Raw genomic sequence first — 120,000 nt, forward strand, 5'->3', positions numbered from 1 at the left:
TGCAAAACATCAACGCATGTGTGCAGGGATGCATGCACTTGAATGTAGTGCGCATGCATTCGGGTCAGGGCATGATTTTGTGCAAAACGCAAAAGGTGTGCAGCCTTTCAAAGATGCAGTAGGCCCACTTCACATCGATACTGTGCAGAGTGCATTTGAGCATCTACCATCTACAGAGAAGAACTCTGCATCAGTTTCCATCTCGTTAAACTTCATCTGGAGCTCATTGCAGTCTAACTGGGAATGTTTGCTGATTGTCCCACAATTCCAGATGACAGACACACACTATGCACACAGCGAAATCACTGAAAAGCAGCGCTCCCTCTTTCAGGGTGTGCTGTGTGTGAGTTTAAAAGGTAGAAATATGCTGGTGTTTTGTGGACATGGGAAGCAGGCTGATGGGTGCATAAATAAGGCATGTTGGAACATCTGGTCTTTGTTGTGCATTCAGCTTTTTAATGTCTTCAAAGAGCAACTCTGACGCATCGCTGACTACCACTCCTTGCTCCTGCTTCATTTTAGCATGGAATAATAAACCATCTTTGGGGAATTTAGTCCCTTAGTCTCTCTCTCTTCATTTGGATATGCCATTGCAACTCCCCCGCCTCCACTCCTCCACCCCATCTAAGACAACTTTCTTTTTTACTCAGTTGATTTTTAATTTTTTATACCTTAGGGAACGCTGGTGTATGTCACTGCAGTCGCCGGCTGTGTTGCTGCGAGCGCAATTAAAATTCACGCACACTCCCGTCCCCATTCCCCAGCATGCTTCTTCTTTGGACAGCGCCAGAGATGGAAAAGTTGTAAATTTCTGATTATATGCAGAATAGATTTAGTCTGGGAGTCCCCTCTCAACACAATTAAGCACCCAACGGCCATAAATTAAACACATATAGACTTCATTTCTGAATGATATTCCTGTTGACCATGAGCGTTCTGTTCAGCTTGTACTTTCATTATGCGTGTAGTCTCAGACTGTGTTCAACCAGAGCTCTCCTACTCAACTTAAATCAACCGGCGAAGTGACACATTAGGAAATGTTCCTACCAGCCCAACGCAGAAAAGTTGCTCTGTCGCGGGCGCCAAAGAGACGGCGACACTCTCACAGTGTGGCATGTTGCTATTTTAAGAGAACTAATTCACTTTGGCATACGATAATTGAAAGATGACGGCAGACTGTATTCCATGAGAAAATGATAATTCACAAGTGGTTTTCAATGGGAGGAAGTGTTGAGGAACAAAAGGCATTTTTATGACTTCAGTGCGGTGGTGGTGTGGGATCTGAATGCTGTGAAAACTGGCGTGCACGCAGAGGTCAGCCCTGTATTAGTCTCAGGAGTGACACATGACACACAACAGATTTTGTTTTTATACACAAAGAAATGGACACAAAGATTAAAAATGTATGATTTGATACAAATTTGCATACCTTGATGTTGTGGTTTAAAACTGTTTCATGCATTGAAATGTTAAAATTCTATGACAAACCACCATCCAAACCAAAGCCCCTGTCATTCATGGATTCTGTAACATTGCTGGGTTCGTCTGTCTGTTAAAGTGGCAGCTTCCTGGCTTTCAAATATACTATGTGAATGTTTGTTACACAAAAGTAGGAGAAAACTGATCTAGCTTCATTACTTCATTCCACAGCGCTGCGGAGGAGGGTCTGGCTAGGCCACACAGCATTCCGGCATGGGAGAAAAACGTGCTCTGGTTTATTGACATTTCTTTAAACCAATCACAATCGTCATGGGCACGGAGCCGCTGCAAAAGAACTTCAGGAAGGAACTTGTTTTGGTGGAACATGTATTTTCAAAAGTTGTTTTAGTCGAGTGCGAGAGAAAACTCAGATTGGACAGATAGTCTAGCTAGCTGTCTGGATTTACCCTGCAGAGATCTGAGGAGCAGTTAACCATAGTCCTCATAAACCAGAGATTAAAATTCCAACACAAAGAAAGCAGAAGGTAACGGACATCGGTGTAAAGACATCTGTCGGAATTTCCTACTGCACCGGAGCAATCACAGAAGTGGAACGTCATGGATATAGACTAGTAGTTAAACACTGCAAAACCCTCCATCTTATCAAGTAATTTAGAAATCTTATTTTCTTAAAACAAGTTAATAATACTAAGTTGCACGTTTATGCTTTTCTTGCATTTCTTGGAGAACCTGTTCTCAACGGCCTACCTCGTTAAATAAAGGTTAAATAAAAATACAAAAATCTAATCCATTCCAACATGTCAACCTGTTTCAGTGTCGCATTCAAATCGAAAAAAATAAAACTTGAAAACAAAAAAAAGTTGCGTGTGTGTCCTATTGTGTATGACATCACAAATATACCTATTTAGTGTTTTATTTTCTATCTCTTTTATTGTTGGACATGCATCATGACATTTGGCTCTGCATGCACACAGTAAGAAACACACTAAGATTGTAGACATGAAAAACAGGTAGTATGAATTATTTTCTGTTGTGTGTGTGTGTGTGTTTATTAGATTAAAGTTTTAGTGCGTAACTTTTTGATATTATTGAATGTCTGTTACATTCAAGCCATTTCCAAATGAGTTGCTACAAAGCTAATTAAGACTGTCAGCTCCACACAACTCTCTCTGTATCTCTCAGTATGGCTATGTTCAGAAGATGGTGTCGTCCGGCGACTTTCCCACGCAGAAACTCGAGTGAAGATAATGACCTCTTCCGAAGAGTTCATCATGTTTATTTAATCCTCCGTGTCCTCCTTGGCTACTAGCAACTGCGTGGAGGAGAGGTGGGGGCACGTGTGCCATCACGTAAGGCTTGTATCATGAGGAGGCGCCGACAGTTTTGTTGTCATTACTTAGAATTCCTCATGGGGGAGACAGAAACTACGCACTATAGCTTTAACCTTTTTTTCAGATCAGGAAAACACACCAATCACCGCAAATTTGACCAATAACCGGAGTTTCCCACGACTTCAACCAATCACAGCAGTCCCACGTGCCAGACTTTGCATCAGTATGTGACTCTGAGAGCCACTGACCAAGCAGTACTGAGAACGGGTTGACGTAACACACGCACGTCGCCAAATTAATTTCCTTCTTTCTGATATGAAGACGAGACGTATGTGACTCGAACGTCTCACATTTTCCAACAAAACGTACAGCAAAAGACATTTCAGACCATCCTGCTAACCTGTATACATTTTAAAGCGCCCATATTATGCTCATGTTCAGGTTCATAATTGTATTTTGAGGTTGTACCAGAATACTGCAAATTGCTGCAGCTCCTCTTTTCACCCTGTGTGTTCAGGTCTCTGTTTAGCTACAGAGTGACACGTCTTACTTCTGTATCATCTTTGTTGGCACTCGCACATGCGCAGCAGCTAGGTAAGGATCATATATCAGCTAGCTAGCTGTTTCCATAGACAGTAAAAGAAAGGCTGTTTCTCCAACTTCGGTCAGGATTAGCCGGGAGACTTCTTGTAAACGAGGGCGCACTTCCAACTTTGCGTGGAATACATGCAGAACAGGCACATGTAAGTAGTTATTTTGTAGATTATGGTGAACTTGTGTGTGTTGTAGCAGTGTTCTGCCATTGAGAACGAGGTAGCATGCTAGCGGTTAGCTCCCTCGTTTCGGCTAGTGACGTAGAAAACCCTGCAAGTTTTGAACAGCTCACCCGGAGACTGAAGGCAGGATACATTCAGAAACCTGTATCTCACTCAAAACAGCATGGATGGGGTTTTTTCCAAGGGTGTATGTGTGTGGAAGCACCAGAGATACAAAATAACACCCCAAATCCCAGAAAAAGTCATTTTTTCATATTAATGGGCACTTTAACATCAATGTACGCTGTAACGTTTTTTCATTCTAAAGTCGCTGAAAGCTGCTGCTGTTTCAATCCTGTCAGCTCTCTGTTGCTGGCGGGTGGATCTTAAATCCACCAGCCATTTTCATATTATACCAACATTTGCAGCATCCTGAGCCTTTTTGGTAAGGTTACCAGGAAAACTCATCCCAGAGTAATTTTATTCTACAAGATTCCTTTTTATTTTTAAAGAACTATACAAAAAAGAAATCACAACTTTTTTTGCAACTCTTAATGTCTCTCGCAACTTCATTGCAACAAAAATACAAAAGACGTTGCAACTTTTATTGCAATTTTTTACAAAAGCTCCCGCAAAAATCAGGCATTTTGGGCCACAACAATCTAAAAAAAAAAAGGCCGCGAAATCCTGGAAGGACTGATTAAGTTCAAGACCTCGTTTACAAGTGAGACCTGAGTAAAGTTAAATATCCAACAGAAATACGAAAATTTAAATAAGAAAAGATTTAAATATCAAGACAAGTAGACAGCAGTATGCAGGCATAAATGAATATATATATATATATATATATATATATATATATATATATATATATATATATATATATATATATATATATATATATAAATTATTTCATACAAGTAAATTGGAGCAAATAAGTGAAGAATGGAAACATAAACCCAGTATTTTACCTTATGTCAGTGCTACAATCTCACAATTCAACTCTCAGCTGCAGCTGCAGCTATGGAGACAGTTGTTACCCTCTCATATATGGCCTGAACTGAGACCGTGGCTAAACGTCAGTTCCTGCCATCAGCGTACGTATTTATGCCATTAAAGTGTCATTAAAACCAACTCATAAGTGATTTGATCTTGCTGAGTCCCAGCTGATCTCTCATCACTCTTGTGGTTTTGCATTTGACGTGTTGCAATATCACTACTGGCCACAAGGGGCTCTGCTGCACATGCATCTGTGGCACACTGGAGCTGACAAACCCAAAAATGTCAACCTAACCCTAGCTGGGCTTCATCCAACTCAATCCAACTCTTTTTTCCTCTCAATTTTCCCAATAAGCCTCCATGTTCCACACTATGGGACAATAAAAAACAAACAGTCTTTAGAATGCAGACGTAGGTCACATCTCATGTATCTTTTTATACAAACTACATCTGAGATTCAGGATGAAAGCATTGGGAATTTAAGATGGTTGGCATACAAAATATGTTTGTAAAGGAGAACTGTATCTAATTCAGAGAGCTCCTTTCCTCTGTTCCTTCTGTTCCTATCCATTCATCCAACAATAAGTTGAGTTGTAATGGAGAGTCCGAGGTAGATGCTCATTTATGCATTGTACTGTAATGGTTAGGAAAAGGTATGATACCAGAGGATTGAACTTCTTTTCCCCTGAAATCAACCATTAATTAGCAATAAACAATTTCTCCTCACTATCTAATTGGCATCACATTTGTCAAGATACAGTTAAAGAGACTGCTTAATTAATTAAACATGAAATAGCACCTTCCCGGAGTGTTTGAGAATACAGATGTAACCCTGGATTTATTTATTTTTTCTCCCCACACACCGACACCTCCACCCCACCCTCTAAAAAAATCCAGCACCAGATTTGATAAGATTTGTTCTCTTTATCACTTTAATTAGCACCTCCCTCCTGTCCCCTTTGCAAATGAGGGGTAGATTGGGGGTGTGGGGGTGGGGGTTCGGGATTTGACGACTTAAAATGCACACAGCTAACGAGTTATTCATACCCTGCACAGCTGTTAAGGCAATTTAACTGCTTCTTCTCCGTTCTCCCTTTTTTTTTTTCTCTTGATGCTTACTTGTCGAGGAGGGAAAGGTGGCAAGAGGCCTCACAACTGCTCCATTATCTTGGTAGAGAAGCTCTCGGATTCAAAAACGGCCACAATTTCCATCATTCACCTGTAACAGGAAAGATTTACAACTATTCATATCTCAAACTTCTCATCTTTCCTGGAACTTATGACCATTACTATGCTACTCTGTCCCGGCTGTGAAGAAGAAGTGTTACGTAGGCAAGAAATGTGTCCAAAAAAACAAAACAAAAACATACCTGACTGCTTTAAAGCTGTTCCTGTTCAGAGCTACAAGGACATTTCTATGCATGCTGTATAGTTGCGTGCTCCACCATTGCCCATCTGTCGCTGTGCAATTATGATCAGAGGAAAGAAGTGCCGGAATGAAATATCCGCACCTCAGCTCCCATGCAGATTGCCCACCAGGTCGTGTCAACTTCTCCTGGATCAGCATCCCTCATGATTGAAAGATCACAACTGATACAACGACACATATGCGAGCACGCTTTACTTAAATCCACTGAATTAAGTTCAATATGGTTCAAATACTGCAAAGGTTCTACATGGTTTAAAGACATTTAGCAATATCAAAGACTGAATACGATTCTTCTTGTTTGAATTTTATTGGAGAGGCCTCGGCTTGTAAACCTCCCAGGACAGGTTTGTGGAAAAGTCGTATTTTGTAAAAACGCACACCTCAATTCCACCAGTTTATCTTCTGAGATGCTTTCATCTCTCTGCTTTCAAAAAACTGCTAAAACTGAATATATTATACACATTTCAGGCCGATAAGTGGCGAGGCACTTTGACGCGCCAGTGGCCCGAAAATCTGTGATGCAACTTTCGCTGTTGAGTCTGTTTTGGTCAATGCATAAGTGGAACCATTGTGACAAGTGGCGCCTGCTGACTGGTGTTGTTCATCGATGAGTTATTGCTTTAAAATGAAAGTGGTAGGACAGGTTTGGAAAAGGGAAACGGGTTCAATTAGTACTTCAAATAACAAGAGGCCACTTCAGCTAAATTTCTAGAAAATGCACAACAGGCTCAATAAATAGAGAGGAGTTGATTTTCACTGTGGTTTTTGTTCTCTCCCTCTCACTGCAGGCTGCACAGTCAGTTATATAGAATTCCTTACAACGAGATAAAAAGGCTACAAAACTAACATTTATTAATATTTAAGCTCGTTTTGGACTGATACTTTTTCTGCTATCCGAAAACTGAAATTGCTTGCTTTGTAAAATACATGGCAACATTCTTCTTCAGTGCTACATTTAAAAGAAAAAAAACTATAGATTTTTGTGTCTTTAAACACACCAAGTAAATGGACCGGAGGCTTTGGCATAAACTTTGAAAATAACGGAATTCTTCGGACGCTCAGCAGATCCATCCGTCCGTTTCACAACATTTTGCTTTTAGATGCTTGAATTGTAAAGGAGGTGGAAGGTGTGAGCGCTGTGGAGCCACGGCTGGGTTGTTGTGTCTGCCTACAAACTTCAAACTAAAGCCATTAGGTCTGAGACAGAATAAAAGGGCAGCCAGGGGTGGCGTGCCGCAAACATAAATACAAGACCTGGAATGTAAAAGCAGCTAAAGGCCCCCGACTGCAGCTCTGAGGTGATAACGGCACACTATCGGCGAGATGAGGCCTGTAGCTGTGCTGGAGTTACAGGACTCACCTGACTGAAAAATTAGAAGGTGTTAATAATCAGGATAAGACAAGGGCGTGTGCCACTTTTCCCAAATATCAGCATCCATATTCATGTGAGCGTGATATTACAGAATTAATGTGATCAGAAGGACGGTTTCATTCCCCCCCCCCCCTGAGTTGGTTCATGTTTAATCTTGTCTCTTCAAAACCAGAAGGCAAAGAGCACGAGAGGAGGGTAGAAAGTATATCAGTGATTAATGTTATTAATTTCCACACCTCTAACCTTCTGTTTCCGCTTCTCCACGTTTGGAGGTTGAGATGTTTTTTTGAAGATGTTTTGCTTTTACAGCTCAGCATAAGAGAGAGAGAGAGAGAGAGAGAGAGAGAGAGAGAGAGAGAGAGAGATTTCCGATTTACACCGGGGTGATACCGCGGAGATTGCTATCATTAGAATAACTTTATTAGGCTTTCTGCTGCATTTCCTGTTTGATTTACTGCGCAGTCCCAAGGGCTCATGGGTAGGCACTTAGGACTCCCCTGCACGAGCCAGACCTGCCGATGTTGTGCTGCAGCAACCTGAGTGTAACGTCCCTATTAATCTGGAGCTAAATGTAGCAGAAACATACCGAAGGTGTCGCCCAATCAATCTCTTTCGGGCCTTTAAATGCAGCATGTGCACTCATTGGCGTGTCAGTTTTTGTGTTGACAGAGAGATAACAAGTTGTAGGTCCTGCATATAGGATATTGGGTGTGGCCACAGTTTTACTTGAGTAGGCTAAAATATTTTAGAAAAAGATATCTGCACACCTGAATGTGGGCATTGGAGGAAAGTACATACAACAGACATACAAACAGAGAAGAACTCCCGCACACTGTCTGTAATGATGAGTACGACATTTCAGTCTGTCCAACCTTAAAGGTGCCATGACATGGTTCTCTTTGTATGCTTTTATATAGGCCTTAGTGGTCCCCTAATACTGCATCTGAAGTCTCTTTTATATAGACCTTAGTGGTCCCCTATACTGTATCTGAAGTCTCTTTTATATAGACCTTAGTGGTCCCCTAATACTGTATCTGAAGTCTCTTTTATATAGACCTTAGTGGTCCCCTATACTGCATCTGAAGTCTCTTTCCCGAAATTCAGCCTTGGTGCAGAATTACAGCGACTAGAGCCAGTCCCACAATGAGCTTTCCTTAGTATGTGCCATTTCTGTGTCTGTGGCTACTGAGGAGGGGGGGGGGCAAGACCAACTGCCACTTTGCTCGTTTGAAAGCCATGGTGTCTCTCTCTCAGGGGTGGGCCAAATTCTCTGGGCGGGCAAAGCAGAGAAAGGGGAGGTAACCTTGCTCCTTATGACCTCATAAGGAGAAGATTCCAGATCAGCCCATCTGAGCTTTCATTTTCTCAAAGGCAGAGCAGGATACCCAGGGCTCGGTTTACACCTATCACCATTTCTAGCCACTGGGGGACCATAGGCAGGCTGGGGGAACTCATATTAATGTTTAAAAAAAACTCCTAAAGTGAATAACATTGTACTATTAAAGATTTCGGCATTAAGCCGACAGTGTGCGGAAGTTCGTAAAAGTAAAACCTAAATAAAAGGTTTTTAAAAAACAGGTCAGTTAAAATGTACTATACATGTATGAATAAAAGGTTACTGCATTACTTTGTCTAATGGGAAAAAGTTGTGGGGAACATCTTTAGGCTATAGAATAAATTGCATTAAATGACAACGTGGAACAACATCAGCAACATGACCCCCTTATCTCCAAACCAGCTATCGGTTCCATTATACAGCCTACACAACCACCTTCCTCAGTGTGTAGCTTCACTAGAATTAACCAGAAAAGAGAGAAAACTTTCTTCAGTGTCAGTCAGTTTTGTCTATGGACACCGCAGTGGGTGCAAAAAGCAATATTAAGCTACATAAATTAAATTAAATTCAGTTTATTTATGAGAGGGGACAGTGCAAATTAACAAAACGCATTATTTGACATGGGTTAAAAATGGCAGAATAACCAGACAACACAGAGCTGTCCGATCAATATAAACTTAGCAGCGGCTGCAGCCACAAACACAGTAAATACATTACAGTAAAGGAGAGACTGCAGTTTTTATTCACCACCGTTGCACGCACACGCAACGTTGCTAGGCAATGCAGTGGTTGTTGATGCCCTTATCTGGAGAGTGAGTTCAAAGAGTTTGTTGTTCTACTCTGTCTGAACATCACTCTGTGAGCACCACAAAGTCCTCCTCAATCTGCTCTACGTCCAACTTCTCTGCTCCTTCATTCTTAAAGCATAATGGACCTTTTTCACAGCAGACATTTTGACTTGTCATAGGAAAAGCACAGCTGAAAGTGATAACCTTAACGATGTCTCAACTCCATCAAGTGTCCCAGTAAGCTATTTCAGTGAGTCAGCACGCACAATACCAGGACCTCTCCTAAGTGGAATTCAGCCATCAGTAATGGTTTTGAATGCACCTGTCCTTTTCCTACTATGACATGTCAACATGTCTGATGTGAAAAAAGGTCTATAGAACCAGTCCAACTCAGCCTCTCTGTCCCAGTATAACCAGTCCAACTCAGCCTCTCTGTCCCAGTATAACCAGTCCAACTTAGCCTCTCTGTCCCAGTGTACCCAGTCCACTCGGCCTCTCTGTGCCAGTGAATCAGTCCACTCAGCCGCTCTGTCCCAGTGTACCCAGTCCACTCAGCCGCTCTGTCCCAGTGAATCAGTCCACTCAGCCGCTCTGTCCCAGTGTACCCAGTCCACTCAGCCGCTCTGTCCCAGTATAACCAACCCACTCAGCCTTTCTGTCCTAGTATAACCAACCCACTCAGCCTCTCTGTCCCAGTGTAACCAACCCACTCAGCCTCTTTGTCCCAGTATAACCAGTCCACTCAGCCTCTTTGTCCCAGTATAACCAGTCCACTCAACCTTTTTGTCCCACTGCACTTCTTAAAGTTTTCAGACATGTTGATCTTAATGAGGCTCTGCAGTCACATTGGAGAATATTGTCAAAACAGTAGATAGTCCTCACACACCTCACTGAAAGTACAAGTTTCTCAGTGAATGCACAAGTCACCCAGAATGAGCATCTTAGCATTTAGCAAGTACGCCACGTAACGTTGTAGGTGTGTTTAATTTTGGTCACTTAGCATGCTCGCAGGGTGGAGTATGGAGTTAGAATCATGCCAAAACCTCACACACACACACACACACACACACACACACACACACACACACACACACACACACACACACACACACACACACACACACACACACACACACACACACACACACACACACACACACACACACAAAACGTGTTTTACTCACGCCCAACGATTCACAAACAAACTCAATGTGGTTTGCAAATACAAAACATCATTCACAAACTAATGCATTTTGTTCTGCAAATAAGAAACCTACCTATCAAACAAATACAGTATGTTTTACACATACAAAGAAACATATTTCTTCAATGACAAAAAATATCCTGCAAGTACAAACTAAAATCTTTCAAGTACAAAAAAAAAATCTTTCAAGTACAAAAAAAAAATCCTACAAGTACAAAACAAATTCTACAAGTACAAAAAACTGTCACGTGACTTTTGCCACTAATTCTCCACCTTGCTGATCCACACACAAATGCCCTCAGATCCACACACAAATGCAGGTAAATTTACTAACAAATGTCCTGTAATTTGCACTCCACAACAGCAGGTGGCGCTGTTAAGTCAATTTAAGCTTACCAGGACCATAGATACACGCAGATTTTTTTAAACGTTATTACGGTTCATAACTTACTGGAACAAAGCTGAGCAACGTGTTGTTGCTGGTGACAAAACCACTGATTATATATATATATATATATATATATATATATATATATATATATATATATATATATATATATATATATATATATATATATATATATATATGTATATATATATGTATATATATATATATATATATATATATATATATATATATATATATATATATATATATATATATATATATATATATATATATTGAAGCGATACTGGCGTTAAAGACCCGCTGATCGGAAATCGGCTTTGCATGCGCCCAACTCTGATCATATCTGTTCTGTCTTACAGCATACTGTAATATTTCACCAGTAATAAGACCAAAATAATATTATTAAAATAAAGAAATGCATACTATGATAATATTATAATAATTGTTTTGTACTTGAAGGATTTTTTTTTGTACTTGAAGGATTTTTTTTGTCATTGAAGAAATACGTTTCTTTGTATGTGTAAAACATACTGTATTTGTTTGATAGGTAGGTTTCTTATTTGCAGAACAAAATGCATTAGTTTGTGAATGATGTTTTGTATTTGCAAACCACACTGAGTTTGTTTGTGAATCGTTGGGCGTGAGTAAAACACGTTTTGTGTGTGTGAGGTTTTGGCATGATTCTAACTCCATATAGTGCATTAAATGACTGATTAATTAAATTAGATGCAACCCTTTTTTTAAACTATGCCAAGGTACAATAAATGAATACCCCATAAGGACCTAATCCTTAATTTTATTGCATTTTTGTGCAGTATTTTGTACTGTTCACTATCTGCTAGCCACAGCCAGCTAGCTTGCTTGATGCTAGCTTGAGAGCGAATCGCTTTCTCGGTTGCAAACACTGTGTAAATAATCAACGTACGACTTGTTTAGACACTTTTGATATGAATTTGTACCAAGCAGCACTTTCTGTTTTGTTTGTATTGTGTCTTGTAACCTCTGACACATGGGACACAAAAAGGAGGGATCCCTGAAACAAAACCAAAAAAATGCTGCACAGACATTCATCCACAAGACTAAACCTCATGACTCATCACTGCTTCACTTCTTCTTCTGCTGTTTTTTTTTTTACAGATTTGTAATGCTTGCTTCACAGAACAGACTAGAACCCAAAAGCATGGCACAAAGAGTAGCCTAATGCAATGTTTTTGTCAGCATCATTTCAGAAACAGGCAGAGGTCAAAACCAGGAGATGAATCAGAAAAGCAAACTTACCGGCAGGGGGCAGGCAAACTATCGTAAATCTGGGAAACAAGCAAGGGTTGAGACCATGAGACAGGCCCGAAGATCAAGGCTGGAACGGCTAGGGCAAATCGGGGCAAATGCTGACAGACAATCAGGACAGGTTTTTCTTCTTCTTTATGGTTAATTGGTGGTTGGCAAACCAACTTAAAGGTGCATTACCACCACCAACTGGACTGGAGTGTGAACGAGTAATAAATGCAGAAAAAATAATAAAATTAAAAAAGAAGAAAGAAACTAGATTATTTTTACTAAATCATAATTCTTTTTAAAAATTTTCTTAGAAACTTTATAATATTGTGATATGCCTTGCCTGCGGTTTTTATTCCAAAAGCCCTTACAGTGAAAAGTCATGGTGGTTTGCCTTACGTCAAGTGTCTGAAAAGGTGGTTTCTCTGGGTATTCTTATTCTAATTCTTTATTTTATAAAGGACAACACACATTAATTAACATTGGCCTGTGTTAGCCAGCCAGCTAATTTTCAACTGTAGTCCTTTGGCCAGATTATTTTAGACCAGAGCAACAGGAAACAGCAAAACATTAGTACAGGTTAAACTATACAGGCAGAAGTCAACAATACACCACACAGACAGCTAGAGCAACAAATAAGCTTTCTCAGTAAGCCATGCAGAGCTACAGGAAGCAGCAAGACATTAGCACAGTTACACATCAACAGTATCCCCATTCAGTATAAGTATTGTATTTCTTGCAATGTATGTGTGTTTGTTCAACATATTCTGGCTGGTTACAGTATGTGCATTTTCCAGTTGGATGTTTGCCTATTTTGTATAATGAATAATTGAGACCTATATGACCAATTCTGAGACGAGTAATGATACTGCCAATTTTTGCCTTTCTTGTCAGTCCGGAATATGAACAGGACTGAACTTGCGATCAGTGTGCTGTCATTGTCCGGTGTCCTTGCTGCTTTTAGCTCAATAATTTTTGGTCCCCATGAACTGTGGCATTCTCGATACTACTACTGGATGGCGCCAAAGTAGGGAATTTATAACTTGCGTACACTTTGGCATTGTACTTGAAAGTTAGTACAATGGCCTATAACATTGAGCTAGCTGATTTAAGGCCTACTATTTTATTTTTTAACCAATTTACAAAAAAAAATACAAACATTACCAAATTCTTTGACATGACCAGGTCGGTTTCAACCAATTTTCACACAGATTTTATATCCCACTGCCTTCCAAAGTTGTTGTGATTCTCGTTGCAAGAGGGCACTGATCAGCACAATAAACAAGATCCCCTTTGCAACATTAAACGCTCAGAAAAGGCCTCAATGGGGTAAAAGAAAAGTGAGGAGAAAAATATGGAAAAAGCACAAATCACCTGAAAATTGTGTTTTTTTTTTAAACTGGGTTTTCACTCATATTTTAATATTGTTCATTTTTATAAACACCCAAAAATAATGAACCCTACAAACACAGCCAGAAAAAAAGAAAATGAACAGCTGTGGATCTTATAACTGATCACATATCATCAGGCACACATTCTGTCAAAAACTGCTAAGATTCTTTGGTTACACTTTACTTGAAGGTATCTACAGAAGAGTGACATGACACTGTCATGAACGTGTCATAAACATTTATAAACAAGTCATAAATGTTTATGACATAACGCTTCTTTTAGTAAGTGTCATTCGGTTTTTGTCATGACAAGTTATGGTTAGGGTTAGAGTTAGGGTTCATGAGTCATGACTGTGTCATGACTGTGTCACGTGTTCATGACAGCGTAAAGTAAAGTGTTACCGATTCTTCTCTCATTCTTTCGGCTCTTCATCCCACATTGGGACAAATGTTCCCCACAAGCACTGAATGTTTGACCTGCTATTAGATTCCACGCGAGTTCTTCCGTTTCTTCATGTTTTATGTCATGTAATGTTAATGTGGCATTGTCTACTATTTACAGATTTTCTGTTGACTACTATACAGTATCTTAAAAAAGAAAGAGGTAGATAGTTCCTCGTCTAATAACTAGTTGTTGAATGTTGTATATTAGGCTGATGAGTGCTGAGAAAGCTGGCTGAAGTATCACACGTGACAGATTATATAAGCGAAAACTGGGAGCGACTGAGCCAAGTTGTGAGCCGTTCCTCTCCTGGTTTGCCCAACATTGAGACACTTGGCAGCCTGGCAGAGCTACGAGTTTCAGACCACCTTTTTCAGAGTTTTTCAGTGATGTACAACACGGGGCTGGGAACCCCCAAAAAATATCATGCTCACTTGAAATGTGGATTCTTGAAGCCCAAACTCCTGTTTCTCCACTATTCCCTCAAGTCATCTGTGAAGTATTAATGTGCACTGTTGATTGACATCTTCATGAGTGTACTCTGGGGGTTTGTGTTCAGTGGAGCATGCATATGTTTTTAAAATGTGTCCATCCTGCAGATGTGCATCCGCGCAGCAACAACAACAACAACCAAAAAAACGCACATCATGGGAATAGCTCACACCTTTTATAAGTAATACAAGTTGGACTTAAGTATTTGATCAGTGCTGTTTTGTTTTAAATTGTCACCTCAGTACTGTGTCTGTTAAGCATTTTTACCAGTGGTGGAATGTTAAGTACATTTACTGCAATACTGTACTTTTAAGGTACATGTACTTTACTTGATTATTTCCATTTCATGCTACTTTCTACTTCTACCCCACTGCGATTGAAAGGGAAACATTGTACTTTATTTAACTGCATATTATTATTTGACAGCTTTAGTTACTTTCCAGATCAAGATTTTACAAACAAAACGCATGTTGAGTTTATAAAATATCATGTTTAGTTACACATTAATGCAGCAGTATTAATAATGCAATAATGTAATTTATAATAGTGTAACGCACATCTTTCTGCCTCATGCTTTTACTATACTTATAGTACATTCTGCTAGTAAACTTACATATATTACTTAAGTAACATTTTGAATGCAGGAATTTACTTATAATGAAATATGTTTGTATCGCAGTATTGCTGAATACTGCCTCAAACACAATTTTTTTTTACGAATATGTAGCAAAGTGCTCCGTTTCTCAAATAATAGATATAAATTATTATTTCACTTCAAATGTAACTTTTTAAGGGATTATATTAAATGAACATCCTCAGACTATTGTTTCTTACAGTTAAATGCCTCCTCTGGCAGCTAAATATTTTCAACATACATTATGTGTGAAGCTTACTGGGTTAAAATGAAGCTTTACCCAGCAGGCCTAGTGCATCAACTGGAACTTTTATGTGGAAACTGTTTCATATGCTTGACGTTGAGAATGTCTACAAATATCACAAGAAGATAGTGTACTGTATCAGCTTGGCCTCTTATATTCTCCAAAAGTGGCGTACCGCGGCATAATGTGGCATCATCTCCGAATGCTTTCTGGGAAACTTATCTTGTGTAGCCTGCTCATTTTTTTTTTTTTAAATAAGCAACAGCATGAGAAGCCCGGGGTAACAGAGTCAGTGATTCATCAGTCACCATTCTTGTCGTAATTATGATTTCTATTTTGAAATCTGGGGAAAGTCTTTGAAGTGTGTTTGATGCCGTGGTGAGCCAGCGAACAGACTAATGGAGACGGAGTTTGGAAACTGTTGCCAGTCTTCTCTGAGCAATCACCCATGATACCCACCCGTGGCGAAACTCCAGCGTCTAGCACAGAACTGGAGCTCTCTGGTTAGGGAAACGGCAGAATGTGATCCTTTTCAGCTCGTCATCCACTAAAATGGCACCATGACTGCTGAAAACTCTTTCACAGCTGTACGTGGACAGTCGTTTTTCGCATTCTCTAACTCCCTTTTTTTTCCCCCTTTTTTTTTTAGAAATAAGAATTTTTAATATTATAAGAGATCATCAAGAAAAACCACCTCCAAAATCAAGTAGCGCTGTCTGTTATAGGAAAAGTATAAGCCATCTGTGAGGGAAAAGCTCTTGTTAAGTCTGAGGCAAATAAGACTGATCCTTATGAAAACAGTGATAATGAGGAGGAGCATTATGCTGGAGTTCCTGTTGTTTGTTGGTGCCTTCACCTCTGTTTGTCAGTGAGTAATTCACTTGTAGTGTCAAAATCAGGAAGAAAAAAATGAAGCTAACTGGTGCCTCTCTACTTTGTCATTTTTTTTTTTTTCTCCCGACACTGTAGATGCACCTTCTTGTAACAAAGCGATGCCACCCTCCCCCAGAGAACACTTTTTGTACACGTGCGACGGGTGGTGATGGCGCAGTGGATATAACGCACTCCTTTGATGTGGGAGACTCGAGTTCGATTCCCACTGCGATACATCAACCAATGTGTCCCCTGAGCCAGACACTTAAACCCCTAGTTGCTCCAGAGGTGTGCAACCTCTGACATATATATATATATATATATATAGCAGTTGTAAGTCGCTTTGCATAAAAGTGTTAAATGACATGTAATGTTTTGTGTCATTTTTTTTCCTCTTGAACACACACAATGTTACACTCTGGCTTTTTTTTATTCATGAAAAAAGAAAAAAGAAAAGAAAAGAGCAGAACATCAAGGGAACGCCGGCCCAGACTGGCTGGCACATATCGCAGGGTGCTAACAGGTGAGGGTAATTTCCTAAAGGTGCAGACACCTGGGGTTCACGGCGAGGTCGGGACACCTGTGCTGTTTTCCTGTCTGAACTCCCTGCAGAGGGCTTTTGCTATTACAGGTGTTCACACCTAACATATTTTTTGTTTTTTTTTATTTCAGATTTCACAGGTGCTTCAGATACACTCAGCAGTAGAAGAAGCCAAGCCCAGGTTACAGTCGGTTCGAGAGGAAGAGGCACGACAGCACGTTGATTTCAATTTTGTATGGTGAGCTCTTGCACAAACTTCAAATATATTTACAATAATAAAACAATCAATGATTCATGATGCGATATTTACAGTTATTACAAAGAACGTGTTCAGTGACTGCGGCTGACCCGAGTCAGTTAACTGGAGTTGATATCTCATAGCAGTAGAGAAAAAAAAAACAATTCACATTGTTTGGTCTTTTGTTTTTCAGGAGAAAATCCCACTCTGGTGTCAAAAGAGTCCGGTCAAGTTAATGCCAAGAAATCTGTGGTACAATACAAACAGTTTAATTGTGTAATTAACAATCAATAAACACTTCTAGTTAGAACATTTCTGCAGGAAGGAACCGAGAAACACTTATAAAACAGTCAGTCGTAACAAAATAACTGGTGTTCTCATTGAAATAAACTCATAAAAAAGAAACACTTTTATACAGAATATTTATACAGGAATAGCTTTTTGAATTGGATTGTTAACCAAAGGAAGACACATCGCAGACATCGATTTTCACACAGATTGCATATGTTTTTCTCTCTAAGTTGTTCTATAGGTTAGTCATTTTACCTAAGCTTATTTGCATGATAGTAAAAATTGCATACGACATTAATTGTGAAGCTTGTAGCATGAGTTGCTTGACATACAGCACTTTTTATAGGCAACCTTTAAAGCACATTTCTCCATTTAAAACGTTTAAGACACTTTTTGTTTTTACTGCCCATCGAAATCACATTTATAAATAGAAAAAAGGTCGGTGGAATTAAAGAAAAAAAACAGCTCTACGTAACATAAACTTAAAAAAAAAAAAAGTAATTACATTAGAAACACTGCATGAACTGCAAATAAATAATGTCGGACAACATAAACATGGTGTAATTCACATTTCTAACTGTGTGGCAATTCAGAGAGTTACAGTGACAAAGGTTTTGCAAAATAATCTAAAATCGGCAGTGCCGTATAGTACAAGGCATTTGTTGGCATAGTTTCTTTAAGACTGTTTTTTTTTTTTTTTTACAGTTACAATATAATGTCTATATATATATATTTATATTTCCTCCCTAACAAATAATATGTAAAGACTGAGCTGTTCTTGGGAGATTCACCTGGGCTAGGTGATCGCGTTCCAGAGTTTGGAGTGATCTATAATCACATTATGCGCTTTTTAAAATAATAACTAATCCGCCAGCAGGCTCCAGACTACCTCATAATTAAGGCCTTGTCAACCACTTGGTCCTAAATTTCATTTGCTATTAATTTTTTTTTTTTTTTCATTTTTTTTTTTTTTTATCCAGTTAAACATCACATAACGTAAACACCTATCAAAGTCCTAGCAAACTCCAGGGGGACTTTTTTCTTTTTAAATATAATCAGTAGCTCAAAAAGATAAAGTAAGTCAGTGTAAAACAACAGACATAGAGTGCAGTCAGCAAATATCCACGGCAACATACTTAGAATAATTTTTTTGTGCAGATTTAAATGATGCGTCAGTCTTTACAGTGAATAATACAAGTTTTACAAAATCCAAAAAGTAGTACTTGAGTCTGAAATGGGCTCTTCAGTGTGTGAACACTCACTTCACATAGCCTGCCAGTCTGAAACTGATTATATATATATATATATATATATATATATATAAATATATAAACACTCCTCATATAGTCCAGACTGATTAAAAACACTACTTTTCTTTATTTGCAGTGTGGTGGTTCTGTGTTGGCCAGAGCGTTACATTTAGCACAGTCATCAGTCTGTGTGTGTGCACAGGAAAACTCTGAGTACATGTTCAGACAGGGGAGTCCTACTCCTTGGCCTCGTGCTCAGACTCGGACTGGGCCTCTGTGCCTCGGGCCAGCTGCTCTTCCATCTTGATGGAGAAGATGGTGCTGTTGGTCTGCGTGCTGTCGTCCAGCTCCTTCAGGAGCTCTGCGCTCTCCCTGAAGTCCGTTAGCTCCTCCTCGAAGGCTGGGCTGCTGCTGCTGCTGCCCCCGCTGCTGCTGGTGTTGGTGTTGGTGGTGGCCGCGGTGCTGCTGCTGCTGTTGTTGTTGTTGTTGTTGTTGTTACTGGGCTCCTTGGGCGCCTTGGCTGGGTGATTGATGTAAAAGCGTTGGCTCTGGAAGAACTTGATGATGGTGAGCTTGGGCAGGTCGAGCTGGGCCGACAGGGTGTGGATGGCCTCCTCGTCGGGGTACAGGCCTACATCCTGGATGAAGCTCTGCAGGATGCCCAGAGCCTCCAGGGAGATCTTCCCTCCGCAGGTGCGGGACTTGATGCTCCCTCCGCGGCTGCCCTCGTCCTCCGTCTCGGCCGGGGAAGCGGTGGAGGGCTGGCGAGGCGGCAACCGGGGGCCGGTGCAGGGCTGCAGTTGCTGCAAGGGCTGCTGGGACAAAAGGGGTTGGGAGGGGTGCTGGAGGGACAGGGAGGGCGGGTGCTGCTGTTGTGAATGGGGTGGCTGAGCCTGCAGTGGGGAAGAAAAAAAAAAAAAGGGGGGAAGAGAAAGGAGACGGGGAATGTTATCAGTGAACACTTATCGGCGCTTTAATAAGGCCTTTCATTAAAATCAATTGAGTTGTGAGGAAAAATGGGCCTGCTGTGTATAGAACAGGCACTTGGTTGAAGGAATTTTCCATGTAATATCTCATTGAATGTAATCAGTTCTGCAGATATGATTTTTTTTTTTTTTTTTTTTTTGGTATTGAGAGATTGTGTCTCTCATTGTGGGGGTCGAGGCAAAACGTGCACACACACACACACACACACACACACACACACACACACACATTCAAGAGACACGCTCAGCCCTACACACAGTGGGAAACTGGCCTCTCTGTTATAGCCTCTGCTGCTTATCAGGCTCTATTGCCAGGCAGTGATAAACAAGCTCCCTGTGCACAATTCACGTTGCGATGGTCTGGCTGATTTGCCGCAGTGTGAGAATGCTATCGATGGCTTTCACTCGGCATTCGTCAGAATCCCGTTAGTGTAAACACATGACACATTACTCGTAAAATGTCTCATTGTGTGGTTGGAGAGGGAGTGAGTGGGCAACTCGTGGTCCCTGTTGACCCCGCAAAATGGGTGCTCTTTTATTTTCATTTCTGAGTCAGACACTGTAGAATAGGTGTTTCATAATGAAGTTTGCAAAACAGCACTTTGCAGGGACACTGTTTGCCAGCTGCATAAATGCACCCAAAGATGTGATTTTACTGTACCAATATACTGAGCTATGATAGTTCTTGTTGAGCAAATGGGAGCGGATTTGGCTAATGTATCGTGTTAGTGAAGGACCGGCACAAAATATTTAAACACTAGTCTCTTATGGTCGCATAAAACTGCACTATTAAATCAGAAATAATCTTATTTTATCAATCTACAACCATTTTGGTTCGCATGCAAAGTATGCACAAAATTCCCTCATTCCATATCTGCTGCTGAAACTGATTTGTAAAAGAAATCCCATTACCTTATTTATATCCAGTAAATGGCAGCCTTTGTGAAACACTGGCCATGTTTCCAAGTAACCAAATAACTAATCAACCGCTCAGCTGTGGCTCAGACTTTTAATAGAAGTATTATTGTACTTCATTAAGAGATTTCGACCGTTAACCGAGCCTGTGAGTTATTTTCCATTTATCTGCCAGATGTCTTTTATAAAGAAACTCTCTTCAATAAGTTCAGGCTAATGATATATTTGAAAACAGTGTTTGCTGAAAAGCAGGAACTTTTAATTGTTGCTGTGTTTCTAATTATCAAACTCCAAAGTGCTGTTTATTATGAATTCCTGAAAGATTAGTTAAGATGAAATAAACTGGTGGGAAATTATGTTTTTTTTACTTATTTGTTTTGGATATAGAACTTCAGAAAAAGTAGGAAAACACATACAAATACAGTAAGACTGATTTTTTTTTTCTCTCGACTGATCGATTTATCATTTGGTCTATAAAAGGTCAGAAAATAAGGGGAATATTGCTTGTCATAATTGACATCCTGGAATTGCTTTTTTTTTTTTTCTTCTGACCAACAGTCCAAAAACCCCAAAAATATTCAGTTTACAATTACGCAAGACAGAGGAAAGTAGCAAATCCTCACATTTGAAAAGCTGGAACAAGCGAATGTTTGGCATTCTTTCTTACAAAAAAAAAAAAAACAGACTTCAGTGATTAGCCTAATTGATTGTCAAAACAGTTGACAATTTACTTTCTGATGATCAATTAAACGAATAACAGAGTAGGGGTCTGAGTTTACAGTACATTATCACTAGGAAAACCTTGTATGTGCTGGTGTGGGTGGGTGTGTGTGTGTGTGTGTGTGTGTGTATCCATGCATGTATGCTTCCTACATGTAAAGTGTGTGAAAAGTAATTCTATTTAATAAACATTTATTCATTTTTAATGTTTATTTGCACATACATTTTTACATGCATGTCATGTTTTTATGTTTTATTACAAACTTGTCAACAGTGTTATGCCAGAAGAGTCACACACACACACACACACACACACACACACACACACACACACACACACACACACACACACACACACACACACACACACACACTCACTCATTCACTCACTGACCTGTGGCTGCTCAGTGGAGATGTGCATCAAGTGCATGGGCCGCTCGTTGTGGTGCTGCTGCTGCCCGGCGCTGCTCTCCTGCTCGTAGATGGCGTCACGTTCGACCTGACAGAGGCTCAGGAAGCGGCGGATCATGGAGAGGTTCTCCCAGAGCGTCCGGTTCTCCGGAGAGGGATCCTCCTTCCAACGCAGCAGCTCACAGAGCCAACCCTGAAGGGAGGATCAGAGGGAAACACAGGGAGGGAAAGAGCAGGTCAGTAAAGCATGGTTTTTAGGCTCAAATGTGAGTACAGGTCAAATATTGTATTATGAATCTCTTTGAGTTTCTATATTAATGTTAGGCCCGAGAGTATGGAAACTGGTTCACATTACATTACATTACCTAATAGGAGAACCAGATAATGAAATATCTCTTCTTCTGGTGTTAAAATAGATATGAGTAACAGAAAACTACCAAATCGTTTTTAGGAAAGCATTAAAGTACCAAGATTAAAAAGATCCAGTGTTACACCATTCCAAATGATTAAAGTACAATGAAAAGGTAAAACACTTTCCAGTACTACAATAAATCAAAATCATAGTCAAAATACAAACACAACAGCCCGTTGTTTTTCAGGAGCTGCTGCACCTGCACTTAATATGTTCTTTCTGCCACAGCTGAAGATGAAGATGTCAGGACTTAGCCAAGGTCAAGCAACACAGCAGGAAGGAACAATTTAACGTGACGAGAAACACACACTCGCATATTGAGCAGCACCCATGGGAGGAAGCGAGTGACTCCCATGTTTGAAACACTCCAGCAGAGGGCCATGAAAGACAGAGCTGAGGAGCTGTATGGGACGATTACAATCCAAAATGCTTTATTTCATCAATAAAATGGGTGCACAATGCGTCTGAACTTGATTAGGGAAAGATTCAGTAGAGAGACTGACCCGTTACTGAAAGTGCAGGACAGAAGGGCTCTGCAGGAGTTGAGTGACGTGGTCTCACAGCATCGGGCGTGATGACCTAAACCTCAGCAGGCCAGTGTGTGTGATGGGAAATAACACTCTGTAGTGTTGTGTGGGAAGGCGAAGAGGACTTTGGGGGGGGGGGGCATGAAGCTACAAGAGAGCTGTAAAGGGACAAAAGTGGATGAAGAAGGAGGGACGGCCGGGGAGTGAAACCAGCGAGGAAGAAACACCGCGTCAAAGAGAAGCAGCGAGGTGTGAGTGTGTGCTACTCGCTCAGCCGGGTAGTCTGTCCTGGCACTGTGTCAGAGCGGCGCTGTAATCTCCCGGCCAGTGCGCGGCAGCACCTTTCATTTCCACAGGATTACACCGCGCTGCTGGTCCGCACACAGACACACACACACACACACACACACACACACACACACACACACACACTCGTACACACAGAGGGCAGAGCCACGCCGCCACACTGCATGCAAGAGATAACTCAGCAGTTTGGTTGTCCCCTGTTCCAACTCCTCCCATAAGCCACATCAAACCCAGGAGGGGTTTTGGAGGAAGCCGAGAGGGGGAGAAAGAGAGAAGAGAGACATAAAGAGAGAGAGAGAGAGAGAGAGAGAGAGAGAGAGAGAGAGAGAGAGAGAGAGAGAAAAAAAAAAAGCGGGTAGAGGGGGCCATAAAGCCTGCGTGCCCACCTTGTTCCTTTGCCACGTTTATTGTTGCGTTTTTAATTTGCATGCAGAGGGATTTGGACGGCGCTCCAGTTGGGCTGTCTGTGGTTTCAGCTGATTCGGTAGTGAGGGAGAACACACACAGACACACACAAACCACCACACACCATCTTGTCAAAGCCAGAGAAACTGTACCCCGGCCCAACGATGGAGTAATCCAACTCAAACACTCCCAAAACCAGCAGGATTAAACCCAAAGTAGCAGAGCCAATCAAACAAAGGCACGACGTGAACTCTGTTTCAATGCCAGGAAGTCCATTTGATGAAATAAAGTACTGATAGTTTATTAGTTCACAAGTGTGAAAGTTTGTGTGGCTTTTTCTTTGTTTTCCGTTTTGCTGCCTTTATTTCTAGAGTTCTTCAGCTGACATTCAGCTTTTGCAGAAGGAGCGAAAGGAAGAATCACACGAACATTTGCTAAACGTTTTTTCATTTTTCTTTTTTTATGTGATGTACGTCAAACAGCAGTTAGCGCTGCTCCCGGCCAGCACCGTGGACAGTGGACAGTCAGCATTTTCCATGGCAGTTTCAAGAGCTTTGTTTGTGTTTGTCTAATTGCATTGCTTCCACAGGCCAGGCAGAGGCAGCGGGGATAAAGAGAGGAGAGAGAGATGGTGAGGAATAGAAAGAGTGAGGGAGTGAGAGAAGTTAGCAATTTGACTCCCGTGTTGTCAGTAAACTGGCAGTAAAGAAAAACAAAACATGGATATCGTAAATGGCATAAAACATAAAGCGTGGAATATATCTGTACATATATATATATATATATATATATATATATACATATACAGGGTTCAAAATCCACCAGCCAAATGCTGGTAAAATATGCAAGTGGCTGGTAGCTTTGCTTCACTCACCAGCCAAATAAACAATGGTAAACTATTGAGTGGCTGGTAAAATTTGAACATTCGCTTGCCATTTGGCTGGTGGACGAAAAAGTTCATTTTGAACCCTGCATATATATCAATATTCTTTCCAAAGAATTACTAAACTAACAAGAATTCATGTTCAACATAACCATGCTGTTGCAAATCTGTTTCCCCCTTTATTGTTTAATGTAATTTGTTGAGCCTCTCCACCGCAGCTGACAAGCACCAACCGCTCTTGATTGGATCATGGAACTTACTGCCCCTGCCGCTAAAGTGTTCCAACACAGTCCAGAAAACAAAAATCTAGGGCTCTTCAATCCAGTGTACTCTGTGTTCTGTTGAAGATCATTAAGGGCACTCTATAAATAAATAGAACAGGTAGCAGAATACACTCTCACCTTATTTCACAACAACTCGTGTTCAGTCTAGAAATTTTATCATCTCACAGTTTCAACATCCAGGCCACAAAGTACTGCAGCGACAGGAACCCGACTGGTGATAAGAAAGTCTATGACTGATGAGATGGATAACTATCACTGACAGCAAACCCACAGTATTAACGGATTTTTTTTTTATTTTACAAAGATAAGACTTGGATTGGATGGTTAAGTCTCACACTCAGGGTCCTAAATTCACTTTTTGCCCTATCTGCCAATGGCTTGTAAAGTGAAACGACAAAAAAAAAAAAAACGGAATCGAAGCTGCGGCCGCTGCGTCGAGGACTGAGCCTCTGTTATATGGGAGAGCGCTCTACCAGGCGAGCTAAACCAGGCGCTCAAAGCAACTTTATAACCAGCCATAAAACTGTATAAGATACGTAATAATTTTTTATATAATTCTTTAATAATTTCTAGTTTTTTATAAGAGGAGTTCCGACCACAAATAAGCAGGTCCAATTTGTTGAGTACCTGCGGCATACGCAGCTCACGTTGACGTTGCTGTCCCAAAAAAGTCAATATCTCCTCATTCGTCTCGCATTATCTCTGAAGCGCCACTTTTTGGGAAATTTTCTTTTAACATACTTCTACCGTGCTTTTCATTTTTTCTTTTTACGTTGATCAACTCCTTCATACGTTGCATGCCGCCACCAGTGTGCAGAGTTGATGCAAAAAAATAAAGTGTCCACTCAACGGGTTTAGTAGTAGTGAAGTAGGCAACCCGCCAATGGAGACTGGCTTCATTTATTGTATTCGCCAACGCAGATTTGTACTCTTTTTACATTTGTCGAGTGCTAATTTTGGACCCTGGTCACACTTCTCATCAATCATCACTACAAAAAACCACATGCAGACATTTCCAGCAAACCATGTCAGACAAGCAGATAAGCCAGCACAGAACAGCAGACAGCAAGAGAAACTACGTGTCTGGTTAAGAAGTAAATGGTGGACTTGGATTGGCCAGGATTCTCATGTTGCTCTGTGTCTGCTGGGTGATAAAGATAAAACTATTGCTATCATGTTAGCCGTAACAACTTAATTATTTTGTGAAATTACTTTGAACTCTGTTTGTTCAAGTGGTGAGATGCATCTTCAAATTACATTTTTTTTTTGTCCTGAGTCTTTCCCACAAGATTTAATCTAGGGTGAAAAAAAGCCTCTCAAACACTGTTTAGACTAAGGCTCACAGTATTAGTCCATTGATAAATTGTCAATCTTCAACTAATTTGATTCATTAACAAGAAGAAAATGACAAACATTCGCTGGTTCAAGCTTCTCAAAGGTAAAAATGTCCTGCTGGACTTCTGGTCCGAGAAAACAAGGAATTTAAAAAAAAAACTTCTTGTGATCAACATTTTACATTCTCTTTTTGTTTGACATTTTAGAAACAAAATGACTAACCAATTAGTCAAGAAAATAAATGCCAGATTGATTGATAATGAAAATAATTGCAGCCATAGACCATTGTGGGTAGAAATCACATTTGCTACACATTCAAAGAAATTTATACCAGAAACGCATGCTGATAAGGTTTTCAATTGACCTAGTGAAGTAAACCAATGCATTACAACCAACCTAAATTACTTAATAAATCAAAGAGTAAGTAGTGAACTGGAAAGCCAGTTTGTTTTGATGCTAAAAACATCTCTCAGTTGAAGTTACAGATGCTGCAAACAGGTTCATCGGAGCAATAAGTACTGACGGGCAAAGGATTATCTTGCTATGTTGGCACACACCTGCGACAATATTGCACAATAATCCGATGCCTCTAGGTCATCGTTGCTTAATTATTAATTAGTTTCAAACAACAGGACTGGCAATCAAGAACCACCAGCCTTTTCTTGTTTTACAGCAGACACAGATCTGACCAGAGGCTAATGGGACTCTGGGGTCATAAGGTGCCAAATTAAAAGGGTAATAAACTCTTCAGCGGGCCATTGTATGGTCCTGGTATAAATAGCAACCGGGTGTTCTGGTAAAAATATTTTCCTCCCAACACAATAGTTGAATTCATGCGCGAGATTCACCCAGCTATGCAATGCGGTACACCGTGTATGTGAGTGCTGCAGTCACAAGCTGCCAATAAGCGCATAGGCCTGCTCTGTCAGAGAACAGCATGGTATTCACCGCCCAACCCATCCACCCATTCACCACCAAACTACCACTGCAAACACACCCAGCATGGGAGCTCAGAGAAATGCTGATGAGCAACTGGCTTTGCTGTGAGACAGGGAATGATAGACAGACAGACAGACAGACAGACAGAGGGGTCTGTCACACGGTCTGGCCAACACCTTCCCTCTAATCTCATTTGCTTGTTATCAGCCCCATCAGGCTGACCTCGGCCACTGCACACATAAATAAATAAAATAAGCCAACAGATGTCCATCAATTTGCAATTTGATTTTTTTTTAACCCTCCTCCCTTGGATTACTGCGTGACCAAAAATCATGCCTCAGTTTCAACCCCAGAAACTGACTATGGGAGTATTTTGAGCACCATTTGGACCATTTGGACAAAAAAGGCAAAAGGCCAAGATGACACATCAAATCAATAAAGAAGAAAAAAAAAAATCACAGATGAAGATTCGATTGTGGCCATTGTTGTGGCTGGCGGGTTGGAGGACAGGACTGTTTCGAAGGCAGCACACAAACCTCTTCTGTGTCTGAACAAGGGAGGGAGCTAAAAGTAGGGGGAAGACAATGCATTATTGTCTTTCCTCCTCCTTGAACCTGGCAGTGGACCAACACTGGCAGACAACGCTATGCAGATAAATGCAGCCGATAACACGTTTCTCTTCCCTGAGCAAGCCAAACTGGCGGTTGCACGTGCACGTTCACCCCACAAGGTAACGTGTGCTGTGTTGTAAAAACATTAGGCCATGGTGGACGGCCATCTGCTGACGACGACGGGAGTGTTGAAACGTTCCTGATGCTAGGGCATATGTGAATCTCCCGCAACAATAAGCAATAATTGACTGCAAATTCAGGTCCAGATTTTATTTTATCTTTTTATTTTATTTTAATTTATTTATTTTTTTAATATGCAAATAGAACAGCTGAGTGACTGTACGTTGGCATACTGTGAGGAAGATATAACAATGGAAATGGGGTCATTGGCCTTATTTGAACTGCAATGGAAATTGGCAGGACAGCAATGATGTGCTTCAAAATATAGTTAAAAAAAACATTGTATCCTTCTCTCAGATCAGCCGAAACATCCTATTTATGTGTCTGTTAGTGTCTTTATTCAATTTCGTATTTAATGTCTACACAGCCAGTGACAGTTGTTTGCTCAACATGCTGTGCAACAATCACTGTAAACACTGTATGTGACAGGGATAACATCAATATTAACAACATACACATAATTTAAGTGCCGTTTGTCTCATCAGATGATGGGTCAGGTGAGCAAAGGCCCAAACTCCCAAAGAAGAAAAGTCTATTTAGTCCTTTAATGGAGTGTTGAGGTGTTCTGGTGGTCCCACCATCAAGGCTTCAAGCCTAAGGAATTCATTTATGGTTCAACGTAGGATTTAACCCGTTGATTATCATAGCACCACTGCAACACTAGATGAATAGTGATGGTTATGTTGGGTATTCATTATATACCCAAAGCAATCGTGTTTATATTCTTTCACTGTCTATGTGATAGGGAGATGGGCACGGCGAAGGCCACGTTTAGACTAAAAATGACTGCTAGCAAGATCCTAACATACAAATTTGTCTAGCTTAAGGAAAAGAGAAGATTGCTGAGCTGTGCATTCAGTATATACCCAAAGTAATCGTGTTTGCATTCATTCATTCACTGGCAGTGAATAGGTTTGCCCTGGAAATGGCTTTGCTAGATCACAAATACAAATTTATCTAGCGTTATTGAAAATAAGATTACTGAGCCTTTTTTCAACATGCTCCACGTTGTGTTTATAAGGCCCTCTCTATGTAGTCTCCACGTCCTGACGTATAGTAACGTTTTTGACCATGTCCATGGAGCATTTAAAACAGCTCAATTCAGAGGCATAAATCCATCTTTACTCAATCCCATTCATTCTGCGAATTCAAACTACTGGACGTCAACAACGGTAAAGAAAAAAATGAAATAAGGTATGAGGGTGTTAAATATTTCACATGTAAATGTTTCTAAAAATATACCACTTTGTTAAGATTTAATCTAGGACTGTTCACGCAGTGCGATCATAGAGTTGAGTTTATTGTTAAGCCACATTTTTTATTCACCTCTGCATCATTTTTCATAACCTCGCCATCTGAATCCAATTCACACGCTGGTCCTGAGTATTCATAAGGAGGCATACTACAAAACAGATGGATCAAACGGACATCTTTTTTTAAATGACAGATAGGCCCTGAGGATGGTTGGATTTGCGACCGCAATAATGGATGATGAAATTTTCTAGTTCTCATATGTACCAATCATGATGCTGCTTTTCTCGTAAGGAAATCGTTTGAGGATTAAAAACTGAGTCATCTTAAATCATTTGAAACATGCCTTTAAAAGATATTCTTTTTATTATTAAATCACGTTGATATGACTCTGATGTCTTGTCAGAGTGGATGCTTTCCAGATTCTGATTGCCAGATTGTGTCACTATCCTCTTTTGTGAGGATGTCAGTGGCTGAGCTTTAGGAGAGAAATTTGCCAGTCTGAATCACACATGCCAAACAATTAATCTCTATTCGAGCTACGACATGGAAAAGTCTTAGCCAAACAGTGAACATTTTCTGAAGAGGGGTCCTGACCTCTCCAGATACAATAAGCGAGTCGACAACAATAACAGACTGACAGCTAACACGACACACATTGTGGAGGCAAGGCATGACTGTGCAGGAAATGGCCCTCTCTGTGTCAGCACTTGCTCCCAGAAACAATACCAACCAGTTGTTTGAGGCTTTACGTCATGGCTGCCGAACCAATAAAGTGTGCGGGGAATTTTCGTGCAACCAAATAGAGGCAGATGGAGCATAAAGAATAACCAAAGGCAAATGACCAGTCCATGGAAAATGGAGCACATTAAACATCTGTGTGGTTACAGCAGGGTTTTTTTTTTTTTTAACTGCACGTTTTGTTCTTTTTCAGCAAAGTTCTTCTTCACACACAACTGCACATAGCATAGTAACAATAGTGGGAGTTCCCCGGTGCAACTGCGGTCTACTTGTGTTGGGTGCTCAGCAGGATAAGCACTTTGCTCAAGAAGAGCAGTAAAGAGACGAGAGAACATTTCTAATTTGAATATCTACAAATTAGCTTTAATATGTGCATATAACTGCATATGCACTTTATCCAATACTTTTTACAGCACCTTATTTTATCATATTTTACCTTATTTAACATCCATTCTATTTTTATGTGCGAGTATGTGAGTATGTGTTTGAGTGAATGGAAACAGTTTTCTTTTATGAGACAGAACATTTTGTTGTAAACATGCAATGGCAATAAAAGCATTCATTCATTCATTCATTCATTATTTCATAAGAACGTATCAAAAATCCCTTTAAATATCAGTCAATATCACATTTAGTGAAATTGTTTTCTCTTTGTCCACTAAAGCACTTCAGATTGTTTATGAGTACAAAATGGCGGAAAATTGAGTCAATGTTGATGCTACAGTACATGTGCCTCTTTGTATCAAATATTAGTATTGCTGAAACTGCACCGTAATCTAGTTTAGCCTGGTGGTGGGCTGATATTTGGGTGCCAGCACTGTCTGCACAGCTACACTGAATGTTCAAACACTGTTCTCCCACCACAAATGTACCTCTTGTTTATAATCTTTTCTGTTCAATACTGCTAAAGCAGATGGAAGATGAATGCACAGAAGACAACAAACACACTGAAGATGAGCTTGAGATAAACAACAACGGCAGCAACGTTACAAACACAGAAAGCAACTACATGCAGTCCGATTCCATCAATTATAAGAGCTTGATTGAGATTTAATTCAAAGCTGGGGTCTAATTGCTAATATCAAAGCATAATTAAGGTGATAAATCATGACTGATCTTATTGAATTAGGGATTGAAATAGCAAAGAACCTGCAAATTGTCTGTCAGCTAAATAAGTGTTCTTAATTGGCCTACAAGTTTGCTTCAGATACTAATGAAACTGAACAAATTTTCACCCCCAAAAAGTGTCCTGAAATAGAAGTCTTCATATGCAGTTGTTTATTCAGTGCTATGGCTGTGTGTCCTGTTCAACTTGGAAATTAATCTTCAACTTAAAATAGAGTATTTATACAAGTGGCAAAAAAGTAAACAGAAAATCTCAAATGTCTCTCTGTATGTGGCTGAAAAGGCAACTTATACATCCTCCTTCAGGCTCAACTTATATTTGTATATTTTCAAAAATAGTGACTGAAGAATATGATGTAGACAGAGTGATGAGGATGGAGAGTCGGTTACCCTCAGAGAGAGAGAGAGAGAGAGAGAGAGAGAGAGAGAGAGAGAGAGAGAGAGAGAGAGAGAGAGAGAGAGAGAGGGAGGGAGAGAGCGATAGAGAGAGAAAGATAAGGACGGAAAAAGGAGATGATGAAAGATGGGGTGAGATCAAATAATGCCAGCAAAACCAAGTGCACACAAGCACCAGCATGAGCACATGGATAGGTCCTAATGTCTCCCCATGCAATTCCCCCACACTCAGTCACACACACTCTTGTATGCACACGCACTCACACACTCACTCACACACCCTCTCTCTCTCAGACTGCATCTGCCGGAGCTAGTGGCTGTAGTTAAATTGAAATATTTCCCGGCGTGTGTCAGAAGCATGCAGAATGATAATTATGACAGATCTGATTAGGCGGGCCGAGTCGGGCGGCTCCGGGCTGCAGGTGCGACCTTGTGCATTCCTGAGTGTGTAAATAAAATTAATTACAAGCGTAGGGGGCGCGCAGCGCGTGACATCAGCGCGCACAAGGGGGACTCCCACGGGGGGCACCCTAATGGAATATTTTCCCAGAGTCTAATAATACAGTTGGTATTGACTTGAGGTAATTAGGGGGATCATTAAAGCGTTTTTCCCGGCGTATTTGCCTGCCTGATCAGATTAGCGAGAATGGGCCTCAGAACAAGCCCTGTGTGGTCTGTCAGGAGAAGTGGAAACAGTGGGAGAGGGTTAGCTAGTGAGCATTTGCAGGAAAGCAAGAGCTCGCAAAATACTGTGCCTGTCACAAGGACAAGGGTAGCATTTGCTAACAAGCAGGAAAAGGTTATGGACTAGTACGGTTTGGCTTGTGGCTAATAGGTTGAGCACTGATTAGGCCTTGAGAATATTTAATAGAGAGAGGGCTAGGGAACTATTAGCGAAGTGCTAGCTCAGTTTACTAGTAAACTGGCTAACACCTTCTCCACAGTGGAAAACATTTGTCTTATAATAATGCATTAGAGGTGATGTTGAAGAGACAATTTGGAGTCCTGACAGGGGGGCAGATTCCTAGTTTGGACTGCACTGAGGAGGCAGGCGAGGAGGAGGGAGTGGGCTGTGCAATTGGAGACAGATGGGGTGAGAGGTGGCATGTAAGGCGTAAGTGAGAGAGATAGCGGGAGAGACACAAAGTGCTCTGGGCATGCTCAGTGAGACCCCCGGCTCCTGCTAAGATGGGGAGGGTTCGATGAAACAGGCAGTGGAGAGAAAACAGGCTGGTGGGAATTCCACTGTCCATTAAACAATAAGAGAAAGGCTCATTTCAGAGGGAGGGGAAGACTTACCGTTTGCAAGATAATTCATTCGCTAAATTAATTATTCAGACAGCTGGGTCTCCAGTTCAAGAAATTGTGTCTTTAATAATAGAGAGGATCTGGCCTAGCCTGTTTCCCATGGCAACCTAATAACCAAGCAGGCACATGAGATAAATAAATAAATCAATTAATAAACAGTCACGGCCCTTTTAGATCCCTAGGGGTTGTGATATGCTTGCTCTGATCCGCCTAATTTGAGGGAGAGAGGGGTGTGGAGAACTGTGTCCACAGACAAAAAAATAAGACGTTGTGATGCCTGCCCTGCCATTGCACAGAAAGTACAACTTTTTCTGCAGCAAAATTTCACCCTGCCGCTCCAACACATAGCCCCTAGCAGTTCCTGATATTAAAAAGTATCTGATTAATGTCTTCACTGTATCAATTTTATTATCCTAAGATGCCATTCAATGCCATTTGTACACAACTCTTCATGCAAAACATGACTTCTAACACGCTGACCCCCAAGTGGCTTCTCAGTAACAGACAAACCTCTGAACGGTCACAATCCAGAAACAGACACCCAAAAGGTCAGCCATCTGCCCCTCTTGTTAAGCAGCCATTGGATGGAGCAGAATGATAGAAGTAGTGTGTGTAATATATGTGTGTGTGTGAGAAGCGTTCAAGTCTCCATAAAACATGTACGACCACTAAGCGGATTCCACCCGTAACAGGAAATTAGTCATTTTCCAAACATGAAGGAAGCAGTTCCAGTTATCCTGTCACCCTCCCTTCCTACTCATATCAGTGTCCCCACCCGCCCCCACCCACCTCTCCAGACCAACAAGGCACTCCCCCACCCCACCCCACCCCACTCCACCCCACCATCACCCCCCCCCCCCCCCCCTCCACTCCAGGGACTGCCGTGCCAGGCGAGTGCGGGGGTGACAGATGGCATACACCAACCTCCCCCCCCTCGCTCTCCCCCCTACTGCACCAGCCCCCCTGCCCGGCCCCCCCGGTGGCACAGCGGCGGACCAGATCAGTGCCATTCTGTCTCATTAGAGCCTGGGTAATTAGCGTAGCCTCTTCCAGGGGAGAATGAGCGAGGGAGAGAGAGAGAAAGCGAGATGGGGAGAGGGTGGTGACAGCGTTCTGTACTCTTCTGGTCATTGAGGAGTCGGAGGGCTTTGAGCCCCGTGGTGAGCAGGGCTCCCAGGGTGCTTGTTTTATGACAGAAGGGACTCTGATTCCATCCGTTGCGCAATTCCTCTCAGGAAGTGTCAGAGATGTTTAGACATAAAAATCGTGTCAAAGGAATGGCCCCAGCCCGCTCCCGCCCCACCCTCAGCTAACCTCCCATCGCTCAACTGAACATTAGCCGCCCTCTCTGCCAGGCTAGCCAACACAGCAAGCCTCCCCTGTTAATGTGAATGAAAACAAAGCATAGTAGCTTGCTAGATAGCGCTCTAGCCCTACTGAGCCAGTTAATAATGTTGACATCAACTCCAGGCTATCCAAATCATAGCTTGCACCTCCGCCGGGCCGTTTGGGCGAACGTAGCTACTTCTGGCAGTGTCATCGCTGGATTTGAAGCAATAACACACAGTTGTTTTCTCCAAGTCTGACATCTCCTGAAGCTAAATGGAGAGGGAGCATTCTTGGAGCATTCGATCACTTTGAGTCATTGAGGAATGGATCATGAATAATGATTCTGATTTTATCAAAGACTAAATGTAATATATGTCCTAATAAATCAGAATTGCTGCATGGCTTACTTACTTAAAAAATTTACGCCCAAAGTTGAAGTGAAATGTCGACCATTAATCTGATAAAGTAATATAGCTTGGGTTAGATTCAATGCTCTATAGTTACCTCTCTGAATTTGTGGCAGTAAAAGAGTGATTGAAATGCAACATTGAATATGTGTGAGAAAGGGGGGGGGGGCAGTTAAGGGGTGGCAGAGGCCTGCTGTGGTTACGAGCCCTAAGAGATGACGGGATGGCAGCATTCCAGGAACCCCCACAAACACACACCAACAGACACAAACACACACATTCAAATGTGCCTGCACACCAACCCATATTTGACGCACAGAAAAGCACACACACAAACACACATCTAAATGCAGTATATACACACACACACACACACACACACACACACACACACAACACACCTAAGCATACACTCAGTGGTGCATGCAGCAATCAATAAACCCCTGTTTACTGCTTTTCTACCCAGGGGAACACAACTTCAACTCCACATCTTATTTCTCTCCTCTCAGATCTCCATTGCTTTTGTCCTTCCCTTGTCAGCTGCATCATCTGTCTCTATGTGAATGAGGCACATATCTACACTACCCCCCCACACACACACACACACACACACACACACACACATATCTGCAGGACTGGTACCAACTGATCCTGGTCACCTGATCCTGTGCTTGCGTAAGCATGCTGGGAAATCCTAAGCTGAGCTGAAGGGGTTGAACTGAACTGCACACCAAGCTGACAGGACGGTGCCAGGCTCAGTGATGAGGCCTCTTCCCCACCCTCCCCCCACCATTATTTCCCTGGACCCCATATGGGCATCCTGCCAGTCCAGCCCATCCTCCATCCTCATCACCAAACACATCCACACTGCACGCCCAACCTCAGTTGCCAGCCGTCTCTGCTGATATGGTACTCTACCAAAAGGCTTGGATAGTGTGGTTTTCTTCCTGCAAGGCTGCAAACCTCTCTGGACTTAAGCTGCCGTTTACAACATGTCATTTAAAAATACATTTTGCCATTCTTTCTGGCTGACTGATTCACACTATAGTAAGCTCATCAACAGTTAACACTGACATACTCAACACCCAGTAGCCTAGCCTTAGTCACATGAAGTAATCATTTCTTTAGTTCCAGTAGTGGCACCACCATGCTTTTTTTCCCCTTCTTCGGACTAAGCAGAAAAGAGTAGCTAACCAGAGCAGCGATTTAATATTCTGGATGTTTTTTTTTCTTCTTCCTGTCTGTTTATAACAAGTGACATTTAATATTAGACCTTAAGCATTTTAAAACCAGACTCACCTCACCTACCTGATACCATTATAGGGTGAAACGTTATGGATAGTAGTTGTAAGTGCGACCAGAGTAAAACCGTAGCTATCTACGACTAGGGCTGGGCAATATATCGATGTTATATCGATATCGTGATATGAGACTAGATATCGTCTCAGATTTTGGATATTGTAGTGTTGTCTTTTCCTGGTTTTAAAGGCTGCATTACAGTAAAGTGATGTCATTTTCTCAACTTACCAGACTGTTCTAGCTGTTCTATTGTTTGCCTTTAACCGCTTGATCATTATATTCACATTGTTGATGATTATTCTTCTAAAATATAATTAAAATATTTTGTTAAAGCACCAATAGTCAACCCTACAATACTGTCGCAGTATCGACATTGAGGTATTTGGTCAATAATATCGTGATAGCTGATTTTCTCCATATCGCCCAGCTCTATCTACGACTGCATCTAACTGTTATTTTCATTATTGATTAATCTACAGATGCTTTTCTCCATTAGTTAATTGGTTGATTACATGTCCAAACCCAAACACATTCAATTTGCAATAGTATAAAACAGCAAATGAGAAACAATAAGAACAGCTGCAAATACGCACATTTTAGAAGATGGGACCAGCATGTGTTAGGCATTTTTGCTTGTAAAGTGTCTCAAATTATGGATAAATTAGAAAAATAGTTTTCAATTGATTTTCCGTCCATCAACTAATCAATGAATTGACTAGTAACTGCCGCAGCTCTACTGCTGTCAACATAATATAACATGGAAATGTTATTAAAATCCTGTGGCTTATGTACATATGTAGGGAAGAGACAAAAGACTGTTCATCGAAGGTAAAGACATTTCCACCCATATTGTTGGACAGACGCGCGTTCTGGGAAGTAAAAATTACAATAGAATTATCTGCCCACAGCATAAAACTTAATAGGTAAAACTACAACCTCGTCCCACTTTAAGGATTTTAGATGTTTTTTTTGTGGAATCAGCAACTGAAAACTGGGTGCTGGTCTCTGATTATTTTTTTGTAGGGTTCAGGGGTCCTGATGAGGAGGAGCGGCCTGGCCTGGCGCTGCTGGTAGCTGTGGCAATGCCGGCTGGGTAGTAAGGGGGGAGACCAGCTGCCCGGGGAGCGCCCATTACGAGATGGAGCCACAGATAAGTGCTCTCCCAGGCCCCCTTTCACAGGCATAATTAGCACACTTCTTATCTGCTGCTCAATTCACATTCACACCCGCCTGCCATGAATGGAACGTGAAAGAGAGGCAGAAATCGGGGGAACGAGAGAGGTAGAGGGGCAAGACAGAAAGATGGGAGTGAGGTGGAGAAGGCACGGCGGAAACCTGTTCCCAGACAAACCTTCATTTGACAAGAGAGAGACATTTGCGAGTTAATACTGCGACCGCCTCGCTCTCCCCCTTTCTCTTTCTCTATCCTTCCAAGAAGTCTTTGAACTCCTTAACAAAAACAGTGGTTTGTGCATCAAACTGCAATTTGGTAAAACAAAGCTATCTGGGGGTATAATCATCCTAATCAGCAAGAAAAAAATAAAGCCTTTGCAGATATTTCTAGATTATTCCGCCCTTGGTGATCTATTTCTCCCCCCCCCCCATCGTCTTCATCAAGCACAATTGTGGAAATCTTCCCAATTCCTCCGACAGACATGTGAAAACCTTTAATAATAACTCCTTAGTGCTACATTTTTTAAATTGGTTTTAATATAGAGTTAAATTGGTGGTGTGTTTTCTCTTTTATCCCCCTGTTCCCATCACACACAAGCTTGTATTGCGTGAGCGCCCTGCTCTCTGGGAGAAGATAACAGGGGCCCCATGGTCTTACTGAGCAGAGCTAATATAAACAGGTTTGTTTGGTGTTGAAACAGTGTCGACTGCTAAACTCCAAACCTACAATAAAGAGGACGTGTCATTATGTCGATAAATCACAGCAGTGATGCACTGAGGCCAGTTTTGCTACGGGTTGGATGGATTTCTACTTCTTAGCCTTTAACTGTATAAATATGTTGATGTTGTATGAATCTAGTATTAAATATTTCTTTTTGATGATGTTTTCTGTATAGACTGATGCGTGTGTGTGTGTGTGTGTGTGTGTGTGTGTGTGTGTGTGTGTGTGTGTGTGTGGTATTTAGAGGTAAAGTGCACCAGATGCTTCTCAGGTCAAGGATTGGCTTATTTCAACAGAAGTGTCTCAAAACCTTGTGTCTAATATGTGTATGTGGAGCAATTTATGTATGCAGGTTTAGAATGACATTTTTGGGATTTATGGCACATGAATATTGCTGTTAGAGCTGCTTTAGAAAGCTAGATCTCGTGAAATAATCAACAGCATTTACACATGATGTTGCTTTTCTTTTTTTTTTTACTTAGGTAAAAGACACAATGATAAGATTTTGACAGACTACACTATTGGGATGCAGAATAAAGACCATTTGTCAACAGTGACAAAAAAGCTCTTTGTATTTTGTAATTGAAGCTTGAAAGTGGTCAATTAAGTTTCCTGGAGGAAGACAATGACTGGGACTCTACTAACAGCACCATCTTTGTTTCCTTCAGTGAGGTGTTCAGTGTGTGTGTGTGTGTGTGTGTGTGTGTGTGTGTGTGTGTGTCTGTACCTGGCTCTTGGAGGCGGCCACCTTTGCAAACAGGGCTTGGGAAACTTTGGCCCTCTTCATCTCCTGCTGGATCTCGTCGTAGATGGTGGAGTTGATGTTGAGGATGCAGCTCTCTGTTTTGCCGTTCCACTCGCTGGGCAGAGGCGATGGTTTTACCTGGTCAAAAGAGTAAGGGCAACGGAAATGATGAAAATCCAGCAAAAAAAAAAAATCATATATATGTTCCATTTAAAACCTTAATAATTCTCTTTTGTATTTGATTTGGTTGTGTGTATGTCCTGGGTCACTGTACTGTTCCTGATGATTATTTGTTTTAATATCATCAGAGTCATGTGCGACAAATACTGTGTATCTGTACGTGTTGTGTAACTGAGTAACACGATTTCCTTTTATTTTTGAAGACATTCTGATAGCAAATTAGGCTAAAAAAAAAATCACACACAGAAGCAAAAGCTCTATTTGACCTAGTTAATCAGCATTAGGTGTAATTAAAATCTTAAGCTTTGTAATGGTGTAAAATAGGGTGTAATTAGACATTCTTTCAAACTAAATCTGATCAAAAATATGAATATTAACCATGCACTTGAAAAATAAATTCACATGCTGGTACTATTAATGTTTCCTGCTTCAAAGCCATGTAAATACTGAACTAGCAATGAATTGCATGTTGGGAGATAACAAGCCTCAGAGTGTGCATTGTCTATGAGAATGTGTGCATTCAGACTGGTGAAGGTAGAGAGGTGAGGCGTGTGGAGTTATTTGCTCACAGGGGAAATGCCCACGGGGGTTCGGGGGTTCCAGTCCTCGGGCCTTACGCTGTTACAGTCTTCCCTCCGCGGCTGCAGTGTCGGGAATACAACACAACCGTTATTAGTTCAGGCTCACATGAGGAGAAATTAACAGTAATCCGGCTAAACACAAGTGGGCATGGGCCGGTAACCGGTTTCAAGGTATACCGCGGTTTGAAAAAGTCACGGTTTCAAAACCACTGAAATATTTCCGACATACCATTCCTAAGGTGTGAGCTGTCCTTTTAGGAGTCTTCAAGGACAGAAAGTACACTTTAGAAATCCCACTCTCTGCCAGTGTGCAGTGTGTTAAAAAATGAAATACAGTGTGTTCAATGTTTTTTTTCTTTTTACCGAGCTGTAATTGCGATACCACAATACCGTGAAACCGTGATATTTTTGCTGAAGGTTATCATACTGTCAGAATCGTATAACGGCCCATGCCTAATCACAAGCATACACACCTATCTCTCTCTCTCTCTCACACACACACACACACACACACACTGGAGTGTAGATTTACACCCACACACAGCTCCAGCGTTACTTTGCTCAAAAACACTTGGACGTGTTCTTCTTACATCAAGCTGGTGATTAAAAAATAAATGCAAGTCAAGTGAAATCAAATCATCTTCATTCAGCGGCTTGTTGCATCTTGACGAAAAATCCTTTGACAAGGTAACAAGTATCCTAATAAAAGCATTACCCACGAACCATTAGCATATGAATCATTCCATACGAGCCCTTTTGAAAGGAGACAAATCGGCAGGGTTGGGTACGAGTACAAGTGCGTGGCATTCAAACAAACCACAATAACACCAACAGCTACAACTAACTCATGACACAGTCTGTGATCAAAAAACATATGTATTTAAATATTTGTCTAGACGACTCATACAAGCTCCTTTATGTGTTAAAGACAATCACATGATCCCTAAAATTTGTGGTGAAACTGGAACGTCGGGAGAATATCTGGGCCTTTCATCCTGTTTTACGACAGCTCGATATGGGCTCGTCAGTCTGAGCGGTAGGTTACCATGTCGAGCTAATTGTTAAGGCTGGGACGTGCACAAACTGGCTTTGGGGGAGTTGAGCCGACCCATCAGCACACATGAGAGAAACATACCTCCGCATCTGTTTTTATGAGGCCAATAAAAAACCCTCCTCTGTCTCTGGCTCAATTGCCACCCTGGCTGATTTATGTGCTTAGATTCACACCGCATTGCTCCATAGGAGAGGCTGGCAGATGGCCAGGTGTATGAGGGTGCAAACGTGTGTGTGTGTATGTGTGTATGTGTGTGTGTGTGCGTGTGAGAATCGCGTTGTGTAGGAACAGGTCTACATGATAAATGTTGATACGGTTTGAGTCATACAGGTGAAGCATATTAGGCCTCGGGATATTCTATTGATATGTCAAAAGTATTCCAAGTGATCTGAACCAGAGGCTTTGAGTTTTGGGTTATGTTTGAAATAGTTAATATGCTATGTACTGTAGTAGTCATTGTGTGTTGTTCAGGTTGCAGATCTCTTTCTGCATTGTTACGCATCTCTATAGCTCTGTAAGCTGGTCTCAGACATGCTAAATGTCCCTCTGTACATTCATTCAGTAAGAAAGTGGCTCGTTGATCTCTGATTCACCTGACGGGACTAATGAAAATCAAAAAAAAAAAAATAGTCATAGTTCCAAATGGTGTCTCTGTATCTGATAATTTAATAAAATCATTAACAGTGGGTTATTAAACCAAACAAAACCTTCTTTTGCAAAGGTCCAGCTCTCTTACTCTGACTCTCTGTCCTGCACTAACACAGCCTCTGATTGTAAAGATGACCCGTGAACTGCAAAGTGGCCCTGCGTAGGTTCAGCACCGCTGCTTCAGAATGCGACTCTTTTCTTTTTACTTTTGCAAAGACAGCAACTGGCATCATGCTGAGCAGTTTCGGGGTGGAGGCTCCATCTTGGAAATGGGTGGGCCTGTGCTTCTGTCTTTCTTTTTCTTAATAAAAGCCAAATCTTCACTGGGGACAGGACAGAGGGGGCCTTTGTCCGCCCCTCTCGCCTCCCAGATGCAGCTGACCGCACTTCAAATGGGCTTAAGTGGTAGAAAGTCGCCACATACCTTTCAAGTGAGGGACACTGATTTGCGGTGTTTTTTGGAACTGGGACTGACTAAACGATGTTTGATCTTTCGCAGAGCTTGTCATCACTGAGTGAGCTTTATTTTTTTGAAAATGGGAGGGCTGTTAATGCTGCCTAATGCATGGTAAAAGGTCAAAATTAGCACAAAAATTATCCATCATTTGTGCACCATTCTCACCTGTGCGGTGAGGGCGGGGATGATGTAGAACTCATTTACATGCAGGGAGAATGTAAAGTATGTTCTCTAGTGCGCACGGTGACGGAAACGAATGGGCTTTTATTTATTCCATGTTTTTACGGACAGGTGGCAGAAAGAGTTACAATGGAGGAGAATGTGAGGCGTGTATAAAGAAACGCACTGTGCTGGGGAGGTGCTTGTATCCATACTTGCTGTCATCACGTGTAAACAGAGTGCGCTAACGAGGGCAGTGCATGAGTTTGTACACGAGAAATTTGTACATACTCTTTTTTTACACTCTAATAGACTTGTAGCGCTTGTGAAACCTGGCAGACTTCAAGAGGTTTGTTACGCGCGCCTGGAGAACGTGACACCCCCACAAACACAGCCATTACATTCCAGCTTCTTGAAAACACTCATACCTGCTGTCACACCTGCATACCTGCAAACACATGCACAACCCTAACAATACCTTGAGCTAACCAGTTCACAGGACCAGATCTACTATCACATACATTTAGTTTTTTTATATGATGACTGAATGCAGACTTTGTCATCTCTCTATTTGTTGCATGCTTTCTAAACTATGGCTGCACTTGTGTTCCATCTCCAGTATAGAGATTTGCAATTTGTTGATCCCTTTTCAGCCTTTTGGAACTCTTATATCACAATATTCTGACTTGGTGCCACAAATATCTTCAATGGGCGGAGCCAACGACAACATTTTTCAGTGTGCAAGTTAAGCTAGCTGGCCAACTTGAAAGGTATGTGATGGGCCCAGTTGGGTAACAAGGTTTTGCACTCGAGGATTTTTGTTCCCGAGACTTGGATTTGGTTTTCCTTCGTCGATACATAGAGTCTCACCACAGCTGATGTGCATCTTTTGAGAAATATAATTACACATGTGGGCTACATGGAGACTGTGAGAATTGTGATTGATCATCTTGGGCTGCTTTGTGTTTTCACCACGTTTCCGCCACATAAAGGAGAATACTGAACAAATGCTTATTTCTTTTCCCTTTTCAATAACGTCAGACAAATGTGTTTTCAGTGATCTCAAAAAGCATCTCCACTTCTTCCCTCCGTGATCGTTGTTATCTTTTAGAAAGTGAATAAAATAATCTAGGATTACTTTAGGTGCATTATACATGCACAACACCTCGTTACAATGCATGACACATTTACGGTGTTGCAGTGGTGCTACAACAATTGACCGCTCAAACCATAAATCTGATCCTATGCTGTACAGCAGCACCACCAGCAAACCTTGATGGAGTATAAATCTGCCTTTACCCCCTTGACTTTAAATTCGAATGCCCTTGTGAATTCAAAAATCTTAGCGCATTAAGGTTTATTCCAATTTGTTTAATATGTTTCTGTCCGTAGAGCAGAAGAAATGTTTGTAAAACTAAAACTCCAGTCTACTAATGAGGTCCTACTGAGCTCCATTCAAGACAATAAGTTATCTGCAATGCAAACGCAGGGGGACCACAGGAAAACATGCACAGGAAGGAATAAAATCTCTGGTACCTGTACAGGTCGGCTGGGTGGAGTGCTGATGAGTGGGGGGGCGCCCATGGCCGATGCTGCCGTGAGGCTGCGCTCCCTCTCATCCTGATAGATGCGATCGCGCTCAGCCTCCGGCAGCTGCAGGAAGTTCTGCATGGCGCGGAGGTTGACCAGCAGCGACTGGGACGCTGTTTTAGGGTCTTCCTCCTTGCGTAAAATCTCAGACAGCAGGCCCTGCATGATGGGGCGGGTGGGAAACAGTTGGGTGGTGGGGGTCAGGGGGGCAAGCAAGAAGGACAATAATCACATTAGAGGACTCTTAAATAAGTCACTAAAGGAGAGCCATGAGCGTAAATGAAGACTCTAAGGACAATAGAGATGTGACACTCTTATACCGACTTAAACTGTTAACTAATACTGCCTTTTAGGGACTCTATTTAGACCACAGTTTTTACTCCACACAGTGTTTCTGTAAGAGGCAGGTGGGGTCACAGGCTTTTCCTGTGTATCTACTTGTATCTACTGCTACTTTTCTTTTCCCTTGATTACAACAGTGCCTCCACTTTTCTCAGACTCAGCTTTCCCTACAGTCACTCTCTACCTTCCATTATTCTTGTTGTAAAATCACATGATCAAACTGCTCATCCTCCTGCATATTCTCTCGACTCTTTACAGAGCTTTTGGCTTGAAGTAAAATACAATTCTGCTCTGTCAGTTCGTAGCACTTCATCGATCGCGGATGACAAAACTACTGTATGTAATTGAAACTTTTGTGTGGCATTTGAACCTGTAACGCTTTAATGTGTGTCATTTTGCAGATCTTGGACATATTCTTAGAGCCGTGTGTGGCTTTCGATAGGAGCAGCAGCTACTCGCCTGAAATGTGAAAGTCTTGTACGGGCAATCAGTGTATCCTCTGTTTACTTTTCAATAGCGCTCAATTCCATCATTATGAGACGGCGATGACTCCATTATCAGAGATGTGTGATTGGGCCTTTTCATCAGCTCTTGGCCACACACTGTGCAAACCATCGCTCCGCTTCTCTCACTATCAATAGGTGTGATTTGGTAATAAAACAAGGTGATGGGGGAAAACATGCTCATGCTTTTATTTTTATTTTTTATTTCAGAGCATGCAAGTCCTCTCGGGAAATGAGTAGAGCTAAAGAAAATGTGATTGGTGTTTGTCTGGCTATTAAAATGTATATGTGTCACGTTTAAATCGGTAGGTCTGTGGTATTCAGACAAGTATGAGCAGATACTCACATGAAATCTGACTCAAGAGTGACGTTCTTACGGCGAAGTGGACTGTGCACTTAATGTATACAAGTATTCAGGGGGTAGATTAGCGCCATATCTAATTTATGTTTGTAATGTGTGTGTCTGTGTGTGTGCATGCTTATCATTCTTTGCCATCGACCCTTTCTGTCTATCTCTTTGGTCAATCAGTTTCCTCTCCAAAAATACAGAAAAAGCCTTGGTTCCTCCCCTCCGTCTCTGATCCACCTCCTGAATCGACAGCAGCCCCTTCATGTCACTACTCAACACCCCCCTCCCCTCTCCTTTTATTAACACAGACTCGTGGAAGAAAAAACAAACAAAAAAAAAAACACTCGGCTAATAAATAATCCTCCAAAGGCAAACTCTCCAACGGCACATTGGGCTAATTCCTCATATCAGCCACAGATAAGACTGTGTCTGTGTGGGAGCTTGAAAATCTGCACGAAAACACCACTGTCTGACTCTCAAACACACACACACACACACACACACACACACACACGCATTTTGGGGGTTGCTGTACGTTCTTATTCTAATACATCCTTATCAGTTTCTGTTTGTTTCCTTTTTCATACACAGCAACTTCAAAGCAAATGGAGTTGTAATGAGGTTTGCTGTCACCTCCTTCCACCATCCATCTAATACAGACGGTACGTCTTAAGACGTTATCGCTGCCTTCTGTGTGTGTGCGCGTGTGGGGAGGTGTGTAAGGCCTCTGACTATGAAGTGAAACCACATATTTTGGCAGGAAGAGCACGCACGCCATGACCGAGCCTGGGTCTCTCACATGGCAGGCTGCCTGTTGTGTTGAAGTAGTGTTCTGGAGTGAGAATTATGAATGAGATATAGACTGTGGAAATAAACCAAATCAAACCCCAGGCCTTTCTTAGTATTTCTTAGTTAAAAAAAAAAAAGGGTCCCATAATAAGTGTTTTATGACTTTCTTATTGTGATGTGTGTATTTCCTTTTCCAATGGGTTGTTGGTGTGGAATCTTTGACAGTGAGGGATACGCTAAGTGTTTTGTGCAGTTTGATTTCAAAAGCGGGATTGTTGAAACATTTAAGATGACATTTTTGGATAGACTTTTTAGTTACAGCCTGTAACTTTAGTGATGCTACTTAATGTTTTTAAAAATGTACTGTTTGTACTCCAAACGGACAGACTGGAGTATAAAATTAAATAAAAGTGAATTAAAAGTGATTTGACCTAGAAAAAATTGACCTATATCATTATTATTATGATTATTATGATTATAATTAATAAGTAGCAGGAAGGAGAATAAGGCTTTGGACTTTTTTGGATATTTTTAGTAATGACAATGATTGGATATTTCTGTTGTTGTTGTTTTAAAGTAAGAGAAGTCCCTGTTATTCAAGCCCATCTGTCTTCCCTCCTCACCTGGGTTCTGTTGAAGGCCACGCGGGCGAAGACTGCCTGCGAGATGCCCGCCCGCTTCAGCTCGTCCCTCACCCACTGGTAAATCTCGACGGACACCTCTGTGTTTGATGCCACCTGTGGCTCCATGGGCTTGGAGTGGGAGTTGCGGTTGACAGGTGGGTGGTTGAGGTACTGCTGGGACAGGGACTGCTGCGCCAGCAGCCGGTTCACTGCGTACTGCTGGTTGAGGATCTGTGCCATCACAAGCTGCTGGTTGACCAGCTGGGGGCTGATGGGCGTGGACACCAGGCCCGGGTGGTGCAGGCTGGGAAGCTGGGGCTGCCGGCCACCGGTCTGGCCACCGTGCGTCGGTGGGGCGTGGGGCAGCGGTGGCACCGGCGAGGAAGGAGTCTGCTCGGCTGTGCTGCCGGGAATAGGCTGCTGCTGCTGGGAGAAGCCCAGGTGGTTGTGGTTGTGGTTGTGGTTGTGGCTGTGGCTGTGGCTGTGATTAGAGCCGGGTGGAGAGAGGTCGGACAGGCCATCCATCTCTGCTGGAAGGAGAAAAACGAGCAAAGAGAGGGCAGAAGTGGAGGGCAAAAGAGACAGAGACAGAGATGGGAAAAAAGACAGGGTCAGTTATAGTTTCAAAGTCTACCTCAAACACCACAAAGAAAACACAGGAATGAACAATGTAGAAGAGAGGAAAAAACCTAAACTACAAGTGCTGGACAATCTGAAAAAAAGTGAAAACTTAATCTCAACATTGTGAACAGTTTGATCAGTTTAATGTCACCGTAGCCATAGTCTAAACCAATCTGCTCTGCAGTGAATCTTAATTCCCGTTTACTTTCATGACCCATGGAAAGGAAAACATTTTTGCAGTCCACCAACCCAAAACCACTAACAAAAATATACAGGAGTTTAGTGTCTTTTCCCTAACCAGTACCCTTCACAGGCCTCTTCCTCCCTGATTGGGTATGACACAGCTGATCAGCCAACAACAAGTTAAAAAAAGGGAAAAGATCGAAACGCAGATAAAAGAGCTTCATTGTGTTTGACCTGCGTCTTCCACAAGCCATGCCTTCGAAATTAAGCTCAAACGTCTGTGGCCTCATCATGTGAAAAATAAATCTTGGGAGACACAGTAGAGTGTGTGTATGTGTAGGTACAGGATTAATGTGTGTGTGTGTGTGTGTGTGTGTGTGTGTTCTCTCTTTGCATCCTTAATTCCAAAATAAGGAACACGAGCTAGCCAATATGACATTTTTAGAGGAGGATGGTCTAAACATAAATGTAAGGAGCAGTGAACGGAGACAGAGGGAGTACATCGGTTGATAGAGTGTGTACCCTTATCTGGGTGTACTAAAACCGACAGTACTTTAACTGTCTGTGAGATTGATAAAAAAAAAAAAAAATCTATGTGCTGTCATTTAATGGCGTTTTGGAGATTTTTGCGGCATCTCTTGCTTTGGGAATCTTTAAGTCCATAATGGCTGCTCGGGAATATTTTAAGTGATGTGCTTAGAGGATGAAAACAATGATTTAACATTCAAAGTACTACCCACAGCGAAGTGAATGAGCAGCTGAATGTTTTTAGGTTTCCGCCTCTCGTTAAGGAATTCACATATGCTGAGGTTTTCTGCGTGCACTGTGCCGAGTGAGTGAGTGAGTGAGTGAGGGGGCAGCGTTTAAGTATTCATACGGATGGCAACATTAACACCTTAGAAGTGTGCTGCGGCCTCCACATCCCACAGAAAAGCAACGTATGAGATTGTGAAAAGCGTAAATTGCCGTTATGGGGAGGAGGGCGGGGGACTTCAACAAGCTGAATTTTTTAGCAGATGAAAGATTAAGTGCATGGATGTTTTCCAAAAATACCCACAATAATCGTGTGTTTTAGCTGCCTGTTTCTTAACTGTCAGCAAGCACAAAACACCCGGCCAAGACGGGTCTATTGAGCGTTTGTCAAAAACAAATGATGTGGAGAAAAAAAAAAAAACAAAAAAATCTTGGTAATAATCACATCTCTTCCCATAATCCCTGGCATTCCCTGGCTCTGATGGTATGGCGTGTCTATTCACTCATATGTGAATGTGTGTGTGTGTGTGTGTGTGTGTGTGTGTGTGTGTGTGTGTGTGTGTGTGTGTGCATATGCTTGCTCGCACAGATTGCTGGGGGGCATGCTCACAACACACAAACACACAGGCACACGGAGGCATTTCCATGCAAATTGAAAAGAGAAAGGGTGACAGAAGAGCATGGCAGGCCCTGGGAGAAAAAGGCTGCCACAGAAGCAGCAGTCCTCGTGTGGAATCCTGCCACAAAAGAGCCCGGATTAAACACACAATGGGAATGGGATGTGGGCTGAGGGAGGGAGGGAGTGTGTGTGTGTGTGTGTGTGCGTGAGAGAGAGAGACAAGAGAGAGAGAGAGAGAGAGAGAGAGAGAGAGACACATATAGTACAAAGTGACCCAACTCTCTTTCTCTGCGCTGGCTTCCCTGCACTCACGTTTCCACCTCAAAAGAAGAGACACCACATTCGCTGGCGGCCGGTAACGCCACTTCAACTGGCAGAGCAGCAGAGTAGCTTGCCAGTACCTATGACCAGGTACTTATTCCCCTTGACTTCAGGCTGAAACTGCTTGCTAAATGCGGTGTGGTGAAGTAAATGCAGAGTCACATTTGACGCCACTGCCAAAGCACAAAGGGATGACCGTGCCACTCTCTCTTCCAGCCTTCAAACTTGGCATTTCACCAGGACTTTTCTCTCCCTGCCATTTGTGGCCATGTTCAGCAGGCAGCAGCCCGTCATGAATATTGAGGTTGGGGGAGTTGCCGTGGAGCGTGTGGTGGGCACCTGAGGCTCGTGTGCCAAGGTTTTTTTTTGTCTGAGGTTTGGCTAAGATGGTACATGGGTGCTAGAGTTTGTGTGAATACGTGCAGGCACATCTTGAGATGTTATCGCTGCTTCTGTGGCCCATATGTCAGTGGTTTTGTTCTTATCAGGACTTGATGTCTCCAAAGAGTGACACACAACAAAAAAATTTAAAATGACAGTTTAGCAGTTTAAGCTTCTTTAATGTTTATAGTATCTTAATGTATTGTAGCTGAAATGGGACATTACGTGATATAGTGTGGCCATGGTGTTGGTGTCATTTCAAAAGTTTATAGGATACAGGTTAAGGTGAGAAGCGTGAATGGAAGGATTGTTTCCAAATTCCAAATAGAGTATGAGCTAACAAAGTAAATACACAATTTTTCATTTTAATGTGACTTTAAAGTGCTATTTGGTTTTCGGAGAAGGATTAAGATTTTAATTGAGATTTCAGTTTAGGCATGACAGGCTGTAAGGTTAGGAATTAAGAAAGGAATGTAGCTAGCTATCACAGTGTGTTCCCACCGTCACATTATGGCGACAAAAATCTGGTCCAAACAAAGCAAAGCACTGCATTTTAGGGTTAAAGCTTTGTTAGGTTTAAGATGGGGTTAAGCATGTAATGCACATGGTTAAGGTTTTGGTAAGTCTCCAAGGAATTCATTCATGTCAATGTAATGTCCTCCAAAGTGAAAAAAAACAAACAAAGGGTGTGTTTGTGTGTGTGCCTTTGCTGCAACATACCTAGTGCATTGGCACGGGGGCTCTCACGGAGGACACACGTCCCCAGGTAGCCCTCCAGCTGGGAGGGTTGGCGTATGCCTGCACATCCGGATGGCAGGGCGCACACACACACACACACACACACACACACACACACACACACACACACACACACACACACACACACACACACACACACACACACACACACACACACACACAGTTGTGAGGAAAGAAACACAGTGTTAAGGCTTTCTACAGTACTTCTCTCCCACTCCAACTAAGCAGAAATATGACATTTAAAACACCAGCATCGTGATGGCCATACAAGCAGCTGCAGCAGGCCCATTTTTGAGGAAAATAAAACCAGATAGAAAACAATTGTGACAGAAAATGTGTAGGAGTATACAAAGTTTACAAAGTGCAGCAGGTCTGAAGTAAATAATGTTCTTAGCATATGTTGCCACTTTAGCAGAAGAAAAAAAAACATAAGATATGATCACAACGCGCTATTTGCATGAGTCTGTGAAAACATTTTGATATAATATCTCATCTGTCATCACTGCGAGCAGTAGTGCACTGGCAGAGAAAAAAAGATTGTTCAACAGATTGTTAAAGCTAATATTTCAACATTACACCGCCTTATGAGCCTCGCAACAGAGTGGTGTTCTGCTTAATCAAAAGGCACAAAAATATATCGGAATTCTATTTGCAGCTGGGGTGCTACTAGTCTCACATAACCTCATTTCCTGTCGGGTCAAAGGGGATTTTTTTGAGATAATATAAAGCCTGCGTTGTTAGAGGGTTGATAAGAAAATCTAATTGAATTTCAGACTAGGCGGTGGCCGGTTGAAGTCATTGCATCCTTTTGTTCATGGAATAGTAATACTCGCTCATAAACAAAAAATAAAGGCCCCAATTTGGCTCTTGCATTAGTGTTAGTTAAAGCAATAACGGATAAATCACAGATAACCCTCTGTTAAACTGCAAAACAGTATGGAGCAACCTTGAATTATTAGATAACAAGATAAAAATGTATTTCTGCTTCATGCAAGAGCAGGAAGACAAAGAGACGGTTGGTTAGAGAACATATTGTAATGCCGACTGGTGTGTATGTGTGTTTCAGTGTGTGTGCGCAGAGAGACAAACGTGTGAGCGCCATACTTTGCGTCCCTCCGTTTTGCTTACCCATCATATCTTTTGTCTTCTTGAAATGTTTATACCAGCGCCCAAATTCCTGACACTTCGCCGCCGACACATTTGCATAGTAAGTGCTGTTCACAATGGAGGAAATCATACTCTGAAAGAGAGAGATTGATTGAGAGGGAGAGAGAACGAGAGAGAGACTTTAGATTCCCATTGTGGAAAAAACAGACATAATATTAAAGCTTGTGAAACATGCAGTAACACTGTAGCTTGTCAAAACAAATAAAAGATAGGGACACGTTAAAACCCAGCACTAAAAAAAGCCAACTGAAAAGTATCAAGACATGCAGAAATTTGGGACCTAGTCTTCTAAAGGTGAAACAAATTAAATGAAGCAAGGTTTTGTCTGTTCTTTTTTATCAAATGCCGTTGAGTTTGTCTGAACATTTCTTTTTTTGCCTTTCAGAGTGGGTAAATTATAAGGTGCTAACTGAGTTTGACTCCTGTTGACATCAAGCCAGACGACGGGCTACATATTTACAGCAACTTCGCGCAAATGGCAGCTGATACAGCATCGGAGTCATGACGTAAAGACACAGCATAATACCTCTTTTTTTTATCAGCTGTTTTAATGACACTCGTCAAATTAACAAACTCGATGGACGGACGAGGATGGTACTGGAGAAAAATTTTTTTGATTGTTATAAATATTCAAAAGAACCAAACCATCTGTTTTCAAATTACAGGTATGCCATCTTTATCATTTTCTATAATATATGCGCTTGGAGGATGGCGGGGGGGAACCTTCTGGCAGAGCAGCATGGAGGTAGGAGCACAATGAATGAATAGAGGATGATTCTGGTTCTCCGGCTTTTTTCCGCACGAAAGGAAGGGGAAAAGGATGGCAGCTGTGGCGTAAAAAAAGGTCGATCTAACTCTGACCTCCCGACCTCTCTAATAAAGCTCTGCACACCTTACGCGATGAAACCACTCCGAAGTCTGAACACGTGTCCAACCAAAACACAACACAAAACTTTAGACACAAATGCAAGCAGAGGACCAACAGGACCAATATGGACACACAATTTCTTTGTCAAACTGTAGCAGGCAGGGGTCTGCTTGAGGTTGAACTAGTCAGCTTTAAGCCCTGTTTTGACCAGCTTCACCTGACACCTCGTCCTACTAACAGTTACAGGATGGGCGTCTGTGGCCAAATAACACCACACAAGACTTGATAAAAGCAAGAGTTCTCAAAGACATTGTCTGCCTTGCTGCAATAGTATTAAAAAACGCAATTCAACGTTGAGGACGAGATGTGTCGCTGTTCTTTACATTTCAACAGAAGACACAAGACTCCAATAATCATCCTGGACGTGACTCTCACCATACATGCTTTTACGAGGTTGAGTCAAATGTGGTTGCACTTTGTTATGACCATTTAGCAGCTGGGTGTGAATTTGTGCAAAACCATGCTGCGGTGCATCGTGATGAAAAACAGGAGGGTGAAGAGGTCTGCATGTGGACTTGCGTGGTATAACAAAGCAGTCTTTAATAGATCTACTGAGAAGTCTTCATCCAATGAAAACCCCTGACACAGTTCAGGTTAGGGTGAGGAAGTCAGAATTGCCCTTTTAATGGGTCATACATTTATGTATGAAGCAGCTCCTTCTTTTGGATTTATGCAATATTGGCATCAGGAAACAGCAACTGCAACCTTCTATGGTCTTAAAATTATAACTTCTGTTTATTCATTACGATAAGCATAAGCCAGAGTAAATCAGAAGGAATGGTTTTGTTCTTGATTTACTGCCTTGGAATGAAGAAAATGTGGGATGACGATTGGTAGAGCAGCAAACCACACATTCCACTTTAACCTGGTTACGGTAGCCACGTCCCAAGCCAAAGTTCCAGCTGAAAACCATTTATTTAAAGGAAGAAGAGTTCTCCTTTAAGTCGGTGGGATAATGAACTCCTCTCCTCCAGCCTGCCATGTTTTATTTACAGAATATCTGGGCTAAGGCAGCTCCAGGCAACAAACAAGAGACCTGCAGAAGACGGTGTGCCTTTCTCTCTCCCTTCCCATCTTTCTCTCTATCTCTCTCGTTCCCTCTTTCTCCGCCATCTTTGACACAGATGTTCTAATAAACGCTCCTCATTAATCAGCCCTCTCCCTCAATACATCACTCTACCTCTCACAGGGGGCCTCGCGTGTATGTGCGATACAAAACACAGACACACACACACACACACACACACATACACAAACACACACACACACACACACACACACACCTATTCTCTCTCTTGCTCTCCCCACTGCTCTGTCACACACACATGCATATGCACTAAGTGAAATCAAGCAGATAACCAGAGCCTCTGCCGCCACTGCGGTGCCAGCAGGAGGGCTGTGCTAGGGCTTGTCAACAGGTAGCATGGCTGTGTGTGTGCGTACCAGTGTGTGTGTGTGTGTGTGTGTGTGTGTGTACATGAGCATGTGTGTGGACCCTTTAAGTGATAACCATCTGCAGCACAGAGAGCTTATCAGCAAGACCAGGAAGTGGCACTGGGCTACTATCGGTCCCCAACATCTACTCCACTCCCCATCATGGGAGACAGGAAGAGAGAGAGAAAAAGGAGGGAGTGAGCATGTGTGTGTGTGTGTGTGTGTGTGTGTGTGTGTGTGTGTGTGTGTGTGTGTGTGTAAGAGAATAGCGGTGCAGCAGGCAGGTACTGAAGGCACCCAGCTGCCAGCGTTAGAGTGTGGTGCACACACTGGCAAATGCAAACACACACACACACAAGTACAACCCCTGCAGACAAACACACAAGGTGCAGTTACACAAAGGCACACATGCAGATTAACACACATGCACGTACATAATTGAACACACACACACACACACACACACACACACACTCCAACTTTGCCTGATGTCTTGAATCAGCTGGGGAAAAAGCACATCCCATTTGCAACACTGTGCCTTGTCTCTCGCCAACATCTAACATAGCTCAATTATGGCACATATCCACCTCAACTGGGATGACCCTTCAATCTTACACACACACACACACACACACACACACGTGCATATATATACACAAATACATACACGTACACTTGCAACGAGGTGGTGAAGGCCTGCAAAGATGGCATTTTGACGACTATTTGCTGCTACGCAGCAGCTGGTGCATCAGGGGCCGCCCAGTGAGAGTGAGCAGGGGGTGGGCAAGAAGAGGTGGTGGCAATGGGAAAGAGTAGGGTGAGGGGGGGTATCGTTTGTTGCCATAGTTTCTGCGAACATGGGCAAGGGGGTTGCTAAGCTTGATAGCAACCTCAAAGAAAAAATAATAAGCCTGATTGGCTGATGGAGGCAGAATCAGGAGATCAGGAGATGTTTTATGCCAAGCTGTGAATCTTTAAGCTCAACGCTTCATATGTGTGCAGGTCAGAATCAGTTCCTCGAGGGGAATGACCATGGACACGAGTGAAAACATTTTCGCTCTCCGAGTTTCCTCATGCCATTTGTAGCCCAAACACAATCAAAGCAGGACTCCCCGCTACAAAAGAATCAAACTAAATGTTTGACAAGAGCCCGGACAAAAGCAGCATTTCACCAAATAACCCCCCGCCGCCCTCCCCTCCCTGCTCTGCTACTCCTCCTTCCCTTCTCCCTTCAGAGCTCTGTTCAGAGGTGGGCTAATTCTCTTTCACTCACTTGCTGTGATTCTGTCATCTGTTAACCTCGCTTTTTCGGTCTGGGATTACTCAGCAGAATATCAAGGAAACGCTAATCCTAAAAAGGTGCCAATCTTCTGTTCCCTCCTGCAACGCCCCTTTCTCGTCCCACTCATTTCCCTTTTTTTTCTGGTCAACTCAGAAACCTCCGAGGGTGGGCCAAAGGCTCCCTGGCTTTTCACCTTCTCATCAGACTACATGGTGACATCACTGGTCTCAGGGCAGGGAGGCCATGTATCGAGGCAATGCTGGGACATCCCTTAATCCTGACAAGCAGTCCACTAAACCAGCTGGCTCTAGGAGGAACAAACCACCTCTCTGTGAGTGTAGCAGGCCACATGAAACCCCACAGAGGAACAGATGTCAAACACCATCATGGCAGCCATGTTAGAACAAGGCAGATACATGTAGATTATCAGGGTATGAAGTCACTACATAGCAAAGGTGCCAGTTTCTCTTTAAATTACATCACAAACTGGATTAGTATTTTGAAGTTTGCTGCCTTAAAAACAGACCTGGCAATAAAATAACAAAATAATGCCCAGGCAAATTCTAATTAATATTAAAAAAACCAAGGCTTAGATTTGGCTCGAAAGCAATACATACATATGATTTATCTGTAATATCTGTACTCTACAGTAAGTACTGAGTGAGTATTTACCAGCAGGGACAATGAGAACACAAGAGAAGGGTGGAACCACAGCACACTAAAAAGGAAGAAAAAATTACGTGTTAAGTGTTTGCAGTGACTGAAGCTACCAACAATCTACAATGGCTGGCAATATTGAAATATAAGACCATTTAATGCCATTAAGATGTGAATTTAGGACCAAATTGGCTGTTAAAATACACAAAAGCAAGAAAAGAAACTGATTCTGTTAAAGATATTTCCAGGACCTTCTTTCGTCCTCGTTGGAAAGCTAAAACAATCTTCAGTTTAATTTGAGACTAGTGCGTATTTGGAAATAGCAAATGTGTGTCTGAGGAAGAGTGTGTGTGCCTGTGTGTTGGATCCTCAGAGCTAGCGTGTGCTCTCTTCTGAGCCGTCTTCACATATGGACCGTAAACAGGGTGATTACCAGACCGGGCTGGGCTCCGCCTGAACGCCACCCAGGGACTCTTTACATCATCACCGCACTGCTCATGCCCAGCTAAACACACAAACACACACACACACACACACACTGAGAGCAGCCGCTCACAGACACACATGCAGCGCAAATGAGGGTCTCCAGGTGAACATACGGTGGCCTGGGAGGAGAGCTGGCTCCTACGCACACGCTTGGATCTAAATACACACACGCATGCAAAACACAAATAACGCGTTCACATACGCATCCCGTACGTTGCTATACATTTCACAAACATACTCGAGCGAATACACACAGAAGCACACATAGCTCCTTGCACTGTGACACACACTCTCAGACACACACACATTATTGGCCCTTGTGAGAGAGATATACTGCCGTTTCATTCCATTCACTCCAGAGCTGCCTCCATGATATACTGACTACACTGCCTGTTAATACAATATCTGCGCTAGTGCTTTCTATCCAACCTCCCAGCCGGGAAAAAAAAAAACACAGAATAAAACACCTGACATGTGAACGTACATACATACAGTATATCCCCGCCGGACGCTATGAAATGCTGAGAATTAGCTAAATGAGAAAAAGAACAAAAACAATCCAGATCGTTCTGGGTGTGGGCCAATGTTTATCTAACAATAACCATACGTTCAACAACACCTCTGCTTTTTGGCTGCCGCTGCATAAAAGTCTGTATGTGCGTGTGTGTGCGTGTGTGTGTGTGTGTGTGTGTGTGTGTGTGTGTGTGTCGGGGGCAGTAAAAGAAACAAAAAATATCATGCGGCAAACAAATGACAATAGCCATTGATTTGGATTTTCTATGCCAATTCTCTTTCCCACTTGATCAAACTCAGGGCATTTGATAAGTAAAGGATAAAAGACAGTGGTGATGGAGATAGGGGTGTTTGTTTTGCTGTTCAGTATGGTAGCATGGGGGTGGGGTTAGGGTTGGGCGTTAATCTTTTTTTATTTTAATTTTTTTTTTTAAATAAGCAGACTGGGCTTCAGCACCTGTGATAAGGGACATTCTTTAGCCAGAGAGCTCTGATTCATGTCTTTGAGTAACTCCTTGAGGGCGTTTCTTACTGTAGAGTGGCTCCATTGCTCGGGCGGAAGGTCCTCCAGCTTAGGACAACTGTGGAGAAAGAGAGAGAGAGAGAGAGAGAGAGGAGACATAGGGGGGTGTGGGGTGGAGGGGGTCAGGGAAGGTAAAATGGGGAGAGGAAAGAGGAAGGGGTAGAAAGGGGGGTGTGTGGGGGAGGGGAGGAGGGGGGGGGGGGAGAGGCGCATGAGAAACAATTCAGATGGAGAAGAGACAAGGATAGAAAGGAAAGCCAGCAGCCCTGATGGTATCTTAAATGGAATGATAAAATACACAAGCCACAGATTCAGCAATACAATATCAATATGATTTAATCAGAGTGTTAGGGTTGGACATTCCCCTGATATATGGAGCCAATGGGTAATAAAACCAATCTTTAAATTTGGAAATTAATTTGACCCAAATGCGTGTGAGAAGCGACTTAGAGTGCAACACTTCCTCGTCCAACATTATTGGATTTAAAAAAAAAGCCTTTTGACTCAATCTGGCATAACAGCCTGAGCCTACCATTGGCTGGAAATGGAAATCAAATTACATAATTAAACAATGTTTAAGAACATTAAGTGCAGATTGTTTTTCATTATCGATCAATCTGACGCTACAGGGTGGATTCATTGTTTAGTCCTTGTCAGGAAACTGCAAAAAAAAAAAAAAGAAAGATACAAAAAAAGTAACCAAAGCCCACGCTTAAAACCCCAAAGATATTCTATGTATAATGGTACAAATCAGAGAAAAGCAGCAAAATCCAGAATTCAATTATAAATATTAATAAAACTGTCGATACATTTTAGACTAATTGCTAAGTGTTCTGTTAAAAACTGGCAATTTGGCAACAAATTACTTCGCGCAAAAACAAAGGGTTCGAACAGTCCAAGCCAGTTTAAAACATATATTGATGAAATGGGCAAATCACGGGAACAATCAGATAGACAGAGCAGTAGAGACAGAGGGAGGAAACCAGAGAGAAAGAGAGCTGAACACACGGGCTCCCGCTCCTTTTTTTCCTGCTGCAAGCGCCCCTCCAAGACAGACAGATTTCATTTGGCGCATCAAGCAGATGCATCTGGAGATTGCTCTGTCTCTCTCTCTCTCTCTCTCTCTCTCTCTCTCTCTCTCCCTCTCTCTGACTGCCTCACTCTCACCCCCTCTTTCATATTCTCCCCTTTCTCTCTCTCTCTCTGTCTCTCTCTCCTGATTGTTCTGATTAGTTAATTACTTTATACAACACATCTGCTGGATTGATGCATGAATTATACATCAGCTGCATGTGGCGACTATTATTTCGTGTTACTTCTACCTTCCTGGCTCGTTGTGCTCGGTGAAACAATTTAAGGTGTTACTGGCTAGATTTCTGCAGCAGGCAGGGATGGTGGTGGTGGGGGTGGGGGTTTGGGTGGTAGGGGGGTGGATTGAAGGGATGGTGGGGCGGGGAGTGAAAAGGGGAAAAACAAATACAAAACAATAACAATCCTGACAACAATATGCAGCAAAATCAAAATAGATTTATATATCACGTAGAGATTGGCTCTGACATTAGCTGCTGGATTTCTGGGTTTTGAAAATGACAAATATATTTCCACTGTGGGTGGGAGTGGGGAGAAACTGTACTGAGCAACAGTGAGAGTGGCCAGTTCGCTCGGGAGAAACATTTACTACGTGTGCGAGTCATATGTTCGATGTGTTTCACATTGCACGTGTCGCTGAATTACTTTTCGTTAAACCTGCCCTGACACTTGTGTGTCCATAAATCTGTCAGTTGGTGTGTTGGACACGTTACGAGCAAGGAGATAACAGGTTGAGTGGAATAGAAAAAAGGATCAAGGCTAACATCTGCTTGTAAGAAAACACACAGCCACACACACTCGCTAGCACACAAACAATGGATTTTCCAGAACACCCTTAAACTGCTCCAGCAGCTAGAAGGCCTCTGGGGAGAAGGAAGTGAACAAGAGGAGGGAAGGAGGGAGAGACAGAAAGGGGTAGTGGAGAAAGACAGCTATCCATGCATTCAAGGCTAGCATGCCGGAAATACACACAACATTCTGTATTCTGGCTGGTGGACGTGTTGACATCAGTCAGTGAGTGTGAGTGAGTGCTTCATTGGTGAAGGTGGGTGGTGTCGATGTGGGGGGGGAGACGGCGACGACACAGAAGGAGAGGGGAGAGAAAAGGAAGAGAGGCAGAGCGAGGTAGAAAGAGTCGGAACAGCAGCTGGCACAAGCCTCCACACCAGTGCCACTCGGCTGCTTGTGTGTGTGTGTGTGTGTTTTGTGCATTTGAGCACTGTAGCACATGTGAGCCTGTTTGCATCCATGTCTATAAATGCTCGAATGTTCTCGCTGTGCGTATAAATATAATGAATCTCACTCCTACAGAGTAGCATTTAGAATACAATATGGTGAGTGACGGCACAAGACAGCTAGCAGTGTTAGAAGCTTGTTAGTCGATTATTATATGCAATGTACTGGAGATTCAGAAGAAACATATTTCACTTAAAGGGATGCTTCACCGATTAGCATTAAGCTTTGTATCAGTAGAAACCCGGTAGTATTTTCGAATGGCCCATTGCTTCCCTCCTTCATGTCCCCCTGAGACTGGCTTTCTCTGTATTGCGGGTCTGGAAAAAAAGCCTCTGATGACGCAAAAATCGTCATTTAGCGTCATCGGAGGCATTTCTGCCCAGAGTCTGTGGACTACAGCCAGCTAGTACCGCATGTTTTCAACCCGCCCATAGGGGGTGGTTACTGTGACGCTAAGCTAAACAGGCTCTCTCTTTTCAGCAGACAACTTTTACAACAATTATGTGCATTCAAACTACCGCACATGTGTACCACCGGGATACATTGGTACAGATCGGAGAATACGCAGGAAACTTTATTACAGACGGAATACTCGACACACTACGCGAGCTTCGCCTGATACGGAGACCAGCACCTCAGCCTGCGGTGCCGCTGGATGCCGCTAGCCGGGTAAGGGGACATCGAAAGCGGTGTGTGTGAAAGCGGAAACGCGGACCGAGGGCAGGAGTTCGAGCTACGTGGAAAGCTAACGCCAGCCGGCCACCTGTGCCATCCATCCTGCTTGCAAGTGGGCGCTCATTAGACAACCAGCTGGACTACATCCAACTTCAACGAAACTCCCAACGCGAGTTCAGAGACTGCTGTGTTTTTGTTTTTGTGGAAACATGGCTGAACAACAGCGTAACGGACTCCGCTATCCAGCTACCAGGCCGGCTAGCATTCCGAGCATGTGCTGCTCTGTCTCTGTCTGTGCTTGGCTGTGTTAACACGGACATGGACTGGTGCAGAAATGCTTGTACCCAACTAACTGCTAACTGCTGGTGGAGTTTGTGACTGTTAAATGCCGACCATTCTACGTTACACGCAAATTCACGGCTGTGTTTATACTCGGTGTTTTCATTACACCAAGCGCTTATGCTACCAATGCGTTAGCTGAACTTTACCGAGCCTATAAAGTGTGTGTACTAAATGTAGCCTGTTTCGTATGTCGTTTTTATATAATGTCGTTTTTATATATTTCAAATGTGTAACACCACTTGAGCCACGGTGAAACGTTGTTTCGTGTATATGGTTGAAATGACACTAAAACACATTTGAGTTGACTTGACTGCCTCACTGTCTATTATGTCTGTAACCAGTAGGCGTGGCTTGGGAGTGGACTTGTAGGGAAGCAAAGCAAGTGCATTCTGGGAGTTGTTGCCAAAAACACATTTTCTAGCTTTTCTCGGTCTAGAAGGCACCAACTTCGAAACCTTTCACATTTCTACTACATAAATGACCCAATTTAATACATATTCATCTTTCCAGCGGTGAAATATCCCTTTAAAATAGCCGGTGCAGCCCAGTTTATTTATGGAACTATTTCAGGTGAACAACGGCGTATTCATCTGCTGCAGAGTCATTTTTAACCGTGCGAGGTCTCCAGTTGCCCACTACATTCATTTGAAAAAGAATTATGAAAAGAGCTACTATCACAAGTATTGCTTGGTTCAAAATTTTTTAAAAATGCCTGTGTTATCTGCACATTATTATATTAACATACCTTAACAGTTAAATGTCGAGCTCTACCTGATCACTCATCACAGCATAAGCTAAATTGTTAGCACGGTATCTGTGTTCCCTTCACTTAACGGTTAAATTGACAAATAAACCAATCTCTGTGTTTCTTTAGTACCATTACGCCAGGAAGTTTTCAGTATTCTAATGTTTTTTTTTCAAATTTGCTGGGAAAGGTCAGACTGTGTGTGTGTGTGTGTGTGTGTGTGTGTGTGTGTGTGTGTGTGTGTGTGTGTGTGTGTGTGTGTGTGTGTGTGTGTGTGAGTAATAGAGCTATTCTCAGTATCAAACATGCAGAGGGCATCAGCAGATTGGCACCGGCCTCTGGGCATACAAGACATGCTATGTGTGAGAGTGTTAGAAGCAGAGACTAATAGGTACAAGCGTTCCTCTGTGTGTATAAAATCAATCCAATACTGGTGTGTGTGTATGTGTGTTTTACTGTAGGTTATGACACTACACTTTTGTGGGTGGTAGGTAGGTAAAAAGAAAAGTTGTATGAACACCTACAAACATTTTGGTACACATGTATGCGTTCAAGTGGGTTTGTTTCAGTTATATACTGTAAAGGGAAATGTGTTTGTGTGTGTGTGTGTGTGTGTTTCTTACCTGTGCAGCTGGATCTTAAGCGTGACCACGTGGTAGACGTCCTGCAGCATGTCAGCCACTGTAGCGTCCGGTGCGTCCGTCACGTATGACAGAGGGACAGGGTTCCACTTCCCCACCTGAATCATACCTGGATGATGCAACATGGCACATATGCGCACACGGATGAACATGGGTAAACGTGGACACAGATATGGACACACAAAAGCACAACAATAGGCACAAGAGCAAAGATAAAAAAAAAGAAGAAGAAGAGAGTACATCAGCACTAAGCTCATTTTAGCATCTTAGCTCGCTGTTACTGAGCTGCATAACTACAAAGAATAACTTGGTTTTAAAACAGTAATAGATGCACAGTATGAATAAAGCCACGTGTGGCCACTCCAGAGGCATTTTGGTGCCATAAACACTCTTCATGTACTTTATCTGTATCTGAAATCCCAACAACAACCACAGAATTTCTCCTGAGACTGGGTTAAAAGAAAGTGGCAGCCCACACAGCAGGAAGAAAGCTTATGGGAGAGAGGTGGACTAGGATGTGTGTGTGTGTGTGTGTGTGTGTGTGTGTGTGTGTGTGTGTGTGTGTGTGTGTGTGTGTGTGTGTGTGTGTGTGTGTGTGTGTGTGTCTCTGTGAATGTGTGCACGTAAGTGTGATGGACAGGCTATAATAAAAGAGCATGCTAAGAGGCACCTTGAAACAGCCACCCTCGGCCTGCGTGTGCTCAAGTGCAATTAGCAGACCCTTTCCTTCACCTGCCCCTCCCACCCACTGAGTCATGTCTACAGTATATAAATATATACAGTACGAGTGTGTAGCTTTGTGTGTTACTTTCTTATATGCACAATATGTGAATGTGAATACAAGCATCATTTTAGTGTGTACGATTTTTAGACTTGTGTGAACAAGCATACATCAGTGTGGGAATATGCGCGCGTTTGTGCGCGTGTGTGTGTGGGTGTGTGTGTGTGTGTGTGTGTGTGTGTGTGTGGGTGTGTGTGTGTGGGTGTGTGTGTGTGTGTGTGTGTGTGTGTGTGTGTGTGTGTGTGTGTGTGTGTGTGTGTGTGTGTGTGTGTGTGTGTGTGTGTGTGTGACCCCTGCAAGACTTGAGCATCTCCTGCCTGGGATCAGTGTCAGGATGTGTTACTGTGGCTTCAGATCTGCTGGCGGTAGGCTATTATGGTCACAGAGTGTGTGTGCAGTATGTGTGTGTGTGAGAGTGTAAGTGAGGCATAAAGAGTGTGTGTTTGAGTGTGTGCATTAGTAACAGAACATGTCAGAAAATGCTACAGAGGAGACGCTAATGAGCATTAGAGAGATAAAGCGGGTGGAGGGGAGAGAGAAAAGTGGCAGATCAGAGAAGAAAATGAAGAGATGATGATGAGAGTCAATGAGTGACAATCGGTGCTTACCTTTGGCCTGGGCCGCTGAGCTGTGGGAGTAGCCCAGCGACAGCAGGGCCATCTCGATGAGCTGGTTGAAGAGCATGTCCTTACGCACCAGGACGAACTCGGCGTGCTCCTCCTTGCTGTCGAAATCCATGGGATTCTCGTAGTGCTCGACCACACAGAACACAGGCAGCATGTTGCCTGGGGACACAGAGACACAAGTGAGAACCGAAAGGGTTCACATTTCTTCACGTGCAAACTCTGACCTTCAGTATAACGTGTGTTAGCCGAGGGACGAGATTAATATTTAGCGCTCACGATTAAGTTACACCGAGGTTGGGTGTCAAGGGGTTATGAGTGAGTGATTAGATTGCTGCTGAGTGGAAGTTCTGTACAGAAATGAACTAAAGGATGAGTTTGGACCACAAAGGCGTTTTCCATTTTTAATAGGACAATTTCTATCTTAACCCTCACCTCTTTGTCTCCAATGCCAAACTCTCACATAAACAATGGGAATCAAACACTCCTTAGGTGCACAAGAAGCTGCACAATTTCAATGACTTTGTTTTACCGATCTTTTTCATTTAGAAATGCTCTCGTTTGTCATGTAATTTCCACGATCTTCTTCCGGAGTTTTTCAAAGATGGTTTTTCCATCTGTAATCCCATTTTAAGAAGCTTTTTCTTTCTTTTTTTTTTTTTTATCAACTGCGGGAGGATGTCTTGCTGAAGTCGTATGTTCACCTTTCAGGTTTTAAGCTGACATACTGTTACAGAGTTGTTTCACAATGGGTTGTGCGTCAAAATGAACGCTACAATAACGAGTAAAGGCAAATTCCTTTTAACGTCACTCATTTTTTTGATGCGCGATTAACACGTGCGCGTTCTGTGATTTGGGCCTCGGGCAGCTCCGTAGTTTGGGAAATCAGGAAGCGGTGCAGCATAGTAACGTTGCGGATGGCTAGCAGAAACCATAAAGTGCTCCGTGATAACCTCCAGGGGATCACCAAACCCGCCATCCGGCGTCTGGCTCGCCGCGGCGGAGCGAAGCACATCTCCGGTCTGATCAACGAGGAGACCCGCGGTGTGCTGACAATGGACAATCATGCGATCAATCGCAATTAAATATTTTAAACGATTGACAGCCCTAATATATATATATATATATATATATATATATATATATACACACACACACACACACACACACATATATATAAAATAGAAAGAATTGTCACCTTTAGCTCTGTGTGAGCAAACATGGAGCAGCCACTAAAAATCCTACAACTTGTACGTCTCCTTCTGGCACAATTAACTGTTTATTCACTATCAAGGTTCTGGGATCACATTAGCTTTTCGTTCTGCCTGCCAACCCAAAATCCTCTTCTTCCCATGATGCAGTGCTTGGAATCCCGTACCACCTCTGCGCCCTCAGGTTTACTAGTCTGTGTCAACAGTGGCTCTGCTGTTAGGTGCAATGAGCAATCCTTGTCCAAAGACTGCTGAATGTTCAAGGGACCCACTGTGCAAATATCACCCAATATGCCATTTTTTTTCTTAAAATATTTAAGAAATTTAAGAAAGTTGAAGGGCATGGGGAAAACTTGCCCTTTCTGAAGTCAAAGTTTGATGAAAACAAAAGCAGACAACCGATATTCTGTGTTGATGAAGAGCATCTATAGCTTACTGTTTTTAGTAAATCCTTCATGGTTTACGAGGTGCCCTGATGCCCTACTTTCTCAGTATGTCTCAACTCTACTAACACCTGAACACATTTCTGTAGAGGTATTGTCCTTGCCGATTAAAATGATTCACATTCTAATATTTTCCAATCCCAGGCATTCCAGAAGATGCACACAGTTCTGGCAAAACAATCAATAAGCCGACAGATGCCAGGGAATGTGCTGAAAGAGCTGCTTTTCTCCTCCCCTGATTTTAATAGATAAAGATCTAACAATAAAGACTGCTGTGTAGGTTCATTTGGGGGATCAATACTGGCTTTGTTTCCAGGGAGCCCAAAGAGGGCTGCGGTAAATAATGTTTCAGGCTCGGACACAATGCCCACTGTGGGACCTCTGCGAAGCCTCCGCGGCGGACTGCCCGCCTCCCCTCAGCTGCTTCACCCTTTTACCCGGGAAGAAAAACGACGAGCGGGAAGGGGAGAGGAGAGCAATGAGGAGGCTTGGAGGAACAAACGTCGTAGGAGGCCAAGACAAGCAGAGATGATGAAGGGGAAAAATTACGCTATCTCTCAGTTGGAATGCGACGCGTAGATTAAAGGACCAAAGAAGAGAAACGGCCCAGCCGAGGACACTCACACAGCCACAAACAAGAACCTTAGCTGCCAAGTGCTATAAGAACTCCAAACCTGCAGGTTTTAAACTCATTTCTAACCCACAAACACACACACACACAAAAAACATAATCATAAAAAGGTTCATATTTTGGAAGGCTTTGCCCGCCGTGTTTTTCACGAAACGACACCAGTTATATTAAAAAGCTATATCATAATCTCAAAGTAAAGGCTCCCTTTAACAAGAATGGCTCTTAAAGGACTGAAACTTTCCCTTAATAAACGAATGTCAGAGCAGGAGGGCTGCGGTTGGAGAGCAGTGACACAGCGCTATGCAGCACAACACAAGAATAATTCTCACAGTGCTGTTCTATTAGCTATTGTCTGGGCAAATAAGTGGGAGTATGTGCAGTGTGTGTGTGTGTGTGTGTGGTGTGTGTGTGTGTGTGTGTGTGTGTGTGTGTGTGTGTGTGTGTGTGTGTGTGTGTGTGTGCGCTGAGATGACTAAAGACGCATTGTAAAAAGGTTTTAAGAGTTTTGGAGAGCATGCAGGGGGTGGCGATGGGTGGAAGGTGGTTTGTGTGGGAGGGGGCAATTTAAACTGCATTCAAATAGCTTGCCTCTATTTACATGGTTGATTCTTTTCTTACTCATGCACAAAAGCACACACAAAGTTAGCTCAACTATACTTGTTTCATGATTAGTTGGTACAGACTAACGGACAATACCTTCATTGATTATTTTCTCAATTATTTGATTAAATAATTAATTGTTTAGTCTAGAAAATAGCAGACTGTAGGACTGAAACTAATGCTTGTTTTCATTAGCAATTCATCTGACTTTAATAGTTTAATAGTGTAAAAGAAAAACAGTGAAAAATGTCCATGACCGTTTCCCAGAGCCGACATCAAGACATTCAAATTGCTCGCTTTGTCCCACTAACAGTTCAAACCCCCCAGAATTTTCTGGTTTCCATCACATAAGACACTGAAAAGCAGCCAATCTTCACATTTGAGAAGAAAATATTTGGTATTTTTGCTTCCAAAAAAGAGTCGAGCTACTAAGCAATTAATCATTTCAGCTCATGTTTCCCAGAATCCAAGATAAAGTCTTCAAACTGAGAGTTTTTTGTCCAATTAACAGTCTCAAACCCCAAAATGTACAATCATATTAAATAGAGATAGTCAGTAAATCTTCACATTTGAGATGCTGAAAGCAGCAAATGTACTTAACGACAGATATTTAAATCTAACAAAATTCTTAAGGATTCATTTTCTTTTGATTGACTAAACCATTAATAAACTAATAGTTTGAGTGCTAGACCAGACCCCCAACACACACACACACACACTGTCCCTCTTACCTCTCTTGTGACAGGTCTTCAGCAGGTGGCCGGTGGGTTTGTACGGGACCCCGGCTAGTTTGGCCCCGGTGCTGCCCAGCCTGGCCCGGCCCAGGGGGCTGCCGTTCTGCTCCAGCCGGGGCAGCTTGGCCGGCGGGGCCTTGGCCTCTGCCATGCTGTTGACCAGGTCAGAGTTCTCCTTGCCCATACACGCCTCGCTGAGATGGTCCATCATTCTCAGCACCTCTGCTCACTATCACCTGGGGAGAGACGCGCAGTATGATTCAGCTGTCAGCGGCGATACGTGTGTGGCATAAAAGAAGCACCGAGGGGAGCAATGAACACAAAATCTTTTGCGTTGATGTCACTGACATGCGAAGACGGGATTGGGAACTTTTTCATACAGCAAAAAAAGTGCTTCAAGTAACCGAAACCTCTGAGAACACACCCATTACAGCAATAACTGTCAATTCGCTTCAGTTATGACGACTCGGGCCACGGTGACGTTTTCGTGCTGCTGTAATGTTCCCATTTTTCAACCCATGTATTATGTATGGGTGTCCCACTAGAGATTCCCATGCGAGAGGGGGCAAACAAGCCCCAGTTTTAGTGCAAACACATTAATTTGCTGGGAGATTCCACTTGAATGAATACAGTGCAGTTCAAGGAGCAAGGTTCTGCTGCGGCGCACGCAGAGAGGGGGAAACTAACGTAATTCCGTTTCTGAGTCACTTTGTGTGGCTTCACATTCATGACGCAGCTCGGGTGGGAAGGTTGGCGAAAGGCCGCAACGTCATTTTGCTGTGACAGACACGCACGCACGCACACACACACAGACACACACATACACACACACACACACAAACAATCAGTTACATGACTTTACAGGTGTGAACTTTATTTTGGGATTTTTCAAGCACAAAGCAGTATTCGTGGAAAGCAATACGTTTACAACTTTGGGATGCGGGGGGAAAAAGGCAGCTTTTGGAAACTTCAAAACAGTTACCGGTAGCTGTTGACTCGTGAGCACAATCATTACATGTTAAAAGAAAAGATAAGGAAGATATAGAGAGGAAGGAAAGATGGAGCCTCTATGGCACCTTTAGCCACATAGGTGCTGTAGTGCACAGACACAAAGCTATTGATTAAGGCTGAAGCTGATAATTCACACATTGTTTGAACTCCCTGGAGAAGATTTGATCACTCCATATAAGATGTGTTCATGTTTAAAACTGCAATGGAGAAGTCACTGAGGGGGATTCTGCATGCAGGTTATAAGCACTGTGCCGATGGAGCACGAACTGGAATGCTGTTGTCAAAGAGTGAAAAGGGCAAAATCATCCACCCCCACGCAAAAGATCATGAACTCCCTCATTCATAACATGCAATGAGGCAACTAATTCCCTACAAATAAGGGGCCAAAGGAATCCAGACCCAGATACAGTCCTGATCCAGGTCAGGATTTTTAAATGACCTTAAAACACACACAAAAAACAGGAGCAATATAGTTTAAATGGACACATTACCACTCCCCTAAAGGGGGGAGTTAAGGGAGGAGGACAAGTTGAGTGAAAAATCTTCCAAACCAACCTGAAACGCAGCACTTCAGCACTGATGAGCATATAACACCGCCTGGAAAACACGTCTTCTTCAAGTTTGGCCAGGGTAGAAAAGAAAAAAAAAAAAGACACCCAAAACAACTCCTGCTTCTCGGTCTTGTTACCCCTCTCTCTCTCTCTCTCTCTCTCTCTCTCTCTCTCTCTCTCTCTCTCTCTCTCTCTCTCTTTCTCTCTACGTGTGCATGACAGCAAACGCTTATTTAAAAAATATATAAAATCAGTGTTTAAAAAGACGCTTTCTCCTGCTCTTCTTTGCGGATGATTGACAGGCGGTAGGAAAAAACAACAACCCGGGTCTGTGCGAGAGACGACGAGGTCGAGATGGACTGTGATAGGCGAACATTGGTAAGCGGTTGGTTATGTGTGTGTAATGCGTGTGTGGTGTGTGGTGTCCGTTAGCTTATTCCGTCCAACTGGAAGAAAAAAACGGAAACCCAAACCGTTAGAACCGGCGACATTTAGCACAAAGTGTGCGGTTAGCCGCGTCCATCGCTTACAAGTGAAGGCGACTTCTGCTTTTAGTTCGCACCACAACATCCGAACCGCTCCATCGGCAGGCAGGCAGCCAGGCAGCCAGGCAGCCGTACAGTACAGTTAGCAGCCCGCCAGTAGAAACCAAAGCACCTCGGACACAGTTGTAATGATGAGAACCGCCGCCGAGACCCAATAAACCACTGTTGTGTATGTTGACGAAGAGAGGGACTAACGTACACAAAAAAATAGCTCAACGTCGGTTTAGCTAGATTTGACTACCGGGCTGACTGAGAGAGAGAGAAAAATAATAACCGACAGTGTGGTCTTGCTATCGCGTTGGAGGCGATGTGGAGAGACGATATGCGGACAGTCGAAACAGGTTCGCAAAATAAAACAAGGAGAGGGGGGTCAAAAAGTGCGGATTACTTTCCGATGCCGAGCATAAATAAGGCTTGCTGTGGACGCATAAGAGAGCTGCCTGCGATAGTAATAGTAGGAGGTGTCCTGTTGGTTGGGGATTGGCGTCCGGACGGAGCTCCTCTTTCTTTCTATCTCCCTCTGTCTCTCTCCCCCCTCTCACTCCGTCTCTCCCTCTCTGTCCCCATTAAATTATTAGTTGTATTGACTCATCACTCCCCCTCTCCTCTCCTCGCTGCTGGTGCTGCCGCTGCTTGTGCTTTCCCTTTCTCCTCCTCATTTCAAATGGCGTGGTATAAGGGGGAAAAAAAAGAAATAGAAGATAGGAGGGGGATCTATGTGTGTGGGGTTGAGAGTGTCAGGGGAAGAAATAATCCCCTTATAATGAAATAAAAAAAAAAAATAGGATTCTTCCGCATCTCAGGCCGAAAAGTCCTGGCAGAGATAAATAAAAGTGGAGAAAGTGGACAGGAGTCACACACAAACACACGTGCATGCACACACACATGCGCGCGCGCACACACACACACACACACACACACACACACACACATAAGAAGACACACGCACATAGGAGGAGGAACGGTGGTGCGATTTCCGGCTGTGCGCGCAGGAATTTTTAATCAGGTTGATTAGAGTGAGGCGGTCCTGCATTTATTACCGGGTAACACACAGATGCTCTCACACACACACACATACACACACACTCCCTAGATACCTTAAATATTGAATTGTTTTTTTTGATTTACTTTTGCCCAATAAATTGTTTTTATTTTACAAAATATTTTACATTTAGGGATTTGGTCTAAAATAGCAAAAGGTAAAGTGAACTATTTGACCTCCAGTCAGTTCTGAGATAAACAAACATCACAGTAAACTAAAGAGAACCCACAAATGCATGTACCATTCACAGATCATCTTTTATCGGTCCCTCTAACATCAAAACCTCCTACAACTTACATCAGTTTGTTTAAAATAAAAAAAGGGAATTTTTGTTTTTTGCATGTAGGCCTACTATCAAAATATAGGTAGGTCTCAAGCCTCTTTCTTCTTCAAACTAGCAAAGTTTGTTTTAGACTTACTTCTTATTATATATGCTATGAATTAATATTAGAGATTACAAATCATTAAGCCTAAAGAATGGGTAATATATTTTATTCAAATGGCAAAACTATATGACTTAATTCCACTATAACTATGACTGTAATACAAACATAAAAATAAGTATTCATTTATGCTTTGAACTCTTAAAAGACCACATCATGGCAATCATTTACACTTATAAATATTTATGAGCCTTAAAATTGGGAAGGCTCTATTCTTTTTCACACTAACGGTGGGAAGCTACATCCCTGGTGCATCAAGTTGCAAGGACTACTAAGTCTAATATTTAGTTATTGCATTGCAAATATAGAAAAATACATATATTCTGACATTCACCAAGCAAAGAACAAAGGAATTATATTTTCAAAAGGGTGTTTTTTTCCCCTTAATGTCATACTGTATACTTTAGGTCAGTTTTCTAGCATAATGTTGATGTTAGATTTGTTTTTTAACCTCTGTTTGCTACAAATCTTTAGTAAATAAAGTCATTTTTGGTGGGATGTCCTAACCCTACAGCTACAGTATGGTCCATAAAATGTAAAGATGGCAAACATTTCCTATCTCAACATTTAGCTTTTGTTATCATTCTGCTATTATCTCACACACTTTACTTCCATAGCAAGTCATACAGTATTATGTCAAGCTGGATTATACCAAAATATTAGACAAGCTAATCTCTGTTGATATTGCCAACAAAACCCTGAACTGTCAAAGTGGAGGAAGAACCGAAACGAGGTAGGAAAGGAAAGGAAGGAGGAGAGGCTGGACAGCGACACATTCTCTGCAAACAACAAACAACAACTCTGGAAGCGTTTCTCAAGTCGATGTGTGAGCTATTGTCATTATATTGTAATTAGTTCATAAACCTTTTTCCTGCTGGCGGGCTTTGTTGCCCTTGAGCAAACTGCAAAAAAATATCTGACAAGGTAATCTCTGTTGATATTGTCAATAAAAGCCTGATATGGTTTTGTACCTAAACTTAAGGTGGCCTAATAATAACTCTGACTTTAAGAGAAAAGGCCAGACTTATATCTGGTGGACACACACACACACACACACATGACATTAAATGCACCATTGCTGTCTGCTAGTGTGAGGTGTAGGTAGGTGTAGGGTGTCTTTACGTCCAATGAACATTTTTTTTTCACACATTTGAAATAGTTAAAAATATATCATATAAATAGCATATAGGATTATAGCAATGAAATGCACCACCAAAGAAGTATTCATTAATTCATCCCCATTGTGCCACAGATTGAACATTAAGCTTTTGTTTTTGGCAACAAAGGTTTACTGTAGGTGGGGCGATGTGAATCCGACTCGTATGGCCAATATCCAGATCAAACAAATATGAGCATGCATGTCTGTCCAGGTTGTGTAAGAACAACAACAGGAAACCAACAGTGAGCAGGAAGTGTCTACACCTATCACAACGACAGAGCCAGAGGTTGTGAGCCGACCGTGGAGGTCAGGCGCATGTGAAATGCTACATAACACAACGTGCTTTGCTAATAAATCTTTGCAGGGCTCATAAACTCCCTCTGCGTGAGAGCATAAAATAGAGCGACGGTACATCGTCTCACACACAAAGCTGTCGTTTCATAAACAATGCCACACCGCAGACGCAAGCTCCTCATCTTAGCTTGGCACTAACCACCGTCAGGTAGCGGCCAGAGTTGAAGAAACTCTGCGGAACAACTGTGAAAAATAAATAAATAAATCATGCCGATTTACGGAAGGTGTTTACACCTCAGTTTTAGGGGAAAGCATACCGGAGTCCTTTAAAGAAAGGCCGAAACTGGAACAGATGAAAAAACCAATAACGGAAGAAGTGATGGTGTGTTGTATCACTTCCTAGAAACAGTACAGTTCCACTTTTTATTCAACCCCTGTAGTAGTGAGACCAATTCATTGTTCCACCCACCCATGTGGGGTCAAAAGTTTGCTCATTTCAAAATACATTTGTGTCCAAAAAGGCTGCATTAGATATTCACAGCAGAAGGCCAGCGGAGAAGCTTTTAACAGAAAAGATACAATGTGAAACTCACCTTTTATAACTGAGATGGAACAATGTCTTGCAATATTGACACCTAGTTAGCATGAAGTGTAAGTTTTGAGGGGGCGGCTGCATTTTAAAAGGGTCCCACGTCTGTGGTTTTTTTAACAGGAAATGGAAGAGTTGTTGAAACTGCTGCTATAAGACCCCGACGTTGTTTGAATTCACAAGCAAAGGCTGTTGCACAGATTCACTGATCAATTGTTATCTTAACCATTCTCGGGGGTTTCAGTGAGCTGCCAACACTGTGTGTACTAAACACAGCTGCGGTGTGCAGTATGGTTAAATGGCACTGCTATGTGTCTGAATAAAGGACACAAACTGTGGAGTAATTACTATATTTTCAGAAATTCATTCCAACATGAGATAATATCCAGCTTCTGAAAAATGTGACAAAGACGTCCACAAAGTCACTGAAGACATGAAAGGAAAATTCACAAATGAATCATATTGAAGTTACTGTCTCTATTGAGCTCTTTGCCGCATAATAGGTACATTAAAGAGGATGAAATTGTCCCGATTTTTAATATTTGGTTTATTTAGAAATAATGAATATCAGGTAATATTTTGTCTCTGAAAAAGGATGTGCAGCATCTTAGACCATGCCTACTGTTCAGGTTCATTGGTGCCACTGGGATATGTCGTAACATGAATTGCACCGACAGGCTGCAGCCCCCCACACACACACACACACACACACACACACACACACACACACCCAAACCTTTTCCTAAGCAGATCACTTTGCATCCCCTAGACCTTCACGGCATCGCTGCACAGCATTCTGCACGTTGACATGTTTTCCACGTTTTACATGATGTTCCCTACAGCTCCCGTTTCTCTCTTTTGGTTTTTTTTTTTCCTTGGCCGCAGTTAGCTAGCGTTCGAAGAATATATAGGAGCGACGGAGAAAGCAAGCCATTGTGGGCAAATGCTCTTTTCTATCTGGCATGACGCAAGCAGCCGCAGTCATTTCCACTGTGATTGTCGGGCACCATCAGAGAGCATCGATAACCCCTGCCAGGCCTTGGCACCGCCAACAGGTGCCGGCACTGCCAGCTAGGTTGGCACCGACGTGGCTGTGAAAACCCTCTGACATCCAGAAGGGCACAGATTTGCACTGAATGCACCACTGAATCAACACTGCTGATTATCAATTAACATATACCGTTTTGTATCGCACAGAAAAGAGGGGAAAAATGGGTTTTGAAACACAGAAAGCCTGTTTAAAAATACTACTCGTGTGCTGTTATAATCATGTGCTGAACACAGATTTAGCTCTGTTCAAGGTGGGTTTTTACAAGCCTGTGCGGCTTTGTGTTGGGGAGATACAGTACGTAATTGTGCAGGCAAGATTGTGGTGCCTGTTGGCTAAATTTGTACAGAAAACATGACAAATGACATCAGAAACGTGACAGACTGGATGCTAGATTGCAATAAAAAGACACCTCATATTTAAATGTCAGGAGTCATAGCATTACACCGCAGATGCATTTCACCTTCACTGTGTGTATTACCACAGCTCCTGTATGTGTTCACCATAACACACTTATCAGAACTATTACATCTGGCCTGCTGCTTTTTTCAACCACACGTTTATGTCCCATAGGAATTCAATATTATGTCTATTTCTTCAATAAATACGTGCAATAATCAACACAAAAAGGGAGAAAAGGAATGAGAAAATGTATCACTGTTGGCTCAACATCGAGAGGCGTCTTTATCGACTGTGTCAGGCGAAGCCGGCGCCATCACTTAACTGTACGTAGGTGTTGTGATGTCTTCATGCTCGCCACTTGTGATGCTTCTAATGGGCATTAAAACGATTATTTGGATTACTAATACAAATTAGTCTGCGCATCCAGTCTGAGCGAACACAAACAGCATGGGGGTAGGTACTGTCACTGGTTTGACTCTGAGCTCTTTCTGCAAGTGTCTCCCACAATAAAAACACACACATAAACATAATAGTATTATTAGAGGCTGCAAAGGATTTAATAATCTGTCTGGGAACGTGTCAAAACACGCCTGCATCAGTGTGGGTGCACGATAGACAGAAGACATGTAGAGTGAAAAAAAAAGAAAAAGGAAAACGAGGGGGTTGTACAGTAGATGCCGCAGTGAAAGAAATCAAATCAATCAATGAGTTTCAAAATGCATTGCAGACTCCAGAATAAACCGACACACGTGCTGCAAAAACAACATACTGTGTTTTCTACACACACACAAAAAAAAAAACCAATATGGAAAATCTGGAAATCTGACGATTTAAGCATAACGCGTCAGCACTTTGTCCACTACGGTCTCACCTTCCTCACTGTCTTCTCAGAAAGACAATCGCTTGTTTGCGAGTGAGACTTTTCTTTTGAAATGGCTGATCTTCCTGCACAACTGTTGCACAAAAACTCAGCCACTTCTATACAGAGTTCAGGGTTGAGGCGGTTTAGAAATGTTCCCTCGTAACACATCTAAAGGACCATGAAAAATTGCTTAATCAGTTGTTACTAGGTAAGCACAGATAGACTGAATATTCCATAATGAACATATTCCTCCAAACCAAATTAGCTTTGTGTTTTCCATTAGCCTCTCATACAGCTAGCGTGGCTTTCAATTACTAGTGAAATAAGTGTGATTTCTGCATTTCTCATATGTCCGCGCTTCGGTGTGGGAGGAGGGAGAAAAGACAGAAAGAAAGAACAAGGGGGATGTAATGAACTGAGAGTCGACTCCTAAGTGCTTAATTGTTTTCATAATCACATAAAGTCGACAGAAATAGAAGCGGAGCGAGTGGTCTCCACCTCAGGTCTGCTGACAGGAAGGCCTGACGACAGTTGGCCTCACAGGGTCGCCGTGGAAGGCGAACATCAGGGTGTTTTTTTTTTTGTTTGTTCTTCCCTCTGGTGATTTAAGAAAGACAAACACCTCTCTGCTCACACCCCTTTGTTTTTCACATTGTAACTCTCAGCTCGCCCACCCTTACGGTGTGTGGTGTACACTACACGCATTGCAACTCCCACGCAGATGCACGCCACGCAGACATGTACATCCGCTCAGTGTCGACGAGTGCGCGTAGACGCTGTGCCAAACGAGGCGTCCGGGTCCGGGACCTTAGCCTGAACCCTGGCGTTACTGTCGGCTTTCGGGGTCATCAGCTCAGACATCGACCATAATTACCACCGAGCCAGGTCGGTTCAGGTCTTCCTCACAGGAATCTGTATTAAAGATTCAAAACTGCATCCCCTCACTGAGAGGACCCCTTCACTGTCTTGTTTATCCCCACACACACACACACACACACACACACACCTCCCTCTCTCGCTCTCTTTATCAAATTAAAAAAACAATCAGTCATAGAACACTCGACGGGCAACAAAGGCAAGGCTGTTGTTTTTTTTTAAATAAATAATGACTTTTCTGTCACTGCTCGCTGGACTCCGGTCATCACATGATGACCGAATAATTAAACTCTAATTTCTGCCTCGTGGATTGCAACAACAACAAAAAGAAACTACCTAACAACAGTTGGAAATACAGAGGTGTTTGTGTGTGTGTGTGTGTAAGAGAGGGAAAGAGATACTGAAGATGGATTTGTGGCACTGAGAGAGGAGAGACTGAAGGAGTGAGAAAGGTTGCTACATCCCCCTGCTGCGGTTTTTCCTGAAGTGAGGGGGGAGGCGGTGAAGGGCACAGTACCCCGGCCTTGTGGGGTGTTCTCAGGAGTGTTAAAAGAAATGGAGGCAGGTGATGGGGTGGTGTTACTCGCCTCGGTGTGGGAGAAGTGGCGCTATACGCTGAGATGAAAGGAGTGATGGGATGTGAGCGCGTGGGGAAAACGGCTCTTAATATCGAGGCTTAGGCAGAAGTATTGAATAAGAGGTGCAGACAAGGATGGGGTTCTTTATCTACATATTTTTCTTTGCATATTTAAGCCCTTGTCAAAGGATGCATCATCCATCCTCTGACGAACGAAACAGTTGATAAGGCAAGTGTGTGTGTGTGTGTGTGTGTGTGTGTGTGTGTGTGTGTGTGTGTGTGCGTGTGCGTGTGCGTATGTGACAAAGACAGAGAATACAGTATCTGTTGAAATTTTTTCATTGGAGTATGTGGGTGGGTATTAACAACCTGATCTTAGCGGGATGCGCTTTCCTCTAAATCGCTCTCTTTTTTTTTTTTATTTGCTCCGAACAAAGGATTCAGAAAAACCTACACAGATTGGATAAAGACAAGCATCGGAAAAAAAGACAATGAGGTTTTTTTTCTCCCTCTCAAGAACAAAAAAACAAAACAAACATACGATAAGACCTGTAATAATGTGATTTGAATCGTGAAAACTTAGATGTATGTGCTTGCTTAAATTATATTTGCCATGGTAGCATCAAGCAAGCTGAAAAAACAAGAAAAATAAATCTATCATAGGAGGGATGTCATTTTGTAAAAGCGTGACAAAACTGACGTGACGGACTTTGGGGTTTTCTATCTCCCGGGGAGGACACGCCAACCCATTCGACGAACGGGGCTGATTGTCAGGACCCAAAAAAACAATGTGGCGCTTTTATCACTAAGCCAAGGAATCTGGATCAACAGTATTCAAAGCATGCGCCAGAATAAATGCAGTCAAACATGCTGGGACAACATAACCCCCCCTTACTCCCTCCCCTCCTCATCTTTATAAAGAACTTTCCACATAATGACAAAATGAGCTGTAACTCCCGAATCACACACTAAGCACTCACCCAGGGTGGTATGTCTGTAACTGTCGGAGCGGGGGGCCTTTCTTACATTTTTTTAGCCCTGGAATGCAGCAGTCCCTATTAACACAGGCAGCCTTTTTTTTCCCAAACTAGTTGCAACTTGTCATTTAAAAAAAAAATAAAAGAAGAAGCTGGGAATCATTGTTATCTTTCTCTTGTATTAGCAATCATAACAGAGCTATTTCATACAGGGGAGGGATGGGTGGTGCGTGGACGGGTGGAATCCCCAAAGAGCCACACATTAAAAAACGAGACAGGCCTCTTATTTACTGGCGACAGTCTAATAAATACATTTTGCTGGCAGCTAAACAGGTATTTACTCTGCTCCCTACCACAGGTATAATTTCACTGTTTGCTGAGCTGTTATTTTGCTACAGAGATAATTATCGAGGTGGTAAAGAAAGGTGATTAATGGTTTTAGCCGAGATATCAGTCTCAGCAAAGTGAGGCACGGCCCATTGCTCTAAAGTCCCAGCAAATGCTCAACAGTATGTAGGTTTTAATAATCGGCATCTTCTGCTGCGGGAATTCAAAAGCACAACTCCAACACAAAGCTAAAGACGGCGTTACAAACATATGAGGAGCGACAACACCTTCCCTGGATATTTTTTTTTTACTTTCCTGTAAGCGATCAAACTGATGATTCAGAACATAATTCCATTTGAAATCAAAGTGGTGATGCTGTTGTTAATATGGTTTCAGAGCAGACAAGAAGAAGAAGAAGAAGAAAAAAAACAAAGAAAAGAAATCACCTGTGCTCTCTCCAATGTGCAGACTTAATTGGTCTCTCAGGGTCGCAGGGCAAACTTTGTCATCTACTCTCGCTCTCGTCTGACAACCCGCTCTTCGGCGTCTGTTAACCTGAGACTGACTTGCTCGCCGGCCGACACACACACACACACACACACACACACAGCCGCTGTGTTGCGCTTAACTAATCCGGTCTACTGGGGTACAAGGTTTAACTGGTGATACACAGAAGTCGCCGTCCTTCCTGTCCTACAGTTTACACACCGGCAACCTGACACCTTAAAGTGACAGTTAAAGGACGGTGATGCAAATGTGTCCCTGGGATTTAAAAAGATCCCTTACTGTTTGTGCACCTTACAAGCTGATTTCCTGCTCATACGATACTACAATACAGTAAATGCAGTGTGTACTAGTTTCGATTAGTTGTAATGAAAACAAAACTAAACTCTGGGGATCTGAGTGTAACAAGGTTAAACCTGCAAGTTAGAAGAAGAATGGTGGAAACACTTTGGTGTTTTCCGAGATGTCTTCCTAATTGTAAATCACAGAGGGGTTATTGTAAGAGCTGTGAACACGACAGAAAAACATTCAAAGGAATTAATTACACGCTAATAAGCTGCGACAGATGTTTAGGCTTTACTGCTGGATGTGTGTGACCTGGCAGTCGTACACAGCGCTGTCGCCATCCTCACACTCTTGATTCTTATCATTCCTGCCAAACAAGTTTATGTTAGAACGTAGCCAAACAGACTGACACGCCGCCGCTGTGGATCTGCAATCGGGCATTTGTTTGTGCCACTTTTAAAACCCACAAGCTGATAAAAAAGAAAGAAAAAAAAAAAAAGAAATAGGTGTTTCTAATGAAGACTCAGAGTAAAACCGAGAAGTGTTTTTCTTTTTTTTTTCTTCAAGTTGCCTTTGAGGCTTTCTTCTTGTCTGAGGACTTTTTACAAGAAGTGATACATGGCAGCCTGAGACAGGAAAAAGGCTGTGTGTCACTGCTGTCAAAGACACTGACCAGATAAGCCACAGCATCTTGCACTGCCACGGATCTGCAACGATTAAAGGACAGAAGAAAAAAATGCACACCGGTGCTGTGCCACAAACTGTTTGTTTTATTTCTTCCATGCAGAGGTGCCATGCTTGACCTCGTGATCGCGCTTGTGAGCGAGCAGAGCGCACAGCCCCGACAACAGCAGCAAGACAATACACAACACAGGAGGCTGAGTGACGCTGGAGGCCGAGGAGTATTTCAGAATAATTTACCTGATCAAAGTTTCTGATTTAATACAAACTTCTACGCCAGATGCAGACCAGATGTTATTGTGATTTTTCTCTGCACGTCAGGATTACTTTCACAGAGCATCGTGGCTAAATGAGCCAATGTAATCGTCACGACAGATTATACCTAGAATACAAACTCTGAAAAGTCTATTTCAGGTGAGTGTGTTTATGCTGATATCTATGTATAAATAATCAGAGTGAAAGCCACTGGCCACGCCGGTGTGTGAAATGTCAGCTATTTTCTAAAGGAGCAGAGAGTGAAACCTTTAGAAAACCTGTAAACCACAGCACATCGGTGCCCACGCAGTTTTTTAAGATGGCAATACATCTTCTCATAACTGCTCTCTCTGTCCATATATCTCTGAAACACATGCGAGTGCACACACCACACACACACACACACACACACACACACACATGCAGGTCTGGTTGTACCTGAAATGACTTTATCAGCACTGTGACAAAAGCCACAAGGCAGACCAAACAGCAGTCTCTGTATCATCACATATATCTGACTGCCTCACACTACGTCTTGCAGAAAGAAAGCAATACATTCATGAACCGTTTGTTTCCCTGTTACACCTTTTTTTTTGTTTTTTTTTGTGACTTCCTTGGGCTCAGGCAGTGCTTCATGCCACAGCAATAAAAGTGTTGAAGCAAGTTGACACGTTATTAAATAGTAAGTATATGGAGAGGATAAATGAAGCGGCTCTAATGGCCCTAATAAAAAAGTAGTAAAAGTAGATGGGCAGTTGGACTGCAATAGCTTTAGCATTTCTAATGGACATGTCAGCAGCACTTGGTTATAATGAGTCAAAAATAGGAAAGTAAATTAGCAAAGCAAGTCCTGACAGACGAGATGTACAAAATGTTTTTCTTTAAGATTCATAATCTGAAGGGGGTGTATAACTTCAAGCAACTTTTAGTCACCATAAAAGATGTCCGTGGTTCCTAAAAGCCTGAGGTCAGGAGCAGTAATGGCAGCAGCATCACTTCTTGCCCCTGTGCTGCGCGCGCTGAAGAAGTTGTTAAATGAATTAGAGGAGATGGATTTACTTAACCCCGCCAATATCACGAGTGCTTTGCTTATTCGTGCAGAAATAACATAGGCCTGTTTTTTGCAACAAAAAAAAAAGAAGTTCTAAATGCGTTTATATTTACCACTAAGCATGACATTCATATTCTATGTTTTTTCCCCTCTCCCTTCTTTATGAAATATTAAATCCTAGCAGCCACTTTTGCTCTGTGTGGGTTTAAAGTGATTTGGAAGACGGGTTCTTTCAAATAGCTTTTAATTCATTTAGAACCGAGTCATTTATTCTTTCTAATTCCAAAGGAGATGCACCTTATTTTTTTTTTATGAGTCGTGCAATCTGAATAAATGTGATTTCAAAACATATGCAGAGACGCTGGTAAAGACGCACATGAAAGCCTGACAGCAGAGACAGATCGCTGAGAACAAACAAACAGCGCACACTGTGGGACCGTACCTTTAAAGTCAGCAGTCGCCCGACCTCTTGTTTTCCATCAAAAGTTGAGGAACCTCTTGTTACTGCTCCACGACGAGAGATCCCAAAAAAAAAAATAGGCAACTGCTCTGTGGGAGGAAAAACTGTGTTTTTTTTGTTTTTTTTAAAGGTCAAAAGTCCTAATGAAAGAGGAGGAGGAGGAGGAGGAGGAGGAGGAAGAGGAGGAGGGGGGAGTCGTCTTGCAGAAAGCGCACCGGCGGAGGTTGAAGTTGGGGGAGCGCACTGGCTGCACGGCGGATGGAGCGCAGAGAGTGTGAGCGACCGTGCGCTGCGGGCAGCGGAGGTGAAGTAGAGGAGAGGAGAGTAGCGGCATGTGCACGAGGAGGTCTGCTTTGAGAGGGGGCGGCAGGTAAACGAACCGCCCCTCCCCGTTTTCTGATGCTCAAATCGATGATTTGCCAGCTGTGGCGCAGCTTGTCTCATTGCCCCACTTTGGTTTTTACAGCCGCTCCTCTCCGACGCGCTGCTCTCCGGGGACACACAGAGAGACACACACATACACACACACACACACAGGGAGAGAGAGAGAGAGAGAGAGAGAGAGAGAGAGAGAGGAGAGCGCTCACACTCATTCATTTTCATATTTACACGCCACATGTTTGCATGTCAAGAAGAAGGAAAAGAAGGGGGAGTCTGCTAAACAGTGGATTGCGCGCAGCAGCGTGCGTTTTGTTCCGTATGGAGTGGAAGCCTGTTGTTTTAACGGCGGAGGGCAACCTGCCAGCTTTCCTCCCGCACACCTGAGCGGAATGTAAAAAAAACCCATGCATACAGCCCGGTGAAGTCGGGTAGGCTTTACATTACATCAGATGATCTTACAGACATAAAATAGCTGTTTATTAAATATGAGTCGATTTGTTTGAAAGCCGAAGTGTGCAAAAATCACAAAAAAACAACAAGTTTTCAAGAATAATGAAGTTTGATGCTTGTTGAGAGAAGGGCTAATACTGCAGTCTGTGTTTGCCGAAAGCTATTTTTCCATTAATTTCTCCAATTTAAACAAGGCTTTTTTTCTAGTGGGAAATAATAATTATTATGACTTTTTCAATGCATCGTTATTGAAGCAGACTTACTTTTATTTATTTTTTATCAATGCCAGCTGTTGCTTTTTTTTTTCTGTGACAACTATTAGTTTAACTCCGGCCATCACACACACAATTCGCCTCTCCATCACACATTTAAGAATCCTACCGCGGGCCTATCTAAAAAAATAAATAATAATAATAATAATAATTTAGCTGAAGGAATGCAAATTTGTTAAAAATAAATAAATAAAATTACGTAAAGAGCAGAATAATTAGATTTTTCTTTTCTTGGACATCTTTAAGAACACAGCCTAAAGCAGAATCAGCCGAGGCACAGAGGACAGTGACAGATAACGGAGAGAAAACAGCTTCTTTTTCGCCCTCACAGTGTCTAAATGCATTAGGGCTTTTCTCACTGATTGTCAGCTGTTGCTGTATTGACTGCTGTGTGTAAAGTGAAGAATGTAAGTCGCCTTTTTTTTCTTACCAAAAGTCTGAAATTAGACAAGAAATACCTCAAGTTCCTGAGAGTGGTACATTAAATTAGTCTTAATAAAGAACATATTACAGTGAATGAATGGAAAGTAAGAAACATCTCTCCATGGTATGGTGATTATACCTCTATATGTTATATATTAATGTTTCCAACTATAGATTAAAATTCCATGCATGAATAAACATTTCTCTTTCACTCATTCGGGTAGATTTTATCATGTCTGTGTAGATCTTGCGTGTGTGTGTGTGTGTGTGTGTGTGTGTGTGTGCATCACATATTGTGGTTTGAATACACATTTTTTTGTGTCGTGTGTGTGTTTTGGATTTGTGTGCACCCTTGCACATATTTATACTCATTTATTGTGCATGTGCTTTTGTTTGTGTGTGTGCATGTGTGTGTGTGTGTGTGTGGGTGAAAATGATTGACAGTTTGCATCTGCATGCAGGCTAACTGCTCTGCACTAGCAGGTGTGCAGGAGCCCACAGGTAATGCAGCTGTTTACTTACAATGTGAATGTGTTTCTCTTACCGGGTTTAGCATAAATAACACACTGATCCATTTACATGTACACTTAATTTACACATCCCATTGAAAATAGAATTAGTGAGGTGAAAAAGAGCTAAAAGAAGCAAACGCAAGAGAAGACAAGGTGAGAGCGGGGGGGGGGGGGGGGGGGGTGTTTGGTCCGAAAAATCGTTAAAATAATTCTGATTGTCTGGCGTTTATTCATCTGAGAAGACACAGAAGGACTGTAGCCTTTATCGTAAGCTGATCCATACAAATACTTCTCAGAAAAGTTCATTTGTTGTGGTTTTGGGACTCCACAAAAGTTTCATTATGAAGCATCTGAGATCTTGATTTAAATAAAAAAAATCACACCCTCGCACCCTCGCACACACACACACACACACACACACACACACACACACACACACACACACACACACACACACACACACACACACACACACACACACACACACAATCTCTGCATATGATTCACACCAGCTCTCTCTCTCCTGGGAGATTGAATGGGAATTGAAAAGTTCCAGTAAAGAGATTCAAATTTCCTTTTTGCATAATTATAAATTCATGCTAAGTTAGGGATGTTTTCATCATTACGGACAACAGCTGGTGATTTCAATGCAGCCTGTGTTTAATCCAACAACTCATGTTGCCGCCTCCGAAGCCCACATGTGCTGCAGTTGTCACTTTGACCACAAGGGGGACCGGTGAGTCTCATCTTGAAGAGGGCAGAGTGAGAGAAGAGGGGAGAAGGGCAGCTAATGATGGCCCCTCTCTATGATACCCTTTTTTTTGTTCTACTTTTGGTTCTAACATGTTGACATTGGGCTGCTTGTGACAATATTTAGGATTCTCTACTTAAAAAAAAAAAGCAGCAAACCCTGGCCTCTGCATTCAAACACAAAGATTATTAATGAGGCAGCGACGTGTGGGAGCTGTGGACACGTTCCAAAACGTTAATGCAAATTGATAATGTGCATCTATGTTGCCGAAGCATAAAAAGGGCATGTGTAAAGCACAAAAAAGGAGAACAGAGTGTGTGTGAGAAGTGTAAACAAATCAAAGCAGACCTTGAGCTGAGACATTTCAATCGTCTACACTTTTTTCTTTTTCCCCCCCGAAAACAATAAACCGCACTTGGAAAATTACAAGGGTTATACACCCCAGAATTAATCTTTCCAACCCATAACTAAATAGAGAGACACTGTTGCTTCTCCATCAAGCGGGTATATTTTAATTACAGGCTATTGACTACTGAAAGTAATTTGTCTCAGAAAGATGCCCAAGAGCTAAAAGACAGACGTCTCGTCTAAATGTGGAAGGCTCAGCCACTTTTTTTTTTTTTTTGCTCTGGTTTTGTGGTTAGCCTTTGCAAAAGTCTTCAGTAGCTCTTTTATAATTGCTCACCTTTTAAAGATTAACAAGGATTCCTGAGGAGACTAACGCTCTGATCACCTCAGCAGGAATTGAAACTGAAGTGTGGATTTCTGTCTTTTCCTCCTCGCTTTTCTACTCAGCCCCTCTTTGAGTTTTGAAACAGAGGTACTCCACCTCTCAAATGAAATACTATTAATCCTCATTTGCGTGCTGCCAAGGAGGACAGTGGAGATGAGAGCCAATCAGAACAATAAAAGCTGACCCACAGCGGCACCTCCGAAGCGCACACGCCTCCAGCTGTTAATGGGATGTCAGTCAGCTGGGCGAAAGAAAACAGCCCAGAAGTGTAATTACTGTCGGGTGTGAACTCTCCCATCAGCTGTGGCAGCTGAATGTCACTTAGTACATTACTGCATGTGGAGAACATCAGCTGAACACGGGTGGCAGCTGCCCAGATGTTAGAGGACTCTGTGAGTGGAAAGTTGCTGGTTTCACTCTTCAGGTATACTGAACTGTTTCTGAAACCCACTCACCAGAGATCACCTGTCAATCAAACTGTGAAGGCTGCAGTTTGATGCCTCTTCCTATAGTTTCCTGTTAATTAGACCAGTGGTTACCAAAGTGGGGTCCGGGGATCCCCAGGGTGTGTTTTAGGGTGTCCCCAGCAAAAAGGGGAATCCACCTATAATGCCATCCATAAGTAACACAATGACCGATTGTTTGACTATTATGGTCATGGGTTTCATACATTTTCTGTAATTAAACATCTTAAAAGCAAAAATCCTATCAGATGGTTGGACCCTTGGATGGACAAATGGGGGTCCTAATTTGTGTCAGTTTAGGGGTCCTTCACATGAAAAAAGATTGGGAACCACTGAGTTAGACCACCCATAGTCTCGCATTGCCAGACCTTCCTACACCGCGCTGCGTAGGAGGGTCTGGCGAGTCCACACAGCATTCCGGGATGGGAGAAAAACGTGCTCTGGTTTATTGGCATTTCTTTAAACCAATCACAATCGTCTTGGGTGGACGGAGGCAAAATAGCCTCGAGAAGGAACTTGTTTTGGTGGAACATGTGTACGTTCTTATGACCTCATACGGAGCAAGATTCCAGATCGGCCCATCTGAGCTTTCATTTTGTCAAAGGCAGAGCAGGATACCCAGGGCTCGGTTTACACCTATCGCCATATCTAACCACTGGGGGACAATAGGCAGGCTGGGGGAATGCATATTAATATAAAAAAAAAACTCATAAAGTGAAATTTTCATGCCATGGGACCTTTAAAAATGATTTTTGTCTGCAGCTGTTCTGAAGATAATGATGGTGTAACAGAGGTTAGTGTGGAAAGAATGGATGGACGCCTCAGTAGTGCTTATGTGCTGCTGGATATCGCGGGATAATGCACATGTCACACGGAAATCTATCTTGTCAAGTAATGTGTTTGTGTCTGAACTACCGGCTAACTGTGTTGAATCCTTAAACAAAGATTATTTACTTTAAGCGTGATGCCACCTGCATGAAAAGGACATTTGACTCTCACATTTCCTGTCATGGCAGGTGTCAGGAGAGACGTGCATGTTCGAGATGTTTTAAAATCAATTGCACATTACAACTACTACAAAAGGAAAGTTCATGTTAGACATTGACACTGATGCATTCTACCAATCTTAAACCCTCATCATTTAACCTCCAGCTTGTTTGTGTCAGGCTTGCAAACATGGTTGGATGTCGGCACGTCAACCACCACAGAGCCATGGGAGCCTCAGCGATACCGAGCCTCTGTGTTTGACATGCATCTCAATGCAGCGCCGCCGTCACAGTGAGACACCCTATCTCCTGGAGAGTCTATTAGCTGTGCTTAATTAAACAAATGTGATTAGACTGATCCAAACTCACACAACTGAATCCCCGGTAAGGAGTCAGCCATGAGAGGCGGCTGCAGAGAGAAAGTCGAGTCACGCATGGCTTGGCTTTATTAATAGCGCCTATTACACACTAACGTACACCTCGGCGAGCTGCAGGGTTAACGTGTGAGTAATGTGTGCGTGCTGCAACGTTTTCAGGTCCACTTCTGAAGTTTGTCAATCACAATTTAGTGCTGGCTGTCAAGAGAAAATGATGCTTGGAGTATCAGGATAAAGGTGATCACAAATAACAGAGTGATTAATGGTAATTTAGAGTGAGCTATGTGGGTGGGATTTATCTACGGCTGTCAGTTGTAACCAGGTGGAAAGCAACAGGGAAATTTTCACTAACTTGTAAAAGATGAATCACTGACAGAGACAGAGAAAGATGAGAGAGAAACTAAAGTAACTTTGTGTACTAATAGTTTAGGGGGATTTTAACTCTGAGTCATTTCAATTCGCCATCAAGTGTAAACTTTCTGTCAAAAAAATATAACTTGCTACTCAGAAGTACTTAGTTGAGGAAAGAAGTCGCAGAAAGACGCAGAATCTCAGAAACTCAGTTAAAGTTGAACTTCCTCTGCCCTCTGCGTCTCCTGAATTTGATTGTGCACTCATTACTCAATCACAGACAACCTACAGTGGACATTTAGAGCAGTGCTATTTAGAACAATGGTCTGTCTATGTCTGAGTGAGCCGAGGGGTTCTGATAAGCCACTGCAGGTAATATGGCTCGGATATGTCATTGGAATGCCAATTCAAACTAATGAGGCCTTCAATAGTTTCTTAAAAAGTTCAGGCAGTTCACCAAGTATGGTTCATTTAAATGATCCATTTAAACCTTCCTCTTTTGAAAATATCTGCGTCCTGTTATTGTCCACTATATAAACAGCTTCTTCCACGACCAGCTTTACATACAGGCATTACAAACTGCAGTGGAAATCTATGCCATTTAAGTTTTTGTATTTCATTTATTCAAATGGTTTGGTTGCGTGTCTTGTATAATAATTCTTCAATCAAAGACCTTACAGTATGTATCCCAGAGTGCCACTTTTAGGCATTTGCTAAACTCCTCCCTCAAAAAGTGACTGTCCAATCATAGCTTAGCAAACGTCAAAAAGCATGGCAGGCCTATAGAGCTCAACAGTCCCCCCCCTCCTCTGAGAGACCTTGGGTTCCGGAAGTAAATTTCCCATTAATTTCTCCCATTGATGTCTGGAAAAATCCATACATAAAGAGTTTTAGACCATGCCTTAGGCTAACCAGATGGTACGTGACTCATAAGCATACAATGTACCATTTCGAGTGAAAAAACAAGAAACAGAAAATCCAAAAAAAGTCAAAGGTACAGGACTGTGTACATATCGTCATTTCAGAGCGAAGGAACTACTCACCCCATAAACCACCTCGCACCACTGAACAAAGGAAGCTACGTTAGTTTAGCTAACAGCTAATTCGGCTAACCGCTAGCTGAGACAGCATGTAAACTTTAAAAGACCCTCAAAATAAAACCTGAAAATTACATCAGTTACATCAGCTGTAGCCTGCTTTCCCCAGGGTTTAGTTTGAGTTAACGTTATTTTAGACTTAATCAAGCTGTCAGCTAGCGGTTAGCCGAATTAGCTGTTAGCTAAACTAACATAGCTTCCTTTATTCAGGATTGTTCAGGATTGTGGGTAATGAAGTACTTATCCAAGACATCGCGAATAAAAGACGTTTATCTCAAAACAAGGTTGGTGTCCCATGATTTTTGGCGTCTATATGAGCATATAGAATCGCTTAGTCACGTCGGCATGCAGGTTTAAAATCTACCATCGACGGTTACCATTTTATGGCTAAGACACCAATTTGTGAATGGAGAAATTGCATTGTATTTTTACTTCCAGAACCCGCCCACCGCCCACAGCCACCTACAGCCGGTTCACGGATTGCACCCTCTTTCACACAAATAGAGTAGGGGGGGGGGGAGGGTCCACATCTGTGCCCAGGGGGACAGTAGTTCATAATCCGTCACAGTATTAATACATAACCTCACTGTATTCATTTATAATGTAACATTATAGTGTGACATTTGTGTCAATAATCGTCAAGCACAGGTGACTCCGCGTGGTGGGAGGGAACTCCCAAATAAAATTCTGCTTAGGGCCCCCAAAAGGCTTGGGCCGGCGCTATATATGCTCATATAGATGCCAAAAGTTCAAAAGTTGACTTTTGAACATCAAGAAGGGAAAAACACTGACTTAAGACAGCTCAAACTGAGTTTAATGACAACGGGAGCGTGCCCCAACTCTAGCAAGACTTTTCTTTTATGATTTGATTTTCATATCGGAAATTTGACTGGGACAGCAGAATCGCTTGAATAGTCGCTTGGTGTAAGGTCGGCATTAACTGGAAAGCTTAGTGAAGGGTCATGACAGGGCCGAGGTAGGCGGCAGCTGCTCTCCTGAACAAGCACAACTACTCGCTGCTGAGTTGTTGATGGTTAACATTGGTCGCCATGGGACTGTGGCAACCACAGAAATCATACTGAGGAGAACATATCAACTAAAAGAGTAGTCTTGAGCAACATCAGCTTCAAAGTTGAATTATCCGGACTGGGCCAATAAAGACTTTAGCTAAACTTCCTATATTAAGATCCATATCCTCTATCTTAAGTTACAACCTGTTCTATTTGACTACAGGATGAGATTACTGTAGGTGCAGCAACCTGTAGAGTACGGTACAGGTTTGTAGACTGGAGGTAGCAGGTAATCTCTGCAACAGAGTTGCACCCTGCTGCGTACAGAACATGGATGCAGCAATAACAGCTCTATGTGGAGAGTGTAGTGTCACATGATGGTGTAAATGCTGTTTCAGAGGTTTTTGCACCCTGATGAGAAGATGTCTGGGAGTATTTTGGGAGTCAAATTGTCACAGTCAAAGATATTAATATCAGCTGCATGTATCAGCCTTTAGAAACCCATATTGGTCAAACCCCTACAGCAATGACCACAATACCAAAGATGCAACCTTGTCAACCTCTCTTGCCTCCAGACGTGTATGTGCAAAATGTGCACATTTTTGGCAAATACAAATAAAAAAATAAAAAAAGATAAGTTGGCAAAAGAAATGAGAAAGAAAGAAAGAGAAATACAATTTCCTGAGTTCATATGACTAATATGACAAACCATGTGGAACCATGTCATGGTCCCACATAATTATGTAGGGCAGGTAGGCATGATGTAACCATGGCAACATCTGTAGGCACTAGGGCACACCTGTTTAGAGTGAAAGGAAGAGTGTGGTGTGTGTGTGTGTGTGTGTGTGTGTGTGTGTGTGTGTGTGTGTGTAAACTAGGCTACTTTGCAAACAGGATTGAATTTAGCATCATCAGAGACATCAAAACACTGAAGCATAGCATTAAGACATTGATTCAATTAACGTTTTGTCCACGAAAGAGACCTGGGAAGGCACGACAGTGTTAAACTGCTGTGTGGGGAATGTTAAGTACACGGATGATGTTGTTAGGTGTACTGTATGTTTGCTGGAGAGGTTTAAATGATGCAAACGAATTTCTTCTGCGAGTAGAAATCTACGTTGGTGAATAAAATAAATTGGGTCAGCCGCCGTTGGCGTGTTGCTGAAATAGGTCTACTTTACTACAAACTCTTAGTTAATTGACCACATTTTGTTTTGCATTGACTCTATCTCTATTTGATTAATCTTCACTGTCCACCGTCGCGACGCTAATGCTTACTTTATCGAGCCGGGGACCACAGATGAGAATTTTGTGCTAACCGCAAAGAGAGTCAGCAAGTATGTGGCGGCACATTGTTGGAGGAGATCGACCTAAAACATGAAGAGCATGGTGAAAGTATGGTTAAAATAAGATGTTCAGAGAGGTGTACTTCACCGTCGATACAAAGAGCTGCAGCGTTTGCCGCAGGTACTCGACAAATAGTGCCTGCTCGTTTGTTTGTGTTTGATTTCTATCTCATGCAGTTTTATGGCTGGTTGCCATTGGCTGATAAACCATGAAGTTCATTATGGAGCCTGGTTCCAACTGTTTTTCCTCACGTTAACTACATCTAAATTAACGAATTCAGTAAAACTCTTTCTCCATGGAACGTAGAGGCTGGTTGTATCTTTTAACAGGGCTATATATGTACTGAACCATTTATCCAGATCTGCAATGCCATGTTGTACTGGTGCATCCATCACATCACCATTAAGAATTGGAATGCCTTTAAGCCTCTTATGCACATCTCCCTTTTAGCCACCATGACTTTTTGATATCACTGCAACCAGAAGAATTTCAAATTCTACATACATTTTTAGCAAAGATTGGCTAATCTACAGTAATTGTGTTCTTAATGTCTGTTGCTATACCAGTAAAGACACAGCAGGTTAGGTGAGTTGAATTAATTGTTTGGTGACTAAGTTATGATGGCACCTGTGCAAGAATTGAGAGCACAATGTTAATGCACACTGTTGCAACTGTTTTAATTCTGTTACAGAGGCTGTGAACATGGCGCGCTATAGCATTCTTCCACTGAATGTGACTGCATAAGGTGGAACAAATGCTAAAAATTTAACCGCTAGTTGATTTACCAGATTAAAAACAACAATGTAAGTCGATGCATCACAGTGTTAGTTGTTTGTTCAACCATGTCGAACCCTGAATCAATGATGTGCATTGGGTTTAAGGGTCAGTTCACCCAATTTACACAAAATTATCCGTCTCTGAGATTTCAGCTCTCACACCAGTACACGGATGTGAATGGAATTTTATTGGTGGTGCGTACAGCTCTGAAAAGTTAGGAATTAAAAAATAAACAGCAACATCTCCAAACTGTCCTTGTTACTCTGGATAATCAACAGACCTTACTGAAAAGTTTATATTCAAACTTTCTACTGAAGACATACTCCATTCAGGCAGAAATCATATAGAGACAGATATTTCAAGACCTGAGCAAATAAAACCATAGCTGTCTGCGTGGCTAATGCTATGGATCCTCAAGCAATGTATTAGATTTTTTTTTTAGAGTTGGGGGACTAACAAGAAAGATTAAAAGAATGGTCAAAATTGATGCAGCAAATGTTGTAATATACTTGTAGTGTGTAATTTGGGTCAAAGTTAAAAAATGCTTGATCCTACATTTCCCATAATGCAATAAAGTACAGTCCTTCATAAGACCCTTCCTGCCTGGTAAATGCATATATCTTGTAAACTCTATGCCCTGTGTTTGTAACAAGTAAGTCAACTGAAAACCTGTGCAATTTTTGTTGGGGTAAAACTGAACTTTTACCACATCCATGAGAGAATTCAGCTGATTTAAAGAAAGTCACCCAAAGAATCTCAGACCAGTCGTTGGATTTCTTTTACTGCACATGGAAGCACTGCTTCATTTTTAAGTGTGCACGGAAGTGTCACTGGATCATCCGTCAATTCGCAGACATCTCCATACCGCTGCGATGCATCACTTCATTTCTAACAATCACTCATACTGTAAACCTCTAATCCAGCTCGCACTCTCAAGTTGCCTTTGACAGCAGCTTAGCCACCCTGCCATCCAGCGTAACACAGCGGGTGTGGAGAAGCCCTCAGGGGTGAGATATCCTCACGCCCACGTTCCTTTTACCTAGTCTTCCCCCCAGTGACAGTGACAGAAGTCTGTAATTGCCACCTCGTCAGACGGCTTCATTAAGACGAGCATTGTCTTCGCAGCTGAACGGTGGTGGATGGGGAAGAGAGGAGCGAGCGCCGAGGAGAGGAGAGAGCCCACAATGCAATTACTGCATCGCTGTGACAGGTGGGGCCTCCAATGCTCTGCGTCGGTGGGGCCCTGATGCATGTTGGGGAGCCGCTGCGGGCTCGCATCATTTTTCACCCCCCCCTGTCATTAGTTGGTAATGATTGGATTATTTTGCAGATGAATCGCAGTATATGTCTTGCTCACAAATATTTCCTGGCTGTATTAATCAAAACCATCAAGGCAGAGCAGTCAGAGCGAATTAAAAAAACAACACGTCTAGTTTAAAAATTACCGTAATCCTTCATCAGTGTGCCTTTAGCCCTTTGATTGAGGGTCTGTTTTGGTGTGTGCCATCTTTTATAAATGTATTTGACATTATGGCAGTCTTAACAAATTGTAAAACTCACATTATTGAATACATTTAAGGTTTATAAGCAGCATTTTTTTCAAGTTCTGTTCATGCTGGACGATTCTATAGCACACAATTTACATCAAATGATAACGCTCACTGCCATTGGAGGAAGTAGTGTGCCCTTCATGCAGGTAGACTTTACTTGTAGAATTGATGGCTAGTCTGGTAGCATGTTTACAAAGCACTATTGGCTGTGTGAGCTCTTACAATGTGGGTTTGACAATGTCTTTTTTATGAGTTCTTATTTTTTTAAATGTTACAATGAACACATTTCAGTTGGAATTGATTACGTTTTGTTGTCACTACAACAGCATTGAGCTGTGTCCTTTTCATTATCTGATATTTCTCCAGACAGACACTCTCAACAGAGCTGCTGGAAGTCAGACGCGCACATTAAAGAATTTGAGGGAACATTCACAAAACTAAAACAGAGAGTAACTTATTTGAAGGGATCGTCAAATGTGGTTTTCAAAATCTGATAAACCAGAAGTTAAGTGTGATATATATACATGCAAATATTCTGCAGTACAAGTAGACAAACTACCAAAAAGTAGCCAACTTAGTCATTTGGCTGTCACATGGCCGTCGTCTTGCAGGTCGTAGTGGTCACTCAAATGTCTCCCCCATGTAGTACAGCATAAACTTAGTTTTTACTGTAAAAAAAGAGTCTTTTTAACATTAACCATTCTGTTGTCACCTTGCATGGATAATATCTTTAATAAAAGTCACTAAACATAATCGGGCTTTTGCTTGAATCAACATCAATGTTAGTGTTAGAGCAGTGACACCTGATTCACTTGACCTTGTGTGAAGTGAATGCATTAGATGATATCCAGTTTTGATATTGTTTTAAAAAAATAACAATGTCTTGTTAAATATGTTGAGGTATATGATGTGCCATTAAACACACTGTCAAAGGTTTTCTCAGGAACTACTCTTTACTTAAGTAACAGTTGACCTGGATAGAAAGAGATGCTGCTTTTGAATGTTTGTAAATCAGTCAGGAGTTTTTTTGTGATTGTTGCGGGCAAAAATCCTTGATTATACGGCACGTTTTCTTAAAAAATGTGATGGAATATGCGGGATATTTATGCAATTTTATGCGATGAAATTCCGGGAACTTGCAGAAACTGCGGTTTGATGAAAAAGAGAAAAAAAAGTGATTCCCCCAACACCCTGCTTTTTGATGATGTTCACGTCGTGTAATTACGTCACTTCATAACGTTCCCATGGCAACAGGGGAAAATGGCTGCTCTTGTGTGAAGTAAACGCAACATTTTTCAACTTTCTGCTAATATATATGGGACTTTTTTGGAGGATTATGAAATCATGCAAGCCCCACATATTTTGCGCGGAAATCAGCAATTTATGCGGCGAAAGTGCGGCATTTATGAAAAAATGCGGCCCCCACATAAATATGCAGACTTTGGCTGATTATGCATTGAATTATGCAATCACATAATCGCGTTTTTCTGGAGGGACTGGTAAATGCTACTTCTCACTATATATATATATATATATATATATATATATATATATATATATATATATATATATATATATATATATATATATATATATATACTACAAAACTGAGAAAATCGTGTTATTGTAATTTAGGTGAATGAAACTTTAATGCCTTTTATATTGGGTCATTTTGTTTATCAAAATCCTCATGTTTGAGCTTCAAATTCACTCTCATTTAGATGAAGTATACCCTCTTGTTTCTGCAAAGAGAAAGGGTAATGTGTGAAAGCAGCAGCCTGATTTGCTCTCGTTCAGTCCACCCCCAGCTAAACACATTCCTTTCATTCATCGAAATTCCACATGATTAAATTGCCCTCGGTGGAAACATATCATAGCCATCCACGGCTCTTGGACGGCTCCCATTGGGCGGTTCGGCCCATGCCAAGCGTCTGGGTTGGCCGAGAGCCTCCAGGGAGGCCGGGGCTTATGTCTCCATGGGCCAGTACGCCTAGAGGCCGTGTAGCCCTGGGAAATGTAGCAAATCAAGGGAGCACCTTGGCAATGGTGCACCCCCTCCCCTTAGCCTTAGGTCTGTCATAGCTAAAAGAAGGCTAATGGTGGCCAACTGTGCAGCGAGTGGGTCTGGGGTGTTGGGGAAGCGTGTCTGTAGGTTCATCTGGATTGGCGTCGATAAGGATGTGCGCTCTTCGTCCTCTGCCTATCACTGCCATGCACAGGGTGGGAGCTGAGTGTGACGCGTTTATGTTTTGTGTGTGTGTGTGTGTGTGTGTGTGTTTGTGTTTTGTGTGTGTTTGTGCAGCAGTGGCACAATGATGAGGGACTGGCAGACCATCTCCAGAATGCCAGCAGTGACTGATGCCACACCAGACATTCCTTTCAGAGGAAACAGCGGCATGGTCAGCACCATGCCAGCTTCCGCAGGCCCTCAGGACACCAACCCCCCCCCCTCCTTTAAGCAAAGACCATGGCAGTGATGGCACGAGCTTCCAATGGATGTGTGGAACTGTGAAAATGGGAAAACAAACAAAGTGGGAAGATGTGCTTGGTCTCAACTTTTCAGATTTGTTTTTTTTTCCTGTATAATTTTAAATGTGCTGCAGTTTTGTTTTTTCTTTTGACTTTGATGAAGCAAATTATATTACATGCAGACTACATATTTTAAGGAATACTTCAAGGCTTGAAAGAAACCTCCATTAATGGATATTTGTCGACTCAAAGAGTCAGTCATGTTCAGTGCAGTCCTTGTGATAAAATCCTATTGACTGTTTTTGCTGATCCCAATTTCATGTAGCCACATCATCTGCCTCTATTTGAAATGAAGGGTAAACACATGCTACAATTGTTGGTACAATTGCAGTTATGATCAGATGACAGTGCTTCCTCATTAAAACCAGGCAAGTATAGATATAGACTAAACTGATGAGCCAGATGGTTTGTTAACCGTCTGAGAAGCTGTCGTTGAAAACATTTTGGGAAACGGCAGGCACTTTCAAAAAAATACCTGGCAGGTGATTGGATGAGCCATCCGTCTATCAAGTCTGCCATTGTTGTTTTGAACTGTTGCGGCCGTCGCACACACCCTAACCCCGTCCGTAGCTGCCAGTTAACGCCTCACCGGACGCAAATTGGTTCGGTCCACTGCTGCTCTTGAAGCCTGACGAGATGGCTATTCGCGCGATCTTGTGATATCCCGAGAATACAGCTGTCGTGCAAGGTAAGATATAGACAGGAAACATGGGGAAAGAGAGAGAGAGATGGATATAACATGCCACAAAGGTTCATGGAATGGAACTGGAGACGTTGCAGTCATATGGTATGTGTCTTAACCACTGGGCCATGACACCCCTACTCATTGGCTCTGAACTGTGTCCAAGTTTGTGATTTATACAAACAGCTTTATTTATCCCTGAAGGGCAATTCAGTTTCTACAGTCCACCGAAACAAGAACTGAATAAAGACGATAAAGTGAGACGAGATAAAATAATAAAAATGTTGTGCATAAATACTTTTTTTTTTTAAGAGACACAAATAGAAGGAGACCTGAGGATAGTTAGACCTGATCCAAAGTGCAGTCGACCCAAACAGACCCCAACAGAGAGAGAACACCAGAATGGCAGCAGCATGATGCGCCATCAATTAACCAACAATATAATAATAATGTCTTACGAACAGGTGTAAAATAATAGAAACTAATTCCAAAAACAATAAGTTGATATGCTTCTAACCCTAATTTAAAAGAATAATAGAAAGTCCTGTTTTCCCCTCCTGCACCAACAAATATATTAAACTGTATGACAGTCATTTTATAACCAATTTTGTGAATCAAATTCCAAAAAACAATTGTCATCTTGGAGCATGATTTCGTTCATACTAGCTACTGAGTTTCTAAAAATATCTTTTTCTGCGGTGATTATGATGATCCACCTGATCACAGCTGACATTAAGTACACTCGGATCCTTTCAGATCCGCTCTGCTTTTAGACATATTGACAGATCTGAGACTGTGGTAGTAGTAAAACCTATAAGTCTAATTGAGCCGGTTTGACTGGGGTCCCGGGTCAGGTTTGGGTTCTTCAGATCCTATGTTGACCTTTAGTTTGACTATGGGGGTGTTTATTTTTTTCTACTTTATGTAGAAAACCCTAACCACTATGGAGGTGTTTATTGTTTTCTACTTTATGTAGAAAACCCTAACCACTATGGAGGTGTTTATTGTTTTCTACTTTATGTAGAAAACCCTAACCACTATGGAGGTGTTTATTGTTTTCTACTTTATGTATTTTCATGTTCATCACTAACCTGTATTGCACTTTGGATCAACTGAGTACAATATATGTAGATTTAATAAAAAATAAAATCATGAATCAACAAAGCTTGTGAAAGCTGTGACTGACTAAAGTTATTCACTCTGAACGCACACATTTTCTCATACTGTAAACCACGAATCTTCAACAGGGGGGCCTCCAAATTATTGTTGAATTAATTAATTTTTGAAAAAGCATGAATCCAACATATTAGCAAATATAAATTCCCACTGATGATAGGCTTACTGGCCTGTAAGGTAGTAACTAAGGACATCCACAGATACAGTTCATCCTAAGGATTCACTGTGCCACATGTATTTTGAACATTAAAACATCATTTATAAAATAATGCCAAAAATTAGTAGGCTATTTCAATAGCTTAGTATTCTATGCAAAAAAAATATTTTTAAAGGCCGCCCTACACGTTATTGTAGGCCCAGTTTAATATGAACTTAATATTATACAATACACGTAGTAGGGGGTCCCTGCTCCGTCTCTCTTTCAGTTGAGGGGTCCTTGGCTTAAAAAACGTTGAAGACCCCTGCTGTAAACCATCCGTGTTGTCCACCTCTCCTTACCTCTTTTTCTCTTTTCATGCAAACTAAAACAAGAACTAATCATGATATTTCTTTTTTATTATTATTATTATTTTTTTTACAGATGCAAATGCATGATCAAATGCATGAATCTTTGTTACAACAAAGTTTGGGAGCTTGACTTGTGCTAGATCTCTAATCGCACTGCACCTGTTGTTCAGTGCCATCCACTGTAATTACTTAGTTGCTCAAAATGGGCTTTTTTCATGACTCTCAAGATTAAAAGTTTTTGGGGAAATCCAAAAACTTGGTACGCACGGGTTTTCTCATACTGTAAACCATCCGTGTTGTCCACCTCTCCTTACCTCTTTTTCCCTTTTCCATGCAAACTGAAACAAGAACTAATCATGTTATCTATTTATTTATTAGTTTTTTTTTTTTTTACAGATTACTAAAAGTAAAATGCAAGATTCTTTGTTACAACAAAGTTTGGGACTTGTGCTTAATTTCTAATTGCGCTGCACCTGTTGTTCAGTGCCATCCACTGTACTCAGTTGTTCAAAATGTGCTTTTCTTATGACTGTCAAGATTCAAATTTGGGGGGGGGGGGGAAATCCAGTGTGGTATGTGGGGTGTCTAGTTTTTGTAGCTTTTAATAATCTTCAGCTCTGTTCCTGGCTTTAGAGATTCATTGAAATATTTCTACTGTACACTGAAAATAGCCATGTGGCTGCAGCAGATCCAGGTAAATATCTGGATGGGGGCAGATACGAAAACTAGACCATCCAATAAAAGAATCCAAAAAAAATGCAGCAATTTCACAGGGTAGATTCTTCCTTTCATATATTTGCTGGAAAAATATCCTTAAAAAAAAAAAAGGGAAAGCTGGAAATCCACAGAGCAGAAGATATCACGAGCCGCCTTGCACTCTTCCTGTCAGACAAGCCTCCCGTATGGTTAGGGGTGTATTCAATCGCCAGAGCCCCTCGTGCTCCACCAGGGCTTAAGTGATGACACAGAATGATTATAGCACAGTTAAATACCTGGTCTAATGAGCCAATTAGCCCTATTGACATCCATGGCTGTCTCAGAGGTGGAGCGAGTACCACGTACATGCTCCTTAATCAGAACCGATAACACCATTTAGCCTTCAAACTGTAATCCTGACTCCCGGGCTCTCTCTGGAATCCACTGTGATTTTCTCTGTACTCACGCTGAGAAACTTCACGCCTGATTCTTTTTCAATTCCACTCTTCCTGCACAGTTATAACTTAGCTGTGGTTTTATAACCATTATGACTGGGGAGTTTTGATAGGATTTTTTTTTTTCTTTTTTTTGCACAGCATGTTTCCTTGCTCAATATCTTTTGAAATGATTTCTGCAGACAAGATCCCTTTGGCACCCTTTGCTCTGACAGTGTTCACATTGGTAATTAAACCGCAATGAACCAAGTGTTTTTTATTATTAATATTATTATTAATAATGTTTTAAAGATGTAAAAAGCAGACAGTGGAAAACCTTTGTTCTCGGGTTGATTTCCGTTTGATGGTCTACGCAAAACGAAACTGAAAAAGTGGTGACAATGCTTCAGGTAAATTTGGGGCATTTCATTAAAAACATGCCACAACAAAGAGACTGAAAGACCGTTTTAGCTGCGGGCACTAGTTGAGTCACAATGGTGTGAATGTTTTGATATTATTCAAGTAACTGTAAAAATTATGCATCCTCAGCCTTTCGGCACCGTGAGAATATCTCAACATGTGCATATGAAACCGTTTTCCTTTCTAGGCGTTGCATTGTTGCTGAGGTTTATCTGAAAACAAGAGTGAAAAGAAAATCTGTTTGACCAGAGGCAAAAAAAAAAAATCCTGCACTGCCTTCCAGCTCTTACAAAAGTTTACCTAAAAAGATTTAAATGTCATATTCGAGGAAATGGGCAGGTTTTATATCGAGTGCAGACAGGATGCACAGGCTTCAGTTTGATAGGGAATAAACGGAACATCTTCTGTATCTTTGTGGTTGAAGGAAAGCGAGAAAAGAAGAAGAACTGAGGTGAAAGTCTGCTGTCTATCTGCTCATTCTTACTTCTGAGTAACAAACATCAAAGTCAGTTACACAAACACACACATGCCAATGTCCTATCACAGAAATGCCAAATACACTTGCAGACACTTGAATTCTGGGCATTTGTATTTGCCACATGCACACACACAAGTGTGCACTAAGTCACAATTCCCTCTTCCTCCATATAAAAAACACTCATACACACCTAAATTAAAAAAACTTAAACTCACTTGCAAACACACACGCACGCACACATGCACGGTTAGGGTTAAGGTTAGGGTTAGGTGCCTTGAAGTCGACGGTCGTAGCGCTGCCTTGAAGTCGACGTTGGGGGCTTTGTTGGCTCTCTCTCATTTTTACTTTGTGACTTGTGAGGACCTTTACTGGCATAATGCATTCTCTAGCCTCAAACTTTAACCTAAACTTCACTTTGTACATCATTATTTTTTTTTATTCTAAAACAAATGCACTTTTAAAAACAATCAGCACACTCTTAAAATGTCCTTTCCAAAATACACAAAATATTCTCTCCAAAAATTGCAGCCCTTTTCAAGAATATCCTCCTTGTTCGAAAACTTCCCAACTTTTCAAAATGATCTTTCAACGAGGTCCTCAATTTTCCAAAAGTGTCCTCACTTTCCCAAAAACGTCCTCACTTTTCAGAAATCTTCTATTGTCGAAAAAAATGTCTTCACTTTCCGAAAATGCCCTCCCTTTATCCTTATGAGTATACTCAGTGTCCAAATATCACCTCTTAAGTCTTTAAAACTCAACCTGGTCCTCACAAAGATAGATATACAATGACACGCAAGCATGCACGCACACACACACGCACGACACACACACAACACAACACACACACACACACACACACACACACCCACACACACACACACCAGTCTGAACATAGAGGTTTTATCTTCTAAAAATCACGTTGAGTCTCTCAGGTCTCAATCGCTACATCTGTAAATCTGGTGTCCAGATGGTGAAGGAGGGAGACATCAGACCCTAAAGAAGCAGATCCACAGAGCTGCATAGTCGGTGCGAATCTCTTATCTGCTGTCGTCCCTGTGGACCGGCAGAAGTGTCTATTGGGCCACGTCTGCCTGCTTCTCCAAGTGGCCACAGGGGAGGGCCAATTAGCAGTTCCCATGGAGAGGCGCTGTGGCCTTAATAAGAGATGGAGTGAGGAGAATCAATTAAACCTGCGCTGACCCCCGGAAACAACATGGGATCCTTCTCCAGAAGCTCTAAAGTGAGACGACAGTATGATGGCTGGCTTTTAAATCATGCCCTGCTGACTCTGACAATATAAATGAGAAGTCAGCATTAAAAACTGTCCGTTTGGGGGAAAAGGAGAATGAAAGATTCTGTTGTTTGTTTCTAAAATGTCCTCACTTCTCGAAAACATCCTTACTTCTCGAAAATGTAAATCACTTTTGAAAAATGTCCACACTTTCCAAAAACTGCTCTCAGCTCAAGAAAATGCCCCCACTTTACAAAACCGTCCTCATTTCTCCAAAATGTCCTCACTTTACAAAAACGTCCTCACTTCTCCAAAATGCCCCCACTTTACAAAAACGTCCTCACTTCTCCAAAATGTCCTCACTTTACAAAAACGACCTCACTTCTCCAAAAATGTCCTCACTTTACAAAAACGTCCTCACTTCTCCAAAATGTCTTCACTTTACAAAAATGTCCTCACTTCTCCAAAATGCCCTCCCTTTTTAAAAATGTCCTCACTTCTCCAAAACGTCCTAACAAAAACGCTGTCACTTCTCGAAAATGTCCCCAGTTTCCTAAATGTCCCCACTTTCCAAAAATGTACTTTCACTTTACTTTCCAAAATGTCCTCGCTTTTTAGAAATATTCTCACTTTTAAAAAATGGCTTCACTTTCCAAAAATAGATTTGATGTCCAGAGCACGTACGTTACGTATCAAAATTAACATTTTTACCTGGGCGTATTCTATGATCAGATATCACTGGTGAACAAACTGACAAAGCATTCAGGTTCTCATGGCGGTCCTCATAATATCTGTGGAATTTCTAATATCACGCTGATAGCAACACTTTTGAACCAGTTATCTGCTCCAGACGGGGCTTCAAGTAGAAGCTTTTGTTTGTCACTAACAAAAAAAATTTCGACAGAAGGAAGTTGATGTATGAGGGGGGAAAAAACATGTAGATATGCAGTGCATTGTGTGTAGCTTCCTCTCATTTATGCTCTGGGAGTTGTCAACAAAAAAACAGCGGAGGCACCTCAGGAGGGAGGAGAGGATAATGAAAAGTTTGATTATCTGAGTTGCACTCTGTTTTCGACAATAATTCATACCAGAAATTAAATTCTGTATACAGTTCTCTTAATTTGACTTTAATTAAACAATACTCTATAAATGGTACTTCCAGTGACCAAATGTTCCCATGTAGCCCTGCAGTGGGTCCCCAGCCATTAAGACTGATATAAAGTTGGTCTCGGGGGCCAGGCTGGAGTCTGATTTGCAGGAATGACAGCTGATGACTTCAAAAAGTTAATTAACTTTTCAATTAGGACTGCATCTGACACTGCAGTTGTGTCTGCTTTAGATCATCTAGACTGCTGTTCAGGGAGAAACAGACTGGTAAAATAGATTGATGCACTTCAGCGTCTTTGAGCACTTGAATAATGGTTTGTAAAGTGAGCATGTGGCATTAAAGTGATTGTACGGTGTATTTGTTTTAATTTTGTTATTAGATAGTTGCTATCATTATGTGTGAGGATGATTTGTTTGGTGTGGTCGGAGATATACAGGAGTCTTTGGAAGGAGTGAATTTTATTAACTGATGTTGCTGTAATTTATTTGATTTGATTATTACTTGTGCTATGTTGGTAAAGCCCCTTAAAGGTGCACCAGAATACACATTTGGTAAAAGAGGTATTTTGAAAAGCATTTAAAAAATTTTTTTTGACATAACCTAAAGCACACCTGTTAGACAGGTGCGTAAATGATGGAAATATAGAAAAGACGTAGTAGACTCCTACACACTGTCAACCCAAAATGTATTAAAGCTGCAGTAGGTAAGATTGTGAAGATCCAGGACTTTGCCAACAAATTTGAACATCGACAACTTCTCAGTCCCTCCCCCCTTTCTGCTGCAGCCCAAACCGTCTCCCAAGCCCCTCCCACACAACGGAGTTTGACAGAACTAACGGCATGTCAGACAACATTTTCAATAACTAAACACTAACACAACGTTAACTTTACTCACCAACAGTAAAACGATGCTAACTAGCAGGCTAGCGTTAGCCATTTCAGCATCATATCTGACCGACCACTGTGCAAACGTTGCTATTATCCTCACCAACGTAGCTTTGTGGACTTTTGACTACTAATAACCAAGTGAAAGATAAATCATTTATGGTAATTATGTTACCTGTTGAGAAGAAATGTGGCTACATCTGCATCTTTAAAATCCAGGAGCTCACGCCACCTCTAAAAAGCCTCTCCATTATTCACGGAGTTTTGGGAAATCTTTCTGCAGCTCGTGCGCGGGGAGGGGGGAGGGGAGAACGCTATATATGCGTGTACGTACCTGAGCAGTGATTGACAGGCAGATAGACCACCCCTGTGGCCCTGATTGGAGAAAATCAACCGGGAACGGTGGAATTTTGCCAATCGCACTACAGGCTGTAGGTGGTGCCAGAGGAGCTGGGTTTTTTTTATATTACATAATTCATGTAGTTTTACTGGAACATAGGGTCAGTTTCAGCAAATATGACAGAAAGTTAGTTTTATAAGACTTACCTACTGCATCTTTAAAGATGCAACATCTTTGTCTGGCATTCGCTCGGTACTATAAAAAAAACATATTATATTAGCACTTAATACATTGTTTGTAACACACTATAATGTATAGTTGAGAGCATATGTAAGGACATTTTTGTTGTTTCCCTCCGTCATATGACTTTGTTTTTAATTAGTGATCTCTCATTTTTGTTCAGGCATCCTTGTACCCCTGAAAGTCGTGATACTTCTTAAGATATAGTCAAAATTTCTTCCACCTGCCCTCGTCCACATTAATGCTGCTGGTGTGGTAACATGCAACATACTTATTCCATATTCTCCTGGAAGAGGAGAAACAAGCATTTGTGCAACATTTAGGACATTATATATCCTCACAGTTCACTTACAGCCTCTCTTCTTGAATGCAATGTTTTCAATTAGCGCATGATTCCTCAATTTTGGGCTAATATTAAGGCGTGTGCAGGCTCTAATTGAAGTGGCTGGGTGGCTGTGTGCACTGACGTGGGGACAATGTGCTACCGTGGCGCTACTCATTAGCCTGACAGTGCCTTACACCTGGGGTTCATTCAGCGCACGGGTCAGAGGGCACGGGAATTTGTACGATAATTATTGACAAGCAGATGTTATAAAATCATTTATGGTAATGCAATCATAATAAATGGGCTTTGTGTAGCCGGGCAGATGAGCGGAGGGGGAGAAAGTTTATGCGAGAAGGAGAGAAAGGAGGGAAATTTACACCAAGCTGCTGGAGTGATTGCATTAAAGCCTGTGTAGATGATGGAAAAATGTATGGAGTGAAGAGCACCTGCATGTATAACACACACACACACACACACAAATTCAGACATTTTGAATGGTTGAAAGAAAAAGAACAGACAGCTGCTTTAATGTTGTTGAATGTTATTGCCTGTGAATTCAGCAAAACAAAAATGGGAAAATTGTGCGACTATATAACGCAGACACATTTAGATCTACTTATACGGGTATAAGAACTTGGTGTGGTGTTACTGTATGTCACAAAAATAGCATTTTCCTTCTGTCTGCAGACCTACGGCCCGACTTTATACGTGTGTTTAGGTATTTTGCTGCATGTCTAGCTGCTTTTGAGCACAACGCCACCATTTAATTATAAAAATAACCTCTATCCCCAGCGTAAGGAGGCTCCTCACAAATAAAATATTAGGAACTAAAGGGGTGGTGGTAGGGGAGGGGGGCTAGGTGTCTTTACATATATTGTCATTTGCTATAAGACACCCTATCTGTCTCTCGAAATGTGTCAGGAATTACCGCCAATTCCAAAAACATGCATTAGCCCCCACCTTAGGTGCAATAGTTCTTTTTACAGCGGGCAAATATCGCAGCGAAACACGGCTGTGCGAGGCAGCTAACCTGGCAGCTGGCGGAGAATAACCCTGCACAGGAAGAAAGCAACCATGTTATCATGCACACACATGTGGCCTGGGTAAAGATTAAGCTGTATTCATCCCTGGCTGCTTTGCTCTCTCCTGCCTCAGTCCATCACAAGATATGGCAGCCGTTCAGCCAGGAAGCCAGGAGAGGTGCCACGGATTTCACGGCGTTCCCAAATCAGGCCGTCTGGAGACTCGGGCGAGGTGCTCCACCGCTTCGCAACTCGCCTCGGCTTTCCCACAGATCCTAAGCTCTGTACTGATGCCGGGGGTTTGGAATTTTGTTGGATGGGAATGGCGGTGCTAGCAGAGGCTCCCCTCCACCCACCCTAACACACACACACACACACACACACACACACACACACACACACACACACACACACAGATCCTCAATACAATCCCCTGTTGTGTGCATGGAATTGGGAATCATATGCTGATTCATGCTTTCTGAGGACTATTGTTCGACAGCATACTAATATTTGCTGGGAGTTTTTTTTAGGGGAGTGGATTTACTTTGAATGAAAGACAGAGTGTAAGAAAGAAAATGATCATTTAGCATGGAGAAGTGAGGGATCATTGCATGTCCCTGCTGACACGTACATTATCACTGAATGGAGTGAGTGCTGTTGGCCTTGACTTGGGAGAGAGGCTTACACCCTGAGAGCTACTTAGGGGCCTCTCGGTGCTAAGCCGCTAATAATTCCTGCAGTTCCTTTAAAAAAAGGAGAAACACAAAGGGGAAACAAAGTGATGAATGTAGGGTGTATGGTAATACATCAGGCCGTGATCACCGTGAACTGGAGGCTTTCACAGTGCAGGTGTGAGTGCTGGAGCAGCAAGACGGGTCAACATTAATATTAATGAAAACCATATTCCGCAGCAGTTTGCTGATAAAGGTTCAAGTGCTGAGAAAGAGGAAGAATAAAAACAAGAAAAAGTAAGACTCCATTAACGATTCATTGCTGTGTCTATAAAATGTCAGCAAATACTGAAACATGCACCTTATCATTTCCTTTATCATTAGATGATGTCTTCAAATCGATTGTATTGTCCGACCAATGCTCCAAATCCCCAAATAATCAGTTAACTATCACATATGACAAAGAAAAGCAACACATTCTTAGATTTGAAAGGGTGGAACCCAAGAATATATCCCATTTTTGTTTGAAAAATGAATGAAACAATTATCTGATTAGCAAAATTACTGCAGATCAATTTTCTGTCCTACCAGCCCTAATTAAGATTAGCGCATGTATTAACTCCTGTTATTGTCTCCTATTTTAGTTACATGTATTTTAGTTATACATTCTGAAAAATGAGAAGCATAGCAGAGCTACAACTACGTCAATGAAAACGCCCCAAATGATAAGATGGAGTTATGTAGATTTTGATTTAGAAGTTGTTTTATGTTTTTATTTGTTATGTAGGACAGAAATCAAAGAGCCACGCACTCATAGTAACATGCACAAAGTGACAGCGTTGGTGTAAAAGTCACTGAAATTCTGCTCATTTGCACCAGCTGTTAGGTGGTAAAACCATCTTTCTCTTTTGTCATTCAAGACACACTCCGCATTGGGGGTGTTAGTCACAGAAACTGGGAGACTGGTTTGCACTTTGCACAGTAATCACAGGTTGTTAAAGCAAAAAAAAAAACATTTATTGGTCTGAAATTCGTGGTGTGAACTTCTGTGATAAGTCGCATTGTGCGGCCTAAACTTTTTTTAATGGAACTAAATGAAAACAAAAGGCACTCTGCATCGCCTTGAGAGAGCTCAGAAGTGATGCCAAAGGAGCCAGGTAATCACAGTGGTGTACCCAGGCATAAACGATTAGCTTACCCATCTGAATATTCAAGGTGATGCCCGAGCCTTTTGTGGCGTGCTTCCTACATCCCCGCTTCAGTACACACAGACGAGGGGGGCTGCGGCGCTGCGGCAGCCGATCCAAAGTGGTTTCCCTGTGTCAGTAATTTTTTATTTTCGAAAAAGCCACTGGTGCAGTGTATTAGTCATAATTTATGTTTATCATCGCTTGTACCCCGACTGACTTCAACAAACCGTTTAACGCTCCAAGCATATGTGCATATGGCTGCTTTAATAGCTATTCTGCATGGAGGAGCACTTTAAAGACTCTAAATCATTTCTTTGGACAAACACTAATGAATTATGTCACCACAAGTGCAATTCAAAAGTGCAGGCGAACCAGTGGTAATTATTGGGAGGCTTGGAGATTTTAATTATGAGGAGTGGGCTCCTTTAAAGTGTAACTAACAGGATTCAGAGGGAGGGCGAGGATGGGACACGTCCGTCTTTAGCTCCTCTGATGGGAAGGAGACAACTGTGAGTGTGTGGAGAGTTTCACTCCAAACGGAGACATTAACTGTCTGAAATAAGTGAAATGACTCTGAAAAAAGTACGAAGTACATAATAGAGAGAGATTTCTCAATTCAGTGCACGACAAAATCCTTGTTACTACAGTCTGAAGAAATGATCTGGAATAATCTGGTAGCATTTTGTAAATTAGCTCTTGAAATTTGTTTTGGATTTTTATTGTGTACGAGTGAAAAAAAGAAGAAAATGAAAACATAAAAAAGAGTCAAGGGTACATTGTTTGGTATAAATTAATCAAATGCTTGGTTTTGTTTTTTTGCATGTGTCAAGGACTCGTGTCTCAGGGTGAATAGTTTTAGCATCTTGCATGTAGTCTTTTAATAAAACATTACCTTTCCTTCAGTCTAAAGCTCACTTGTACCCTCCGTTACACCATTAAACAATAAATTTTTTGGAATTACCTTTAACATGTGTGAGAAAAAAAAAACATCCACAGCAGACATGTTAATATGTTAATGAGAAGAGTTCTGCTATTGCATGTGGACACATTTATGCTGATTTTAAGCGCCTTCTCTTGGCTGTCTGGAAATAGTAACTTGTTTGTCAAGCCCAGCGCCTGATTATTGTATTAAATTCTGCAATAATTTCATCCCCTATTTTTTTAAACACATTTACAGACATTTTATGAAGTTTGTTTATGAAGCCGATGACAGCTCTGAAGTCTCCTCTCGCCACGCGATATGTATTTACGCCTGAATACGGAAGCAGGACCATTATGAATGTCCTGAAATCAGATTTATTCCAGTGAAAATATCCTCATTCCAAATCATAAAAAAAAAAATGGCACCAAGCTGTGTTTTTTCTTCTTTTTTTTTTCTCACACAAAAAATAGCTGAAATATGGCATGTGAGAAATGTGCAAGGTGGCCGTCTTACAGAAGGTGTAGAGGTGGGATAAATTTAATTACAGCTTCAAATATTCAGTTGGCAAATATTTCAAGGTTGGAAACACAGGCCCAGAAATGGCAAGCCAGTCTGGCAGTCGCTCACAATAGCGGATGGTAAATGACAGTAATCCATGAAAAGGGACCAGACATTTATAGAATTTATAGAGGACTCGCCATCCCAGATCTCTGATGTTTGTGGGATTTGCTCATTGGCATGTTAAATGTGGGGAAATGTACATAATAATCCCAGTTTTTCTTTCCACTACTTTAGTTGCTAAATTTCCAAGTTGATTCATGTTAATTATTGAGCCACATGTGAGAATAATTTACCTGACTTTTCTTCTTTCTTAATCAGAATGAGGTTATCCATTCATGGTGTTTGAATGTTCCTTTTGTTCTTTTAAAGGTGTTGTTTAAGGAGAGAATATTTTAAGTGAGGCAGAATGTAAATTACAGTTTTCGACGCACATAAGTGTTATTTCAGTGTAATGAAGACAGAATCATGCTGGTACTTTCAAAAAGCGGTTAGTAATTTCAGTTAAGACAGAAATGAGCCATCTTCTGTGCGTCTCTTTTGTTCTGAGGCCTCAGACGGTCACTCGACACAGTCGCAGTAGCAGGAAACGCAACATGTGAGCCTCGCTGCTCTCTGATCTAACACGCTCGCTGTCTCGTCTCCAGCTGTGCAACGGGTTGTAGCGGCAGCACTAGCGAGGCACCAGGCACAGGTGAAGGTACACCAGGGCACTTCCTCTTCCTGTGACAGCGAGTGAAGGCGGCCTACTTTGCCTCTGTTATCGCGCTTTGCCCTGAGTGGGGCTGATTTAATCAGCAGGCTGGGGGGGGGGGGTTAAGGAGGGAGAGAGCCTGCCTCACCTTCCCGAGCCTGGAACTGGAGGAGAGCGCGTGGGCGGTAAGTGGTTCTCCGAAGACCACACAGTCACAGAGAGTCCCGGTACTGATGCCAAACAACTCCCCAACATCCCCTCCTCCCACAGACAACCAGATTAGAGAATAGATCAAACCTCACCCACCTCACTTCCACCTCCAGGGGGCTCCGTCTCCGGCGCCGCTGCGGCTCCGAGCAGGAATCACTCTTCGGAGAACACTGGGCATCAGCTGGTGCTGGTGTGGATGAGCTCTAATAACAAACAGGAGCAAAACGGTTATCTCAAAGATGGAAACAGACACTGACCTACATTGCCAAAGCCACAAGCCATCTTCAGTTCACATATTTCCTGCGTGCATCATTGTAATTTAATATTTTGGGCACACAGTGACTGCAGACTGAGTTCAGTGTTGTGAAGTCTGATTAAAGTAAACTGAAGGATGTTTAATTTTAAAGTTACAAATACACGTGTTCATACGAATAACAGATTTTACATTACGCCGTGTAGAAAACTCTTATGTCTCCTACGTCTTTCCTGGGTGAACGGTCAAACAAGAAGTGATGTCATCCATCTTTTTTTTTACAGTCTAGGGTGTTAACAGCAACCTTTGTTTGGGATAAAAAAAGAGGAAGAACTGGGTTATCATGACACTGCCAAGAAGAACGACGGCATCAGTCGTGTCAGGAAGTGCCCCAAAATGACATGTGTTGACGTTAAAGTAAGAAAGCCTAGAGGCAGTAGTAATTATGACAGGAGCGAAGAAGGACGTTAGAACGTTGGCATAGAGCGACAAAGTTAATGTCGGAGGGGGTCTGTGTGCATGAATGGGTCAACAAAACGTTGGACTTTAACACGGGAGGCCGCTGTTCATTTCCTGTTTCCAACTGACAGTCAAAGTAGCTTTTATTTCTTTTCTTTTTTTTTTTTAAAGCATGACCACGATTATTCCCTAAGACAACAAAGCTCCCCTAACCTAAACAAAGTAATAATTATAACCCAAACCATGATCTTTCCCTTAACCTATGTCGCTTTTTCTTTAAACCTAACCAAACCTTTAAGGGTAACTACTGCTTTTTTCAACCTGAACCCTATTTTCCTATGTTTCTGTGTCTAAGTGACAGATGGGAAAAACATTTTTTTTAAATTGGTAAAGTATTAAGCAAGATCTGCAAAATTGCGTTCGCTAAACCCACTAGACTCCATGTAAATAAACAGTAATTTTAGCATCGTAAAATACACTTCATTCAAAGTCGACAGAAACAAAATATGTCTTTTTCACTTTTCCAACCATCACAACTCTAGTTTTTGTTGAAATAAAAACATAGTTTACCGATTTACATGTGGAAATATGTTGGCTCTATGCACACTAAAAGTATATATTTTTTTTAAATGGAGTCTGGTGGGTTTAGCGTTAGCGACTTCAGAGCTCTTTCTGGTTAAACAGAAAGGTCTCAAAGAAGTTTAAAGGTCTATCTCTGAAGGGATCCTTTCCATAATGTTTTCAGACACTTAGAATATTATGCTGCGTTCCAGGCAACCCGTAACTCGTGTTTTCACAACCTTCTACCCGGGAAAGTGCCGTGAACTCGTACCAGATCGTTGTACTCCCAGTTACAGTTTTTGACATCACACACACATAAACAACAATGGCAACCCCCGTTAATGCTGTAGGTACAGACGCCGTTCATTAACAGTGATAAGTAGAAATAAATAGACATAAATAGGCAACGTAAAGTAACATAGATAGCTAACGTCAACGTTAGGTAGCCGCTAGCTAACACTATCTAGAAGGGTTTGTGGTGAAGTCGTGAGTCGTGACTTGAAGTCGTAACTTACGGGCTAAAAACTGTGTCTGGAACAATCTGAGCCTGTCAGTGGCAAAAGAAGCACTTTTGTGAAGGTAAATACAAGTTGGACAATTGCCCTGTTAACTTATATTGTAGCTTGTTTCACCAACGACGACTGCAGCGATCTTGCTTAAAATTGGACCAATGTCAAATAGGGTCCAGGTTTAAAAAAAAAAAAAGGTAGTTACCGTTTAACCATATTAACCATAGCATTATAGCAGTTTTTGGAAGGTGCTGACAATCAATGTTGTCCTGCTGATAGTGGAGTCAGATCAGAAAACACTATGTGTCGTTCTAGAGGGCCTATACAAACAATGTACTTTGTCATATAATTAGGAGGACTTGTTGGTTATCATCGTGGCTGTGCGGTGTGCGCTTTCTACAGACACTTGAACATCATCAACAAAACAATCCAAAGAAAAGAATGTAAAAGTGCTTGTGATTGGCGCGAAGAGAGGATATCTCAAAAGACACTCATACGGACTGGAAATCATGTAATGTTGCTTCATCAACCTGTCCGTCATCTCTGCGTATTATCTGCTCACCACATGTCTCAAATCAAAGACACGTAAGAACTGAAAGAAAACGTCTGACAAACAGGAGCCAAACCATCAAAACGGCCTTCCACCCTCCTGCTGCCTGAGAACCGTCCGTGTGGAGGTATGGGAGACGCTGGCGGCAGGAGCGAGACGGGCGGGGTAGAGGTGGGGGGGGGTGGTGGATGGTGGGGTACTAATCGGAGAGGGAAGGAGGGATGGATGGATGTAGGAGGAGGAGGAAGGGAGGGTTGATAAAGCCTGATCTGTGCCACAGGGCATTTATGGGGAGGCAGGGGGACGGGATATGGGGGAAACGGGTGGGAGGAGGCATTGTCTGCTGTGTCCGCGCGTTTATAGGATTGAGCTCAAGTTTCCTTTGTGTTTCCATTTTGTTGAGGGATTATGTTCTTTGAGAGTTGTGCAAGCAGGCAGGCACACAGAGTGGAGGCGGAGAGGAGAGAGAGAGAGAGAGAGAGAGAGAGAGAGAGAGCGAGAGAGAGAGAGACAGAGAAGATAGGTGGGGGGTGCACGAGAAGGGAGGGAGGATGTCTTTGTTCAGAGCGTTGATCATGAACAAGACAGATAGCAGAGGGTGTGTGTCTGCATGTATGTGTGTACAAGTGAGTGTATGTGTCTGTTTTAATGCCAGGGAGAGTGTGTGTGTGTGTGTGTGTGTGTGTGTGTGTGTGTGTGTGTGTGTGTGTGTGTGTGTGTGTGTGTGTGTGTGTGTGTGTGTGTGTGTGTGTGTGTCGCAAAGCAAGATGTCAGGACATGTAACCAGCCATGTAACAATTTAAAATCAATTTGCCTCCCAAGAAGGAATTGCTCAGCGAGACATTTTTCCCTCCGAGCGTTTACAGGACTTTCATTCTATCTAAATAGATATCAATTACATAATCGCTTTGCTTCTCTCCGCCCGGCCGCGGACTGCAAAGTTTGTCACGCCGAGCTGAGGCGTAATTGTCCCCTGTGCATAATGTTTTGTGATTGCTCGTGACATTTGCAGTGTCATGGATCAAACGGGGCTCGGTTGTAAAGGAGACACGAAAAGCTCTGAGTGACTGGAGGAGGAGGAGGAGGAGGAGGAGGAGGAGGAGGAGGCGAAGGTGGAGGCGGTCTGATACTTCGTGGGACTTGTGTCAAGTGAAGCAACAGTTTCACGTTGGAAACCGCCTCCTTTCCCTCAAAGACGAGTCCCAAGTCACGTCCTAAACACTTTTCTCTCATTAATTGATTGGTGATGGATGCAAGTCTGCGCCGCTCCACAAAAATTCTAAAAGAAAAAGTCTCTGGAAGTGTTAACTGGTGATAATCTGAGCGCTGAAAGTTTTCCAACTCATCATTTAAAAAAATAAAAATAAAAGACACCCTGGTGTGTTTACCTTGTTCCAACCCCACTGGGTAACCACACACCCATTGTGTTTTCCTCAACTTGTTAAAACACCACATGGTACATTTGCATAGGATAACCAACATATAGCAAATCATTTGCATGCCTGAAAGTGCACTTGAGTAACCGTAATTACACGTGACACCAATTACTCTGTTACTTTGTATTAAATTATAATGGAAAATTCCACTAGAGAATTGGAGCCTAATTGCATCTTAATTTGCATAATTTTGCATATTAATCACATCTCAGATGAATAATAAATTTCAGCAGATTTTTTAATTTATGCATAGATCCAAAAACAAGTTGAAAAATAATTTGTGAGTGAAAAAAAAATCAGGAACTATTACTTAGAGCATTTGTGCTAATTCCTCTCATTACCCCACGCTCAAGTCAAAGATATCTGTACTCTTGATCAACAAGCGTTGTGTTTTTTTTAAATCGAGAGTTAGTAAAAGCTTCAGCATGAAAAAAAGGAAAGAAATGGAGAGAATTTTTTTGGAAATATCCACGCATCAATTTTACATAAAACTTTGTGGCTCTATTTAAAGCTCTTTCCATTGCAGAGATGCCAAATGCATTCTGCAATGATAATTAAAATCACTTTCTGCCTTTCACTTTCCTCTCTTCTTCTTTTTTTTTTTGGTCAACACCTGTGCGTGCTATTGTGTGTGGCTCACTGCCAGCAGACACAAAAATCCAATACCTGTAGCCCAGATTAAATTCAAATTTACAAAAACAACATATTTTCTGATTTAACATAGCATCCTTTCCAGCGGAAAAAGACAAAAACTAAAATCTGCTTGTTTGAGTCCATTATCGCTTCACTCTGGAACATTTAGAATATGTAAAGTTGGAAGCACGACAAACAAGTTGTGCAAAAATACATTAATCAGTTTTGTGCTATGTATTTTAATCAAGAAATATCATGTTACCACGTTTCCCAAACTTTGAAACAAAGAAATGACCGTTTACGGTACTTGGGACCATGTTACACAGGTTGCATCATGCGTCATATCTTTCCTTTTCTGATTAATTTTCACATGTACATGAAAAAACAAATATACATACATATGGAAATTATGAAAAAGAAATAAGCATAGGCTGCCTCCAAAATTACTGCCTTGTTCACTCATTCACCACCACTCTATAATTGACACTCAAAAGTGTACTTCATAGAGAGCATGTAAATTGAGATTTAATACACTTTGACGGATTTAGTGTCACACAACTGTTAATTAAATGCATAGATTTCTTACACAGAATTCAGACTAAAATAAAAATATTGGACAGGAAATATTTTAGATATTCAAAAATGGGGATGAAATGTGTTCCTGCTTTCTTATCCTGTTAATTGTCTAGGGACCCCTCATTTAGCTTTCAGCATCCTTTTAAGGGTCCCAGCACCCCTACCATGTTAAGCTGTGAGAACTTTAATATTCCCACATGAATATCAAAGCTACAATGTCATATATATATATATATATATATATTCATTTTTATACATCCAAATCCCGTTTTCGTAATTCTTTAAAGCTGTGATTTCCTCCAGAAAATCGCCTATAACATCAGATATTCCATGCAGCCTATCTTATTGATTAAGTTGTCTCATCAATATTAATGAACTGAGCTTCATATTTAACTTATACGCTCCGCCAGTGACCTGCCTTCAAACACTCTGGACGTTGGTTCACCACGACATCTTCATCATGTTACCCAGGAGTTCAGCTGTGGACAACAGTGCCTTTCAGTGGCACAACAGAGGAAAGAGCTCAATGAAGACGTTACAGCTCACACACCATCTCCATGACACTGAGTCACATGTGTAGGACACGCTCAGCAGGAGTGTCCTGCAGTGGGTGCCGCAGGTAAACCTTCACAGCCCTTACCATTGACATTACAAGACAAGCAAGAAGTCCATTTTAGAAAAAGTGGAGAAATAACACTGGCGGTCAGGGCCATAGAGTCACAAATTCAATTTCCCCCCATTGCAACCCCCTCCAGAAACTTGTTATATTTTCTGTTAACTGTAAAGATAATGGTCTAACTGCTACTTCAAAGAATGTTCCACACTGCCAGGAATATCATTTTGAGGCAGAAATACTGAATCCCTTCATTTTATACTATTTTAACTAAAGTGTTTGCCTAAACACAGTCACATTTAAAGATATTAACGCAAAGGAATAACAGAATCAGTCCTAAAAAGTCTGTAGGATGTGAACTCCTCCTCAGGTTGGTAAAATCCCCTTAACCAATACAGACGGCATGATCTCAGCGCCCTGTAGCTGCAGCCCTATAGGAGGCTGGTTTGGAACTGGTTCCAAAAGGCAGATAAACTGGTGTGTGTGGGAAATATTTAAGTGTGAAACCAGATTCAAACTTGATCCATTAGCCTGCAGGGCTGCAGGAGTTTATGTCTTGCTTGATTGTTTTCTTTACGATTTGCATAGATCTAGATGAATGTAGGTAGGCCTTAGTCTCTTTTCTGACCGTTATAGGCCCTATGGGACAATCTAATTTCACGAGACAGATCCCATGTTAATTATTCACATCATAAGGTCTGACTGTATTTGTAAATTTAAGCCCCTTTTGTTACCTTTTTTCTGAATTTCTTTTGCCTTTCTTTCTTCTTCCTTTCTACCTTCACTCCTTTATTTCTTCCCGTTTCTCCTCCTCCTCCTCACGCTATCCTGGTTACATGTCATTGATTAAGAGTACTAAACAGCAGCCTGGTCTCTAACTTTTCTTCACTTGTGTGTGTGTGTATCTCCAGATTCGCCAACAATTAATCTGATCCAGCGTGGAAGTCGTTAATATTCTGCTCCATTCGACTCGCAGATGTAAAAAGCATTCACAACTGACACACATAATTACTATGATACATCCCGGAAAGGTTTCCGTGTCTGAGCGCAATTTCAAATAACCAAGTGTTGCGCTGCTAATTATTGATAAATAAAATTAGTTTGGGAGAACTTCAGGTGGGCGGGGCCGCGCGCAGGTGTCTGCCGCGTGCGTGCGAGCGAGCGCGCGCTAGGGAGAGCGACGGGGAAACGGCGCTGACCTGTAATCACCGAGAACAGCGGGGACTTAATGATGTTTTGGTCTGCTGATCAAATTTCACATTTTCGCACAATCATTTTGGGCACCTGCGCAGAAAACAAAGACTAGGCGGAAACTGCTGGCCCGTATCAACAACTGGTTCTGTGTATGTGTGTGTGTGTGTGTGTGTGTGTGTGTGTGTGTGTGTGTGTGTGTGTGTGTGTGTGTGTGTGTGTGTGTGTGTGCACTTTCACTGAATTTTTAGATGTTCTCTTTTATCATGTTAATAATACATGCACGCACAGACACACTTAAAGTTTGTTTTCTAGTTTCCTTATACTTTTTAACACACGCACACACGACATAAATGGATATTTATCTCCCTCTACTGGATCATGTCAGTAAAGCCACTTTGCTGCCTTTATGCGCTCCTTGTAAGTTTCGACTTGCTCAATCACAAAGAGAGAAAACAAATAATCAGTACAAAAATTATATTTAGGCCTATGTTTCGTAGCAGCAGAATGAATGGCAGACAACACTGCTGAACTGCTAAAGTGTAGGAACTAATGTTTGTGCAAAAGAGTGAACACATAAAATAAAGTATGGATAGCCTGCTGTATGTAGTGAGGCTACTTTTTTATATTTACATGGCTTTTCTGTTGTTGGTAAATCACATGCTGCAGTGTATGAGTCATCCTGTCAAGGCTGACAGCCCCCACTACTGTACATAATCTATATTTGTAATGTCAAATGCCAAATGTGCATTTTAACATTTGACTTTCATACTTCCACTTCCTGCCATCCCCTAATTTCATCCGGTTTCCAACATCAACTTTTGTGGCCTGGTTTGCAGGCATGACAATGAGCAGCAATCTGTTAGTTGAAGACATTAAAGTAATATTAGGCTATTATCATTAAAATAAATGATATACAAATATACAAAATGTAAATATACCAATTAAACATAAAAAACAGCAGCAGAAAAAGGCAAAAACAGAAACAATAATAGCCCACCATCCTGAGAAGTGGAAAAGAAAAACTAAAAATAAGTGCTCCATGTGATTGTTCCTGCATTTCTAACAGTACCTGAAGGCAGCAATCTTGCCCATGTTGGGTTTATGTCTTGTTCACGATAACGCTGCTTTTTACGTGGCTCTATACACGTAACATAACGCGTCAGAAGACATGTAGTATATATGATAATGAGTATCCTCCCTGTCTTTTCCAAAGCCAATACATTTGGACTGTTATCACCCAGTCAGTAAAGAACAACAACAGACCACATTAATCCAACCCAGCACAATAAGCTCGGTGGATTTGGGAGAGTTTTTTTTTTTTTTTGTACAGTCTATTTTTCTATTAGTTTGGCAATCGGTAAACTAAAATTATAGGCAGATAAACTGTATTGTGTTTTCTTTGAAAAGGTTATCATTTGTGGAAGGTTTGCTGCAGATATAATTAACTAAAGCACTGATATTGTCCTAAATCGCTCTTGGTAAAATAAGTGCACCAACCTTACCTCCAATAATTAAAACCACAGACTTTCATCTAGCAAAATGAATGAGCTAGTTTTGATTGATATCGCTGTATTGTAGCTACATATTAAGTAAATAACTTCTGTGTTTCCCCCTACTTTCATTAACATAATAGAACCAATACAACCATCCAGTTGATTTGAAGAGCCACAATCCAAACATAATGCAAGATATCCACTAGGGGGCACTCACACACTAGAAATTCGTTTTTAACAGGCTTTAAAGGAACACGCCGACTTATTGGGAATTTAGCTTATTCACCGTATGCCCAAAAGTTAGACAAGTCGATACATACCCTTCTCATCTCTGTGCATGCTGTAACGCTGTCTGACGGCTCCAGCATTAGCTTAGCCCAGCACAGATCCTGCAGGTAACTGGTTCCAACTAGCCTACTGCTCCGAATTGTGACAAAAGTGACAAAATAACGCCAACATGTTCCTATTTACATGTTGTGATTTGTAGAGTCACAGCGTGTACAAAAAACAACCATGAGACACAGCCATCTTCTAAAAGTAAACAAACATAGACATAGACAGTAGGCTATATAATGGACCAACAGACCCCGTGTCTCTGGACGGAGACCAGTGAAGGATATTAGAAGCACTTTTTCCGGTGATGGCCAGCTTTACTGCGCAGCCTCCAACTGAGAGAGACAGCGTAAATGTGACGTGAGCAACGTGTCTGAAAGTTGTAAGTCTTCTGGTAGCTGTGCCAAGAGAAATCTCAATCATTCCCAATCTTACAGAGAAGGAGAGTGTAGGTATATGTAAGGATATAACATGGGCACAGGCTAATTATTGCTAACTAAAATGCTAGTTAACATTAGTAATTAATCCTAAACAGCTCATGTAAGTCGAAACTGCTGCAAGCTTATCCTGTACTATACGGTAATTACTATGTGACACAATCGTTAGCCTATTTTTACAAAAGCGTCTGCTACGGAGCCATAACGTGAGGTACAAGGTAATGGAGCCTTTTATACATTGTCGTGTTTCTTTAGAACTAAACAACGGACAAATAGAGTCTTTAAACGCTTCAGATGTAAAGTTATTCGCTGTCAAGTGGCACCAAAATGAATGCTAGTCAGTGAAATGCTATCGGGAGGTGATGGCCAGGTAGCAACAAAATGGCGCCATAGGAGTTCTGAAGCGAAGCTTACCCCCTTGTAAACAAACTGGGAACTACATTCTCAGACAGGCTTGCTGCGAGCATATCACTCCGCCAAAGTACTATATTCTTCCGCCTGAGAATATAGTTCCCGGTTTGTTTACGGTTAGAAGACGGCTGTGTCTCATGTTACGTTGTTTTTTGTATACGCTGTCACTCTACAAATCACAACATGTAAATAGGAACATGTTGCCGTTATTTTGTCGCTTATTCGGAGCAGAGGATTACTGGAACCATTCACCTGCATGTTCTGTGATGGGCTGATGCCGCCGGAGCCGTCAGACAGCCTTACAGCACGCACGGAGATGAGAAGGGTATGTATCGACTTGTCTTACTCTGGGGGTTACGGTGAATAAACTAAATTCCCAATAAGTCGGCGTGTTCCTTTAAGTGTAATGTATTACCGATTACAGAAACAGATTTAAGTACATGATATTTTTAATGTGAAAGTCTAAATTGCAATCTGTAATAAACTTACATGAATACATGTACATGTTTCATTTTGGTTACACAAATGTAAATTGTCTAAACAAAATGTTTTTAATCAGAAATTTGTAATTCCACATTAATCCATCAAAACACAAGTAAACACATCTTTGTGTAAAAATAACACATCTTTGTGTTGACCTTTTTGACACAATAGATGTGTTAAAGAAAATGACACATGAGTTGTGTCAAATCTGACACGTGTTGTCCCTGAGCTGATTCAGCACGTGTTAAAATTTAACACATTATGTGTTGTTTTTAACACATCTGTTCTAAGAGTGTACCCTTAAAAGTACAAAAATGTATCTAATCTATCTATCTAATGTATTTAAGGTAAGGTAATTATGCACCTTCCATTGTACATTGTGGGCTTTCCCAGGTGTAAGGTACATATTTGTCCCTTACATATTTGTACCTTAAAGGGGTGATAGAATGATTATTGATATTGTGGTTGATATTTTATTGGCCCTTATGCATCCCTGTGTTTTGGCCCTATTTGTAACAAGAGCTTTTCTTCCAAATATGGTATGGTCATGAATATTTAGATGAGCTGCGCGCTGCTTGGTTGAGCCTTAGCCCTGTACACACATGTAGAGACGCGCGCTGATTGGTTGAGCGAATCGCCAATACACACACATTAGAAACGCGACAGAATCTCATATTAATGTTTCCTTACCAAATTCCAATGCCAAATTCACTTCTGAGACTTTTTTATGCGAGAAATCAACTATATAAAGCTCAAATATGGGCCGTTTTACAAAAATGGATGGCTAATTGCAAATTTGGTAAAACTGTGTGTCAGAGTTCAGCTGCCTGTGTTGCTGCCTCGCCGCCCGGCCTGCCTTCCTCCACAGATCCCGGCCTGCTGTGAGCTCGATTGAGCTCCGGCACGGCTGCTGCAGCCCACAGCACCTCATACCAGCGCAAAGTCACCGTTTGGGCTAATGGACTACTACCAAACACCGCTGCCCTGACAGAGCTCCAGGGCCTGCATCTCCTCTCTTCCTGCTAGCTAAATGGCCCGTTTGTGAGAGTGAGAGCGCGGTCAGCGAGCTTGTTACACCAGCAATCTCTTACCACATGTTACACACATGTCACGCCACTTAGCTATACAACATACCTAAAGGTCTTATAAAGCTAACAACGGTGTCCGATTTCAAGTTAATGAATATTTGTGAACTGTAAGGGTTTCGTTAGCTGCGACTGTCCCTTCAATCCTATGTGTACAGATTGCGGCTAGTTAGCTTCATTTTGGGTCGTAATTCGAGTATATTTACAGTTTGAATTTCGTCACGCCACTTATACAACATCTAACTAAATGTTTTATTAAGCTAACAACGGTGTCCGATTTCAAGTTAATGAATATTTGTGAGCTGTAAGGGTTTCATTAGCTGCGACTGTCCCTTCAATCTATGTGTACAGATTGCGGCTAGTTAGCTTCATTTTGGGTCGTAATTCGAGTATATTTACAGTTTGAATTTCGTCACGCCACTTATACAACATCTAACTAAATGTCTTATAAAGCTAACAACGGTGTCCGATTTCAAGTTAATGAATATTTGTGAGCGGTAAGGGTTTCGTTAGCTGCGACTGTCCCTTCAATCCTAGCTGTATGTAGCTACAAATCACGGATAGTTAGCTTCATTTTTGGTCGTAATTCGAGTATATTTACAGTTTGAATTTCGTCACGCCACTTATACAACATCTAACTAAATGTTTTATTAAGCTAACAACGGTGTCCGATTTCAAATTAATGAATATTTGTGAAGAGTAGGGCTTTCGTTAGCTGCAACTGTCCCTTCAATCCTAGCTACCTGTGTAGCTACAAATCACGGATAGTTAGCTTCATTTTCGGCGTAATTCCGAGTATATTTACAGATTGAATTTCATCACACCACGTATACAACATCTAGCTAAATATCTTATAAAGCTAACAACGGTGTCCGATTTCAAGTTAATGAATATTTGTGAATTCCAGAGGAATTCTAAGAGGAGGCTAGCTAGCTCTCATTGATAGAGCTCCATCCAGCCGCAGGCTCTATCAATGAGACTCGTGGACAAGCGGCGTTTATTTCCCCAATCATTTGTTTAAATAACTCAACACATTATAATTACACACATTAAAAGATTAACTGGAACCTGTGGTAACAGATTGCTGGCGTAACAAGCTCGCTGACCGCGCTCTCACTCACACACACCTGGCATTTAGCTAGCAGGAAGAGGGGAGTTGCAGGCCCTGGAGCTCTGTCAGGGCAGGGGCATTTGGTTGTCCATTAGCCCAAGAGATGGTTACTTTGCGCGGGTATGGAGTGCTGTGGGCTGCCAGTCGTGACGGACCCCCAAGTACCTCATAGCAGGCCGGGGTCTGTGAAGGAAGGCAGGCCGGGCGGCGAGGCAGCAACACAGGCAGCACCAGTGCTGAACTCCAACACACAGTCGGACAAAATTTGCAATTAGCCATCCATTTTCGTAAAGCGGCCCATATTTGAGCTTTACATAGTTGATTTCTCGC

General features: G+C 41.9%; 1 protein-coding gene across 7 annotated transcripts; it reads right to left on the bottom strand.

Moving 5' to 3' along the window:
• Window positions 1-18,960: 18,960 nt before the first annotated feature.
• On the bottom strand, window positions 18,961-80,180 carry LOC120562794 (DNA-binding protein SATB1). 7 transcript variants are annotated; one of them, XM_039806691.1, is made up of 14 exons: window positions 79,718-80,180; window positions 65,794-66,032; window positions 62,163-62,339; window positions 60,756-60,882; window positions 57,368-57,421; window positions 56,055-56,103; window positions 50,184-50,295; window positions 49,017-49,094; window positions 45,419-45,948; window positions 42,759-42,971; window positions 38,893-38,964; window positions 38,126-38,281; window positions 21,750-21,959; window positions 18,961-19,627 (listed from the first exon to the last, which is right to left on the bottom strand). In XM_039806691.1, the coding sequence occupies exons 2-14, from the start codon at window positions 66,005-66,007 to the stop codon at window positions 18,971-18,973; spliced, it is 2,649 nt and encodes an 882-aa protein (XP_039662625.1). In that variant the 5' UTR covers window positions 66,008-66,032; window positions 79,718-80,180; the 3' UTR covers window positions 18,961-18,970. The 7 variants fall into 7 exon arrangements, with proteins under 7 accessions (XP_039662625.1, XP_039662619.1, XP_039662622.1 ...); XM_039806685.1 differs by having other exon boundaries at window positions 55,980-56,103; XM_039806688.1 differs by having other exon boundaries at window positions 45,419-45,945; window positions 55,980-56,103; window positions 79,718-80,179.
• Window positions 80,181-120,000: the final 39,820 nt, after the last annotated feature.

The sequence above is a fragment of the Perca fluviatilis genome, chromosome 7 (assembly GCF_010015445.1).
Source record: "Perca fluviatilis chromosome 7, GENO_Pfluv_1.0, whole genome shotgun sequence".
Classification (NCBI taxonomy): Eukaryota; Metazoa; Chordata; class Actinopteri; order Perciformes; family Percidae; genus Perca; species Perca fluviatilis.

What these genes read in the sequence shown, in the direction of transcription:
- LOC120562794 (XM_039806685.1), bottom strand. Translation starts at nt 66,007, where the DNA reads ATGATGGACCATCTCAGCGAGGCGTGTATGGGCAAGGAGAACTCTGAC. An exon ending in CTTAAGATCCAGCTGCACAG is followed by an intron (nt 57,422 to 60,755) that starts GTAAGAAACACA and finishes TGCCTGCTGCAG; the next exon opens with AAATCTAGCCAGTAACACCT. An exon ending in CCCCCGTGGGCATTTCCCCT is followed by an intron (nt 38,282 to 38,892) that starts GTGAGCAAATAA and finishes TCTTTTGACCAG; the next exon opens with GTAAAACCATCGCCTCTGCC.